The sequence below is a fragment of the Ctenopharyngodon idella genome, chromosome 16 (genome assembly GCF_019924925.1).
Source record: "Ctenopharyngodon idella isolate HZGC_01 chromosome 16, HZGC01, whole genome shotgun sequence".
NCBI classification, from domain to species: domain Eukaryota; kingdom Metazoa; phylum Chordata; class Actinopteri; order Cypriniformes; family Xenocyprididae; genus Ctenopharyngodon; species Ctenopharyngodon idella.
In genome coordinates this window covers 4,182,314-4,305,351 of record NC_067235.1, presented here as the reverse complement: position 1 = coordinate 4,305,351, position 123,038 = coordinate 4,182,314, and the positions used below count along the sequence as shown (strand labels likewise).

General features: G+C 39.3%; 2 protein-coding genes and 2 long non-coding RNA genes across 7 annotated transcripts; 2 read left to right on the top strand and 2 right to left on the bottom strand.

Moving 5' to 3' along the window:
- Positions 1–14,618: 14,618 nt before the first annotated feature.
- On the bottom strand, positions 14,619–30,806 carry LOC127497572 (cytochrome P450 4B1). The gene is made up of 12 exons (XM_051866106.1): positions 30,560–30,806; positions 29,459–29,603; positions 29,305–29,349; positions 27,157–27,284; positions 26,051–26,175; positions 25,817–25,971; positions 24,498–24,604; positions 24,171–24,361; positions 20,792–20,925; positions 19,727–19,791; positions 19,267–19,349; positions 14,619–15,572 (listed from the first exon to the last, which is right to left on the bottom strand). The coding sequence occupies exons 1-12, from the start codon at positions 30,743–30,745 to the stop codon at positions 15,395–15,397; spliced, it is 1,542 nt and encodes a 513-aa protein (XP_051722066.1). The 5' UTR covers positions 30,746–30,806; the 3' UTR covers positions 14,619–15,394.
- Positions 30,807–33,027: 2,221 nt separating this feature from the next.
- On the bottom strand, positions 33,028–41,418 carry ttc29 (tetratricopeptide repeat domain 29). 3 transcript variants are annotated; one of them, XM_051866480.1, is made up of 11 exons: positions 41,332–41,418; positions 41,096–41,191; positions 40,932–41,012; positions 39,040–39,215; positions 38,434–38,619; positions 37,436–37,648; positions 37,054–37,139; positions 36,878–36,969; positions 34,048–34,171; positions 33,437–33,662; positions 33,028–33,324 (listed from the first exon to the last, which is right to left on the bottom strand). In XM_051866480.1, coding segments are annotated over exons 2-11 (1,281 nt in total). In that variant the 5' UTR covers position 41,191; positions 41,332–41,418; the 3' UTR covers positions 33,028–33,322. The 3 variants fall into 3 exon arrangements, with proteins under 3 accessions (XP_051722440.1, XP_051722441.1, XP_051722442.1); XM_051866481.1 differs by having other exon boundaries at positions 40,932–41,017; positions 41,332–41,364; XM_051866482.1 differs by lacking the exons at positions 40,932–41,012; positions 41,096–41,191; positions 41,332–41,418 and having other exon boundaries at positions 38,434–38,663; positions 39,040–39,166.
- A 295-nt stretch (positions 41,419–41,713) lies between these two features.
- On the top strand, positions 41,714–101,791 carry LOC127497758 (uncharacterized). The gene is made up of 3 exons (XR_007925649.1): positions 41,714–42,146; positions 67,247–67,319; positions 101,522–101,791. It is a non-coding gene; the product is annotated as an uncharacterized LOC127497758 (long non-coding RNA).
- LOC127497757 (uncharacterized) lies at positions 70,647–77,033 on the top strand. 2 transcript variants are annotated; one of them, XR_007925648.1, is made up of 3 exons: positions 70,682–71,742; positions 72,472–73,117; positions 73,290–77,033. It is a non-coding gene; the product is annotated as an uncharacterized LOC127497757 (long non-coding RNA). The 2 variants fall into 2 exon arrangements; XR_007925647.1 differs by having other exon boundaries at positions 70,647–73,117.
- Positions 101,792–123,038: the final 21,247 nt, after the last annotated feature.

The window sequence follows — 123,038 nt, the reverse complement described above, 5'->3', positions numbered from 1 at the left end:
CGGGTTTGTATTTGGTTGTGTTTGGGAAATAGACGTATGAGTGCTGCCAGCATTGCTGCAGAGGTTGAAGGGGTGGGGGGTCAGCCTGTCAGTGCTCAGACCATACGTTGCACACTGCATCAAATTGGTCTGCATGGCTGTCGTCCCAGAAGGAAGCCTCTTCTAAAGATGATGCACAAGAAAGCCCGCAAACAGTTTGCTGAAGACAAGCAGACTAAGGACATGGATTACTGGAACCATGTCCTGTGGTCTGATGAGACCAAGATAAACTTATTTGGTTCAGATGGTGTCAAGCATGTGTGGCGGCAATCAGGTGAGGAGTACAAAGACAAGTGTGTCTTGCTTGACAAGTGTGACCAGTCAAGCATGTCTTGCTTGACAAGTGTGACAAGTCAAGCATGGTGGTGGGAGTGTGATGGTCTGGGGCTGCATGAGTGCTGCCGGCACTGGGGAGCTACAGTTCATTGAGGGAACCATGAATGCAAACATGTACTGTGACATACTGAAGCAGAGCATGATCCCCTCCCTTCGGAGACTGGGCCGCAGGGCAGTATTCCAACATGATAACGACCCCAAACACACCTCCAAGACAACCACTGCCTTGCTAAAGAAGCTGAGTGTACCTAAACCCTATTGAGCATCTGTGGGGCATCCTCAAATGGAAGGTGGAGGAGCGCAAGGTCTCTAACATCCACCAGCTCCGTGATGTCCGTGAGGAGTGGAAGAGGACTCCAGTGGCAACCTGTGAAGCTCTGGTGAACTCCATGCCCAAGAGGGTTAAGGCAGTGCTGGAAAATAATGGTGGCCACACAAAATATTGACACTTTGGGCCCAATTTGGACATTTTCACTTAGGGGTGTACTCACTTTTGTGGCCAGTGGTTTAGATATTAATGGCTGTGTGTTGAGTTATTTTGAGGGGACAGCAAATTTACACTGTTATACAAGCTGTACACTCACTACTTTACATTGTAGCAAAGTGTCATTTCTTCAGTGTTGTCACATGAAGAGATATAATAAAATATTTACAAAAATGTGAGGGGTGTACTCACTTCTGTGAGATACTGCATGTGTATATATATATATATATATATATATATACATACATACACACTTGCAAGAAAAAGTATGTGAACCACTTGCAGAATCTGTGAAAATGTTAATAATTTTAACAAAATAAAAGAGATAATACAAAATGCATGTTATTTTTTATTTAGTACTGTCCTGATTAAGATATTTTACATAAAAGATGTTTACATATAATTCACAAGACAAAAAATAGCTGAATTTATTAAAATGACCCCGTTCAAAAGTTTGTGAACCATTGATTCTTAATACTGTGTGTGGTTACCTGGATGATCTACGACTGTTTTTTTGTTTTGTGATGGTTGTTTATGAGTCCGTTGTTTGTCCTGAGCAGTTAAACTGAGCTCTGTTCTTCAGAAAAAATCCTCCAGGTCCTGCAGATTCTTCAGTTTTCCAGCATTTTTTGCATATTTGAACCCTTTACAGCAGTGACTGAATGATTTTGAGATCCGTCTTTTCACACTGAGGACAACTGAGGGACTCAAACACAACTATTAAAAAAGGTTCAAACATTCACTGATGCTCCAGAAAAAAACATGATGGGGGTGAAAACATTTTGAATTTGAAGATCAAGGTAAATTTTATTTAATTTGTCTTCCGGGAAACATGCAAGTATCTTCTGTTGCTTCTGAAAGGCAGTACTAATGAAAAAAAAAAAAAAATGATATTCAAGCGAAATAAGAAAAATTTGGACCTCTTCATCCTGTTCAAAAGTTTTCACCCCCTGTCTCTTAATGCATCGTGTTTCCTTCTGGAGCATCAGTGAATGTTTGAACCTTTTTTAATAGTTGTGTTCGAGTCCCTCAGTTGTCCTCAGTGTGAAAAGATGGATCTCAAAATCATTCAGTCACTGTTGTAAAGGGTTCAAATATGCAAAAGATCGTGGAAAACTGAAGAATTTTTGGGACCTGGAGGATTTTTCTAAAGAACAGAGCTCAGTTTAACTGCTCAGGACAAACAAGGGACTCATGAACAACCATCACAAAACAAAAAAACAGTCATAGATCATCCAGGTAACCACACACAGTATTAAGAATCAATGGTTCACAAACTTTTGAACTGGGTCATTTTAATAAATTCAGCTATTTTTTTGTCTTTGCTATGTTTTTTTTATATTTTTTTTACCCAACAATACATTGTATGGGTCAAAATTATCAGTTTTTTTTTTTATGCCAAAAATCATTAGGATATTAAGTAAAGATCATGTTCCATGAAGATATTTTGTAAATTTCCTACCATAAATATGTCAAAAATGTTTTTTTTTTTTTGTTTTTTTTTTTTGTGAGTGAATATGCATTGCTAAGGACTTTATTTGGACAACATTAAAGGTGATTTTCTCAATATTTTGATTTTTTTTTTTTTTTTTCCACCCTCAGATTCCAGATTTTCAAATAGTTGTATCTCGGCCAAATACTGTCACATATATGTATATACTATGTATACTGTATATACAGTGTGTGTAGTGCTGGCAAATCGATTAATCACATCTAACATAAAAGTTTGTTTTTACATAATATATGTGTGTATATATATTATTATATTTATGTATGAACTTAATTTAATTTTATAGAGTTGCAGTAATTATAAAACAAATGGAGTTTATTCATACAGAAAATGTCATTTAAAATTGTACAATAATGTATGAATATATTATTTTAAACTGTTCAGTGGAATTGGTCTTACCTTGGTCTCGCAACAAGCAAACGGCTTTTCCTGACAGTTTGATTAAAAATAGTGTAACATTTTTTTAAAAATTGTTTGTTGGTCATGAACTGGATGATCCAGTCGGCATTGTTCCATATGTTAAAAATAATAACAGTCAAAATGGAAAACAAGCAGAAGTGGAAAAAATAATGGTAAGAATCAAATATTTGATTAAAAATTTTTCCAAAGGGACTTTAGATGTTTTAAACATGAAGATAAATGCAACAGCTTTTCTACATACCGTTTTTGAAGAGCCACATAATGGTTCAGTATTGGTGCAGCCATTTGCATTAATGATAACCGCTAACTTTTATTAAACTATACGAAGGGAAAACCCCACACATCACTCGGTTTTCTGTGGAACCTCTTTAATTTTTTCACATCCATTTATGGAAGATAAGGTCATGTGATCGGTGTGAGGGCACACAAACGTTAACACCTCCACTTGCTCTCATACTGTACAACACTGTATACTAACACAACAACAACATGAATACAGTCTCGTGTGATGGATTTACATGCCAAACATGAAACTGTATTATTTTTGATAGCATAGATCCAACTACCCCCCACTGTCATTTCCTCTTTCTTAGCCCACATCTGACTCACTTGAGCTCATGAGTCTCTTCTGGGGTCTGACCAGTCACATTCTCTTTTGACATATCTTTACCCATGAAATTCATCATCTGACATTAAAATGTATGTCTGTGTCTGGTGCTCGGTAACACACTTTGTTATACATCTCACAAGCCTGTGCTTGAGAACTTTTCCTGTTTTTGGATAGTACACCAGATATACAGGGCTGTTTTTGTCATACCCTACTACAAGGATTCCCTTTTCACATCGTGCATCCAGTTTCTTTTTGCCGTGTTTGTATCGGGTGTGCGTCATACGTCCTTAAAAGTGAAGCTGCGGGCTCTTTGATCGCCCCCTGGTGGCTGGATGCAGTACAGGTCATAAACCTCGCCCTCTCCATGCAAACGAATGAGTCAAAATAAAAAAAAAAAAAATACGCTTCAAATAAAATTTTCCGAAAGATGGTGTTGGTCATTTAAGGTAGTTGTTATCACACTGATATATATTCAATTGTTCATTTTTGTGATAAGTTTGATTTTAGCTAGCAATTTGATGCTATAGAAACGGGGCGTGTCGTTATGATTGACAGTTGTGGCTCACAGCTTCTCTGAGGACTGCTGGAGCTTCGAGGGGAGAATGAAGATATATAACTAACTATTAATTTTCGATTTCTGTGTTATTTCACACCGATGAGTTGTTTAGCAGTAAACTGTACTGACCGACCTACAGGATCTGACGGATCACTGAACCTTTTTTTTTGGTAACGTTAAATGTGGGCTTTATAAGCTAATCAATAAATGTTATTAGCTAAGATAACACGCCTAACGTTAACCATGTCGGGAAAAGCAGGAGATCGTTATGTGGCAGTTACTAGTTTTTTTTTATGGGTATAAAATAATAATTAGCAGGACAAAACTAATAGCCTACTCTAATTAATTATAGAGCACTGTCTACAGCATCGATCTCCTGTAACGTTAGTTTAACTTGATTTAAAATGGCAGGACCATTTCTGACATTTTAGAGTTGATTCTAGTGGCATATTATATTGAGTTTATCTACTGAATTTGCTGTTTCAAAAATATTATTGCTCTAGAAACAGAATAGCCTATTATTTTATAGGTAGAATTTTAAATTGTGTAAAATTTATATATACAGCATATGTCCACAACATCAAGGAGCATACATCTTGCCAGCTCAAACAGGGTTCTCCAATTTCTCTCAGCAGTCAAGTCAAGTCAAGTCACCTTTATTTATATAGCGCTTTTTACAATGTAGATTGTGTCAAAGCAGCTTTACACTGATAACTGGGACATTATTTGGCTGCACAGCAGCTCTTAAAGAATAGTGTCAATGCAGGCAGATCAAAGCACTGTTGAATATCAAATGTCAAGTCAAATGTCAAGTGTCCCCAACTAAGCAAGCCAAAGGCGACAGCGGCAAGGAACCCAAACTCCATCAGGTGACATCAGGTGGCAGACAAGTGGCAAATAGGTGTTTAAATGGAGAAAAAAAAACCAGGCTTAGTCGGGGGGCCAGTTCTCCTCTGGCCAACAGTGCTTTGTTACGATTCAGGTAGCTATCTTAAGTCCGACAGCATCGCAACATTCAAAGTATTTATTCCAGTTCCATCCAATTGAGGATCCCATTTTGATGGGGTGAATATGGTGCTGAGGTCTCATGTCGAATACAATTCTTGCTTAGCAGCCACTGAAACTCTTTTTCCATTAATAAACAGCTGTGCTGTTATCTGATCTAACACTTTATAGTGTCAACAATTAACTGTTCAGCAGTTTTCACAGTGTCACTCTAAACTTTTAGAAAACACTGCACCTGAGTAGTCATCAGTAAATGCCAAAGCATACTTGAAAAGATGTTTTATTAAAGGGGACATCGGATGCAAAATTCACTTTTACATGGTGTTTTGACATAAATGTCTGTTGGCAGTGTGTCTACACAACCACCCTATAATGATAAAATCCACCCAGTGCTTTTTTTAATCCCCACCAATCATAAGCACTTTGTCAGATCAAGCTGTTCACAGATTCTTGGCAAAGTGATGTAAATTTGCACAGGCCCCTCCCACGACTTTCGGCGGACACTTCCGTTTTAGCATAGACCCGCCCTGAGTGAGCTGTAAACAGTCCGCCATTGTTTCGACGCCGCACAGGTGTAGACAAGAATGTCTCCAAAGCAACTGAGGCATTTTGTTATTGGATATAAGAATGAACAAAGCAGTCGTCCTTTACTCTTGACATCTGAGCCGCTGAAGACGCAGTGGATTAATTTTGTTCGCGAGGGAATGCGCCCCCGGATCTACCTATATGCGTTTATGCCTGCGCTAAAAAGTTCATGTTTTGCTAAAAAGTTCCTGAAGGATAGATCAGTGCCTACAGAAGACGTGAGTAACGTTATAGATTTTTTTTTATGAATCTTTGCAAATCGCCTTACCTAATAATGTGCAAGATCCACGACGAATGCGGCTAAAGTTAAAGGCCAGTTCGCACAGATAAACGCCAACAAACGCATTGAAGTTTGTTGATCAGCTAGTGTGAAACCCCTGTCGGCGTCTGTTGCCGTTGGTCGGAGTTTGTTTTCACCAGACTGAACATGTTTAATCGGCGTTTGTTGGGTCGGGGAATGTCTGAGCAGTGTTGTATGGTTTTACAACAAATGACAACAAACTCTGACGTAATCTGACCTGGCCACGAACCGTAGCCATGCCAATGAGGCAAGTCCCCTGCAAAGACTGCTGTTTGATCGCGCCGGCGCCTCACGCACACACAACAAAACACTGCAAACGATATGTGAACAGATCTGTTTTTGACAAGGTAAAAAAGGTGTTTTTTTTACACAACCATTCAGAAATTTTAATCAAAGTATGTTATAAACCTTTCATGAAGACCCTAAAGAATAATATTAACTTGTGGGAAATTGGCATCCGATGTCCCCTTTAACAAAGTTCGGGAGGATCACGTTCAAAAAATTAACCTAATTAACACAAGAGGAGCACATTCAGTTAATCGAATCAATTAACGATAAGAGCTATATATACAGCAGACTTACCTCCGTTTGTTGACAGTTATCAGCATCCCTCCACCACCCCATCTCCTCACTTCTAGTCCTAACTATTCTTATCAACCGGTGGGAGTACTCTGGGTTCGGGCCAAATTTCCGAGCTCAGAGCCCTCCCCCTGGACAGCATACCAAATATGCATAACCTTTCCTCTACTTAATTATATGTAAGTGTGAAACCATCTTTAGCTTCTGTGTCAGTAGGACCAGCTAGTTCTGTGTGCACTAGTTCAAGTTATCAGGTTCTCTGTTTCTACTCTGCACAAATTTACCTTGTGTGCAAATTTCACAGTTTAGGTTAGATTTATCAGTCTTACCCTTGATTTTCATTCCCTCAACAATATCCTGCAATTTGGAAACATCATCATGACCGTGACCGAGGATTTCGTGCCAGGTTTGAATGTCATAACATCCGTTTCAACTATCATTGTCTTCGCCGACAGTGTTCAGATAATACAGTCTTGTATTCTTGTATGTTAACCTTTGTACCATTCTTGTGAATGAGTTTGTCGCGTATTTGTTGAAAATTGACCGAAGCTCCATTCATAGTTGCTGCTTTAACAGAGAAGATGTTCTGTGGGTATGATGGGATGTACAACACGATCCTCAGCATCGCCTTCACTTGTTGTCCCTCGCTGTCAATCAGACACAACTCTGCGTCACCTCTTCTCAGCGCCACTGCTCGCTCTGGTCCCATCTGCCAGTTCAACGTAGTGATTCTCTGGCTGGAATTTGTCGTCAAACTTTTTGAATTTTCCAATGTCTGTAATAATGTGTGATGTCGCACCTGTGCCAACCATCAGTCCCTTTCGTTGCACTCTGTAGAACTTGCAGTCACTTGCTTTAAAATCATTGTCCTCTTTATCAGTGACTTGTCTCTCTTTTTGCATCTGCAGTTTGCATCTTTGTGAGTCAAGCTTTTGCAGTAACTACACCACAGTCCTTTGCAATGTTAGTTCAGGCAAGCATGGGCTTTATGCCCCTTTTAACCGCAGCTGTAACACGTTATGTGTTAGACCGCCTGGGCGATGCCCACTCAGAAGCAGCGTGGCGCGAGTCCATCTGCCCTCAATAACAGCGTTGATATGCAGCCCCTCGCCTCAGTGCAGTGGTCTGTCATGTACAGAAGACAAAATTTCCAGCGCTCACGCGACATAACAGCCCCTGTCTCAGTGCAGTGGTCTGTCGTGTACAGAAAGACAAAATTCCCGCCACACGACATAAGTATTCCCTGTCTCAAGCAGCCGTGTTCAGAACCGGTCGCTCACTCAAGAGCATGATATAAGCAGCACACTGTCTCAGAACAGCGGCCTGCCGTGTTCGGAGCATGGGAAAGCTTCAGGTACAGAAAAAAAAAAAAAAAAAAAAAACACTCTTCACACGATAAGCAAGCCTCTGCCTCAGAGTAGCATTTTGCCATGCACAAATCTCAGTGTGGTGGCCTGCTATGCACAAAGGAGGAAGCACTTCAATCACTCACTCATAAGTGGTAAGCAGCGGACATTGGTAATAGTTGTTGACAAGACCGCCACCATTAACAGCCCAGCACGTTCAGGCTTCCCACCGGTTGCAACTTTATGCAATAGTGTCTGTGTTGCTGATGCGTGTATTATTTATCCTAACACACTGTGACGTGCGGTGCTCACACTGTGGATATCACATATCCCGGGGACCATTGCTAGGCGATAGTGTCGTCGCCTATCCTCGTGTCTGCGGTGCTGAATGGCTGCTGTTAATGCAGTCTGGAGACAAGTGCTGACATGAGTGCTGGAAGTGAGTATATGATAATCCAGGATGCAGGCGAGACGCTGTCCTTACTCTGCAATGTGTTTGCAGTAGTCTATGCTTGTGCAACTTGCTCTTATAGCTGCTATGCCGCCTAAGCTTATAGGTTTTCCATTGCGTGAAGTACTTTTAGCTGAGGTCAACGGCTTTGCTTGCAGCCGGTCTGGACCTTCGCTATGAACATGGCGGGATTTTATGGGATCCCCAAGCATCAGCTATGACTCAGTGTCGAAAGACCAACTCGAAAGGGAGCGTCTCGTTGCCTCCTCTCAGGGAACCGAGGTTATGTTAGGTAACCTCGGTTCCCTGAAAGGAGGGAACGAGACACTGCGTACACTGCCGTGTTACATAGCTCAGAGTCTTGTCAGCTGAGCTCTGCTTCAGTCCTAAGTTTCTGAGGCCTCTATTTCTCGTACTTGAATTCTCGCCCGCAAGATTTCATACGGCATCAGTAGATTCAAGGAAGCTATAACGCAGTGTCTCTTTCCCTAGACCAGTCAGCTCCAGTCCACTAATTTGGAGCCTTTCAAAGATACTCCTTTGCCCATGAGCGCGGAAAGACGCGTTTGGCGCATGCAGACGATTAACTGTTTTATCCAAATCCACATGCATGGACCGTTCAGTGTTCAGTATGTCCGAGTCTCTCCTGTCACATGGTGCTTCTCGTGTGTTTTCAGTCGGTGCAAGCACGAAACGTTTACTAGACTGTGTGGACTAGCTTTGACTCTCTGAACAGTGGCCGCGCAGCCGAGCCTTTCCAAGATACTCCTTTGCCCATGACGCACCGTCCATGGTCATAAAAATTCGGCTGCGCGGCCACTGTTCAGGAGAGACTCAGATATACTGAACACTGAACGGTCCATGCATGTGGATTTGGATAAAACAGTTAATCGATTTGAAGCCGTGCCCGAACGCCATTAAAAAAGAAAAGATTGCAAAGTTTATGAGGATTTGGAAGAGTATTTTTTTGGCACAGAAATACTCCGTCATACGTCCAACTCGTGTTTTGAAACTCTGGCCATGTTTAGCATGAGAACTCTTTAACAGTGTAAATAAGTCAGAATACATGAAATAGCATTATACCCCCCCTTTAAGAGCGGCTTCCAGACGCTTACAAGAAAAAGCTAAACAAAAGTCCAGGTGGGAGGTGGAGCGGAGGAGGAACGGAGGAGTGATGGAGGGCCAGGACCATGGAATGCAGGCGGCCAGGGTGGAGCAGACAAAGTGGGAGGCCCAAGCGGGGCACGCAGAGCAAGAGTCCAGAGCGGCTGTGCTGGAGACCACCTTAGCAGAGCAAGCCAAGGCCAAGGCAATTTTATTTGAATAGCACATTTCATACACAATGGTAATTCAAAGTGCTTTACATAAAGAAGAACTAAATACATAAGAATAAAAATGGAATGCATAAGAAATAAAAATAACAGTAAAAACAGAGAATACCACTATCTGGATGGAAGAGTTAGAAAGTTTCAGGGAGTTTTTTGTTGTCCGTCAGAGCGGATCTAAATGGATCTTCCTCACGCAGAGGGATAACTGTAAAAATATTTATATTTGTCAGGTGGCTGTGCGTTTAAACAGTACCCTTACAGACAAATCTTCCTGGACTAACTCTATCCAGAGCTCCATCCAGGGATAACTCTATTCAACTTTGTTGTCCGTCAGAGCGGATCTAAACTGATCTATCCATCAGAGTGGATCTAAATGGATCTTCCTCATGTGGAGGGATAACTGTCTTACTCCCTAATTCTCCCAGCTCTTTCAACCAGACAGCAAGATTTAAAATGCATTAAAAGTCAGAAATAAAAAAGATTATACATAAAAGATTGATATAAAATGCATTAAAAATAAAATAAAACAAGAAAAAGAATTAAAAGAATAAAAAAATAATATGTATAAAATAAAGTGCAAACAGTTTGGACATAGCACAGTGCTCAATCAGTAAATGCATAGCTAAAAATATATGTTTTGAGTCTGGATTTGAATGTGGCTACTGTTGGAGCACATCTGATCTCTTCTGGAAGCTGGTTCCAGCTGCGGCTGGTGTAACAGCTAAAAGCAGACTCTCTTGCTTTGAGTGAACCCTTGGTATTTCTAAGTGAATTGATCCTGATGATCTGAGTGATCTGTTAGGTTTATATTCTATGAGCATATCTGCAATGTATTGAGGTCCAAGGCCATTGAGTGATTTATAAACAAGTAACAGTACTTTAAAATCAATTCCAAATGCAACTGGAAGCCAGTGCAAGGACCTGAGGACTGGTGTGATATGTTCATATTTTCTGGAGAAGGCCTACTCAGCAGAGTAGATGGGCCTGTAAATCCCCAGGGCGGAGCTGAAGACCACCACAGCAGTGCAGACTGGGCTGACGATCTCCGCGGCGGAGCAAAAGACCACCACAGCTGAGTAGACAAGGCTGGAGATCTCCAGGGTGAAGCAGAAGACCACCACAGCTGAGGGGCCATAACAAGGCTGGCAGGAAGATCAGGGGCAACCTCCGTGGTCATGTCCAGACAGACAGGAAGTTCAGGGGTGACCTTTTTGGTCATGTCAGGGCGGGCAAATAATTCAAGGACGGTCTAGCGGAAGCTAGATATTTTACTTTATAACTTTTTTTTTGTGATTATAATTTTTTATTTGAAATAATAACAAAAAAAACAAATAAAAAAAAATAAAAAAAAACCAAAGCTAGAATAGCAGCAAAAATACTGATAAAATAAAAAGATATAAATACAGTAAACAATACTTTAGGGTAATGTAAAACGAACATGCAAATAAACCATGGCAGCAAATTATAACATAGAATAGTGCATCTTTAGTTTAAAACAATTCTTTTAAGGCTTGGGCTGTCTTACTCCAATAGGTAACAGTATGTATTCTAGCCCCATTAATCCTTGCAGTGCTGCATTCTAAGCAAACAATATTATGAAAAGAAAACAGCCAGAATCTTTTAAGGTCCATGTCAGGTGTAAACCATTGCTGTAAAATTGTTTTTTTAGCAGCAGTGAAGCCAGACATTAACAGTCTTCTCTGAACTAATGTAAACTTATAAGAAGAATCATCATTTAACAACATAAGACAGGGATCAAGATCAAACTGCAACTTTGTGATGTTTTTTAGCACCTGAACTACATGTTTCCAGAAATTGGATATGACCAAACAATCCCAAAACACATGCAAAAAAGTACCTTTAGAGTTGTTATTACACAGACTACAATTAGGATTGGATGAGAGTTTCATCAAGTATCGCTTATATGGGGTACAATACATTTTGTGTACAGTTTCGAAATGAATAAGAATGTGCGAGGGGTTTTTGGAGGTGAGGCAGAGATTTAACCAGACTCTATTCCAATCAGGACTGTAACCCAACCAGGAGAGTTCTCTCTCCCATACAGCTAGTATCTTCAAAGGTTTATATGAACATTCAAGTAGTTGCTTGTAGATCAAGGACACTGTGCCCTGAAAGTTTCCAGTGTGTTTTATCCACTTTAACAATGGGTGATCATCTAAGATAGATTTCTAAGGCACACCATACGCTTTCATTGCAGACCTTAACTTCAAATACATAAAAAAGGAGGTGCCTGGCAAGGAGTAGTCTGTTTGAATATCCTGAAATGTGCGCAGTCCGCTGCCATTGAATATATCACCAAATGTGAATACCCCTTTTAAGGACCAGGGAGGGTAACTGAAAGGTTGACCACCAGATAACAGGCGGGTATTGTTCCAGAGAGGAGACTGACGTGAATTTTTTTTTAAATGACCTGTAATCTTTTCTGCATTAAACCAGGCTTTTAAAGTAGTTGAAATAATGTTTCCAAATTTCTGATGAAGACTTCTTGAGCCTATACCAGTAAAAGGCAGATCTTGAAGCCTATGAGGGAGAACACAGTCAGATTCAATACTCCTCCAAGGTACTTTGGAGTGAATGTCCACCCAGACACGCATGACCCTAATTTGGAAAGCAAGGTGGTAAAACATTAAGTTAGGAAGAGCAAGACCGCCGTGCGATTTTGCACGCTGCAATACTGAAAAACTGACTCTAGGACGCTTACCGCCCCAGATAAATTTGGAGATTAATGAATTCATTTCTTTGATGAATTTAGGGGGAGGAAAACACGGGAGCATGGAAAATAAAAAGTTTACTCTAGGTAAGATATTCATTTTAACCATACTAATTCTAGCTTGCATTGACATTTTTAAGTTATCCCACCTTTGTATATCCCTCTTAAGTTTCTGACCGATTTCATAAAAATTTATCTGAGCAGTCCTAGACAAAGAATCAACAATTTGATATCAAGATAAGTACACGAATTAGCAAAGGTAAGACCATTCGGAAGAGAAATTGCTTTAGTAATACTATTAAGTGCCATTAAGAATGACTTATCCCAATTTATTTTATATCCAGACATAGTGCTGAAGGTATTGAATAAACGCAAAACCTCTGGCAGGGAATTACTTAAATCTGAAAGATAAAGCATAATATCATCAGCATACAATGAGATGTGATGATGGGAGTTATTAATAGTTATAGGTGAAATTGTTTGGCTTTGTCTAAGTGCCTGTGCAAGAGGCTCTAGTGAGAGTGCAAATAAAAGTGGTGATAAGGGACAACCTTGCCGGCAACTCCTTTGGAGTGGAAAAGGTTGTGATTGACAGGAACCTGTCATTACAGAGGCAGTAGGACATTTATATAACAGTTGTATAATATTTAAGAATTTAGGGCCGAATCCAAATCGCTCCAGAACAGCCCATAAATAGTCCCATTCAAGTCTGTCAAACGCTTTGAGAGCATCCAAAGAGAAAATGGCAGAAGTAACATTGCTAGTGCGAGCATGGTCGATAATGTGTAACAGTCGACGCATATTATCCGACGCTAGGCGGCCCTTCAGAAAGCCGGTCTGGTCATAATGGATCAGATTGTCAATGTATGGTTCCAATCGTAAAACCAATGCTTTAGCTAGGATCTTCACGTCGGCTGAAATCAAAGAAATTGGGCGATAACTAGAGCAACTTAATGGGTCTTTATCCTTTTTAAGCAACAGAGTAATGAGGGCTACATTTTGGTCTCTGTGAAGTGTGCCATGATCAATGGCATAAACCATGGACTTTAGAATTAAGGGACCAACAATGTCCCAGATAGTTAGGTAGAGTTCCGGAGGAATTCCATCAGGGCCAGGTGATTTACCTTTCTGTAACATTTTAGCTGCGCTGTGGAGTTCCTCCAGTGTTAGGGGTGCATCTAGGGATTCTTGAGCAGAAATTGGTAAAGTGGGAAGATTCAAACCACTGAGAAAATCACAACATTTTCCTCTGTCAAGGGAAACCTCAGACGAATACAACATAGAATAAAATAATTTAAACTCATCATTAACAACTTTAGGGTCTGTAGTAATTTCACCAGAGCTAGTTTTGATTACGTCAATGCTGGCTTTAGATTCACACTCTTTGAGTTTCAATGCAAGCAATCTACTAGACCTATCTACATTAAAATAGTATTTTTGCTTAGTTCTGTGAATGATAACTTCAGCTTTAAATATAGATAGAGAAGTATATTCTACTTTCAATAAAGAGAGCTCCTGATTAAGCTTGTCAGAAAAAGCATGGGCCAATTGGAATTCTAGATCATGGATTTTGTTTTCCAGTTCCTCAAACTGTTTATTCCTAGAGGCCTTAACTTTGGAAGAGTATGAAATGCACTTACCCCTTAAAAAACATTTTGTAACTTCCCACAACACCTGTGGATTATGACACTGAGAATTAAAATATTTTACTTTATAACTTGTTAAATATGGATATTTTTTTTTACACAAATGCATCGCTTCACTTCAGAAGGCCTTTATTAACCCCCCGAAGCCGTGTGGAGTACACGTTTATGATGGATGGATGTGGATGGAGACACTTTCTTCAGCTCATACTCGTGACCCCTGTTCACTGCCATTATAAAGCTCGGATGCGTCAGGATATTTATTAATATAACTCTGATTGTGTTCATCAGAAAAAAGAAAGTAATATACACCTAGGATGGCTTGAGGGTGAGTAAAGCTTGGGCTAATTTCCATTTGAAAGTGAACTAATCCTTTAAAGGGCCATTATATAATTTATTTGTTAACTTCATCCTTTCACTAGCTAAAATACTATATATAAAGTTTGCTTGTACTGTATACATTCGTCTAGGGATTTTATTGTGGCATACACTTATGCCACCCACACTTAATATTTCATACAGTTTTCATTTCAAATACATGGACAATAAGTGCTTGTAATCCTTCAGTAACAATCCTTTTAAAGGACTCTTAGGCTGTTGATGCCTGAAGGGCCCAGCAGAGGGTGTTTATTGACTATTCTAAAACTGCAAAACACTTAAATATCTTCTTTACAGCTTTGGAACAACACAAGGGTGAGTAAATGAAATCATTTTTATTTTTGGGTGAACTATTGGCCTCTAAGAGTCACCACACTGTTTATTTCAAATGATGCAAAACCGAATTTTTATTTAAAACATGTAATGCTGATGAAAGGAAACTATTCACAATAACCACTAAAATAGTTTTCATGCATCATATATCAAAAAGGCAATACACTTTTCAAAACAAAACAAACACCTAAAACAAGCTAATTAATAAACATTTTAAAACATCATCTTTTTCACTAATTACAAATCACAAGATTTTACCTGCAGGCCATTTATTTCATATTAGAGAGCTCTAATTTCAGAATGAGTGTAGTAATGTAGCTGAGGCAAAATATTAATTCAGTATCAAATTAATTCATATTACTTGAAAATATTTCCTTAGATTTTTTTAAATGGCTTGTAAAATTTAACAGACCTCAGGAGGCCCCATGTGCACTGTCAGTGAATATTCAACGAGAGCTGGTGACTTTGGGTGACGTGAGTGACAGCGACCAACCGGTACACAGCAACTGACCACATTTAGAGACAAAACTGCTGACAGTGTGAATGGGGTGTAAGGAGTGAATTCACTAAGCAGTTGGACCACTTTAGTATGTGGAATTTCACTGCAAAAATCATCTTATTCACTAAATATCCAGTTTCCAGGTGCTAAATGTACTGAATAATGCTGTGCAGTAAATTATTTAAATTAAGTCATTGTCATTCTTCTCAGAGCAAACATGCCTCCTAGCAGGTCAAACAGGCTCAATGTACACTATCTTTTCATGAATCATTTTCTACTAATTTGATCTTGATGTGAATTCCATTGAGTGATCTGAGCACTACTCGAGGGATCATCTTTGGGGTGTGTTTGGGGTCTTTAATGAGGCGATATTTCTTCAGAGTCAGCGCCACTGCTACTTTCATCTCATTCATGGCAAAGTTCTGTCCAATGCAGTTTCTGTAATCAGATATACATAAGAAGCTTTATTAGCTGTTTATCTGTACAATTTCTTTCTTTTAATAAACACCATATCTTTTTTCTATCTGAAGCAAATATGTTTGCATTAGTACTGAAATGTATAAATTCAGAACAGTTTACAAATCAGACAACACTGTTTTGGATATAGTAGCACAATATACTGGGCGATTTTAAAGTACACTATATTGCCAAAAGTATTGAAAAACCCCTCCAAATCACTGAATTCAGGTGGTCCAATCACTTCCATGGCCACAGGTGTATAAAATCAAGCACCAAGGCATGCAGACTGCTTCTACAAACATTTGTGAAAGAATGGGTCACTCTCAGGAGCTCAGTGAATTCAAGCGTGTTACCGTGATAGGTCGCCACCTGTGCAATAAGTCCATTCCTGAAATTTCCTCACTACTAAATATTCCACGATCAACTGTTAGTGGTATCATAACAAAGTGGAAGCAATTGGGAACAACAGGAACTCAGCCACGAAGTGGTAGGCCACGTAAAATCACAGAGCGGGGTCAGCGCATGCTGAGGCGCACAGTGCGCAGAAGTCGCCAACTTTCTGCAGTGTCAATAGCTACAGACCTCCAAACTTCATGTGGCCTTCAGATTAGCTCAAGAACAGTGTGTAGAGAGCTTCATGAAATGGGTTTCCATGGCCGAGCAGCTGCATCCAAGCCTTACATCACCAAGTGCAATGCAAAGCGTCGGATGCAGTGGTGTAAAGCACGCCGCCACTGGACTCTAGAGCAGTGGAGACGTGTTCACTGGAGTGACGAATCACGTTTCTCTGTCTGGCAATTCAATAGACGAGTCTGGGTTTGGCGGTTGCCAGGAGAACGGTACTTGCCTGACTGCATTGTGCCAAGTGTAAAGTTTGGTGGAGGGAGATTATGGTGTGGGGTTGTTTTTCAGGGGTTGGGCTTGGCCCCTTAGTTCCAGTGAAAGGAACTCTTGATGCTTCAGCATACCAAGACATTTTGGACAATTTCATGCTCCCAACTTTGTGGGAACAGTTTGGGGATGGCCCCTTCCTGTTCCAACATGACTGCGCACCAGTGCACAAATCAAGGTCCATAAAGACATGGATGAGTGAGTTTGGTGTGGAGGAACCTGACTGGCCTGCACAGAGTCCTGACCTTAACCCGACAGAACACCTTTGGGATGAATTAGAGCAGAGACTGTGAGCCAGGCCTTCTCACCAACATCACTGCCTGACCTCACAAATGTGCTTCTAGAAGAATGGTCAAAAATTCCCATAAACACACTCCTAAACCTGGTGGAAAGCATTCCCAGAAGAGTTAAGGCTGTTATAGCTGCAAAGGGTGGGCCAACTCCATATTAAACCCTACGGATTAAGAATGGGATGTCATTAAAGTTCATGTGCACATAAAGGCAAAACTTTTGGCAATATAGTGTACTTCAATCAATCACAGTCATAGGAGTTCAGAAATCATTTTAATTCACATAATATATAACTGCAGGGACAGTCATCCAAGAGCAACCTGAGATAAGTTATCTAATAATTAGGTTTCTAAAATACTTATTGAGGAAATAAAATTCTAAAAACATTTTGTGTCAGTGCTAAGATTGCCAATGTAGGCATATCCTTGTAAAATAAGAACACTTTAACATACTTTTAAAATGAGTACTTATTAGGTAAATAAAAAATATTTTGAAATATACCTAATGTTTTTCAGACACTTATAGGGCCAGATTTACTAACAGCTTGGGCCTGCTCAAACCCTCTTTTGGTGTTAAAAAACTAAGACAAACTCAAGAATTAGCAACGAAAAGATGTGGACAGAGTTAATTTTGTGGCTGTCCTTACCAGTGTTGGGGTTAACGCATTAAAAGTGATGCGAGATATGTAATCAGATTACTTTTTTCAAGTAACTAAAGTAATCCATTACTTTTAAACTTAAAACAATTAGAGCAAGATATCTGAGTTACTTTTTTTCAATAAGCGAAGCAAGTTGCTTTGTTTTCCCATTTATTGACTGGCAGCTCTCCTGTCTCCATGCTGAGAGAAATCATAAATGCAGAGGCGTTTTGTGCGCTGTATGAACATGATGGTTATTGTAGTTCTAGACTAATGTGAGCAGGCATTTACTCATTTCACTTGCACAGAAACAGATTCAATATTCCTCAATATGAATAAAAACACTGAAATGCAAACTCAGAATATTATGCAAACCTACAATAATTAAGTTAAATAATACAAATATACTTCATGCCAGTGGTTCTTAAACTTTTTTGGTCACACCCCCCTTTAAACCTTTAAAACGCTGCCCCCCCCACCCCGACCTCTGACTACCAAATAATTTCACTAAAAATGATAAAAATTGAAAGATTTTTTAAATTGAAAAACGTGCAATGAAAATATACTTTCTTAATGACATACTTTGTCATTTCTAAAACTTGTGTCATGTATTTAAATATGTCATGTATTTATCCCGCTTATACCATGGTCGTTTGCCAACACTGACAAGTTAAAGGTGTTATTGGTGTTTGCAGCGCAATATTTGACTGGAAGGGTATAAATGACGGTTGTTTTCGTCAGCTAGAGAGATAGATGTGCGTGAATTACATGTCATAAGTATGTTATTCAACACGTCATAATAAGTATGCTTTTTTTAAAGCACGCCATTAAAATCTTAATTTAAAATGCACGTTAAGGAAAAAACATATTTGATATTTTTTAAGTGTGCTTTTAAAAGTACATTTAAGTGTGTTAAGAAACAGTCATTATAGTGTACTCTCTCTAAGTCCACTTAGCCTTTATTGTGGCCTTTATTTCATTAATATTATGTTATCTGCAAGTTGTTTTTTTAAATATGCAAATTCAATACAACTGTTTTTCCCAAGTAGCTAAGCCAACTTAGTAAATCACTGTCAAAATGACCTGCATTATCAGTTGCTTTATTGTTGTTTGCTCTCTGCTCTCATCAGGGTTGAACTGAGGTCATTTGAAGGAAAAGTTCACCAAAAAAAAAAAAAAAAAAATTCTTCATGCAGTTCTTTTCCAAGCAACAGCAGTTCATAGTGATGTGTGTCAAGTTTTTAGGACAAAAACACTATGCATTTATCCACATGAGCTGTGTGCTACATTCCAATTCTTGGAATATAAGTTGTCAGTAGGGAACATAACGACATTTTTTATTCACTGAAAATCTTCCCAACTTCCATTTGCATCTGTGTTCAGATTCCAAAGGATTTTTGTCAGGATAGAACAACACTGACTGCAAAACGCTATTGCTTTTTGCAGTTGTTTAAATATGCAGAATGGAGAATGACTTTTAAAGGCTGCAGCAGAGGGGAAGATTTTTACTGAATAATGACTTTTTTAAGCTTGAAACTTGGTTACTATGAACTATCACTGTACAGAAAAGAGCTCCTTGAAGAAATTTTACTTTTTTGTTGGATAGGAAAATCTGTATGCAGGTTTGGGCTTAAATTTTCTTTTTTGAGTGAACTACTCTATATTTTTCGAAGAATCAGCATTACTAAGCACCTCATTGCTATTTGCTCTCATGAGGGTTGAATTGAGGTCAGAGACATTCTACACTCTAAACTCCAAGCCAAAGAACAGCTCTATTCTGTGTGACTGAAATGTGAGTGAATGACCCACTTGCTAAACCGTTCATGTCTCTTCAGCACTCGCTGGTTTACAAACCTGGGTCCAGCAGAGAAGGGCACAAAAGCATGAGGTGACCTCTTAGCAGAGTTCTCAGGCAGAAATCTCAATGGATCAAATACCTGTGGACAACATAACATTTTAATCATCTGTGATTTAAATCCATGACTCTTTGTACAGACGGTCACACAAGATGCATCTCAAATCATGCTGGAGAACATGATCATCAGGTTTTGTTCATGTAGCTCCAGTGCTGCTTTCATTAAAGCAAAGACATTTTTCAACAAATCAGGTTGTTATGCTGAAATAATGTAGGCCTATTTAAAAATAAAAATGCAAATAGAGCACTTTCACAATTTGCCTCCGGCATTTGGACCCCATTGTGTAAATTTTTTTTGTTGTTTTTTTTTTCATTCAAGATTCTGTTGTGACTTATTTGCGTGATGTTATGTAGTCAGCAATGCATTGCATATTTCAGATGTAAAGAAAGCACTCATACATATGGATTCTCCCACACTGTGGCATTCATGTGGATCCCATAAATGCTAACTCCAACGATACAACCTATGGAAGAGAAAACAGTGTTTTAAGGCATGCAGTTATGTATTCGTTCAGTGTCATCCTGGATATGACAAGTAACTGAACAACAAGCAGCTGGGTTAATGTTTGAACAGATGTTCTCTGAGTTAGAGGTCATTGTGTTTGTTTATAAGGGTTGAACAGGATTTAAAGCAGTAGGCATTGTTTCAAACTTCATACTTACTGGTTGTCAAAACAATGAAAACATTAAGCAATATATTATATGAAGGACTGTCTTTGCAAATTTGTCCATGTTGTCTTATGCTGTTCGTTCTTCTCATAAAATGCTGCAGTTTTGTGTCTGTTGCATTTGCCGTAAGTTTTTGGACCATTAATGAAATCAAGCAAAAATGTAAACTCTGTCATCCACTCATTTTTATTTTGCTCATAAAATATCTGGTCCCTAATTACTTATTATCTACTTTGTACTAAGATTTAAATTAATCATTTAATGCAACACACTTATATTTTTACATACATTTAAAAATACCTGCATGTAATAACATTACTACATCTATAAAAAACTTCTGTAATTGCATCTATAATTACACATTTGACCCCTCCCTTTCACCTTAACCCATCATTAATCCTACCTGTACCACCTATATAACGTATCCCACCTCAGTAGCAGCAAAATTATTTTGCAATACAAGAAGTACATTGTACCAAACTTTGTTTTTGGACCTAAATACATAGTTAAAGACACCTATAAAGTCGAATCAAATGTTTTCTTGCAATGAAACTAGAAGGTGACCAAGTGACTGTCATGCGTCAGAAGGTCAAAAAAGTACTATAAAGTGCCATAAAAGTAGGATATGACTTGTGCACTTGTCTTCTTTAGTCTTCTGATAGCAATTGTGTGAGGAACAGACTGAAATATCAGCCATTATTCATTCAAAATCACAGTACTTGCACACTGCCAGAAAAGCCTTGTTCAGACTGTCAGTTTTGGAGTTTGACAGTCACTGGATGATCAAAGAATTACCTTCAGGTACAGTCCGTCCATCAAAGAAAGTCAAGGGTTTAGTCAACTTTCGTGATATTCCCGGCACAGGAGGGCAAAGTCGCAGAGATTCTTTAATGCACATTGTGGTATAAGGAATTTTATTGAGGTCTTCCCTGAAACAGAAGAAGAGAGAAACAGACGGTGAATAAGGCATTACCAATGACAGCAAGGCATAATGAGGAAATGCATAGTGGGATTTGAGTTGTTTGCTATCAATATAGCATAGCTGAGCCAAAACGGCTAATATGGTATTTGTATTGTTAATGTTTAAGACAAAAAAAGACAAAAATACACATTGTGTCAGTGATTTTTGCTGTAAAATGCTTTGATACTTAAAATAAAATGTGATACAGTACCTGCCAATTGTAAAGTATTTTAATTCATTGGATTTTTCAAAAATGCTTACAAATTTATTTTCATTGAATTTCCAGCAAAATATCTTGATATATTTGTTACTAGACTTTGCAATTAAGTGAATTTGTGTTTTGGCTTCCAATGATTATGAAAACATAATCGAGATAAAACGGACATTCAGTGAAGACTATAGTGTTTTATTTTTACATTTGATTACTTTATTTAATTTCTGTTGCAGGCTAGCTGAACACTATACCATTAGATAGACTTACATGAAGAACTTAAAGCATTGTTTATTCAATTTTTATCTTTTTTCTACTGTATTTGTCATATTGCTTTTAATTTTCTTCTTTGTTTTTTATTGTATGAGTGACTATTTACTTGTCTTTGAAAATTGTTTAAGGACTTTTTTTCTTGCATTAGTTGACGTAGTATTTGTATCTGCTGTGGTATAGAAATTGGTATGGGGAATTGTGAAATTTCCAGTGTATCTAAAATGTTGTTATAGCAACCTTATATACTGAAATCAGCACATACACTCTAAAAAATGCTGGGTTAAAAACAACCCAAGTTGGGTTGAAAATGGACAAACCCAGCGAATTGATTAAATGTTTGCCCAACCTGCTGGGTAGTTTTATTTAACTCATCTATTGTTTAAATGGTAACACTTTACAATAAGGTTCATTAGTTAACATTAGTTAACTACATTAGTTACCATGAACTAATAATGAACTGCACTTATACAGCATTTATTAATCTTTGTTAATATTAATTTCAACATTTACTAATACATTATTAAAATCTTGTTAACATTAGTTAATGCACTGTGAACTAACATGAACAAACAATGAACAACTATTTTCATTAAAGGGTTAGTTCACCCAAAAATGAAAATAATTTCATTAATTACTCACCCTCACGTCATTCCACACCCGTAAGACCTTCGTTCATCTTCAGAACACAAATTAAGATATTTTTGTTGAAATCCGATGGCTCAGTGAGGCCTCCATAGCCAGCAATGACATTTCCTCTCTCAAGATCCATTAATGTACTAAAACCATATGTAAATCAGTTCATGTGAGTACAGTGGTTCAATATTAATATTATAAAGCGACGAGAATATTTTTGGTGCGCCAAAAAAAAAAAAAAAAAAAAATAACGACTTATATAGCGATGGCTTCAGGAAGCTTCGGAGCGTTATGAATCAGCGGTTCGGAGCACCAAAGTCACGTGATTTCAGCAGTTTGGCGGTTTGACACGTGATCCGAATCATGATGTTTTTAGTACATTAATGGATCTTGCGAGAGGAAATGTCATTGCTGGCTATGCAGGCCTCACTGAGCCATCGGATTTCAACAAAAATATCTTAATCTGTGTTCCGAAGATGAATGAAGGTCTTACGGGTCTGGAACGGCATGAGGGTGAGTAATAAATGACATTATTTTCATTTTTGGGTGAACTAACCCTTTAACTAACGTTAACGAAGATTGGTAAATACAGTAACAAATGTATTGCTCATGGTTAGTTCATGTTAATACATGAACTAATGTTTAATGAACCTTATTGTAAAGTGTTACCATTTAAATATTACTGTATTGCTTGCTTAAAATGAACCTAAAGTATGTTGTAAATGAACATTTATTAATATGTTTAATAAATGAACATTTATTAATAAGTTTTATAAATAAACATTAAATTGCTTATTAATAAATGTTCACCTTATAATTATTAGTGTTGCTTTTAGTAATTATGTGTCTGATTTTTAATTTCCAACCTATTTTGAGTTCATTTTAAGCCCGCCATATAGTCATTTTTAAACAATAGTTGGGTTAAATAAAACTGGCCAGCACGTTTAACCCAACCGCTGGGTTAAAACAACCCAATCTCTGGGTTTGTCCATTTTCAACCCAACTTGGGTTGTTTTTAACCCAGCATTGCATAATGCGTAATGTCAAAGATGAACAAAAACAGCTAGTGCTCACAAAAGGGCATGCCCCGGTCTGTCTGGGTTCAGAGCATGGTGAGTACCATTGTATACACAGAGAGACATCAGTTGCTGACGGCTAAAATTAACTTCTCGTCTATCTTGCCGCCAACACTCCTGTACAGGATGTAGTGACGGATTACGTGCACTTCACTGACTTCACTCCTATAGGTTGTCGCTCCCGAAACTCACACTTCATTTGCATCAAGTTAAGCATATCTCAACTTTGTCGCGTCACTGGACACGCCTACATCCTGTGGCCAATGGTCACTAGCTGCTTCCTAATTCAGAGGCTGCATCCTTCGAAGGACGCGGACTTTAAAGGCCACGGAAGGTCGAACCGAGCATTGTTAAATGGGACGGTCAGTGTTGCCAACTATTTTCTAAAGAAAGTAGCTAAAGCCTGCCCGAAATGTTGCTAAATGCTAAATAGCATATTCATGATGTCATTATTTGCATTCTGCCTAATGTCGGCACTTCACATCTGTTTTCTCTCCTAATCCGTGCTTGGGGATGGTTTAGCTTACGGAAGATTGTTATTGTTGCCTACTAACTGTGACAGCTGTCATTGATGAGCAGCAGTAACGTTTGTACTGGACTTTTTTTAAAGTTATATTCAACTTTCTGAAAACAAAACATGGTTCACAACTTGTCTAAATATGTTCACCATGTTCACGCAATCGGCCTTCGAATGCGGCCTTTGAAGGATGCAGCCTCTGAGTTGGGACGCAGCTACTGTCGCTGGAAAATGCCAGCTCTCCATTAAAATGAAAGGGATCATGTCGCTTTGTGTCACTGGCGGTGTGAACTGGGCTTTAATTGTGTTACATAATTTTGATTACAATACTGACCAAAATAACTGTGAATATAATTTTTGCTATTTTGGAGCAGCCCTATGTTACTGTGACAGACCTACCTTTCCCATCATACCACTATTAACAAACCAGGATCCTACACTTGACACTCTCAACTGTCCAACACAACGTCACATGAGTCGAGTGATGACAGTAATGACAGTACCAATCCATCACGTCTTTTCCATCCAAAACTTGCAAGATCTCCTCCCTGCATTTCTCCTGGTGCTCAGGATTACATGCCAGATTGTAGAAGATCCAAGATATTCCACTAGCTGTAGTATCATGGCCTTCAAACATGAATGTGTCCACTTCAGCCCTGATATCCTCATCTGACAAACCCTGCTGATTCTCGTCCTGAGACCGACACACAAAACCACAATCTGTGACATCAATAATAATACAATGGCACTATCTAATAGGTAACAAAATGTTAGCTATGAAGGATTTTCATTAAGTAAAAATATTGTGTAAGTGCTTGGGAATATCATACTCGGGCAGACAGAAGAATATCCAGAAAGTCCAAATATCGTTTGTTTTTAACAATGCCCTGTTCCTTCTCGATCTTCAAGACTTCCTTCCTCTTTCTGATAACTTCCGCTGAAAAATATTAAGAAATTGATATGACATGATAGCTTTGCTTGTCCTTCACTACCGTTCAAAAGTTTGGGGTTGGTGAGGTTTTTTTTGAAAGAAATCTCTTATGCTCACTAAGGCTGCATTTATTTGATCAAAAATACAGTAAAACAGCAATATTGTGAAATATTTTTTACAATTTAAAATAGCTGTTTTTAATTTTGCATGTATTTTAAAATGTAATTTATTCCTGTGATCAAAGCTGAATTTTCAGCATCATTACTCCAGTCTTCAGTGTCACATGATCCTTCAGAAATCATTCTAATATGATGATTTGCTGCTCATTTCTTATTATTATCAATGTTGAAAGCAGTTTTGCTGCTTCATATTTTTGTGGAAACTGTGATACCTTGTTTTTAGAATTCTTTGACAAACAGAAAGTTTAAAGAACAGGATTTGAAATAGAAACCTTTTGTAACATTATAAATGTCATTTTTGATCAATTGAAAGCATCCTTGCAGCATAAAAGTATTAATTTCTTTCAAAAGCAAAACAAAACCTTTTGTTTGAACGGTAAGGCCCCAATATACTTTAAGTGAAATTGAAGTCAAACTGGTCATTTCGGACAAAATCAGGCCAAAAAGAAGTTTGTTTTGTGTTCATTTCGGGAGATCGAAACAGTTTGCCAAATCAAACTTTCCAGAAAAGTTTGAACTACCGCTGGTCCATGGCAGTTATATAATAGGTAGGTGTGCCTCTAGTGTTCAAAGTGAAGAACAAAAACGAACTTCGCCATGAGTATATCGGGTTCCTGTAGTGTATATTCAGGTTAGCTAAGATGTATACATAAATATAATAATATAAATATAATATAAATAAAATAACAGCCCGATGAGCAGACCCAGATATAATCTTTCACAAAATCTGCAGAATTCTGAGACATGATTTGTCAATCCAGGCTTCCTGAACATTACCCGGTCTTTCATTGGTCGGCCAAATTGATGGACTGGTGAGGCTGCTCAAATCAAATGCATAGTTTTTTTTTTTCTTATACACAGCCATATTACAAAATTTCGAGAGCCTCATGCAATTCAGAGGGTCAAAATCACAGTTAATCTAATTGTTTTCAGATTACATTTACAAAGATTACATTACATCCGCTGTGTTTCTGTGGGGTTCTGCGAGTGTGGGCCTGCTCATGAGGTGCATGACTGTGGCTTGTCAAAGAAACAACACCTGTATGACTGTGTGCTATGTTGGTTGCCTTCCTGAATTTGTATCCATGTGGACTAAGATGAAATATGGCCTTGCTGTGGTATGGAAAAACTCTGAACCTGAGGTTCACCAGGTGGCAGAGGTCATACACTGCCTGGATGTACGGGTTGGTTCCACTGCAATGAGATCAGGGAGATTTTACTAAAAGGAGATGAATACGTACAAACAGACAAGGTAAAAGATTTATTAACTGACCTGTCTGTCTGACAGTTGCTGTTACAGCTGAACGCGCATTTCATGATGCTGTCCAGGGTCATGAGACTTACATGCTTAAACAGTTCAAATGACTCTTCTGATTTAGCATAAACTTCCCACTTATCCTGAAAGACAGAAAAATAAACTTACAGTGTATCATACTATGTCACCAGCATTACCCCACAATAAAGAATTACAAAAAAAAATGACTGTTTTCAAACAGGTTTCTCAACCCAGCCAACAAAAATATATTCTAAGAATGTTTTGCTAATATTCCCATTATGTTCTCTGAATGTTTAAAATGTCCAACATTTTTGATTATGTGGAAAATTAGGGGAACATTCCATTTTATCATTTTAAAAACATTCTGGGAATGTTACTTTTGAATGTTCTCTGTAACATTTAAAAAAATGTTAGATGAATGTATAAATAATCTTTTTGTGCTATCGTTCTGAGAACATTATTAAAGATCAGATAACTTTGAACGCACATTCTATTAACATTACTGGAAGAACGTTTATAAGTTTAAAAGAACCTTGCTAGAACGTTAGCCAAAGTTCTGAGAATATTCCCTGTTAGCTGGGAAAAATGCTTTCGTCTGCTGTTGTTTGAAAACATATAGTCCCGGCCCAAAGTTACATCACTGGTTGTGCCAGTGCTGCTGCTTCAGGTTGGTTGAGATCAGTGTTGCCAAGTTAGGTTACTTTAACACTGTTGCAGCGGGTTGTTTTTCATATCTGCGGGTTGAAGTGACCCCAAATAACATGATATTTAACCCCTGGAATGCAAATTTTACCAGGGGAACCCCGCCAAAAAACGGGTTTTACCCCCCGAAACGCGATTGGGCTAGTTTTGAGTAGCAATTTGGTGGGTTTTGTTGTGAAAACCTGGCAACCCTGGTGGAGATACTCAAACAAACAGAGAAATGATAGTGCCACAGAGACAGCATTGTCAATCTTAGGCAATCTTACTAATGACTTACTAACAGTTGTGTACATTATGCTGGGATAAGATATAGAGTTTTAACAAAAAACATTCACACTTCAACAAAGGTTAAGTAAATAATAACAATTTTGATTTTTAGGTGAACTATGCCTTAAACCTACAAGCATGACTTTGGTTGAATCAGAAATAAGTTTCACATAAGGCTTCAAAACATCATAATGGAAACCGGGAGTGAGGAGTCGTCTATGCCGAAACCATTTCTGTCCAGCAGACACAAGCAAGCCATCGCCTGAGGAGACAGAGAAGAGTTAGCTGTAGTGATTACTAACAGGGTGTTTCTTTAACTACAGTCACTTTTATGTCCCATGGGTAGATTTTTATGGGAACTGTTTTTACACTACATTTCAAATGCTGTTTATGTTATTGCCAAGGTGACAACAGTGTCAGTGAAGAGCTTGATATGAAAAAGTGTGTGAAAAATTTGTGATGTGTGAAAAATCTATGTGAAAGTCACAGAACAGAATATTTTTAATTTTGTCACATATGCTGAATGCTGAAAAAATATTACTTAACCCTCTGGCATTGTTCATTTGGGGGTCACACTTGTGTTGTTCGTGGACAAAAGTGACCAAACACCTGATATGTAACTTTTTTATTTTCAGTAAAATCAATGTAACATATTTTTTTCAATAATATTTTTTTATTTTGTATTTTGAGAGAATTTCATAGCACTAATTAATATTTTTTCCCATTTAAATTATTATTATTTTTTTTAAAATTACTTTATTATTATTATTATTATTAAATTAAAGCAGAATTATATGTTAAAATAGAGACATTGCCTTTAAAATCAAATGTTTTAAGGCTGATTAGTGCCATCTGGTGGGAGTAAAAAAAGAAAAACATATGCCATGGTGTCACCACTAGATTCCTATATAGCTCTATATAAAAAGGCTTATAAATTCTCTAGTTGTTTTTAGACATAAATACTTATTTTTAAGTTGTGGATTTGGATATATATTTAGACATTCTCAGAGACTACTTTTTTGTCAAGGTTTTAGATTTTTTTTCATTATTTTTTTTTTAAATGTTGATTTGAAGTGTCAGTTTTTGCATTAATTTTACTAGTTAAACCTGAACACAAAGAAAGACATGTTGTAACACATAACATCAAAATTCAATGAAAATGTAACAAAAATGAACAGAAATGCTTTATCAGAGCATAATCAATCTGATTTCAACCGCTTATTTAAATTCTTCTGGCTCAATTTTTCCATATTGTTACAGCCAAACCAGTTCATTTGTGCGTGTATAATATTGTGTTGTGTGTGTGTCTGTGAGTGTGTCTAAGTAAGTCTGTGTTTGAGTTGGTGTGTCTGTTTTGTACTCTTGATGTTTTAGAGTCTAACCTTTCCCTTGCTGTCCATTTTTTTTCTGCTTTGTGGCTAAATTATTGATTTTATTTCATGCATTTAAAAAAAACTTGCTTTGTGTTACAGTCACACCAGTTCATTTATGTGTGTATATGTGTCTAAGTGTGACTTTTTTTTTTTTTTTTTTTTTTAACAACCATTTAACTAGTCCAAAATATTTTTTTTATTTTTTTTGTAGTCACATAGTGACTTCCACAAAAGTCATTGAGTTTAAAATTTCAAAAAAAAAAAATTTGTTGTTTAAAATGACAGAACAACACCAGAGGGTTAATTTTGTGAATTTTAGGATACATAAAATGGTTAAAATACAAAAATATTTTTTTAATGAGACTGCCATTTTATTATAAAATTAAAATGGAGTGTCTATTTACATCAAATGCAAATAACCTGTCTTGTTGGCAGAGGCTATTTACACTAACTCTGCCCACCAGTGTCTGATTGAGCCAGACAAAATTACAAAAGAAACCTGTCTGATAACAGGATCAGTGACTTGGAGAGTAAGATGGGTGGCCTTAGCTTTTGATGCAACAGACCCGAGTTTGAGCTCATTCTTCTCTCTTGGCTTTTTTCATTGCATATCAGTCCTGAGAGGTGTTTATTTTAAATAAAAATTAACATTTAAAAAGTGGAAATAAAGTGCGTATTTAGTGAGAATGAAGTGTTTAACAGGTAGGATTAGGTGGGAGGGCTTTAGGGACAGTAATGGCATTGTTAGTCAACAAAATAAACTAGTGCGGGTATGAAAAGTGTGTTTTAAGGATGTTTATTTTCTAAAAAATCCCCATAGTTGAAGAAACACCCAATAATAAACCATTAAACAATAGTCGGATTAATGTATATAGGCAGAGAGAGAGAGAGAGTTTTGTGTAATCTTACCTAACCAAGGGATGAAAAACTTATATGCATAGTCATCTTTGGGTTCTGTCAATAAAGCAAAATAAATTCATTTTTAAAATGCTTGTTTTGGTTATTAATTAGTGTATAATATGAATCTGAAATGTGTCATTCAAGCAATCAAAAAGATCAGCACCTGTTGTGGTGAGAATGGTCTTCACATAAGCTGGGTGGTGGATATTCAAAATGGACAATGATGGGCCAAACCACAGTGGAAAAGCAAATGAATACTGTTCAGTCCATTTCATAATCTTTTCTAAATCGTGTCCATCCTGGCGAAACTGTAAATGTAAAAAAGTTTGTGCAACTGTTATCAACATGTTTCAAAAACAAATTACACTCTAAAGTTATTAATTTCACGTGAATTCTTCCAATTGCTGCTGAAGAATGTGAGTGCAATGTAAGGCTCTTCTGTTTATTGCCTTACAATTTAAGTGTGTAATTGTTGAGTTGCAGTGAATAGACAACGGCTCATGAGGTTACTGCCCTCGGAGATAAGGAGGTCAAATACAGAGGAATTTTTATTCATACATTTTGTAGTAGGCCTACTCATGAATTGGCAACAAAAAACACGTGACAACTTGTACCATCATTTATGTCATGTACATCAGGAGTTATCCAATAGATATTAAAATATAATGATATAAAATATATTATGATGATATTTTAATTTTTAGGAGTATAAAACTCACAAATATTAATATTAAAAGTTATTCAACAGGTGTTCGAAAACAACATAAAAATCACTTGTAAAAAAGCATGACTGAACTTCAAGTTTAACCTTTACACAGCTAACAGGGAACGGTGGCTAACGTTCTGACAAGATTCTCTCAAAGTTATGAGCAAACATTCTTCCAGTAACATTAATAAAATGTTCAAAGTTTTCTGGTCTTAATAATGTTCTCAACACGTTAGCACAAAAAAAAAACGTTATTTTATTTACAGGCTACATTGTTCATGGAACTTTTTTCCTGAAATGTTTTAGTTGGACAATCGTTTGCTTCAGAATGTTCAGAGAACACGACTTTCACAATGTTTGCAAAATGATCAAATGTAATGTTCGTATAACCAAGGGGAAAAAAGTTTTTCAAACATTTAATAAACTTGACGTTTTGAACGTTCAGAGAACATTCAGAAATATAGTTTTCATATCTTAGAAAAACGATCTTAGAACATATTTTTGTTAGCTGGGTAGTTGCTGAGACACAGGTATTCATTCACATCTGTAGTTGTTTACCTCCTTAACGTGTCCGAAGAGCCAGTGTGCAGGAGGTCCTGGAAACGGCTCCATAGTTCGCATCCCTCTCCTTCTCATAATCAGTAATCTAACCACTATCACCAAACACACAAGAAATGCGAGTGTGAAGACATGACTCATGGAGAGCGCTTCCAAATTCAACGGGAAAATCCCGTAAAGATGCATGGCACGAGCTGTCAGTCTCGCTCGGGTTCTGTTCTGTCATCGATCTTGATGTGGGAAAGAGGAAGTGATAAAGAGAGAGAGAGAGAGAGAGAGAGAGAGAGAGGGAGGGGAGGGACGGACTTTCTGCTGGACACAACCAACAACCGTAACAAATAAAGAATTTCATCAAGTCAGGTAACCAATCAGGTAATATTATGTTGTAGGCTATTAGACCAACTAAAGTATTTTGAAGAGCAGGTCAGGAAATGGTTCCTATTTGCACTTGACAATTATATTCTTATCTCTGAATGTTTTAAATAACTTTTTTGTTGAATGCTGTTAGTCCCTGTAGGCTACTTTACATCATCGTGCGATATCAGGGCAATTAAAACTAATCAATACACACTGCAAGAATAAAATAAATCATTAACCCTGTGGTGCTGTTCGGTTATGTTGGACATTTTAAACATTCAGAGAACATAATGGGCACTTGCTATGTGAACACAAAACAATCATGGACATGGTTTAAAAAGGTTAAATGGTCCTGAAAAAAAAAAAAAAAAAAAAAAAAAAACTTGTACTGTTTGCGGTCAAAATTGACCGCATTGGAAACGAATGGGAAGCGAATTTCATCTAGTGGATATGTTTGGTACTGCACCCAAACAAAATCTTACTGAAAGCTAATTTTTAGAGATATCAACCTCAAATTTGGAACACAGCTTCTTCAGATTTATGGCTTTGATTTTTCTCACAGTTTAAGAGTAAAACATGTCTTGGAAAATATATATTTCATATAAATTTAAAAAAAAAAAAGTATTTTTGTGCATTTTTCATAATAATAAATTTAAACACCTATAACTATTTTTTTTTTCCATTTCTCTTTAGCTTTTTTTTTTTTTTTTTTTTTAGCAATAATCTGCCAAGTGGCTTAAAAAGAGACCAAACTTTGAAAAAAAGTCTGTTCTCCAAAGCAGTCAAGATTTAGGACAGTTTAAGTTGGAAATTTAATTTTCAGGTCTATGATCAAAAAGTGATTAACAGGTAATAAATGGATCATAATTATTCCATAAATATAATTTAGTTCCATAAAATGCCCTAAAAATACAAAATATTAAATAAAAAATATTATCAAACTAAAAGAGTAAATATAGTAATAGTAAAAATAGTAAAATACTAAAATAAATCATTTTTGACCACCGCCCAAGCAGCACCAGAAGGTTAAGCCATCAACAATGATTATACAACGCTTCTCACATCAGTACTTCTTTCAAATATTATATAACCAAATTTAATGATATTTTTATCTGGGTGTTACACATTGTACAATGTTATAATGTTTTATAACATTGCTGATTAAAATGGTAAAGTGTTATCAGAATGAATTGGCAGGATTTTATTTAAAGATCAAGAGCTTAACAGCGGTGCAAAGAGTAATATGACATTAAACATTTCGGCTGGCAAAAAAGGTCACTAGGAGTGTGTGGTGTGGTTTCAGCTGGCTCAAAATTTTTCTGTAAATGTGTAATATTTTAAATACCCGATAAATCATAATTTCTGCATGAAAACATTTGTGCAAAGGCTTTAAATGACATGAGGGAAGGGCCTAATGATGACAGAATGATCATTTTTTTGATGAATCACTTACAAAAAAAAAGTGTGCTTGAATGTGCATTTGTAGTCTACTTAAAATGTTAAAGGTATTTTTAAAAAAGAAATTATACTTGCAGATAATATAATATAAATTAAATTAAATAAAAGGCCGCTTAAGTGAATTTAAAAAGAGTAGGCTACACTTTAATGACTGTTTCTTAACACACTTAAGTACTTTCAAAAGTGTAAAAATTAAAATTTTGAGGTTTTACTTTATAGTACATTTTAAATCATTATGTTTTAATAATATTTTGTCATGCTTTAAAAATGACACTTATTTCAATGTGTTAACTACCATACTAAAGCACTTGTAAAGTACTTGATTATAACTTTAATAATTATAATAATAAATTATAATAATAAATATTAAAATTGTTTACATAATATATTAACTTTAAATGTAATGTAAACAATTTTAAATGTACTAAATTGTGACTTCATCTTTACAAATGTATTATTATAAATATATTTGAATATATTACATACAAGTTTCAATAGAAATGACAAAGTATATTTTAGTTTATCATAAATGCCTGTCAGTACATTCAGCTGTACACTTTAACCATATTTCAAAGACAATAGAGGTAATTATGAAATTCCATGTAAAGATCTAATAAGAGTCCTAGATAAGTGGGTCATAAAACACACTTAAATTTAACTAATTGCGTTTAATATGAATTTAAACTATAATACATTTTCAGTTAACTGTAAATAACATGCAATTAAGTGTCTGAACACATCACACATAGTTTGCACTTAAGTAATTCTTAAGTATATTATTCCAGTAATAATTACTCTTTTTAAAAATATGTTAAAGTTTACTTCTTTTTCATTAACGATCTCTTTAAAAGACAGATTTAAAACAGATAACAATACTTTATTCAGCCTTCAAATAAACATTTCCCCTCCGTCTCAACTGTCCACTGTTCACTGTCTTCATTTATAGCTCTCTGTTAAGAAAAGGAGAGTGTGAGTTTGTGCATTATCTGACACACAAGCAAATTCAGAAATCTCCAATACGGCAGAGAATTCAGCTGAACTGTTCAGTTGACGTCCACTCACATGATGTAGCACTGAAGTTATCCTCTTTTCTCTCCTTCCAGCTGATGATCTTCTGCATGTTCTGGCGTCCAAGCGTCACTATGAGTGCGTGATACGCCTGCATCATGCTGAGTGCATGGGCACTGCCCGCACACACCTGAGCCTTCTGCAGCCTGGGCACTGATGCCAGATTACATGCAGTCTCATATGCATATTCAAAATGTACACAAGCTCCATCATATTGCTTCTGTGTACACAAATAAGCACAGCACACAGACACACTTGTTATAAGAATGCTTGTATCTTAGGAACTTGACACACTACAAACACTCTTAATGTGCACAAAGATCTTGTACATCTCATACAACACATGCTCATGTATACTAATGTCTCCATTCCAAAACTTAGTGAGCTCACTTGCTGTCCAAAGGCTTTTAAAAGTTTAGAAAGCAGCATGATTATTCCTACCTTTTCACACAGGCTTTGCATCAGGAGCAAACTTATGATGCCTTAAAATGCTGTCTAGATAGACAGCTCACTAAGTTTTAGAACAGAGTTTATGACTTCTTAACTTACATGTAGATTTAAGCAATTTTACTACAAAATAATTCTTAGTTTAAGTTTTCTCTTACTCCAGAGTTGAGGATGGTTCCGAGGCACATGTAGGCTTTCTCGAGGTTTCTGTCCTGTTTGCTGTTTAGAGAAATCTCAGCAAACTTTTCCAAATATTCTGTTGCTTCTGTTAGTTTGCCTTCACTGGAACATACAAACACACTTAAAGGATTAGTTCACTTTCCAATTAAAATTTCATGATAATTTACTCACCCCCATGTCATCCAAGATATTTATGTATTTCTTTCTTCAGTCAAAAAGAAATGAAGGTTTTTGAGGAAAACATTCCAGGATTTTTCTCCTTATAGTGGACTTCAGTGGCCTCCAAATGGTTGAAGGTAAAAATTACAGTTTCAGTGCAGCTTCAAAGGGCTTTAAACGATACCAGACGAGGAATAAGGGTCTTATCTAGCGAAACGATCGGTCGTTTTCAAATTTTTTTTTTTAAATGTATGCGCTTTATATAAACAAATGATCGCCTTCAAATTGTTCCGCCAAAACCGTACTTCCGTATTCTTCAAAAAGCTTACGCTGAATGTCCTACACCTTCCCTATTCTACTTACAGAACGAGCCAGTTCTGTTTTTTTCCGCAAGTAGAATTTGTTTATATAAAGCGCATACATTTAAAAATTTTTTAGAAAATCGTTTCTCTAGATAAGACCCTTATTCCTCGTCTGGTATCGTTTAAAGCTCTTTGAAGCTGCACTGAAACTGTAATTTTGACCTTCAACCGTTTGGAGGCCATTGAAGTCCACTATAAGGAGAATAATCCTGGAATGTTTTCCTCAAAAACCTTCATTTCTTTTCGACTGAAGAAAGAAGGACATGGACATCTTAGATGACATGGGGGTGAGTAAATTATCAGGAAATTTTAATTTAAAAGTGGACTAATCCTGTAAGTCATAGAAAGAAATGGGTGCTGATTACACGTTCAGCAAGCAAGATTATTAATGCAATGCAAGCAGCAATTATCAGGGTCCAAGTACCATTACACCCCGTTTTAACTGACTAAATGACAATGACTAACAAGTCAATCTATTAAAACCAACTTATTTACATTCACCATGCAGTAACATACAGGTTTATCCCTGTTTATCACTGTTATACTGCCACCTTCTGGCTAAAGTCCATGCCTTACATATACAGTACTAGCAGTCAAAAGCATAGACACTTTCTCATTCTAAATTTTAAAATAATAGTCAATTTTTTTTTTTTTTTAAAGCCACATTTAAAAGATAATAAGTCTTCATATAAAAGTATTATGTGGTGACCAAAAATACAAATGAAAACGTTGTATTGGTTTGTATTTTTTTTTTTGCTTTTGCTTTGTCTAGATTCCAGGTCTGTTCACTCTGAACACATTGTTCACAAATATGCTGAGCACTCGATGATGCTTTTCCTTCAATATCCAGACCAAGTTTGGTAAAGAAATTTGTACATAGTCACAATTTAAATCTGTCTGCTTTGTCTACTTTAAACATTTAAACCTTTAGATCTAAAGGATTTTAATGTCGTGAGAAACATACATTCAGTCAAGTGTGTCCAAAGTTTAGACAAGTAATGTATGTACCAAAATAAATGTTAAGACATACTTTTAATTTTAAGACTTTTATTAAGACCAGGGGTAGCCATATTGGTCTAGTTCCGAAAAAAAAAAAAAAGTAGTAGTTCGTAATATTTATTTATTTAAATCTAATATGATGAAAATAAATGGATATGATAGATATGTAGACTAGGGCATGCACCAGTGAATCTGGATATAAGACACTTGTTTCTATGGCCGCATTTACATTACATTGTTCAAGTGACCCAGTTCCGGTTTTTTTCCTCCCATGTGGCACAGATCAGATATGACGTGTAAGCAGGATGGATTCCGATATTCTCAGATCGGTTTCAGGCCTCATTTATATGTGGAAATGAATCTGGTATGAAATGGATACGTGTATTTGCATCTGCCATGTAAGTGGACATATTGGATATTCCCATCAATGCGAGTTGTATGCCATTAAAAAATCGATGCTGGCGAATGATTTCAACTCAGGTAGACACCAACTGTGATCACATGACTCTTTTCAATGGCACAATGGAGGATGAAGGCTTAAGCCAATGTTTTGCTGACCTTTTAAAGATGGTGCGGAAAGCAAAAGCTTGTATTATCATTTCATTTGCGCCCATTGCAAATTGTGCCATTTTTACTTCCTTTTCGGCCTAAGCTTTTCTAGGTCAGTATGTCTACTTTGGGTTGTTTCGCCAAGTGTATAGTGTAAATGCAGATATCGCTTGCAGATATGATCACTTTTAAAAGAAGAAGCTGGCCATCAAAAAAAAATCAGATATAGTCAACAAATCAGAATTGGGCATTAAGACCTGCAGTTTAAATGTGGCCCATGACACATGGTTCATATAATCACAAAAGTCAACATATCTAATTATCTGCTCTATCACATTCCTCATTTAGGAAGTTTCACCATTTACATTTATGCATTCGACTTTTATCCACAGCAAATTTCATTCCATTCAATGTATACATTTGATTCATTCAAGTATTCCCAGACAAAACAAAAGTCTTTTTAAAAGTGTACTCTCTTTAAGCACACTTAATTGGCCTTTTATTTCATTAATATTATATTATATTATATTATCTGTAAGTACAATTTATAAAAATATATACTTTCAAGACTTGAAGTACACTACAATTGCACATTCAATACAATTATGCGCACTTCCTTTTCACAAGGATACAGACAGTCTTTTTTTTAACTTAGTTTGGTGTCATTAGTGGTGCAGAAATTACACACTTGCATTGTGCGATTGTGTATGACTACATGTAAAAAAGTGTGTGCATCTACCTCTCCAGAGATTTGGCAATGGCTTCATATGCTCTACCCAGGCTGTCTGTATTTTCAAGTGTTGTGGAGATCTCCAAATGCATGCTGAAAAACTGACACAAGCCACAAAAACCTCATAGAACAAATAACTGCAGAATGAACAAAGAGAGTTTGTGAGTGCTGTAGTCTATACAGACCTTTTTAGCGGTCTTCTGGTCTCCTGTGCTCTGATACGCCAGGCCCAGTTGATAGGCTGCCTCTCCTTCTGATCCTCGGTCTCCCGCTAGAAATCAGATCAATAACCAACAACAGGAATTGAAACAAAGGGTGTGAAAGGGTAAACTGTGCTTTAAGGGATGTGTGGTTTTATTGCTGGAGGTCTGAAGTGACTGTATTGTTGGTTGAAGTGAAATTAGTTCTGCTGCCCCAAGTTATTCTGGACTGCACAACTGGCTAAACATGAAAATCTGATCACGAATGGATTGTATTGTCAAGAAAAAAATAAAAGATGTCATTCTAATTTGACAAGGAATCGCTAATATGAACATTCAGAAGGGGGTGTGAACTGGGTGTGCATACACTCTTTAGCCATCTCATAGGCCTTGGTGAGCATCTTAATGGCATCTGCATAGTGTTGGTCCTGAAGCAGTCTCTGTGCCAGCAGTGTATACACCCTCTGGAGCTCCTCACATGAGCGTAAGTGATGCATGCGGCCGCTGGTGTCCTGCCATGACCGGCCCATGGTCAGGTGGTAAAACGCCTCAAAATGCTCTTGTGCTAGCTCAAGCTGACCTGCCACACACATGCACAGCATTGCTACATTTATATAGTAAAGCATTTATGAATCATCAGTCATTTTTATATGCTCAGCATTTCCTCTCTTTTTTTCTTCTGCTTGGGTGAATTTTACAAAGAGGCTCATTTTTCTCTCCCCAGATCAGGCTGCAGCAATAGGATCAGTAAGATTTGTTTGCAGTGTGATTTGTAATATTATGTTCATAACAATTGGGAACATTTCCCCCCAAAATTCTAATTGAATTGAAATTCATATATCTCATTGTCAACTTTGATTATTTGAATATTATTTGAAAGTATTGAAAAAAGTAAAAAAAGTAAAAAAAAAAACTTGATTGAAGGATTATAGATAGATAGATAGATGTGGAAAAGCTCATAATACATTGACTGCCATATATTGAAGGGCGTACACACCTCACACACCGGATGCCGTGTGCGTGCTCAAGGCAGTTGGACATAGTGGTGTATTAGAGGTAAAAAATGATATAAATACTGTTCGGTTTCTCGCACAAACTGATCGTTTCGTGTCTTAGGACATCAATGTGTCATCACGAGCCGCAGGTTTAATTTGGATTTCTCTGTGCATGATTTTTTCACTCTCATAGATTTTGTTCCCATTGCCATGCATTATACGACTGACAGACTGCAACGGTTGGAGTTAAAAATCATCATTTGTGTTCTACTGAAGAAACAAAGTCACCTACATCTTGGATGCCCTGGGGGTAAGCAGATAAACATCAAATTTGCATTTTTGGGTGAACTATCCCTTTAATGTGTGTTACCCTTCTCTAAATAAACTTGGCCCAGGTGCAAGTTGGCCTCAGCCTCTCTTTTGCCAGAGTCCATTTTGAATTTGCGAGCTGAATGTAGGGCCAGCTGAAAGAAATGATGCTTCAACCATCTGTCCTCTGGTTCAGCGAAAAACCTGGCCAAAAACAAGTGGTTCTCATACGCCTCTCCATACTGTCCTGGAGCAGGTAAGACAGAGATGCAGAGGATTTAATATATCAGTCTAAAGAGGAAGAGAGACAATATTTACTTATAAACTGTGATATATTTAGATAAGCATGTACAGGATGAAAATCCAATAATTTTAGCAACAACTGTTATACTGTTTAGTTGTAAATACTGTTTTAAAATTAATAAAAGAAGATTAAGTAAACTCCCAGCTGTCATCAGATTTTTTTTTAGAATAGGCATATATAAAGTACATCTGATTGATGTTTCCATTTTTTATTATTATATTTAGAATCCCATAGACTATATCTTACACCACAGTAATAACTACACCCTTGACCCAATCAAAATATGAATTTCTGTGCCCACAAATCCCAAATTGAATGTAATATTTTATTCAAACGCCTTAATGTGCATTGATACAAAATTACCGGCTCTTTCTGCGGTCTCAGCCCGGGTGAGGTGCTGCTGTAGTGTCTGTAGTTTGTGCGGATGTTCCTCCGCTTCCTCCCAGCACTGCAGCAGCGCAAAAAGCTCCGCAAATGAGCGGTGAAAGCCCTCGCTCAGCATCCCCACACAGACATTATGACGCAAAGGCTTCCTGAATCTCAAGGGATAATGCAAACGTGAAATCATAAATGAATATGTGACTGAAACATGCAGCTGATTATTACTTAAAACAAAAACAATTATATGTTCAGAACCACTATAAATATGGGAGCCCATTTCTGCCACATAACAGAAAAAACAAAAACATGCATTGGTAAATCTTATTAATTATGACATCAAAATTTCAAATCTGCCATAAAAAGTCGAAATCATGACAAAAAGCCATGATTATTATATTAAAAATTCGAAATTATGACTTTCTGTATGTCATATGACTTTTTATGTCCTAATTATGACTTTTTAAAGGGTTAGTTCACCCAGAAATGAAAATTACCCCATGATTTACTCACCCTCAAGCCATCCTAGGTGTATATTACATTCTTCTTTCAGACAAATATAATCAGAGTTATATTAAATAATGTCCAGGGTAATCCATGCTTTATAATGGGAGTGGATGGTGCCCCAAATTATATATGCTAGTCTCACGAGAACCAAGTTGTGTACAGCAAAGGAAATCCACATGAAGAAGCGAATTATTTGAGCTATACTCTACATTTTATTAGTGTTTATTAGTGCTTAGGACTTGATTGTTGACTGCATTTTTTACTGTCTGCAAGTTTTGCCATCGGGCTGCTGCGAGCTCTCTACCCTGTTGCGTCTTCCACCAGTTTCGGCTCATCAGATGGGTGAGTTACCACTCTCTCTATCAGTTGCGTGGTTTGTTTACTGCTCGCTATCTGGGTGTGTTGTCTCCCTCTTAGCCTGCTGTTTTTGGTGATGTGACTTACGGGGTTTGGCTAATGTTGTTTTCGCTAGTGATTGGCATTTACTCCGACGATATAAACATGCCTCGACCAACAGTTTTTCAGTTTGTTTTGCTGCTGCAGCCTCATCCATCTCCTGGAGTTCCTGGTCGGTATACTCCAGTTCAAACAAATATGGTTGGGCAAAAAACAAAGTCTTCTCTTGGCTCATATCGAAATCGACATTTTTCTTAACAAATCCTAGTTTTGTACTTTTAATTTGTGACCGGTATTTTGTCTTGCTCTCTCCTCTGCACTTCCGTTTTCGTCACCGGAGCTCGCGCTGCGCATGCGTCTTACGTCATAAGCTGGGACGCCACTCTCTCGTGAACACGCACATGACAGTTAGCGGAAGCTAGAGATTACAGTTTATAAAGTTTTAAATATGGATATTTTTCTTACACAAAAGCATCACTTTGCTTCAGAAGGCCTTTATTAAACCCCCAGAGCCGTGTGGACTTCTTTTATAATGGATGAGTGCATTTTTTTCTGTCTTTAGAATTTGGGGCACCATCCACTCCCATTATAAAGCATGGATTAGCCTGGACATTATTTAATATAACTCTGATTAAATTCGTCTGAAAGAAGAATGTAATATACACCTATGGCTTGAGGGTGAGTAAATCATGGGGTAATTTTCATTTTTGGGTGAACTATCCCTTTAAGTCAGGTTTCGACTTTTTGTGTCATCATTTAGACTTTTTAATGTCATAATTATGAAGTTTTCAGTAATAATTTAGACTTAGTATGTCATAATATACATATATTATAATATACAATATACGTATATTATAATATCTCATAAATACGGTGTCATCATTTCGATTATGTCGTAATTATGATTTGATAAAGTGTTTTTTTTTTTTTTTTTATGTGGCAGAAATGGGCTTAAAACACAAATGACTTCTTACTGTGCTATTTCGTGCTCGGTGGGGATTTGTGTTTTCTCTTCAGCAGGATAGATGGGATCCTTTATCCATTCCCGGAAGGACCTAAACTTAATTAAAAACAGTCTGCATCTTGATGGAAGACAAAACGTTTGAGTGAAGTTTCTGAGTTAATAATCAGCGCTTACTTAACGTTAGATGTTGGCGTTTTCCTGTGTTTTTGGGGATTATAAATGTCTGGGAGGAAAGGAGTCCTCGAGCCACTCGCCACTGCTGAAGACATGCTGCGGATTATTAAACATTTGAAAAAAGTTTTTTATTAGTTACATTTCGCCGTTGACAACAATTGTGTAACAACAAATTATTTAAAACAGACATGAGGAACTTCACTACAGGTTCAGACTAAAAGTTAGTTGCGATTTACCTGTTTGTCAGATTTGTTTCTTCTGTAACTTGTTAACTTTAACAGAATGGAGCTCCGTTGTCATAGCGACCAACCGACTACTTCCGCTCAACTGTGTGTTGCATTCGAGCTCGCAGATATCTATCTATCTATCTATCATTTTTATTTTGTGAAGATTTTTTTTCTTTTTTTTTTTAAGAACTGAGCATATTAGATCAATATTGACTTACACTGATTTTGTACGTTGTAGGTCAAGAAACCACAATTTACTTTAAAATTCCCTTATTTCCAGGTTCTTCATGAGCGTAAGAATCCTGTAAATAATTAAATATTTATTCTTATTATTAAAATTACATAATACACTTAAATAGCATAATCATATGCAGCATAATAACTAAATGTAAATTAATATAGTTCTTGAAATTTCCAGAAAAGTGCTAAATAAATGTTTATAAAAGATGGAATGATTTGTGGTCGTGAAATGTAAGCGTAAATACAGCTATATATCCATAACTCTTGAGACTTCAGTTATAGAAGTGCATCCACACTGTCATGAGCCACATTAACAGTTTTGGAACTTGGTTACCACACGGAGTCGCTGTTTACTATGTAATGCTTGTTGGTTTATTAAACTTTTGATTTCATTTTTCTTTTCTTTTTTCTTTTTTGTCGTTGCTGCCATGTTAACATGTCTTAGTAATATATTATTAATAGTAATATATTATAATAAATACTGGGGGCGTCTCGCTCTCATCACCGGATGTCTATTTTGGCGCTCAGGAGAATGACTGGAATTTACCTCAGAATTGACCTCATGTTTATTTCTGATTATTCAGGTAAGGAAAGTATACAAACACACATATATGAATATATATGATTAACAGTTAATAGTTTTACCATATATGCTTAAATTATTAGCCTACATATTATAATTTTATAATGGTGCCATTAACAGGCTAATTGGCTTGCTAATTTTTAATCAACAAGGCTAACGATTCTTGCTCTTACGGTGTTGCCACAAACTGGGCGTTATAGTAGAGATGTTTTCATGTCGATATGAAATTAAACAACACTGTATGGCAGTGATTTTAGCAACACAACACTAAGCAACACAATACCAGTGATTTTAATGTGTCTTTATCTTCTGAAGTCATTACACCAGGTTACTTTCTTGTATCACAACTGGACAGTACACCAACATATTTATGCGTTTTTAGATTTAAACAGAAGTAGAATTGGTAAGCATTTCTATATATCAAAAATACTTTTTCCATGTTTTAGTAGTATTAACATGCTTAATACTATTATTTGTAGTTAAGTATTGCCGTTTATTACTGGGTGCTGTTATATTGATGGTGCATATAAATGAAAATGATTAAATCTCATTCTTACTTGGGTTAATTTTAGTAAATGACACAGCAGAAACCAAAATTTGATTATTTTAGATTTTTAAGGAATTTAACTTTTTGCCTTAAAACATTATGGAACTATTTGACAACAATAGCAATATGAGTAGCTAATACATACCAATAAATTATTGTAGTCCACAATGTCATAAAACAAAGTATATGTCTGGAAAGTAGCACAATTCATTGTGTCACTCATAGCTTCTTAAATGTGATTAGTCTTCATCTCTCTGTGAAACTACACCTGTCACAAAAACGTGAGGATCATGAAAGATCATATTTTTTTCAATATATATATTTTTTGGCAGCTTCTGTGAGGAATATTCCACATACGTTGCCACCTAAATAAGCCTGATGGAAAAATGTGGTGTTAATAGTTATTTGAAGATGAGTGGCAGTCAAAGACACCACAGTTTTGCACTATGATCTGAAGCATGCACTACAGTGCAGTTCCTAAACAAAGTACTGGCCAGCTTATTTACTCATCAAAGCCACTTTTTACCTTGTAGCTATTTGATGCTTGTGAAATGTTAATTTTGAATGCTGCTTCTATATATAGATGATTTCTGATATGATTGTTTAACTTATGCTTTCCTGCTTTGTTTATGCTGTCGTCCATCAGAGTAGGTCCAGTTTTGCAGTGTAATGTTCCAGTTGGTCTGGAGAGGAACTGTTGCGCTGTGAAAATAGCAGCTTCCTAATCTTGTTAACATTAATTCAGTAACTTGCTAACTGATTATTTTGATATACGGTATAAACCTGGGGTCAGCACAGCAACCTACAGCAGTCACACAGCCTGTTTTATTTAGTTCTGATTGTTGTCAAAGGTATTGGTAATTTGTAGGGGTGAAAATATCGATACTTGTGAATATCACAATATTATGTTTGGCAATACTGAATTGATTCTCAAAAGCACTATTGATATTTATTGATTTATTTGTTTACATCCAAGATTTATGTCAGTTGCTTTGTGTTTGGTTTAAACCTGACCGCTAGATGGCAGTGTTACGCACACACTGCGTCTCATTTCGAAGGCTGCGTCCTCCAGAGGTCGCATTTGAAGGCATCGAGGCGGTCTCATTTAAGAAAAGTAACCTTTAGATTGCATAGTAAGAAATAAATTGCAATATTTTACACCTCGTGAGAAATAATTAGTCAATTTTATTGTGGTTACCTTTCTTAAATAAGACATCCTTGATGACGTATGTAGCCTTCAAATGCAACCTCTGGAGGACGCAGCCTCCGAAATGAGACTCAGCTACAGAGAAGCACAAGCATGCATTGCTAGCATTAGCATTAGCAAACCCAGCTTACAAGACAATAGAATTATACCAGCTCCCACTGCGGTGTACAAAAAAAAAAAAAGAATTAGAAATGCAGGAATGAATGTAGGCTAATTGTTAAAATATAGCTGCAAGCAGCGATGGCGGGCCCAAGCCCGGTGGCACCAGGGCAATTGTGCACGGCGGGCAATGGGCTTTTAAAACGGGTAAACAGAGAGAGAGAGAGAGAGAGAGAGAGAGAGTGAAAAATCCACATTCAAAACAAAATAGCTGACTTCCGGTTGGTCAGAGCTATGACTGTAAATTAGAAAGTTGTCTGGCTTACTTAGAACAATATGTGTACCGAGTTTGGTGACTGTTGGTTAAACTAACCCCCCACTTTTGTCAAAAGGTGGCGCTATAGAGGCCCTTCTCCCCACCCATTTCTAAGGCTTTGCCCATGTCTACTGGATGACAATCCTGACATGTGTGTCGAGTTTCATGCAATTTAAAGCATGTTAAGAGCCTCAGAAACACCCAAGAATATTATTAAAGTTTGACGTGTTGCCATGGCAACAATATTTAAGATATCACAAATACATTCACAGGTCTAAATCTAACATGTTTTGACATTATTGTGATGAAGTTTGAAGCAAATTGGGCAAAAATAAGAGAGTGATCTCAAAGCATTTTGAAAGTGACACACTTCCTGCTGCCAGTTGGTGGCACTATAACTTTGACTCACAATAGTCACATCCATGTGACCGGACTCCTACAACGAACACACAGGTGAAGTTTCATAAAAATCAATCAATGTATGCATAAGTTATAACACACTTCCTGATTCCCTTTTCTCGCCATAAATTCGTCACCTCGCCACGGCCAAACCGTTCGAGATATCAAAAATCCGCTGGCAATTTTACATAATCAGTGTCTTGACTTCATGCTGACCGAGTTTGGTGGTGATCGGATTAATCGCCTAGGAGGAGTATATCAATTTCCAGAGCATGCGTTTTTCAAACAACCTATAATAGCTGACTTCCTGTTGAGCTGGCGTATAACTTAGAGCACGAAAGTTGTTAGGCCCGATAAGTTCTATATGTGTACCGAGTTTCATACTAATACATGCAAGCGTGTTTGATATATGGACCAAGTTTTCGGATTTTGGGCTGAATGGCAATGCATAATCTCATTTACAAAATCAGTATTTTGTACATTTTTCTATTTGAACTACAAAAAAAAAAAAAAAAAACTGTATTTAATTAAAAAAATGTTATTTCACATCCTGCTTAATATATTGTCCTGCAAACAATGTTCATATCAAAGGCTATGAAAACAAACATGAATGTAACCATGTAATCTATGCTATATTATGTGCAAAAAAGGTGTCAAATTACATTAGGCATTCATTCTAACATTGTAACACTACAATCTAAAAACAAAATGTTTTTTTTTTTTTTTTTTTTTTAAAGCATTAGTTAACTAAACCAAAAATGAAAATAAATAAAAAACAAAAGCACATACTTATTAGTAGGCTATTTTGATTACCCAGTCACTTTACAGTTACTGCTATCATAAAAATACACTTAGTTGTAGGTTCGAAATTCTACATATGGCACATTTGAGTTCGCCAACAAAAACAAATTCAGCAACAGATATTTTTAGCAAACTGTATATTTTAGTCAGAATTATTGCGCTCCAATTCTATTGGGCTACATCTGTTATGTACGCGGCGGCGCTCATTTACGGAAGTTTGTGCTTGCAGAAAGCTTGTCCACTTTTGACAGCAAAATGGAAATATTTTCTCGACCTTTCTAACATTTACAGATGGAGAATATGTCTGTGAAAATTATGCACTGAGGAAATTATTGGATGTCACTTCAGCTTAAAGATTATTAATAGAGGTATGTTTGTTTCCACCAATTGCTGCACAAGTTAAAGTTATGTATGATGATGAAAGCACATTAGTGCTAGCCCTCCCTGAACCCATAGAGATTGCATTGCAGTGCCTGCAGTTCGGAAAAAAAGGTCTTTGAATGGAAGTCTAAGGTGCCGTTCACATATCGCGTCTTTTGCACGCTCAAATTCGTTATTTCAGGCGCGCTCATAATGGAAGCGACACGGTCGCAACGTGCATGTGGTGCGTTTTCCGTATCAAGATGAAAAATTCTCAACTTTTCAGAATGCCGCAAGCACACCGCAGGTCATGTGACAAGAACCAACCGATTAGCTTCGGCCTTTCCGTAACAAAACATCGAAATCTCAGCTGAACAGCTGATCATAGCTGTACAGGGTGTTTTTATATCTCCATAAATATATTTAGTAGTAAAGCTGATGCAAGGGCTAGAAATCAATTTATCCTTTGCTGAAACTTCCTCTTTGTCGTGGAGAGATCAGTTCATGGTTGCATAGCAGCGACAGACGCCACGGGAGCGCAAGCGCTTTGGAAAGAAGGAGAAAGCGGCACGGCCACATTTTCCACACTGTTTTAGACGTGATATGTGAACGGCTATGAGAGTGAAATCGCCCAAAAAGAGGCGGTACTCCGAAGAACGTGACTTGACGCTGATTGGACTATAGCCTATATCGAGGCAGAACAAACAGTCTAGAGCAGTGACAGCTAGCGTAACTGTGGTTGAATGTGATTGAAAAAATCTGTCCCTTTCTTACTTTGGTGGTGCGTCGCCCTATCGCTCTAATGAAGAAACCGCCCCTGGTCCACTATAAAGAAACCACTAAGGAGATCAACAAGAGTCAATGTTGTTTGCAAAATAAGCCATGCTAAAATCTAGAGCTGCACGATATTGAAGAAAAATGCGAGAAAAAAAAAAAAACACTTTATTCGACAATTTCATCTCTCCCCTGTCATTCTCCTATGCAGTTGACGTAGTAGGCACAGTGCAGTGCTTCTGGGTTCTACGTCACAACGCCAACTCAGTATTGGCCGGCTCCTGCATCAGCATCACACGAATACGTTGCGCTGCTTTCGTGAACAGCGTTGGCCAATAATGATTCGGCTTTCTGATGCAGAACACGGAAGCTCTGAACTGTGTGTCTTCTTCAATCTTCATATCTTAAAGTATGTCAGTACCATTGTTTTGTCTCAAGAAGCACACCAGTAATGTTTTTTCTAAGGCATATTTATAAAAGCTACTTAAATATCCTAATTGAACTAAGGCCTAATCCTGGCTTAATCTAAGACCTGTTTGTGAAACCAGGCCATAATGTTTTATATATGCTCCTGTGATACCCTTTATTATGTGAATTTCAAGTGCGCCAATTAAATGTAGAGACATAATTATTCCCTGCAGAGTCATGCACTGTAACAGCATGAACTGTAGAACTTCACAGGTTCAATTATTGATAGCTAGGCAGCATAAAAACCTTCACCAATTACAAGAATATTTAATCCCTGTTTAGTCAAAGTCAGTTTTTATCATTGCCTTAAATTTTTATGGATTAATTAATGGTTAATTTAAAATTAGCTCACTCTCCACCCTTGTCACCCTGGGAACAAATCAGAAACCTGAAAGCATCACTTCCCTTTTTGTCGTTCAGATTTAATTCCAAAAACTCCAGTTCCAAGAACCATGTGATTTATGCAATTTGGTATGTGTGTTCGAGTGTGAGGGTGGGTTGAGTGCGAAGAGGGCCACGATTTCACCCCTTTGGTCACCTGTGGAGAATGGCCCAGGGTGAGGAAATAAAGACTATCCGTGGATTGGCTGTGCATTAGTGAACCCACTATGTGACCACTTTCAGAAGCTCCACCCACCATGCCACCCTAGATGGTCTTTCACTGCATGAGCTCTGCAGCCATTGAATGGTCTGATGGCTGAATAATGTGGTGAAAAAGAGGATTACCATTGCTGAATATGCACCGTTTTGGTTGTAAAATGTATGTAAAGACATGCTTGCAGAGATGAGCATCCCTGACTACATTCAATGCACACAAAAGGTCTCCATTTTAGGGCAAAGGGTAAATACTGTAAAACAAAGATTTTTCAAAATTGTAAATAAAATATTGGATTTTTACAAAAAAACAAACAAACAAAAAAAACCCTTAAACATTTCATGTTTAATTTAATGTGTTTCTTTGTAATTATTTGTGAAGCAATTTCTGAGTGAAAATAGTTTTAAAAGTAAATCATGTTTATAAAAATGATTAATATTTCAGGGCATTCTGTGGCAAAACATTACAACAGTTTATATTAACAGGAAATTATACAACCACAGTATAACTCCATGAAAGTTATAACTTCATAAACACATTGCCATATGATCATTTGTTTCCACTCACAAAAATATCGACAACCATAATGATATTAGCCATAATTTTAGGGTATCTTGGTGATTTTAGCTAAATCAGCATAATTTGCAACAACGTTTGATACATCACAGAAAAAACAATGTTAAAAAGGCATTTGTAAGGCATAAAAACATGATCAACAAATTAAATATGTAGTAACAGGACCGACAGGCAGTATTGTCAGCTGGCTCTAAACTCTCTCACACAGACCTGGGCCATCCTTATTTTTCATCCCTCCATTCTCATTCACCCTTGTGTCTGCGAAGAATTTATTGTGTCTGATCTCCCACAAAATCTCAGCACCTCATTACTAATGTATAACAGTGTATAAAGGCATACTGTATGAATTAGTCAAATGTTTTGGGCCGACCACCTCTTTGTTTCAGAGTCCAGGTGTCATTTCATGAGTGATTCTGGGTGCCGCTTTTGTTCAGGGGTTCCAGTGAGTGCCAAGAAGACTGGGTAGATTTCCATAGGCAGCTGACCCATGAGCATGGGGTCCAATACAAAGCAGGATTTATGAGGCCATGGAGAGGGGACAGAGCAAGTCCTGGATGAACAGAGGACTGACTTGCAGATTATTCAAAACAAAAAAAGACGACAAATAAAATTAAACTTAATCAAGTTTAATTAATAAATTGTATTATCGGGGGAAAGAAATGCTACATTGTTCATAAAAACAATATTTTGATGCAAAAAAACAAACAAAAACAAAACAGTATTTAAAAAATGATATTAAAGGGTTAGTTCACCCAAAAATGAAAATTCTGTCATTAATTACTCAACCTCATGTCGTTCCACAAACGTAAAACCTTTGTTCATCTTCGGAACACAAATTGAGAGATTTTTGATGAGTTCCAAGAGCTCTCTGACTCCTCCATAGACAGCAATTTAATTAACACTGTCAAGGCCCAGAAAGGTACTAAAGACATCGTTAAAATTGTGACTACAGTGGTTCAACCTTAATGTTATGAAGTGACGAGAATACGTTTTTGTGCGAAAAAAACAAAACAAAAAAAACTATTTTATTCGACGATTGCTGTCTATGGAGGAGTCAGAGAGCTCTCAGATTTGATCAGAACGACATGAGGGTGAGTAATTAATGACAGAATTTTCATTTTTGGGTGAACTAACCCTTTAAGAGAAACTTAATTGAAGCATATTTTGGTCAGTTACAGCCTCAAGTTTGTTTAAATACATTCATGGCAAATTTGGACTTTGGAATTTGCACTACACTAGAACAAAAATTTCATGCTATTAGATATATATTGATATAGTGGTCACTGTGATTTTGCCAACATATTTTGTTGATCCTGGAACAACACTCGTCTGAAAATTTAGTCCTATCCCTACCCCTAACCTTAACATCCCTAAAATCAGAGGAAAATGATAGGTGAATAACACTGCATCTAATTCTAGTTGTAAACCTAAACTTGACATCTGATTGGTTGATTGGAATGTCGTTCCAGGATCAAAAGATGTTGATCCAGGATTATGTTGTAGCTACTTGGTGAAATCACGTTCACTTTGTTATAGCATATGCATGAAATTTATTGTGATCAAGTACACAGTGATCGTAGTTATCTAAATCATCTATTGCTATTATTTTATGTATCCATGACCCGTCTAGTACTATGTGCTAACTTTAACTTTTAATCTCACTGCTTTTTTTAACAGTAAATCCAATTTTGTTACACAACAAAGCATATGAACTAAAGTTATGTTCCAGCATATCCCTAAATAAACAACCAATACAGTATTAACTGTGATACTTTTTCTTTCAGGACTTTGAACACTGGAGGTGCTTTATTGCCTTATAGATGCTGTAAACCATTAGGGGGAGACATTAGCCTGTTAGATGTAAGGTGCTAGTCAGTTTAAACATTTAACCCAACTTTTACAGTACTTTGTTTGTACAGTAAATGTATACATTTTACACCTTTTTACATTGTAAAGCCATACTTTAACTATTTATACATTGATATATTAATAATTTAGTTTTAAAAATGTTGTTTACAATGTATCCGCTAAAAACTACTGGACATTAAAGAGGTCAATATTTGATTACATGCAAGAGATACAACATAGAAAGAGTTGTCATGTTCTCATATCAGCACTGAAAAGAGCATACACTTTTTTTCTAGCTATTGCTGTGCTTTTACACCTGGCTGAGCTGTATTCATCACAGCTGTACCATTTTAACTAGCACAGCACAAATGCTGGCATCATCCTCTTCCACATGTGTGGAAGATTTTACTACAAAGTGCCCCATTCGTATAATATGCTTTTAACCTCTGTTTTACTTTAGTCAGCATGACATAACAGCATTTTTGAATTTACAGTTGACCCTTAAAACAAATTGAATTGGCTTTTCAGCTAATTAGATTGGTGATTTGTATCTCTTAACATAATGAAGTTTTCTCTCATGGACCGTGACTAAGGAATAATATGATCTAGTGTTTTTCAGTCTGTTCCTCTGACCCTTCCCATTACAGCTCACAAAATGCCCAGTGCTGCAGGGCTGCTGGGAACAGATCAGATAAAGTCAAATATTTTTTATTTATTCAGTGACCCCAAAAAGTGTCTGGACATTTAACCCATACACACGTATAAAAATCATGTGTGAGTGTCTTTGCATTAGATACAAAATAGTATTTATTATAAAGTATTTATCCATGCACATCATTATTATTTTTTTTTAAATTCACATGCCCTCGTAATCTTTAATCACAATAACTTCCCCACCCTCTTGCAGCAACATATCTTCTCTAATGACGTGTTTACTGGCACAAGGCGGGGGGACCTGTCACTCACATGAGATCACAATTATAGCAAACCACAACCATCCAATTAATTCCCCATGGACATAATCAAGACCCGCCCTAAATTTTTTCTTGTTCCAGAAGCCATTTCACTTAGATATACGTCACAATAAGGAAGAAAAGACTATCACAACTTAATTTTCACTCCGACGTTAAAGAAGGTAGCACAAGCACATCTGTCAGGCAAAACATTTCCCAGAAAGAAGTTTGTTCTAGCAGAAGTTTGTTCTTTTGTGTAAATGATAAAACAATAGATTCTGTTAAATGGAGTTTCTCTTAAAGGCACAATATGTAAAATTTTTGGATTAAAATATCTAAAAACCACTAGAACAGTGTTATATATTTTGTTGACTTGTGTACTTACATTATCCCAGATGTTACATTATCCCAGAGAAATAATTAGTTTTAACCAGAATACGAATTGTGTCAGTGCGTCGCCTACCAATGAAATCATACCCGCGTCTCTGTTTCCGGTTTTATCTTGTAGAAACCATGGAAACACCAAAGATGCTTTAATAAATTGTGTTTTATTAGACAGATGAGCAACTGTTTTGATACATTTGATGCAGTCGCACTCTGTTTTTCGCTGAGGAGACAACTACTGCACTACTGCGAAGGCACAGGAACTGTGGCGACAGGACGTACGTCTCCGTTCCCTCCTTCAGGGAACGAGGGTTACATACGTAACGAAACGTTCCCTTTCAGTCGGTTATGTTTGATGTACGTCAGTAGTGACCGACGTATTGGGATCCCAAATAAAACGCCACAGTTACTGACCCCTACCAGCGCCCAGCAAAAGCTCCAGCCACCTGGCGCACCTTGGGGCGAGCTTACACCGAGAGAGTCTACTGCTGTTCCGCAAGACCCACTCAGTAAGGCTTAGACAACACTGGGAAAGCGAACCCATAGGGGACGCTGTGGAGGCCACAACCTACCCTGCCGGGGAGGAATTACGTGGAAATACACATATGGACTGGCCGTGGGCAGTGCGCATATGGAGTCCCTGGGATGGCTCCAGCCTAGAGATAGGGGGAGACTCATCTGACAGGTGACAGCAGAGCTGGCCCTGTCCACAGACCTGACACTGCATGCCGTTGTACGTGGCTCCCCACCTGGTGGCGGAGGCATCTGTGGAGACCACAGCATGCCTGGACACTTGTTCGAGGGGAACTCCTGCCCGCAGGAACGAAGGGTCCGACCACTGAGTGAGGGTACGATGGCAGTTCGGTAACACGGACGCCCCAACCAGCTGAGATGAGCTAACACCATGTGTCTGTGTTCGCACAACTGCTCCTGTGAGCTGGCCAGAATGAGCCAGTCGTCGAGGTAGTTGAGAATGCGAATGCCCTGTTCCTTGAGTGGAACAATGGCCGCCTCCGCAACCTTGGTAAAGACATGGGGCGACAGGGCCAGCCTGAAGGGTAGGACTTTGTACTGATATGCCCGACCCTCGAATGCAAACCGTAGGAAGGGTCTGTGTCGAGGCAGAATCGAGACATGAAAGTACGTGTCCTTCAGGTCTAACGCTGCAAACCAATCGTGGGGACGGATGCATTCGAAAATGACTTCATAATGGCTGGAGGGACCGGCTCGATTGCATCCTTCGCCAGGAGGACAGCAATCTCCGCCCGGAGAACAGGTGCATTGTCCAGGGACACGCAAGTGTAGTGGACACCCCTGAACACCGGGGGACGCCGGGCGATCTGAATAGCATAGCTGAGTCTGCGAATAAGCCAGCGGGACGGGCTGGGAAGCGCTAACCAGGCTCCCAGACTCAGCGGGACCAAAGGCAGCACAGACGTACCTGGCGTGGGGCAGCGAGGCAAAGTACTGGGACCCGAATCGGACGGCATAGCGGCCCGAAGTGGGGTCGGACTCTGTGAGGTGGCACTGGGACCTGCTGGCGAGGTGAGAGGGGGCTGAGAGTGGCGAGGCGGGGCACCGCACACTGCCAGCAGCGCCCTCTTGGGACCTGGAGGATTGGGAAACAGCTCTTTTTGTGAAAAGGTGGGTATCGGAGAGCCAGCGATGGGACAATACGAGACACAAATTCCCCCGGTCCTCCTCCAGGGGAGGGAGAGATGCGGGCATCATCTCCCGAAGAGCTGACATCCTCTCCTCCAGGTCGCCCGTCTCAGGACTGCTTCCTAGTTTTCTTGCCACCCGGCTTGGCTGGGGTCTGAGCGGGCTGGGCGCCACGTCCGCGACCGGCTCCCTGCTGTCTGGTGGGTAGAGGCTGCTGCTTCACAGACTTAGCAGGGGCGGAGGACCCTCGGCGATGAGCAGACTGAGGTTGCGCAGCCGGCAGTGAGGTGGAGGCAGCAGCAGACCGCCGGGGCAGGATGTGTTTGATGGCCTCAGTCTGCTGCTGTGCGGCCGAGAACTGCTGGGCAAAGCTCTCGACCGCGTTGCCGAATAAGCCGACCTGAGACACGGGGGAGTCCAGGAACCGACACTTATCAGTCTCCCTCATGTCCGCCAAGGTCAGCCACAGGTGGCGTTGCTGGACCACAAGTGTAGCCATCACTTGTCCAACGGAGCGAGCCGTCACCTTAGTCGCCCGGAGAGCGAGGTCGGTGGCAGCGTGCAGCTCCCCCGGCAGCTGTTGGTCAGGACTACCCTGGGGCATGTCCATGAGCGCTTTGGCCTGGTAGACCTGTAGCAGGGCCATGGCTAGACGCTAGACGAGAATTTACAGGCCCGGGATGGGAGACGCGGTTCACCACACCAGCCATCCAGAGCGGTGAATGCGGAAGAGGGACCAGGCCTGGCACGAACGCTATACGGCGTTCTCCACGACTTGGTCACCTTCTCATGCACCTTTGGAAAGAAAGGTACTGGGGCAGGATGCTGAGGACCAGCACGAGCCTCCCCAAGAAACCAATCGTCCAGCTGAGAAGGTTCGGGGCGCGGTGGAGGATTCCAGACAGGCCAGACTTCTCGGCAGCCTGGGAAAGCATAGCTGTCAACTCGGGATCAGGCTCGAGCAGCGCTACGGTCCCGGAGGGAGGCAGCGCAGCCGAGTCTTCATCTCCCGAGGACTCCAGCTCACCTTCTGATGCCGCAATCGAAATCTGCTTGTCCGCAGGCGCACCGAAGGAAACGGATGGTCGCTCAACAGAGGGATCACCGCGATCCTCCGGTAACACCACAGACTGCAGTGTTGTAGAGGGAAAAGGGGCCCGCGGAGCAGAGCTCAGACATCCTCAGGTCACTCTTCCTACACGCCGACGCGCCGCTCCCCTGACCGGAGCTAGAGAAAACGGCTGAAAGGGGCATGGGGGAGGGGACCCCCGCTCCCTGAGAAACAAGGAACGAGAGTCTAGACTTCAACACTGAGATAGTCATGTTCCTGCAGTGAGAACATGAACTATCCACAAAAGCTGCCTCAGCATGCTGAATGCCCAGGCATGTGACACAGCGATTGTGACCATCAGCGGGGATCAGGAAACGACCGCATCCAGTAACGCACAGACGAAATGATATTTTGAAAAAGACGCAGTGTTTGTTTGTGAAGCTCTTTTAGAAGGGGGAAATTCAGCTCTTGTTCTTTATGCTGAAGCACACAGGGAACAGCCACGATGTGACTGCAAATACACCACTCCCTGAGTCACACGCACAGAGGAACCGGCCCAAATTGCAAACCAATGGGCAGAAACAATGCTGTGAAAGCAGCAGTTGAGAGCTGTATAAATAGCTCGCTCTGTGAAAGGCTTGCGGCTTCGCTGTAGGGTGCCTTAACCAGCACAGTGAAACAAGGCTCTTCAAAGGCTTAAGAAATTCACTCTGTCAATAGCAGGAAGACAATAGGTTGGCTCCGAAGCGAAAGACAGAGTGCGACTGCATCCGCTTCCGTATTTATACAAACCTTGCGGGGGCGGTGCGCGCTATGCAAATATCGCACGCCAATTCCATTCGCTGGTTTAGTTTCACTCGAAGCTGATTCGTCTGTCACTACTGACGTACGTCGAACATGACCGACTGAAAGGGAACTGCAGTGTGCATTAAGTGTCTCATAGCAGCCACCGAGCGAAAACACAGAGTAGCATTATAACAACTTTCAACACACAAATGTATCCAATATGATAAACGATGCTGCTTTACCCCACATACGCTTGACCGGAAGAAGTGGAGACTAAGGCATAATAAAAGCTCCGCTGCTCTAGAGACGTGTGTCGCGCTCGTCTTTCATTAGCAATTGCTCCAGCGGCCTCGTTTCTGCTCACACATCACTCGGTCCTGATCTGCTTCATACTATAGTAACGTTAATAATCTCATTCATGAATATAATTTCTGCCTGAGTTCGTTCGGATTCTTTTCTACCAGCTGTAGACGTGAAGACAATGCCTCCCATGATTCTGTGAAATCAAGGTATCATCAAGCTAAGCCTTTGTTTTGAACAAGGAACCTCTAGCGGTGAAAATTTATATAGTGTGCCTTTAATTTTGAACAGTTTGACATTTTAAAAAAAATTATGTGTTTTGTATTGTGACATAACATTTGTTTTTCCGGCAAAAGTGTGTTAATGAATTTATGGAGTTACATCGTAGGTGTATAATTTTCGAAAGGAAAAAAAAAAAAAAACAGTGAAACAAGCAAACAAAAATAGTAACACATAATCAAAAATATAAATATTTCTAGCAAATAAATAAAAGTATATTGCTAAAAATAAAAATCTTTTTTTTGTGGCAGGGCAAGTAAAAAATTAAGTACTAGACAGCAGAGAAAAAATCCTTTTTCTCTTTTTAAAGAGAAAAAGGATTTTTTTAATCCCTACAATGTACAAAAATCTTACCTATAGTTGATTATGCATATTAAGCTGGGACTGGAAACAGTATTTTAGCAAGAAACCACCTTAAGATTCAGATATATGAATATACTTGCGCCAGGTTTCACAGACAGGGCTTAGATTAAAGCCGGTACACACTGTACAATTTATAATAGCAGTCTATTACAACTGTTGCTTGTCAGAATGTACAAACATGATCCCAGCTGTAAGCCATGTCACACTGTACGGCAGTGAAGACGAGTTAAAAACTAACGCATGCAAGAAGACTCGTTCGCAGTTTTACATCATCAATCTGTGACACGTTCCGTGACGTGAGCTGCGTGTACATGCGGGATAGAAAGTGTCTAGCGTTAATTTTGATCATGGCATCTCTTGAAAAGAAAACTGGAAAAAAAAACAACTTTGTGCGTGGAGCATGTGGTGGTTTGTTGTTGTCTCACTAATTGCGTCATCAGGTTCAGTGCTCCTTTTGGTTTTTGATTTGACGGTTGTCGTAGGGGAAGCCACACTGCAGGAATGTGCGTCAAATCTTCTGACACTGCCAGAATTTCATGGGTAGTCAAATTTGATCACAATGGTCATTAATCGGCTGTCGGTGATAATGTCAAACTAAGGATCAAAGACTTCAGATTTTAGATCCGAGATTCACAAAATTTGTCTCAGACGTCCAAATTGTGGCAAAAATCATAGTGTTTACACAAACAAAAGAAAGCAGTTTATCTTTAAAATCACTTAATGCAGTATGTAATTGGCGTACATGCGGCATAGCCTACACGCAATTAATTAATTCAGTCATCAGCTTTCTCCACAACAACATGCTGCTGTAGTGATCGGAAAATTATTTCACTGTTTTTGCTCTCTGTTGTTTTGTTTTATTTAATGTTTAATTCATCACAGGTTTCCTCATATGTCATACTCCAGAATTCCCATAAGCATTTATGTACATGTTCACTCTTCAAAAACTGTTTGCAAGCGTTTGCTGGAACTACAGTTTTGGGGAAATGCCAAATCGTTGAACTATGTTGGTAAAAATGCATCTAGCGACCATTGTTGGCTAATGATGGTTTTGGGAAAGCACTTACTGGCTAGAAGAGTAAAATAAAAGCAATCCACTAGCCCTTTAGAAAGAAAATGAGACTTTTGCCAGAGTTGCACAGATAACTCATTGAGCAAATTGTGAATGTTTGTCAGGGGTGTGATCTACATGAGGCTGGTGATTGGACTGTCTGTTGTGACTGACAGTTTCAAGTAGACGGGGGTTTGCTTGCACAATGGGTTTTGGACTGAAACAATAAACACATAATGAAGGTTGAGCAACTGCGCAGTAGGCTGTGTTCTCATGAAACTCTGTCCATCATACAGCCTTTTAGTTCCTCTGAGATGCCCCCCTGCACCTAGTGCTGAGTCATCATCTCTGGTCAGTCCAAGACTCTGTCATCACTATGATGTTTTGAAGACTATAAAGAAAACAGGCTGATCTCTCGATGATTGCACATGGTGGGGTAATTAAAGGTTTGAAGGCTCTTTCATGTTATGGTAATGTACTGAAGGGCTTGACGTTGTTGCACGGCTGTCATGTGAATATGAAAAGCTGCCTGTTATTGTACACTTTCAGATAATCTGTTTAAACCCAGAAAATGGTAGTTTTGTAAAATTTGAGTAAAAATTGAGCTTTTTTTAAACAAACCTTTTTTTGGTGCCAGTGGTTCTACGATCTACTAACTGTTCTTATCTTCTCTCTTCAGCTCTTTACATTTTGCGTGCTGGTTAGCTCCCTGTCACATGACAACGGAGCGTAGAGAAAGGGAGTGATTGACGGCTAATATTAACCAACCTAAAATCTACTTTAAACTTAAGAACGTAAAGAGGAAGTTTAATTGGTTATGTGATAGATCGGTGGACCGGTTACTGTATTTGCTCACAGCAGGCACATACTGTGCAGTAATTAGCCAATGTTTTGTAGAGAAATGAAAACAGGTTGCACCTCAACAATTATTTGCACTCGCACAAATGCTCCCAAATATATTTTGAGGTCACGCACATTAAATTTAGGAGGCATATGCGACCAAAATGGTTGCAATTTTGAGCCTTGGAAATATTAAGCAGGTGGGCAAAAAGGAGTAAATGCAACTTGACTGTATATGATCATGTGTGAACAGATCTGCGTTTGTTGTTCATACAGATTTATTGTACAAAGCGGTTGTACAAGTGGTTTACAAAAACACTGCCTATTATCCCTGGTGTATATCTTCATTTACATGGTGAAGTATACCTCAGTGCACTACAAATCAATGACATCAGCGATATATCACTCCCCCCACCTTCATCAACAGAGCTGATAAGAATGACTGTGTATAATTGATTAGTCCCTGCAGTGCGTGTCCGCACCTATCCGCTCTCCGCACGGAGCTCACATGAAGATGGGGTCAGCTGGTTCTTCTTGGAAGCAGATGTGATGTTCTTTCCTGGGGAGGAGACAGCACGAGCTCTGGCAGGGCTCCAGGAACACCTCACAGTGTTTCGGTCCCATGTCCCTACCCTCTGTGCATAGCTCCACTCTGAATGTGTCATGGTTTTGTTTTCACCTTTACACTATAGGTAAAATAAAAATGAATGCTCCTGAAGCAGTGTATATACCTTGAAATGTTGCATTTACTCTTGACCGATGCCATGTCAAGTTGTTTAGCTTTGAAAAAACATCCTGTGTGTTCTGTTCCATTCTGTTGTTGTCTGTCCAGCTGCTTTTGAAAGTTAGAACATATCCTGTGCAGACAGTCCCTGCTCTTAGTAGGTATGGTTTTTGATGCTGCATGTGGTAGTAGCTGGGGCTGTTTAGTGTGGATTTGCAAAATCATGAACGTGTTACTTCCAGCTTGAATTGACATTTTGTATTACACTAAATTACTAAATTTTACACTAATTTTACAATTACACTAATTTTTTTTTTTTTACTAAATATATTTATGACTACATAATGACAAAATGTAAATAGTATACATAATGACTACTTTTGGACAAATCAAAGATTCTTGTATTTTGGAATGAATGTAAGCACGTGGGTGGTGCTTAAACCTTGAATTTCTCTGATGGTGAGAACTTTTTTTTGAGTAATTATTGCAAATCAACTGTAATATTTTAGCTTCTGCAAAGTAGCACCTTTTGTCTAGATTACTAGATTAATCTGGACATTTAAATTCATGAGGTGCATTCAAGGATGCTTTTAAACAATATTGAAGATCTACTGTATTTTGAACACTTGGTTGCTTTTCCTTCAATATCTGCTTTAAAAATAAATGCTTTTCAGGTTCTTCCACTCTCACTAGTACCCTTGATGGCGGGGCTGCCAGGGAATACTCCAGCGTTCCCCAGGTTGAGCAGGTGATTGTGGTGCACCTATGCCCCCAAAACGCCACCCAGAGGAAGCGTCCGAGACTCCCATACAAAGCATGTAAGTTCATGTCATCCATGACGGCAAGAACTTGCAATGATGCTGGAAAGGCTGCCTCCACCCTGCATGCCACGGACATACACGAAGGTGGTCCCCACCCAGCGCTCATGCAGAAACTCGGGGACCGATCGGGAGACCGATTTCGCCCTATGGGCATCGAATGTAACAGAACAGGCATTCGGTTGGGCACTGTCCACCTTAGTGGTCCAGGAGCGCTACTTATGGCTCAACCTTGCAGAGATGAGGGATGCTGAGAAATAGAGCTGCATGATTCTGCATAAAATGAGAATCACGATTTTTTGGTTTCAAATAGAGATCGCAATTCTCCCACGACTCTGAATAGACATCTAAACAAAAAAAACATCTAATTTACTAGAGATCAAATCAAATCTTTTTGAATGAATGATTCAGTGACAAAGTCACTTGTTGCCACCTAGTGGCGTAACAAGGTAATACAACAGTTATTTGAAGCGCCACTTTAGTTTCGATTTGCTCTATGATCGCTATCTGATGTCCAGTGTTTATATCCTAACTGTAAACTTTTATCTTAGTACTTCTGTGATAATTTGAATATTTGGCAGCTGTTTCAGGCATCCAAGACCAAGTCCTATATCTATTTGAATGGGGGAATCCTGAAATCTCAAAAACTGCTTGGCAAACTCACAATTAAATAACATATTTCAAATCAGCAACAAAATCTGACATATACTATCCCATAAATGTTGTTTCTTATGCTCAAATAGCATTAAAAAAGCTTATTTTTCAGGCTAGATGAGCCAATGCTTCTTCTAACAGCAGCTGCAGTGACGCAATGACTTTATCAATCAGCGATTGGCTCTTTTACTTAGAAGGCGTGTCGTATTCCATATTTTTGCGTTGCAGTTTCTCCCATTCATAACTAATAGGAATGAAGCGTATTTCTATATAGTCTTTGAAATAACTACTGTGTGGTTTAAAACTGCTCTCTCTGGTTCAGCAGCAGCACGAACATAGAAATGCGACAAGCACAGAGGCTCCCAGGCAAAGCTAAAGGCTAACCTCACCAAACCTGCCATCCCGTTGCTGTTCTTATCCAATGTGAGAGTCCTGGATCATTTAGCATTCACACTGTCATTTTTAACACGAACCTAAAGATACAAAATGATGAAAATGCTTTTTATGATGAATATTTTGTGACAGAACTTGTCGAACATCCAAAATAATGCAGTGTGCTGGGCTAAATGCGCTTGCTGTATGTGGGTACATATGATGGTATATGATGGGGCTGACAACTCGTGAAGAACTTAAAATATGTAAAGAAGTCAAAACAGCGGCAGGAATCAGATCGTTAGTTACTCAGTTACTCAGTTTCTGTTCTATGAATGTAGAATATTGATCAAAAAATCTGCTGAGAGAATTTACTGTTGTCATTATTGCGGCTGTGTACATTCCACCGAGCGCAAACGTAAAGGACACACTGGGAGAGTTGCACACTCAGAACAGCCACCCCGAGGGGTTTACATCATTGCAGGGGATTTCAATCAAGTGAATCTCAGGCACGTTACCAAAGTTTCACCAAAACAACTTTATATTTACAATGGGGGAGAACACACTGGACCTACAAAACGTCCCGCACCCCCACCTCGGCCATTCAGATCATATCTCTGTCCTGCTAATCCCCACTTACAAGCCATTGAAGAAACGCGAGAAACCATCCACCAAGAACATCAAAAATGGCCAGAGGGTGCAAGCTCAGCTCTTCAAGACTGCTTTGACTGTACTAACTAGAACATGTTCAAAGGGGCTGCTACACACAACAGTCACACTGACCTAGAAGAATACGAATCATGGTGACACAGAAACACCTCAAGATTGGTATGCGTCAATAGCCCTAAAAGACACATTCTCATGCCTCATTTTTCCCTTTTTCTCCCTCTCGATGACTGGCTAACTCTAATGTGCTCTCCAGCTCTTTTATGTGCACACAGGGACCTGGTGTACAAGCACCTCAGCCGTTGGAGCTTCGAGTCAACTACGAAAAGAACAAGCTCTCTCCAGTGCAAAGCATTGTTTTTCTCAGTATGGATTTAGAATCAGTCACTGTGACAGCGTGCATTATTTATATATATATATATATATATATATATATATATATATATATGTGCAGTTAAAAACATAATAATAAAAAAAAACATCACGACATGGTAAGCATGGGGGTCAGAGATGATTGAGAATTTAAAAGCTGCATCACTTTAGGAATGAAGGTTGCCTTCCTCCTTTGTGTCCTACAGCCTAGGCAGTGAAGTCGTTGACTTGAAGGGAGCCACTCAAAGACAGAAAACAAGAAATGTGATGGGGTCTTGTAAAATCCTGCCAGCCAACCTCAGCATTTGCTGTTCACTTAATTTGCATATCAACTGCATCGAGTTGGTAGAAGTACTGCTGGCCCTGCAAAGTTTTTGACCCCTGCTATATATATGTATATGTGCAGTTAAAAACATAATAATAAAAAAAAACATCACGACATGGTAAGCATGGGGGTCAGAGATGATTGAGAATTTAAAAGCTGCATCACTTTAGGAATGAAGGTTGCCTTCCTCCTTTGTGTCCTACAGCCTAGGCAGTGAAGTCGTTGACTTGAAGGGAGCCACTCAAAGAAAGAAAACAAGAAATGTGACGGGGTCTTGTAAAATCCTGCCGGCCAACCTCGGCATTTGCTGTTCACTTAATTTGCATATCAACTGCCTCGAGTTGGTAGAAGTACTGCTGGCCCTGCAAAGTTTTTGACCCCTTGCTCCAAGCACGTGTTGGTCCAGATGGACAACAATGCGACAATGGCATATATAAATTGCCAGGGCGACATACACTCTCATTGCATATTACAACTTGCCCGCCATATCCTTCTTTGGAGTCAGCAGTGACTAAAGTTACTGCTCACATCCCAGGTGAGCTCAATTGCACAGCAGATGCATTCTTGTGATGAGTGACGCTTTGAAGAGAGTGGAGACTCCATCCCCAGGTGGTTCAGCTGATTTGGAGTTGAGGTGGTGAAGTACAGGGAGATCTGTTTGCTTCCCAGGAATCCTCACACTGCCTGCTATGGTACTCCCTGACCGAGGCTCCACTCAGCATGGATGCACTGGCACACAGCTGGCCCAGGTGTCTATGCAAATATACATTTCCCCCAGTGAGCCTGTTTGCACAGATGCTGTGCAAAATCATGGTGGATGGAGAGCAAGTCTGCTTGTTGTGCCATACTGGCCCAACCACACTTAGTTTGCTGCACGCTCCTCGTGACAGCCCCTCCCTGTCTAATTCTCCTGAGGCAGAGCACAATTTGGCCCAAAAATCCACGTCTCTCCCCTCCCCTCAGAGGCACAAGGAGGTTAAATCCTCTGAGGCCGCACCTTATTCCCTCTTGGGACCTCTCCTTGGTGCCGCTGGCCCTGCAAAGAGTTCTGTTAGAGCCCTTGGAGTCAGTCAAGCTTAGCACCCTATCTTTAAAGACGGTCCACCTGAACATGCCCACTTCCATTAAAAGGGCTGGAGACCTACTCTCTGCTCTCTGGTAACGAAGCGTGCCTTAAGTCCGGCCTGGCATACTCTCACGTTGTCCTGAGACCCCGGCCTGGCTATGTGACCAAAGTTCCCACTACCCCATTTAGGGATCAAGTGGTGAACTTGTAAGTACTCCCTCGTGTTGAGGCAGACCCAGTATTATCCTTGGTGTGTCTAGTGCACCATTATTTATTTTGAACTGGAAAGATGTTTCAGATTCTCAAGAGCAGCTATTTGTCTGTTACAGGGGACAGCAGAAAGGGGAAGGCTGTCTCCAAACAGAGGATTGGCCACTGGATTGTGGATGCCATTTTGTGGCATACCAAACCCAAGGCTTGCCGTACCTCCTGGAAGTGCAAACACACTAAGGAGATTGTTGTCGACTTTCAGAGAGCACACCCCCAGCACCCTCCTCTAACCATCTGCTCTGTAGTGCCCTTTTTTTCTGAATAGGTAAAAAATCACTTTTCCAAGTGTAAACTCCTGGTCTGCACAGCTGTCAGTTTTTACCCTTTATTTAAAAAAAAAAAAAGGTCAAGAAATGGTTGAAGCTATTCCCATTGTAAGTACAGTCCTTACTGTCCCTGAGTGGTATGGTGAGGCTTACGTGGGGCATTAGAAAGGTTATGATGTAGCAGAGTGCATGCAGCAGCTTGCCGACAACTGAACTGCAAAACCTTGTAACACGGTTCAGCTGGTTGTGGCATTTTCCATAGGGACTCCTAGTGTCACTACATCGACACAATGTCAAAGTGAGAGACAGATAGGAAACGTCTTGGCTACTATTGCAATGTCCGTTCCCTGATGGAGGGAACAAGACGTTGTGTCCACAACACTGAACTACCCGCTGAAATGGCTGGGACACTGTCTCGGCTCATCAGCACAAACCTGAATGAGCGGTGTAAGCTGTCTCCTTCTTATATACCCGTATGTCCGGGGGAATGGCATGTAAATTCCACTCACCAATTCTCATTGGCCTTTTCTTTAGTATCAGAGGTATTTGGGGCTTCCCAAGTGTGAGCCCTATAGTGTCACTACATCGACACAACGTCTTGTTCCCTCCATCAGGGAATGGAGGTTACAACATCAATCAAAACTTTTTCACAACAATAAGCAGCAAAAACATTAATCAATTTTCAACATTGATAGTAAGAAATGTTTCTTGAGAAGCAAGTTAGCATATAAGAATGATTTCTGAAGGATCATGTGACACTGAAGACTGGAGTAATGATGCTACAAAAATTCAGCGTTGACATCCGAAGAATAAATTACATTTAAAAAATATTTTAAAATATATGCAAAACCCAACAGTGAAAATAAGTCTCAAGATGCCAAGATCTCAGAGCTCAGTTCAAGCAGCTCTCAAGGGACTTTGCTCAACAAGTTGTGACAGCTAGAAGTGCAGAGTCTGAAAGGAAGGCTGATCTCAGTGAAGAGGCTACAGAGATGGGCAAAGAAACAGTTATGCAAGCCAAGTGTGAGGCAAGAAGTATACTATTTGGTGAAGACTTGGCCCACATAACTCATTGCAGGGAAGATAAGGTTCAAAGCCCTGCTATCAGAAAGCAGACTGCTGAGAGGAAAAACAGCCCGCAACCTCTCTCCACGCTCTCCAGAGGAAACACAGTCAGACACGCTGCCTCTGTAGAGAGGGCAAACAACCATCCATAAGGATGTTGAGAGAACTTCCTGCTTACCAGAGTTGCGCACTATTTAGATTTGAACCGAGAATGGCTTTTAAACACAATTGCAATTCAAATGTGAATGTAAGGAAGTCAGAGTGGAAAAACACTTAATTTCCCCACAGCATTACCTGTGTTGAATTTCTCCGAATTATAATTCAGTAAATTCCTTTTCCTGTCATACTGTACCATTTTATATTCCAGTACAAGTACTTATATGTTGTGGCCAATTCAGTTCAAATTCACTCAATTTAATTGAAAGAGAGCCAAGTATTTGATTCTGGATTTTGCACAGCCCTGCTGCTTACTGGGACAAAATAAGTTCAAATTATATCATTTCACTTAATTGTTTTCACTTTTTGTTTATGGATGGATGTAGAGATAAGGTCAGTGCTATCAAATGCAAAGTTTGGCATTGGCGCAAAACAATAGCTTCACATTATTTGAAATCTAAAAAGATTTTATTACATTTTACATTTGCATTTATTCATTTTGAAGACGCTTTTATCCAAAGCAACTTACAAGTGAGCAACACAACAACTGAGTCATCGTGAAGAGGCAAATAGACACAAGAAGTGCTCACAATACAAGTTTCAGACATTGCTTAGAGTAGCGTAAGCTAGAATAAGAAGAATATTAGATTAAAGTATATTAATTAAATTTCACTGCATTAAATACTACATGCAAACAACCTACACCAGACAGAAGTAGAGTGTTGTGATGTGAAAAATTATTACATTTATGTATATGAAACACAATATGCAGATTTGACTATAGTTTTCTGTTTGGCATCACGGATACACAGTACCTAGGGTTGAACAATATAGCAGAATTAACCAGGTGACACATTTCTACCATCACATTATATATGCTGTCATCTTAACAGGCCCAAAGTTCATTGATTTATTAAAATAAACTCTAGGACGTGCTGGTGTTTGTTGGTAGAATTAATACACATCAAGTCACTATGTGAACCATGACCCTTTGGGTGGGTTTGCATGAAAAGACATCTCCCTCCTGCGGTTGCACTAATGAATTGTTTAAGCAATGTGAACAAAGAAAATGAAAACAAAATTAAGCTCTATTTAGGGGGAAAGATGCCGATACATTAGGAAAGATCAAACAAACCTTGGAAAGCATGCGGGCACTTTGAAAGTCAGCTTGATGCATCTTACCAGTGCAGGAGACACTAAAGCCTTATAGTGGAGCTGTCTGCTCAAGTGATTTTCTCAAGAGGCCTTCAGAAAGTTTTATGTTTAATAAAGACTAAAACTGCTTTATTTAAAATGCATCTGAAAAAATCTGGATTACTTGTGCTGTAACCTGCTTGTTAGTGTTGCGGTGAAACTGTTTGCTTGCCTCTCTTTTGCTTTCAACCACAGCTAAAATTGATTCATTTCTTCCCCCAAACTTCCTCATATAATACAATAACAGTTTGTGAAGGTGTACACTTTAAACACAGTGATGCTGTATCGGATATTTGCAAACAGCATTGCAAATTTGTGTGGTTGGAGCTATTTCTCAATCTATGGTTAGAGTCATAGTTTCTTTTTTCTATGACATACATATGGACATGCATAGATCTGCTCTTGGGCAACAATATGTAAGTCTGACATACAGTTCATTCAATATCCTTAAAGGTGCACTATGTATTTATTTATTTTTTTGTTCAAAATGAACAAAATTTAAATATTGAGTCAACGCATCATCAATCCTTCTTCGAAAACGTGTTTTTGTTTTACCCTGATACACTATGCTAAGCATAATTTTTATTACTTAAAGGGTTAGTTCACCCAAAAATAAAAATTCTGTCATTATTTACTCACCCTCATGTCGTTCCACAACCGTAAGACCTTCGTTCATCTTTGGAACACAAATTAAGATATTTTTGATAAAATCCGATGGCTCAGTGAGGCCACCATTGACAGCAAGATAATTAACACTTTCAGATGACCAGAAAGCTACCAAAGACATATTTAAAACAGTTCATGTCACTACAGTGGTTCAACCTCAATGTTATGAAGCGACGAGTACTTTTGTGCACCAAAAAAACTAAATAATGACTTTATTCAACAATTCAAAGACAGGTGAACCATTGAAACCACCCTTCACTAGATAATGTTGAATAAAGTCGTTATTTTGTTTTTTTTGGAACACAAAAAGTATTCTCATCGCTTTATAACATTAAGGTTGAACCACTGAAGTCACATGTAGCCTCAGAGCCACGCCTACCTATTACATAATCGCCATGGACCAATGGTAGTTCAAAAGGTGTTTACCAGCCAGAGCAAACTTTTCATATATATGTATATATATGAACTTTTCATATTTCATGTATATCGGGGCCTTTAGGGTCCATTCACATAGGACAGTGCGCTGTGGGAGTGTTACATTTTTGCAGATACTAACCCAGTGGTTAAGGCTCTGGACTGGTAAGTTTGCAAATTTGAGGCCATGAACTGAAGAGATACTGTTATTTGGAAATAAAAAGCATTTTAAGTCAGGTTGCTCCTGGGGCCACTGATTCTGTAGCTGTGCTGAAAGTTTCATTAAAAACACCAAGTTAGTGACTCCTCAGAATAAATAACATCATACATGTCTTATTGTCTAAGATAAAGTTTTTTTGTTTAACCCCTAGAGGGAAATGTATCTTAATGTCATGTTTTGGTTTGTTTTTATAGATTAGTGTCATTCACGAGAGGACTCCCTCCATTAGTTGACACAGCAGCAGAGACAAAACATCTTGCTTTGTGGGTGAGTATTGTCAGGGAGCTTATAAATTATCTAATGCATATAAGCCCTGAAAGCCCACCAGTCTCTTGCGTCATTGCTACTCAATTACAATAATGATCATTACACGTGAATCATAAAGACTCTAACATTACTCATGGCATGCAGTCATCCAAGTTAAATCTTATTAAATCTTCATTATTTTGCTAAATCATTCTACTTATGTTTTTCCCCCAAAGAGTCAGTACCATAAAACTGATTATTTTCTAAATGCTCCCTTTTGAATACTCTCAAAAGGCTTCCAATGTACGCTTGCTGTAATAAGCTAGTAAAACACACAACCCTAGGGTGTTTGAACTGCTGTATATGCTCTGTCGAGTATGAACTGTAAATTAGAACTCAGTTCACTCTAAAAAAGAGTGATAGGCAGTGTAGTGTGGTAATACAATCCAGAACATTTTGCCGCAACACGAGTTAAGGCCATCAACACTGTGTTAACAACTGTAGCGAAACTGCACTGATATCATTTTGCCCTGGGAAAACTCATACAATCATATATGCAGGAATTAGGTTTGACAGGAAGACCACAAACACAGTCAATATCTTGTGGATTGCAATTGTGGATTACTCTTAATAAACTTCTGCATCTGGATCCTCAACCTTGTGTCTTGGGCAGTTCATGACAATAAGATCTCGAGGCCACGGCATAAGGATGTCATTATCTCGACAAGATGTGGCCAGGACATATTATCATATTCCCACTAATTAATATCTCGTGGCCACGACAAAACCGCCTATGTCCCCTCCTGGTCACCATACTTTTTTTAATATCAAGCACATCCCATTTTTGCTTTTTATCCTCAAAGCTTCACAGTCATTACCTTTTTGTGGGTTCAATATTTCATTCGGTAACTCTTGGCAGGTTTGATGCTGTTTGAATGTTTGATGATCACATTAGCTAACTTGTGCTCCTTCTGGTTTACGCAGATCTATATAATAGTGATATAACTATATAACAGTGAAAACAGGGATTGTCAGAAAAACTTGTCAGTGGTGGAGAAGCATTGTGTCATAAATGACAGAATTGGAATTAGCTGAAATTTAGAGTGCCTTTTTGTAGGGCTGGGTTGACAATATCGATTAACCTATTTTGGACTTTTCTAAACAATATTCCTTTGTGCTTTGTATATTTATGCTTAGGGAATCACCATGTTATCTTTGTAATGTGTTCCAGTGCAATGTGTTGTAATGTGCCTATATAGGAAGTAGAAAGCAACTACACTAGGTTTTGGGACAGACAAATGGTGTCTTGCATGATTTATGGTATAGGCCTAGATGGCCTAAAATGCCCTTAGCTCTGAACCAAGTTACAATTGACCTGATATACACATACATACCATCTGGCAAATTCTCCTCATGGTTCTTTATTAGTTATTCCCAGCATTTTATAAAGGTCAAGTTCTTTGATGCAGTTCCTCCAATTACTTTGGAAAGGGTTTGTCTTCAAAATTATTTTCACCTGTTCTCCAGATGTATCTTAGTATATCCTCCCCCACCACTGACACAGACACATTAGCACACAAACAGAATCCTCAAACACTCATGATACACAATGCACATCATGAAATTAGATGTTTTCTACTATCATGTCATACCAGCATTGTAGACAGACAAAAGAACAAAAAAGCATTCACCTCTTCACTGTAATGACTTTATCCAGGGCATTGTAGGCAAGCACATTTGAGAGACAGCCATAATGACATGCTCTATGAGGTGAGATTTGATTTGGTCTGATGGCAGACACACAGCTGATGTGACCCAGCTGGGACAAAACAGCATAGCTGTCACATTGGGGAGGTTTTCACAATCAATAATCGTCATTGTCAAAATAATGAATGGTTTGGACGGGACGGGGAGACCTGGTGCTTGATTGCAGACCTGATTGAATTTGACACCTCTGGTGCCTAGCAAGTAATTCTGGAGGTTTGAAACCATAGTATAACCTGTATACAAATCTATGAAACTCTCCATGTGAAACATTTGTCTGTGTTTATTTAGTGTAGTTTTATATCACTGCAATAAATTGTTGAGAAATTAGTTATACTGTAACATACCCTATGTATGCAAACATGTAGGTCATTTGTTTGGTCTTATTTTGATTTGGACTCATCTTACCTGATGTTTATGCATTATGCATTGCTAGAACCATAATGAATAATTATAATACACTTGAAATACACCAATGAAAATAGTCATAAACTTTGTATTGAAGCCAATTGACACGATTGGCTGTAATGAAAGACACAGTATGTACTATTATTCTGCTTTGTAAAATGCAGAAGTGCGTCAGGAGTTTGTAGCCATGTGTTTGTGAATTGGCCTGAAAGTAACTTTGCTTGTGTAGAATGTCAATGGGTGAACTTTACAGAGAGAAAAAAAATGTGCATGGATGACTGCAAAAGGAAAGGAAGAGGACGATGAAACAATAAACAGAAGTGAGTCTTAGTTTATCTGAGCTTTCCCTCTTTTTGACCACCATGTACTCTGTTGCAATCCAGAAGTTGCACAACAAAGGACTGAGAATGCTTACTACAGTCCTCTTGTGCCTGCACACCAACTGCTGCTTTTGTGTATAAAATACTTGAAAACTATTTCTTGTATTCTTTCTGCAGTATTTTGTAAATGATGATAAAAATGTTGTCAGGGATTGGTTTTTGTGTCTGTGTTTGTTTGTCTGTGAGTTGGTGTATCCTGGGGCGTGGCCATGCACTCCTTTCTGTGGCTGATTGCTGAATGTGACTCACCTGTTTCAAATCAATTCATCTGCCTGCAGTATTTAAACCCTGGTTCTTCAGTTATTTATCGCCAGATCGTTCAGTCTGCTTATGTGATTTCTCTCAACCTGCATTCATCCTGCATTCAGACTGCCATGCCCGACCAACAAACCTCTCACTCAGCTCCATCAACACACCTCTGGGCTGTTTAGTTTCCAGCCCACCTCTGTGATCTTCACTAGTTATGAGAGATGGACTGTGCTATCTAATTTCTGGCAATAAATAAATGATTCATATTTAGTCTGTGTTCTGTTTTTGGGCCCAAAACTGTGTTTGGTTACAACAGAATGATCTGGCCACAAATTATGGACCCAGCAGACACCGATTCAGTTCACATTGAGCCCTCTCGGGTCAATGTGCACTCCTGGGACAGCATGAACTTCAGCTTCAGAATCTCATGGAAAGCAACCAAGCTATGGCAGGTCAGATTTATCAAATTAGCAGTAAATTAAATTAAATATCTTCTCTTCTTGCTTAGTGGTCTACCAGTGCTAAGTCCAATCAGCCTGCTTCTGCAGTCCCACCAGCACCACATAAACTGGAGTGTGGTATCACCAGTCACAGCTGAGGAGATCAAAGTGGCTCTGCGCACTATGGGCAAAACATCGGCTGGGATGGACAGTCAGTCTGCCCAGGAAGTGCTGTCATAGCATCTAATGAACATCATCCTGGCCACAGAAAGTCTCCCAGCATCCCTGTCATGTGCCAGAGTGGCGTTCCTACCCAAAGCTGAATGCCCAGAAGATCCAAGCAACTTTCGACCAATAGCCATTTCATCAGTTTTAGCCTGTGCCCTCCACAAAGTTTTCTCCAGGAGGATGAGAGAAGGATTCCAGTCCTCTCCACTTCAATACGCTTTCCTACAGAGAGACAGCTGCCTGGAGGCCTCCTCCCTACTTCATGCTTTGTTGCGATGCACACATGATGAAACTCGACCGTTGGCAGTTGCGTTCTTGGACCTGACCAAGGCTTTTGATGCAATATCCCACCAAGCTATTCTGGCAGCGGCAGAGAAAGCTGGAACACCGCCTCCCTTGCTTAAGTACCTGGAACATCAATGCATCAATGCTATTGCAGAATTACATCTTGGTGCCTTAGCTACGAAGTGCAGCAAGGGAGTCAGCGGGGGGTCCCGATTTCACCAATCCTCTTCATTCTGGCTATGGGGGAGGTGATTGAAAAGGCCTTCCCTGAGATCGGGGTCACGCTCGGGGAGCAGCGTATTGGAGAAGTGGCGTACGCCAATGACCTTATTCTATTAGCTGAGAGCCCAGAACAACTTCAGAAGAAACTTGATGGCCTTCAGGAAGGGATTCATACAGCCGGTATGTCCTTGAACATCAAGAAGTCTGCAACTTTAACAATTATGAGGGATGGGCGAAGAAAACACCATTGCACCACTTGACAAGATGATAAGGAGGGAGACAAGAACATGGCTTCGTCTACTGAAGGATACGCCTTTGGGCTTGCTGCACGCACCAATTAAATCAGGTGGCCTGGGGATCCCAAACCTGGGAGCGTCTATACCCCTTCTCCAGAAAAAGAGATTTGGCAAGCTCCTAACTAGCCAAAAAGTTCGTTTAAGACCATTCTACGGAGAGTCAACTTACCATGTAAGATTGGTAAAGTGAAATCTTGTGAAGTCTTTTATCCAACTACTTTTCTTAACGTTAGATTAGTATTATTGGATGTCAGCATAGTTAAATTCGCTAGCAAGCCATGTAGCAAGCCAAGAAGCAATTTTTTTCTTGTTAACTAAGTTAGCTAACATTAATTAAATTTAATTCACATGTATTTGTATAGCGATTTTCACAATACACAGGCCTATGGTTTCAAAGCAGCTTTACAGAAGATGCATGACGTGCTGTTACTGTAGCAAGATTATTTTTAGGCTATAGCCTGTTTGTTGTACAAATGTAATATACCCTATAGTTGTAGAAAACTTAGTACAGTATTGGGTTAAGTAATTTGTTTATATTACTATAGTTGTCACAGCAACTATAGAATTACCACAACAAATGAATTCAAGTACTTTACTATAGTATGGTTCAAAAACAATATAGTATTTACTATAAATTACTATAGGTTTTTTTTTTTTTTTTTAATGTGGGGTGCTTATTGGCCATGTACGTACGCTTAGATGGGTAGGATCGTGTCATCATAATTTGAATGTAAAAATGTATTATTGTTAAAAATAATTGTACTACTTGTGAGTAATATCTGTAATATGTAATTAATATTAGCCTAGGTTTAATTTAAATTCTTTTGTAGCTTTTAGGACGTGTTTTTAGAGAGTAATTACAAATCCAATCTTCTTTCTATTCACCCCGGTCCGAGTGAAGACTACACAAATACAGAAACGAGGTGCAAAAACACAATCAACTATCCCAGTGGCATTCTCATCAGTGTCAAAATATAAAGCAGATTTGCCAGAACAAATCTCTAAAGAAAAGATGATTGCCAATTGGATTGGACGCTCTGGTCTACCTGCTCGTACAGTTGAGGATGATGATTTTATCCTTATGATAGAGAGCATCGATAAGAAGTTGGCAGTGCCGAAGAAAACAAAAATAAACAACTTAGTTGACCAACTTTACAATGACGAAAAAAAATTCAGAGAACAACGTGCCACAGCTCGCAAAATAAACTTGGCTTTGGACATATGGACCAAAAAAGGACTTACAGCATCATTTCTCACCATTAGTGCATGCTACTTTTGTACTCAGGAGGAAAAAGCAAAGCCTATATTGCTGAACCTGGTTCAGCTGTCCCACCCCCAAACAGCAGACTGTATAAAAACTTGTGTTGACAGGTGCACACAGGAGTAGAGAAAATACCAAAAAACAAGATATTAACTGTCATAACTGATAATGGCAGCAACATGGTTGCAGCATTCAAAAATACTGAACAGGATGACCACAGTAGCAGCACAGATGAAGAATCCCAGGAGGACAGTGAAGAAAACTCAGAGGATGTCGAAGACCAAAAGTAAGTTCTTTTACCTTGTAGATGCTGATAACCTTTTCAGTACCAGCCTACATTCTGTCTGTCAATGAGCTATGTTTAATATATTACTTATTACATTTTGTTGCTCATGGCAATTGAATTTCCTGTAGAGGATTAATAAAGTCTCTGTCCTTTTTCTCTGTGTTTCTTTTAGGTAGGTTTGGAGCACTAGAGAGGATGCCCTTTGTTGTACATACCTTGCAACTAGTGGTAAACCTACTTCAGAAAGAAACAAGTGTCAAACGCCTCCTAGACAGAGTTCGACTACTTGTTATGCTCTTCCGCAAGTCATCCGTGGCAACAGAGCAACTGCTGCAGCTGTCTGGACTCTCTCTGGTCAAAGACTTCCCCACTACATGGTCCAGCACCTACCAGATGATAACACGTCGTATTGATGCGAAGGACTCACTTACTCAAGTAGCTGATAGGATGGGCTGGGATTGTCTGCTGCCAAGTGAATGGACTACACTAACTACACTCAGAGATCTGCTCCTCCCCTTTGCTGAGCACACCCAGATGCTCCAGATTGACACAATGTCCTTATGTCTGGTGGTGCCTGCACTCCTGGACCTGAGTGCTCACCTGTCTGAGTTTCCCCAGACCCAAGGTTCTAGCGCACAAGGACACAACTTCTCTGGCAAAAAAGATGGAGGCAAATCTAGACCAACGCTTTAGCTGCTTCCTTAATCCCAGTGATTCAAAGTTCTCACCCCTTGCTACTGCTGCATGCTTCCTCGATCCAACGGTCTCAGCTGATGCATTCATTGAAAATGATGACAAACACATTCAGGAGCTACTGAATAGTGCAGAACAGTACATTGCTCAAATGGTGTCCCCTGTAATACAGGAGGAAGCTGCTGAAAATGAGGGAGAAGATGAGATATGTGAGGAACAGGAGGAGCCACATGAAAAGCGACCTAGATTTAGATTTCTAACGAAAGCAAGTGCAAAGTCAAACCGGCCATCTAGACCTAGCCACTGCCACAGAAAGCTCTGTGTCAGGCAGGAAATTCAAAAATTCAAGGAGCAGCTGTCACAGCCCATAAACAAAGGGACTGCCTTTGATTTTTGGGCTGCACGTGGCTCTACCTATCAGCTTCTAAAACCCCTGGCCCAAGACCTTCTCGCTGTGCCTGCATCTCCGGCATTTGCTGAGAGAGTTTTTAGTATCGCAGATGACCTGAGTCAGGGCTGTCGGAATCGAGCCAGGTTGATCTTGGAAAGAAACGCTTTTCTTAAAATTACTATACTGACATCTTACTATGTCTGTTGTTTGTTTGAAGATGTCACCTCTGTGCTGATGTTAGGCCACTTTGTTTCAACTTTTTATTTTATTTTGTAGGTAGCAGAAGGTTAAAGTAAGTTTAAAGTAAGAGTTAAAGTAACGGGTTTGTGAACAACTTTTATAAGTTGCTCACTTGCAAGTTATTACCCTCTGCCAGTAACTTTTCACTGACACAATTTTAATCAATGTAGAGTATATAATGGAAGGATTAGCAAACTAAAATTGTCCATAATAAATGTAGTTACTGGTTTGAATTGTTCTTTTGTATAAGTCCAAATACAAAGTAAGCCTGTAATTTTTTGTTTAAGATTTCAAATGTTGTTTTGCTTCCAATTTTGTGTCCACCTTTTAATGGTTTTATCACATTGGAATTAACATAACAATAGTTACAAGTACTGTCCTCTTAAATGCAAAGGTATGTCAGACTCAGAAATATGTTCATCAGCCACAGACTGCTTTTGAACATCTGTGTGTTCTGTTCATTGCACTTTTATTTGAAGTTTCAAAATAAATGTTGTTTTTCCATAACAGTCAAAGAAAAAAATGTTCTTGAGCTATAATACCACTTTTATCTATCCTTAATGTATGATCCTACATTTTAAATTAGAAGAAAGTCCAGATTATAGGCTATCCAACTAAGGAAAAGTGAAAATTGCACAAGTGCTACTGCTAAGAGTGCAATGTCATTACAGCCTGTTACCTTGATTCAAATTTCTCATAAGCTTAACTGAATTGGTCTAAAGAGAGAAAAATAATAATGACTATTTTTGTCTATAGACTAGATATAAAATAGCTACCAAAATTAATGTCGACTAAAACTAGACTAAAATATGAAAGACTAAAATGTGACTAAGACTAAAGAGCATTTATGTCTGAAGAGTAAGACTAATTAAACAATGGCTGCCAAAATTAACACTGTTCTTCAGGTTGCACCTCAGAGGCATTAAACTCCGTGGAGGTGTACTTAACACCAAGAAGAGGGCCTCTAGGGGAAGAGGCAGAAATCCGGAGGAGACTAAAGCCCCGGGTATACTTCGGCAGTCCGCGTTCGCCGCACACCCCGTCCGCGTGCAGCCCAAATTTCGAGACCACGCAGACGGTCGTGTATTGAAGCAAGTAGAAAAAATGCTTAGAAGAACAGCAGTAAAGACTTGGATCGAACCCATTATACCAATGAATAGAAGCTTCATTAAACCCGACCTGGTAACTGATTCTGGTAACAGGATCACAATCCTGGATATATCTGTTGTTGCAGATCCGCTGATGGAACTAACCCACAGGCTGAAAGTGGAGAAATATGGCTCCTGGAGAATGCTGCAGCGATAAGCTCCTGGATTGACACAATTAAACATCTACCCATAATACTGTAAAGTTGAGGATTGATGTATGGCCCCACTGGCAGAGGTATTTGGATTTTTGGGGCCCTGGTGAAGTTTTGACATGCCCTGACATTTGTGCTTTTTTCAGTTGTTTTCAGTTGTATTTTTGAGAGAATAACATTTATGTGTGGTTATTGGAAAAAAAAAAGAGAAAAAAATTAAGTCACTGAAATAAGACCACAAAACAAATACTAAATATGTGTCCACAAGACTTCTGGGTACTGAATTGTGAAGCCTAGAATTTTTGCTTCAAAATGATGTGAAAACCATCCTGCCTACTTATTCACATAAAACAATATATTGATTTAAATTTTGTAAGACACTTTTTGTTTAGAAAGAAAGTATGCGTGGAGGTGTGAATAATCCTGAATAATGCTGTGATTCACACCTGAGAAGACAAAGACCCGCATAATGAGCCTTTCAGACAGGTAGGCTATGTGAGAGAAAACTAAAGAATTTGAGAACAAAGTAGTTTATTTTGTAGTTTATTTAGAATATAGTTAATAATATAAATGAGATACATTTTGAATAAATTTGAGTATACAGTTTTACCTGGAAATAAATCCTGTTCAAAGATATAAGCTTACCTGGCATTCCAAGGTGTTTGGTGTTTTATGCACTGAAGAAAAAAAAAAAAACCTTTCCTGCTTCCAGTCAGTGATCTCACCATCATATTAATTCAGAATGTCTGATGTGAGCCAATATCTGGTCACTATGATTCTCAAATCTGTGAGATAAAAGAAAAAAACCCTCTGTAAGCATGCTGATATCTAATCATATCAACTATTGTATTAATGTTAATGTAACATCCACTCTTAACAGAAAACATGATTTTTGAAATCTCATGTATGCACGTATTATTGCACATCATGTGAAGAAAATTTTGTATAGGACTGTTATATTTTAAAGTGCCCCTATTATGGTATTTGAAAGGTTTCTATTTTTGTTTTGGAAGTCCCCAACAACAGGTTTAAAAGCATGCAAGGTCAAAAAACACTTTAATTGTCTTATAATATACATTTATTTTTACCTTATTTGCTCAACGACACCCAAACGTTTCACTCAACGATTCATTTTTCCAAACCCCTTGTTTGCGTGATGCTAATCTGCGGTGATTGGTCAGATGACTTCTGCTGGTTAACACGAAGTACAGTATATAGTGCTTGCATCACTTACATTATATTATGATAATGATGGTGCTCCGCTCTGTTCTAAAAATAAAGACTTAAAGGAATTAAGTTGTTTTGTGTTTATGTTAGCGAACCTAGCCCACATATTGATAAAGCACTGCAGTTGTACACCAACGTATTGCTCTATTCTTTATCATAACTCCAAGTAATAACAATGAAAAACATTTGACACATTTCTAGACAATTGCGAGTGAACACCTATTGCGGTTAGCTGGTTAGCCAGAGACCTACAAGCTGCACAGAGTGTACACAACAAACACAGGCTAAATACGTATTTGTGCATGCCACAGAGAATGTGATGATTCTGGCTCGAAATTTGGATGCGGAGACGTCACTGACATGTTCGGACTGAACCTCAGAACCTTGTGGATTTTATCCTGTGTATTTGTGTAGAAGATTTTTTTTTTTTTTTTTTTTTTTTACTTAGAGGACATATACCTTGTGCTGTTTCAGTTGGATTGCACATCAGAACAGGTGAGTATTTTTATTTGGGGGCAGTTTTATATCTTGGCTCCTTAAAAACTTAACTAATTAAAATTATTTTCTCTGTGAGAATTATAATTACATTCTTTTCTACAAAACAGTCAGTCTGTCAAACGTGGCAACAGTTATTAATCGTACTTACAGGTTGTGATTCGGAGGAGGAAAGAGCTGGTCCAAATAAATTGGGTACTGACCCATCCTTCAATAACAACCGGCTTGTGAATCCCTCGTTGATTGCATTTAGGTTTAAGAAGCAGTCGTCAGTAAAATGACGGGAACACACAGCACAAGGTTCAGGTTTCAAGTTTTCTCTGGCATCTGCGCGCGCAATAAGTGGGCAGGCAATATGCTAATGTTTCGTTGTGACATCACAACGAAACGCCTTAAGATTCATTTTACAAATGACTCGTTTAATTGATTCAGAGTCGACTCTTACTTTTGAGTGACAATAACTTAATATACGGTGCACTTGCAGGATGTTTTCATTCACTTAGGGCTATGTTACACACTACATGAAAGGTAATTTTCAAAAATCCATAATTAGGGCACTTTAAATTAAAGTTTTTGAAAGAAGTCTCATGCTCATCAAGTCTGCATTTATTTGATCAAAAATACAGAAAAAAACAGCTACATTGTGAAATATTATTACAATTTAAAACAATGGTTTTCTATTTGAATAGATTTTAAAATATAATTTATTTCTGTGATGCAAAGCTGAATTTTCATCATTTATTGTGAACAAAAGCTTAATTGTGGCACTTCACATAGTGTCTAATTCATTTGCAATTTAATACGTTGCTAACAAATTTTATTTCAGTATTTATTAGATATTTCAGTCGATTTCACTGATCTTAGTATAGCAATATACACTATATTGCCAAAAGTATTGGGACACCCCTCCAAATCACTGAATTCAGGTGGTCCAATCACTTCCATGAATACAGGTGTATAAAATCAAGCACATAGGCATGCAGACTGCTTCTACAAACATTTGTGAAAGAATGGGTCACTCTCAAGAGCTCAGTGAATTCAAGCGTGTTACCGTGATAGGTTGCCACCTGTGCAATAAGTCCATTCGTGAAATTTCCTCAGTACTAAATATTCCACGCTCAACTGCTAGTGGTATCATAACAAAGTGGAAGCAATTAGGAACAGCAGCAACTCAGCCACGAAGTGGTAGGCCACGTAAAATCACAGAGCGGGGTCAGCGCATGCTGAGGCGCACAGTGCGCAGAAGTCACCAACTTTCTGCAGAGTCAATAGCTACAGACCTCCAAACTTTGTGTGCCTAACAGATTAGCTCAAGAACAGTGCGTAGAGAGCTTCATGGAATGGATTTCCATGGCCGAGCAGCTGCATCCAAGCCTTACATCACCAAGTGCAATGCAAAGCGTCGGATGCAGTGGTGTAAAGCACGCCGCCACTGGACTCTAGAGCAGTGGAGATGTGTTTTCTGGACTGACGAATCACTCTTCTCTGTCTGGCAATCCGATGGACGAGTCTGGGTTTGGTGGTTGCCAGGAGAACGGTACTTGCCTGACTGCATTGTGCCAAGTGTAAAGTTTGGTGGAGGGGGATTATGGTGTGGGGTTGTTTTTCAGGGGTTAGTTCCAGTGAAAGGAACTCTTAATGTTTCGGCATACCAAGACATTTTGGGCAATTTCATGCTCCCAACTTTTTGGGAGTTTGGGGATGGCCCCTTCCTGTTCCAACATGACTGCGCACCAGTGCACAAAGCAAGGTCCATAAAGACGTGAATGAGCGAGTTTGGTGTGGAGGAACTTGACTGGCCTGCACAGAGTCCTGACCTCAACCCGATAGAACACCTTTGGGATGAATTAGAGTGGACACTGCAAGCCAGGCCTTCTCGTCCAACATCACTGCCTGACCTCATAAATGTGCTTCTAGAAGAATGGCCAACTCCATATTAAACCCTACGGCAGTGGTTCCCAACCTGTGGGCCGCGGCCCACTAGGGGGCCTCAGTGATCCTCCAGGTGGGCCGCAAGATAAATTAAAATTAATTTAAATATATTAATATAATTCATTAATTTAATTATTAATACGTTACATTTAATAAATTAAATTAAATTAATTAAAAAATACATTTAAAACAAGGCACCACCTCTCTCGTACATATTCTGTGATTGTTTCGGTTCAGCCCAGGCCGTTTCTCATCGTGCTGCTGTGAAATACAGACTGAACGGTGGCTCAAAACGCAAACTCTCTCAGTTGGAAAAAGAAAACCTGTGTCGCTAAAAAGGTTTTGATGGATGACGATTGTAATGAAGGTAAAGATGATTACAGTGACATACAGGAGTCGTATAGGCATGCGCGAGTCCGCAATTATTGATGAGCAAACAAACCATGCATGTGCGCTCTCGACTCACTGATCGCTATAACATCGTATTTCTGCATGAACACAGTTCAATATATTCGCGTAGTTGTCAAAATTAATGTACTGTAAGTGTTTTATAACGGATGTTTGCCGAACTAGTGTGTTTTGGAGAAGTTTGAGAGGATCAGTGGTGTTATATGTCAATAATTTTGAATGGATCTGCATAGTTTTTAAATTCAGTCCGTTGGTATCTCCCTGTGGTCTAATTTGGTATGGCAGGTTGACTTGTGCTTATTTAAGTTACTGTATTACTGAGCAGAATAAGTACTTTTAGGTTGTAAAGAATGTCTGCAAAGTCTGCAAAACAGAACACTGAATGTTTAAATCTATCTTGAGTTTCTTCTTTAAAGAAACTTTTGGCAATATAGTGTAGTTTGGGGAAAGCCAATATGGCATGTTTACTAATGAAAGTTATGTGTAGTAAACGAAACCGCACATCTGCACCATTCATACAGATATGCACAGAACATGCAGGTTTCGTATTTAAACTGTCTTTTTGCAGTTTAATATTCACAGACACTAGTCTATATCAGGATTAGAATAAAGGATTTAAGAATACAGAACTTACCATTCACAATCCTTGGCTTGATCCTCAAAATGGAACTGAAACCAGTCGTACTCTTCCTCTGAGGTAAATTTTTCCAGCATTATTCCTCACCACGCCTCAAAGCGATGAAAAGTACATAAATCTGACTAAACTTGATGCATTATTTTTTCGAGTTGATGACAGCGTCATTGACTGTTTACATGGATCGCCTTAGAATTTGCCTTTGAATAGTGCACGCTGTCCGTGGGCATGGCCACATTAGTGGATAATGAGGTGACACGCAAACGACTGACATCTCTCTTTTCAAACAGATTACACAAACAGATACAATTTGTTTTCGATTTGACTTACATTATTTAAAGGGGTTATGAACTTATGAGTGAACTCAGTAGTTCATTCTGAAAGTGGAAGCCTCCAATTCTGGTGTAGGAGCTATTCTGTCCCAGTGTTCTAATTCAGATCGGAAGCTACATCCTTGTGCCTTTTCTCGCCGCTTGACCACTGCTGAACGCAACTATGATGTGGGGAACCGGGAGTTACTGGCAGTGAAGCTAGCATTAGACCAATGGAGACACTGGCTTGAGCGAAGTGAACAACCATTTTTAGTATGGACTGTCCATAAAAACCTAGACTATATATAGACTGCCAAGCATCTGAATTCTCAACAAGCACATTGGGCCCTATTTTTTGGTCGCTTCAATTTCACCCTCACCTACCATCCTGGCTCTAGGAATGTTAAGCTAGATGCACTCTCATGGCAGTTTACTCCCGAAGAGAACCCCTTGAGCCCTGTAACCATCCTCCCTTCGTCCTGTGTGGTAGGCTCTATCACGTTGTAAATCAAGTCAGTAATCAGGGATGTTCAACGTACCCAACCCAATCTGGGCAATGGACCCCCCTGGTCTTTTGTTTGTCCCCGATGCTGTACAAGCCCAGGTTTTCCAGTGTGGCCCATGCATCCTAGTTTACGTGCCACCCTGGTTCCAGTCGCACTCTAAACCTCCTTTAACGACACTTCTGGTGGGCCTCCATGGACAAGGATACTCGAGACTTCGTCTCTGCCTGCTCTGTGTGTGCACGTTGGAAGACTTTGCATTGCCCCTCTGATGGTTTGCTTTGCCCTCTGCCGGTTCCCAGTCGCCCCTGGTCACACATTGCTGTTGACTTTATTACTGGACTGCCTACCTCACAAGGTAACACTACCATCCTTACTATTGTGGACCGTTTTTCAAAAGCAGTGCATTTTGTGGCTCTCCCTAAATGGTCCACAGTTTGTGAGACCTCTGACCTAATTGTCCAACATGTTTTCCGCCTTCATGGCATCCCCCTAGACATTGTATCAAACCATGGCCTTTTGTTCACATCTCAAGTTTTGGAAAGCTTTCTGCCATGCGCTTGGTACCACTGTAAGTTTGTCTTCTGGTTTCCACCCTCAGTCTTAATGGGCAAGTGGAGCGGGCTAACCAGGAATTGGAAGCAGCATTAAGGTGTGTGTCTGCAAATAATCCTTTGTCCTGGAGCACCCATCTCACCTGGATTGAATATGCTCACAATTCCCTGTCCAGCTTAGCCACTCAGGTACGTCCCCATTTGAATGTTCATTGGGATATCCGCCTCCTTTGTTTCCAGTCCAGGAGAATGTTATTGCAGTTCCATCAGTTCAAGTCCACATTATTTGCTGCCATAAGATCTGGAAGGAAGCCTGGTCTGCCCTGCTTCGTTCAGCTGATTACAGTCACCACCTTGCTGACCATCGTCGAATCCCTGCATCCAGTTACCAACCAGGTCAGAAGGTTTTCTTCTAAAGACATTCCTTCAAAGACAGATTCTAAGAAACTCTCCCCTCGCTACCTTGGCCCTTTTAAAATTGAGAAAGTCATCAACCCCTCTGTTGTCAGACTCAAACTGTCTGGAACTATCAGTATTTTCCCTCATTCCATGTCTCTCAGTGAAAACCAATTCAGGTCAGACCACAAACCTCTCACTCAGCTCTACCAACACACCTCTGGCCTGTTTAGTCTAGTTCCGAAACTTACATGCACATTGTAGACACTTTTGTCATCATAGGCACTCTGATTGGTCTGTGGCTACGCAGCCCCATACACAGCAGAGTGTGATGCACTGTGTGTTGTGACACATTTCTCCCATAACCATAGTTAAATTTTTGCGTGACTTGTGCCACAGTAGGCCTTCTGTTGACTCTGACCCAATCGGCTTTCCATAACAATTTGGCCCTTGTCAAAGTTGCTCAGATCTTTATTCCTGCCCATTTCTCCTGCATCCAACATGTTGATTATGAGAACTGATTGTTTGCTTATATATATATATATATATATATATAAATTCTTTTCTGCAATTATTTTCTTGAATAAATCATTGTGTTGGTTACATATGATGACAGCAAGTGTCCTCACCATCTTCCCCATCAGTACTGTACGCACACACACGCGCACACACACACATTAGATAATCTCATTGGCCTTGATACCGTGTGTGTGGCATAGGGCACTGATCACAGCTAAACATAAATGAAGGGATGAGACTTTCTTTGTGTCCTAACTAAAGGCCCTCAGGGAAAGGTTATAGCAGCCAGCCTCAATCTGTAACCTGCTGAACCGTAGCAGGCACTGTGTCTTTAAATATAACAAAAGCAGCACCACACGCAGAGAGAACACTTGAATGCCCCTGTGGCACCAAGTTATACAAGAGGATATTCAAAGGGATTTCTGAGTTTAAACTAGCAAGTTTGCAACCTGAGGAAATTCCTCTGTGTAAGTTAAATTGTTTAGGATGGATGATATCAAGGCTAGAAATTGTGATTTAATTAATTGCAGTGTTTCCTATAGAATTCTAGTTTTGCAATAGGGGAAAACAAGGCAATAGTTATTGAATACTTTAATAGGCATCATACGGAGGTAAGATCAGGGGCCGTTTACATATCGCATCTAAAAACGCGTGGAAAGCGCGGCCGCACCACTTTCTCCTTCTTTCCAAAGCACTTGCGCTCCCGTGGCCGTCTGTCGTTGCTATGCATCCATGAACTGCGCTCTCCACGAGGAGTAGGAAGTTTCAGCAAAGGATAACTTGATTTCTAGCCCTTGCATTAGCTTTATTACTAGATATATTAATGGAGATGAGCTATAAAAACCACCCTGTACAGCTATGATCAGCTGAGATTTCGATGTTTTGTTACGGAAAGGCCGAAGCTGATCGGTTGGTTCTTGTCACATGACCTGCGGTGCGCTTGCGGCATTCTGAAAAGTTGAGATGTTTTCATCTTGATGCGCCTGGAAAACGCACCGCATGCACATTGCGACCGCGTTGCTTCCATTATGAGCGCGCCTGCCGCGCGGCTACATTTGAAATAACTGACTTGCACACAGAAAAGACGCGATATGTGAACGGCCCCTAAAAGAAAATGTTATCGAAACTTTTGTGAAGTAAGTCAGTTCCTTCAGAAATGCATTCATATAAGCCCCCACCCCAATTTAATGTGTAGAATTGTCTTCGAATATTCTGAGCATCGCAACAGTGAGCTTGCTCTGTCCGGTACAGTATTTTCTCTGCTCTTCTCTTTGTGTTCATCTTCAGTGTGTCCCATTTCTGGCGTCTGTTAATGTCCACACAAATTACATTTTGGGAAATGATTGCAATGCATTTTGTGTGCAAGTCCGGGACAAAAAAACGGAACTGGCCGGTTCTGATTGATGGTTGGTAGTCTACTGCTGGAAACCCTTCACCTGAAGCTCTAATGAGGAGAACACGCTCACAAGTCAGGGAAAAAAGAGAATGGTCTGTAACTAGGTTTCGACCCATAAGGAGAAGACACCAGTTTGTAGAGGCCACTGTGTTATTGATGAATTTGTCTTTTTGAATGTACCAAAACTTTACACACACAGATTGGCACTTGTGTTTATCTAAAGTATTGGAATAGATGCAAAAAATGTAAGCTGCATGCTCTCTGAAGGCAATATATTCAGATATAAGGAGTTGTGAGAAATGCATTATACTGTAGTGGAATTGGAAGCATGCAATAATGCAAATTAAGTCATCAATGGCATTTCTGTGACTTTGGCTAGATTGCTTTTATACCAGTCGCAAATTTTACCATTCATGTTAATATTATCTGAATCTCAGACCACTTTTTCATGCAGACTCTTGATTTTGCAAAACCAATTCCACAATCAAGTGAACCAAACCGTGAATCACAAGTTTTCTTTCTCATTTTAAGCATAAGTCTAGCATAATTTGCACAAAAGCATAATTATACATAAAACAAGAAAAAAAAAACTGATGCAATAAGAAAACCATACATAATTTTAAATGTAAAGAATCTTATTATCTTAAAAAAAAATACTGATATATATTTATTTTTACAGTGCAAATGTAATTTTCACTAGGAAACAGGGAAGGAAACCTCAAACTAATTTTTTAGCGTATCCTGACTTTGAAAGGTCAGTAAAATGATCCAGGGAATGAAAGTCTTTGGCTTGGTCTTTGTTTTCTTTTCCTGTGTAATGTGCAGATGAAAGGTTAGTTTGTGAAATCTTACACTAAAACACCAACACACACGTATGCATGTTGTGACAACTGGGGGGGATGTCTGTCAGCCGTGTTGAGGGAGGCGACTGAGATATGAGGGTGAGTCAGGGCTGAACAAGACTGACAGTGAAAAATGCACATACCAATCACCTCAAACATGCTCCTGCTTTCCGCACACCGCTTCTCAATGTGTGATGATGGAGCTCTGCTTCAAGCCACATTATCATCGCTGTCCATCCCCCCACTCCGCTTTCTCCAGACATCTGCTGACAGTAATCATAGCTTGCCTATCTGCAACATGTAGTCTAGTACAGATAACAAAGCTGTGCATAATTTGACCTTTTTTCTCTTTCATCAGGAAACCAAGAGTATTAATGACAAATGATTGCAGAATAAAATTGACGAAATGCTTGATGTGAACATTGCTCATCCTTGCTTCATAAGCTGACAGCATTTTTACTGCATTAGTGTCAACAGCAGACCACTGAAATCTGGGGCGTATGCACTTTTGAACACTTTTCCTGTGGCATGCTATGATTTAATGTTTTAATGACAGCGAGGAGTGCTAGGCGCCTGATAATTCCTCAAAAAACTAAATTGTAAAACTCATTTTATGAGAAAATATTTTCACATTAACAATAATCAATGATGCGCATTTGACTCTGATATTATGGCAGACACTGCTGGATTCATTTGGTAGTCAAATGGTCCATTGGCTGGTTTGAAAAGGTCCAATGACAATACTGTACAACCACTGCTGCACTGAGGTGTGCTGTTGATGTCGGGTGCAGGCAGACAGTAGCCTAATGATAACTCGGTTGCACTTTATTTTACAGTATGTGCACTTTCAATGTACTTACAGTGTACTTAGCAACAAAGTACTGAATAATATAAGGTAACTACTTGGGTTAATATTAGGTTTAGAGGTAAGCTCAGGACTAGTACCTAGTTATTACCCAGTTATTGTAATTACAATAAGTATATAGTATGCAGGGTTCCCACGGGTCATGGAATTTCTGGAATATCATGGAATTTTAAAAGGTTTATTCCAGATGTTGAAAGTCAGGGAATTTTATATTTTTTTGTCCAAGTCATGGAATATCAGGGATTTTTGTTTGTCGCTTTAAATTTTAGGTTCCATTTATCAATGTAATTTCTCTATACCGTATTTTTTTTTATCGCGTTGTTTCATGCATTTGCATATTGTTATAGTTAGGCTATTTTTCAGCTGCATTTTATTCCCTTCCCACTCGTCAACTGGCAATCACTTGAGTCAAATGCAGTCACCTGTACCTGTTAACTAAGGCAAACATGCCAGGAAAATTTTGAGCTTTGGCTAGAAAATGACCACTTCAAAGACTGTTCTAACCAGCCACGACACGACAAATGAAATGGTTTCTATATTTCTGGTATTTTGCAGCTAATAGTTCAGTTCATACAAGGACATAAATGCACAATGAAAAGTATTTATTGCTTACAGTTTGAACGTTCTTATTTCCTTTAATTTAAATTATCCATTGTTGCTCTCATAGTGGCTATTAAAGTCATGCAAAATGATATTCAAGCTCAAACCATTTTAATATTATGCAAAGCTCAAACAAGTGTATTTCATGACAAAGATTGTCAGTCACTGAGTATGTATTTTGAATGTTTTATGGTTTAATTTTGTATAGTTTAATTTCATTTGATTTTCGTGTTTAACTGCGAACAGAGCCTGCCCACACTCTGTTATGATTGGCTGTGATTTATGATTGATTTTGTCGTCTTGTAGCTTTGTCACGTCTGGTTAGGACCTTAGGTGTCACGTATGTGGCCTCTGTGGCTCCCTCCGATCACCACCAGAGGGCTCCCTCACCTGAGTACTAACTTTATCACAGACTTCATTTCCCATAACCCCATACCTGGTCCTAATTACCCACACACCTGATTCCCATCTCCTGGACTATTTAAGCACACTCACACTCTCACCCATTGCGAAGTCTTGTTTTGCCCCGGCTGGCACTACTGAGCGGTTTTTCCTTGTGATCTGTATTCTTGTGTATGACCTTGGACTGTTTATTCTCATCGTGATTGTTTGCTGCCTGCCCTGTTCATTCCCTGCCTGTATATCTGGATTACTCTGCCTTGTCTGCCGCCTGCCCTGACCCATTGCCAGTCCCTGTTTACGATTCGCCTCTATCTTGGATATTGTTATTGCTGGTGTTTGACCCCTGCCTGTACGACTACGATTGTTTTAATAAAGCTGCACATGGATCCTATCAAGTCTGACTCCTCGTTACATTAGGACACGATAAGCTAAAAAAGTAAAAAAAAAAGGACACGGTAAGCCGCCTTTTCACCGCACACAACATTAGGATACGACTGTCGCATTTCGCCCCCTAGTGGCAGTCGCACAGACTTTTCAATTTGGTTGTGCATGGTAGAATGAATAAATATGAATAAGTTAATATATACACATTGGATAAACTATCAACATTGCTTCTGAAGGAAAAATATTATGGGTTTTTCTAGGACTTAAATAACTAATAATTATTAAATAATTATTTCAGACTTACATAATCATAACAACCATTTTACAGAAATAGCCTAGTGTCAAACAGTCTAAGACGGTCTGCAAAAACTAAATGTGAAAAAATAAAAAGACTGAATATGACAAACATAAAACCCCCTGAAAGCATAAAAACTATAAATTAATTACTGCAGAAATATTACAGAAAAATATCAAAGTGCATTTAATGGGTAAAAGCGCAAAAAAAAGGATTGCAAATGGATGGTTTTAAAACACTGTCTGTGGCTGATTTTTTTCTGTTGTCGGCCTGTTTTTCCGTTCATTATTGGTCATGGAAAGTCAGCTTTTTAGTCAGTGAAAGTCAGGGAAAAGTCAGGGAATTTGACATTTGGCTTAGAGTGGGAACCCTATACTTGAAAAAGGACTGTAAAATAAAGTGCTACCAATAACTCCTTCTGTGACCTTCTCAACATTATGAAAGATACCATTATATTTGAAGGATAGAATTTGAAGGAAAGTGCAAGATTTGCAATTTTTATATATATATATATATATATATATATTGTCAGACAATTGTATTTACACTGCAAAAAAATAAGCCCTATCTGTTTCTATTAAAATATACAGTTTTTTTCATCCTAAAACATGTTTATCTTATTGCCAAAATTGTATAAATTTGATTTGTTTAAAACAATTAAAAATACTAATTGGTCAGTGGAAAAGAATGAGAATAACTCTTTGCTGAAAAGTATTTTATGCAGTTTTGCTTTTACAGATATTTTGATAGCTTATATTTATTCTAAAACAAGACAAGCATGCTAAATGATTTTTAGCAATGTAATGTGACTGCACAAATGGCATTTATAGTCTGTATCTCATATTTTCCTAATGTCTTGTACCATTAAACATTATGTTATGTGAATAGGAATATGCATATGAAAATGATATGCAGATGAGGATGTGCACAGTAAAACTAGACGTTGTAAGCTCCATATATATGGTTATTTTGAGGAGATGGGGTGGAGATGCATGTAACACAATCTTCCACTGACTGGGTTTTATAAATGGAGTTTTGTGCAGGTTCTGGCATACACATGGTTTTATAAATCTAAAAACTTTTTGTGTGCGTATGCAAAATCTTGCTCTTGTGCGTACGCATACTTTTATGATGACATCTAAGTGAGGTTTTTTACATGTGGCCTCAGGAGTTGGAAACTAGTATAATTTTTTATTGTGAGCTCAGTGTGTTTTTCCAAATGGTTTGTATCCCATTAATAGCATATATCAAAAACTGCAAAAAGAAAAGCACACAAATTAAGACAATTCAAAGACATTATGGTGTTGTCGTAGATGGGTTAATTAAGAAACTTTAAAAGTCAATGGCTGCATCCGAAAACTGGAAAATGCTGCCTTCGGAGGACACATTTCCAGGAAGGAAGGCATCAAGGCACGTCCAAATCCAATGTTAGCTTCACTTCCTGTTTCCTAAGATACCTTCATCTGATCGATTTCTGAAGGCAGCATAGACGTATCCTTCACTGCCTTTGATATCCCACAATCCTGGTTGTCCATTCTGTGACTGTTGAGCCAGAAAATTAAAGATGCCGTCCGAAAGTTGAGTTTGCTGGTCAGTTTGTGTGTAAATGTATGTTTTTGAGCAACATTTTCCACTTCTGATGTCATTTCTAGTAAGAAATTACTACTGTAGTAATTAAATATTTGTTTAGTTCTCACCAGAGCTTGTGCTATTTTGCGGTAGATCATTAAACTGTTACGCTGCCTCAGAATCTGTCCTAAATCAGTTTCGTGAGGTACCTTCATGCGCAAACACTGCCTTACAAGTCATTGCCTGATAGGGCAGCAAGGCAACAAGTCAGCTTCCTAGGTTTTCGGATGAAGCCAATATGTTGCGGTATTGCACTGCAGTTAATATCATTCCTTCCATATGATTTATCTCTTGTGTTAACTTTCTATGATTTCTTAGTAGTACTGGTCAATATGATAATATATCACAAATATATCACACAGTTATTGACATTTACATTTATGCATTTAGCAGATGCTTTTACAAAAGCAATTCATCATCATAGAGACAATATTCTTTATATATATATATATATAATATAGTGCCCTCCACAAATATTGGCACCCTTAGTAAATATGAGCAAAGGCGGCTGTGAAAATAAATCTGCATTGTTTATCCTTTTGATCTTTCATTCAAAAAATTCACAAAATTCTAACCTTTCATCGAAATAAAACAATTGAAAGTGGGGTGAAACTCACATTATGAAATAAATGTTTTTCTCCAATACATGTTGACCACAATTATTGGCACCCCTAGAAATTCTTATGAGTAAAATATCTCTGAAGTATATTCCCATTCATATTTACATATTCATATTTTTTTAGCACACCAGGGTGAATAGGAGCATGAAATTGTCCAACCATGACTTCCTGTTCCACAGGAGTACAAATATGTGTAAACACAAAGGCCAAATTCCCTTAATCATTCATCACAATGAGAAAAACTAAAGAATATAGTTCTGATGTGCAGCAAAAGATTGTGGAGCTCTACAAAATAGAAAGTGGCTGTAAGAAAATAGCTTAAGAATTGAAAATCCCTATTTCCACTATCAGGGCAATAATTAAGAAGTTCCAGTCAACTAAAGATGTTACAAATCTGCCTGGAAGAGGACATGTGTCTAAATCGTCCTAATGCGCGGTGAGGAGGAGAGTTTGAGTGGCCAAAGACTCTCCAAGGATCACAGCTGGAGAACTGCAGAAATTAATTTAGTCTTCGGGTCAGAAAGCCTAAAAAATTACCAAACAGCACCTACATCACCCAAAAGTTGTTTCGGAAGGTTTCAAGAAAAATCCTCCTCGCTCATCCAAAGACAAACCTCAGCATATTCAGTTGTCAGACACGACAGGAACTTCAAAAGGGAAGGGACCGGCTTCTATGGTCAGATGAAACTAAGAAAAGAGTTTTTTGGCAGCAAACCCACCAGATGGGTTTGGTGCAAACAGGGATAAAAAGTACCCCATGCCCACTGTTAAATATACTGCTGGATCTTTAATGCTGTGGGCCTATTTGTTTTGCTGGAGGTCCTGAACATCTTGTTCTGATACATGGCATCATGGACTCTATCAAATACTAACAGATAAAACCTGACCGCTTCTGCTAGACATCTTATAATGGGCCGTGGTTGGATCTTCCATCAGGACAATAATCCAAAACAAATATCAAAATCAACACAAAAATGTGTCACTGAGCACAAAATGAAGCTTCTGCCATGGTCGTCCCAGTTCCCTGACCTGAACCCAAAAGAAAATGGGTGGAGTGAACTGAAGAGAAGAAGCACCAACATGGAGCTGGAATCTGAAGGATCTGGAGAGATTCTGCATGAAGGAATGGTCTCTGATCTCTTGTCAGGTGTTCTCCAAACTCATCAGGCATTATAGGTGAAGAATCAGAGCTGTTATCTTGGGAAAAGGACGTTGCAATAATTGGGTGCCAATAATTGTGGCCAACGTGAACTATGAAAAACATTTATTTCATAATGAGCTTTTTCCCCCATTTTCAATTGTTTTACTTAAATGAAAGGTTAGAATTTTGTGAATTTTTTGAATGAAAGATCAAAAGGATAAACAATGCAAGTTTATTTTCACAGCCACCTTTGCTCATATTTACCAAGGGTGCCAATATTAGTGGAGGGCACTGTATATGTATGTGTATATATATATATATATATATATATATATATATATATATATACAGGTGCATCTCAATAAATTAGAATATCATGACAAATTTTTTTTTTCTTTTTCTGTAATTTAATTCAAAAAGTAAAACTTAAATATATTCTAGATTTATTAGACATAAAATAAAATATAAAATATTTTTATATTTTTTTTGTTTTCATTTTGATGATTACAGTTTGCTGCTCATCAAAATAAAAAAAATCAGTATCTCAAATTATTAGAATATTTAATTTCAAGTTCTATTAAATTACCATTCTCAGGGTATAAATACTGGGTTTAGGTCAGTAATCCCAACAGCAGTCATGGGGAAGTCTGCTGACTTGACAGTTGTCCAGAAGACGATCATCAAGATCATCAAGACCCTCTACAATGAGGGTAAGCCACAGAGGGTCACTGCTGAAAGAGCTGGCTGTTTGCAGAGTGCAAAAGCATATTCATGGAAAGTTGACTGGAAGGAAAAAGTGTGGTAGGAAAAGTTGTACAAGTGAAAGGAATGACCGCAGGCTTGAGAAGATTGTCAGGCGAAGCCGATTTAAGAACTTAGGAGAGCTTCAAAAGGAGTGGACTGAAGCTGGAGTCAGTGCATCAAGAGCCACCACACACAGACGTCTTCAGGAGATGGGCTACAACTGACACATTCCACGTACCAAGACACTTCTGAACCAAAGACAACGTCAGAAGCGTCTTACCTGGACTGAGGAGAAAAAGAACTGGACTGTTGCTCAGTGGTCCAAAGTCCTCTTTTCAGATGAAAGTAAATTTTGCCTTTCATTTGGAAATCAAGGTCCCAGAGTCTGGAAGAAGAGTGGAGAGGCACAGAAACCATGTTGCTTGAAGTCCAGTGTGAAGTTTCCACAGTCAGTGATGATTTGGGCTGTCATGTCATCTCAGGTGTTGTGTTTTCTGAAGTCCACAGTCAACGCAGCCATCAACCAGGAAATTTTAGAGCACTTCATGCTTCCTTCTGCTGACAAGCTTTATGGAGATGCTGATTTCATTTTCCAGCAGGATTTGGCACCTGCCCACACTGCCAAAGGTACCAAAAGCTGGTTCAATGACCATGGTGTTACTGTGCTTGATTGGCCAGCAAACTCGCCTGACCTGAACCCCATAGAGAATCTATGGGGTATTGTCAAGAGGAAGATGAGAGACACCAGACCCAACAATGCAGATGAGCTGAAGGCCGCTATCAAAGCAACCTGGGCTTCCATTACACCTGAGCAGTGCCACAGGCTGATCGCCTCCATGCCATGCCGCATTGATGCAGTAATTCATGCAAAAGGAGGCCCAACCAAGTATTGAGTGCATAGAAATGAACATACTTTTCAGAAGCCTGACATTTCTGTTTAAAATATCCTTTTTTTTTAATTGACTTATGAAGTATTCTAATTTATTGAGAGTGAATTGGTGGGTTTTTGTTAAATGTGAGCCAAAATCATCACAATTAGACTTAAAGTACTTCAGTCTGTGTGCACAGAATTTATTTAATACACGAGTTCCACAATTTGAGTTGAATTACTGAAATGAACTTTTCCACAACATTTTAATTTATTGAGATGCACCTGTGTGTGTGTGTGTGTGTGTGTGTGTATATATATATATATATATATATATATATATATATATATAAATATACAAACCCGATTCCAAAAAAGTTGGGACACTGTACAAATTGTGAATAAAAAAGGAATGCAATGATGTGGAAGTTTTAAATTTCAATATTTTATTCAGAATACATCATAGATGACATATCAAATGTTTAAACTGAGAAAATGTATCATTTTAAGGGAAAAATAAGTTGATTTTAAATTTCATGGCATCAACACATCTCAAAAAAGTTGGGACAAGGCCATGTTTACCACTGTGTGGCATCCCCTCTTCTTTTTATAACAGTCTGCAAACGTCTGGGGACTGAGGAGACAAGTTGCTCAAGTTTAGGAATAGGAATGTTGTCCCATTCTTGTCTAATACAGGCTTCTAGTTGCTCAACTGTCTTAGGTCTTCTTTGTCGCATCTTCCTCTTTATGATGCACCAAATGTTTTCTATGGGTGAAAGTATATATATTAGGGGTGTAACGGTACACAAAAACGACGGTTCGGTACGTACCTCGGTTTTGAAGTATTTTTCTATTTATCTATTAGTCTGTATTTACATTGCTTAATGTAGTCAAATCTTAATGCAAACCACTCTGTCACCAGTCTTGCTGTGTGTATTTGTGAATTATTATCTTGATACATGCCACCAACTTCAGGGTGCAAATGGTTTGCTAGTGCTTGGCAGTGACGTGCTCATCTATCACAAGTAGTGGGCCTAGGGAATGCCATGATATTGCAGCCCAAACCATCACTAATCCACTCCAGTGCTTTACTCTGGGCAGCAACAGACTGGGTAGTAAGTTCCTTTAGGCTTTTACACACCATAACTTTCCCGGATGTAGGAAAGACAGTGAAGGTGGACTTATCAGAGAACAATCTATGTTTCACATTGTCCGCAGCCTTCGATTTACAATGGTGGCATCATTAAAAACCAACATTTGGCATTGGCACTAGTGACCAAAGGTTTTGTATAACAGCCAGACCATGAATGTTGACCCTATTGAGCTCCCAAGGAACAATTTTGGTGGAAACAGGAGAGTCGAGGTGTGCATTTAATTCTTCAGTGAGTTGGGCAGCTGAGGTTTTCTGCTTTTTTGGATACATTCTGGGTTAGTATCCAGGCGTCCCTTTCAGACAGCTTCCTCTTGCATGGACAGTTACTCCTGTTGGATGTGGTTCGTCATTTGTATGTCTCTCGATACACCACAAAGTCTAGGTCACAGATGCACCAGGAAGATGTGCACCAACAATTTGTTCTATTTTGAACTCTGATACTCTCTCCCATGATGTTGTGTGGATTGCAATAATTTATGTACAGCTGTGCTATTGCTCTGCTAATTCAATCTTCTCTCTATGCTCTTACTGATGGAATGTGAAATCAGCGAAGATTGGTCACCAGGCCGTGCATATATAGGCATACATCCTCCAAAACTATATTGGAGAGTGTTTCATTTTCACTGTCCAACCCCTGTATATCATTATCGTGAAATAAGATGACTCATTGTGAAATACGATTTTGGTCATATTACCCACCCCTATCTATAAGTCAAACTGAAAATGAAAATCATTATGTAATCTTAGTAATGTAGAAAACAAAATGTGGTTTCTTGAGAAAATGTGCAAACATGTTGGTTAAGTAGACATGGTGCCCCAAGTACCCATGATTAATAGGTTCTGCCAATATAAACCATAAAATAGGGACATAGTTAAATGACAGTGTGAAATGCTGCTGTAATTGGTTATTCTATGACGCTTGTCAGTAATGGTGTTCAGCCTTACATTGTTCAAACTGGAGTCGAACACTGATAGAGAGACTCAGGAAGAAGTTACAACTTTTAGAATGAAACTGGACATTTCTGAATGGTTAGTGGATAAATTTATGTAGTTGCTGTGGAGTTGATTCAACTCATCGACTGGCATGTGCCGTCATGTTAATCTTTTGTGCAAATCCAGCGTTGAATTGTCTCTCGTTTATGAAGCAGTACGGCGTAAAATGACGGCTTGACAACAACACTCTACTACAACAACTCTTCCTCTTCTCTAAAGCAGCCCAACATGGCCTCACCCCCTTTGTTGCGTGTTCTCGGGGGCAGGGTTTATGTAAATTTTAGGGTTAGTGATGTCACTAACCCGGGAAGAAGCTTGTTGTAGTCCTTACCAGCCATTTGTTGTAGTCCTTAAAGAATTCTTAAAAAAAAAAATAAAAAAAAATCAATACTTTGCATTGAACTTTGAGTGTCGTAGCTTTGCAGATGTTGTTTATGCTCTAACAGCAACATTATACACTAACTAAAGTTAAAAAGTGAAATAATAATCAACCACCCCTTTAATATTTACAGATGCTTACTTGGGTTGGATTTTAAAAACAATTCGCTTACTTCTAAATCTGTAGACAGTTTGCTTGCTTGTAGCATCTCTTGTGCAAAAGAGTCTAATAGTGAGTAGTACATAATTCATTTGTATGGTAGAGCTCTTTCCCAGTGCGTCGCAGTCTATCTGATCCTGGCCATAGTTACTGTGCGTGACGCACAGAGAGATGAAATCCTGCCCCAGGCCCAAGTGACGCTTAAGTGGATGATGGTTGCACAATCTGGGGAAGTGCTGGCTTTTGTTAAGTTGCCTTTTCAAAAGCCTGCTGGCCCTTTCTCCATCAAGAGTAAGAATAGCTGTATCGGTGCATACATCGGATAGAGATTGGCATCTTAAGCTGGCATGTTTCAGCTGTGGATGTTAAAGCGCTTTAAAGCAGGACTCCAACAGGCACATTTATCTCCGTCCTGTAGACAGCCAGCACAATATTGTAAAATGCAGGGCCGGGTATTTTGTTCACATGACACGAGGCTGCAGCGCAGTGGCATGTTTTCTCATGATTGAAACTCGATAGCCTTGTGAGCAGTACACGGCCATACTGACATGCACTAGACAAAGAGAAAGATGTTTGCCTATGGTTGTAGGGTCAAATTTGCTTAGATATGCAGAAAAAAGTTGTAGCCGAAAAGCTCTTTTCTTTCGTTAAGAAAAGGATGTGATTTTTTTTTTTCTTTTTGTTTGAACAAAAAGTTGCACATTGCTGTTTAATCACCCAAATGAATAGCATCTCTATAATGAAAATTAAATAAATTAAATATGTCTTAAATGAATATTTCACCCAAAAATAAAAATGATCCCATAATTTACTCACCCTCAAGCCATCCTAGGTGTGTATGACTTTCTTCTTTCATCCGAACACTTATTTCTCAACTATGCACATTTACTTAAGACATAACCCACTGTGTTTATGTAAATACTCTTGAAAAAGGCATTTTGACATTTTTGTGTGTACACGTTTAGGTGCGTATCCATTTGCTTATCCACATTCGGTTCAATCTTGGAGAGCACACACAGAAAGTGGCCTGGGGAACAGTGTCTCTTTTGTGGCTTAATAACGTATTGGGTAGTGTAAACTGACGTTATATGCCTTGAGACCATGAGGATTAGATATTGTAAAATTAGGATTAGATATTGTAAACACTGTATTATGACTTGCAGTGTCTTAAGATTGACACAATGAACCAGTTTAAGAATTGTTTTCCATGTCGTGAAACATAAAACCCAGAAATGGATAAGGACTCTCAATCAACTTTCATGTTTTAAATATATTTTTGAGGAGGTGTGTTTCTACACATAGCCTGTATTTAATATTTATTTTAACTTTTTAGTGATGTTTAATCTTATATTGACTTTTGCACATCGCTGCACAAGATAAACATTTAAACTTATAGTTATGTGGCTAAGAATTATGAAAAACATCTAAGAACAATGATCAGTGACAGTACCAGTACACTTTACATCATACTTTACATTAATCTAAATTTCAATTTCAATTTCAAGTGTGCTTTTGCTTAAAAAGAAAGAAACAACTTGTCATGTTTGCAATGGTTCTATAGATGTTTTTATGTTATGACACCGGTGGGGACCCATTTTCATGAATTCGCCCAGGGCCCCGCAAACACACGGACTGGCCCTGAATATGGGAAAGTAAATAAAAAAGAAGGGCTTGTATAAAGTACTTTCCCAAATAGCATAACAAATCAGACTGTCAAATCAATAAAAAGACATATTGTTTAAATTAAAAAATAAATGAGCATATTTGAAAGAGAATTTGTTTCTGAAGAAGTGGCCAAGATTTGTCCTGATATTGAAATGAAGTGACTGACAAAACATTTTTGGAGAGCATGTAAACAAGTAAGGTTGCTTTGATATGCACAGGCCCAGATGTTTCAGAATGAAAGGTACAGATATGTCCTAGAATGCTACAGATTTCTGTAATGTTTAGCTAACAGTTTGATTGTTTTTCATGAAGCAGATATAATCATTCTTAAGAATAAATCTCTTCTAAACTTCTGTTTCATGTTTAAACTTAATCATAAAGTTAAGATTATTTGTGTAAGATTAAGAATGTTCTTATCTTTTTTCTAAAGATTGTTCTAAAGACTACGGAGTCCGGCACATGACATGCAGGAAAAAAAAGTAAATCGTGCGCACGCTTTACTAATTGGTTGTTCCTTCGATTTACTAAATCGTGCGCATGATTTACTATTTCGTTCCCTATTTTGATTTAGCAAATCGAGGGAAGGAATAAGTAAATCATGTGCACAATTTATGAATCGGGGGAACGACTTAGTAAAGCGCACGCATGATTTCGCCTACTATTTTTTCCTGCATGTCATGTGCGGCACTCCGTAAAAAAACAAAACTTCAGATGAAATTAAATTCCCGTAAAGGTAAGATCTTTAATGAATTCAGTGGAATTTACTACTTTTTCAAAATTAATCATTAAAACCACAGGCGACTCAAAAAGATGACATTTGAGTCTTAAACAAAAACGGATAGTATAATTTCATAAAATGGCAGGTTTTGGTGTTCTTAAGAAATAAAATATGCTCTTAAGAAAATACTTTCTCAGAATTAATTTGAAATTTTAATTAATTGTAAGAATTATACTACTAATTCTACTTGTTCTTACAAACTTCTTAGAATATAACTTCTTTTAAATTTCTTCTTTCTTAAGAAGATTTTGGCCCCTGACTTGTACTTTTTTTTTTTCTGTTATAGAGTCTATCATTTAACTTACTTGTCCTTGGTTGACCTATTTCTTATGGTCCTGTCAGGATGGGCTATATTTTAGCATAACCCATGGAGTAAAAAGTTTATTGAACAGCTACTAGTGGTCCGTTGACACTCCTGAGAAACAAGGGATATTCAGAAGGGAAATTTGTGACATTATGCTGTTCACTTTATAATAAAACATCTTTTCATCTCTCGACACACATTTGTACGGTGGCCCAGTAGTGCACAACACAACGAAATTAAAAAAAACAAACATAAGTTCACAACACAATGAAATCGAGCCACAACACAAAGGAAATGCTCCTGATCACTAGGGGGCTCTCAGAGCTCAGAAAGGTTAGTTTTCCTTGCCACTGTTCTATAGAGTCGACAGTCTTACAAAGATATCAATACCATGATTAGTTTTAAGTATGTAAACATTGTATATCGACATGAAATATTAATTCAAAATCAACTATGTGCACAATAGCTTCATATTTAAATACCTGTGAATGATTTGACGCGCTACCACGGCGCATGATAAAGGGAACGTCTACCAATTCCACCAAGTGGTTAAAACGAATAATTTGTATTCATTACATGACTTTGTTTTAAAATTAAAAAACAGCCATGTTCAATTCCAAAACTTGTTAGTTCCTGTTGGTAAGACTGACTTACTACAGGTGACATTTTGACAATACCTCCCTTCAAGTACTTACAATAAACAATTATTTTCAGGAACAAATCACTGTAATTCACCAAAAATTTTTATTTATTTTTTGTTCCAAAGGTTGTAGTAGTGACCAGACTGACTTACTACAGGTGAAATTGTGCCAATACTTCCTTTATGTACACTACACAATTTGTTTATATATATATATATATATATATATATATTTTTTTTTTTTAATTCACTTGCAGGGTTTTTTTCATGTTCCAAAGCTTGTAGTAGTTTCCTATTGTTAAGACCGACTTACTGCAGGTGAAATTATACCTCCCTGTATGTATTGTCAAAATGTCACCTGCAGTCTTACCAATAGAAACCTACTACAAGCTTTGGAATTTGAACATGTCTGTTTTTAAATGTTAAAAGTAATTTTAATGAATACAAATGATACGTTTTAACCACTTGGTGGAATTGGCAGACGTTCCCTTTGTCATGCGCCGTGGTAGCGCTTCAAATCATTCACAGGTATAAATATGAAGCTATTGAGCACGTAGGGGATTTTGAATTTCATGTCGATATACAATGTTTACATACTGTTAAAACTAATAGTGGTATTGATATCACTGCCGACTCTATAGAACATTGGCAAGGAAAACTAACCTTTCCGAGCTCTGAGAGCCCCCTAGTGGTCGAGAGCATTTCCATTATGTTGTGGCTCGATTTTGTTGCGTTGTGAACTTATGTTTGCTTTTTAAATTTCGTTGTGTTGTGCACTACTGGGCCACCGTACATTTGACATAGGACACAGCCAACAAAGTCATTTATGTGCATCAAATATCAAGGCATATATTTCCCCCAAAGACCCTCAAACTTGATGCCTGATTGTATGGTTTACTTTAAAACGTAATTGTTTTATCTGAATTGCAGATAGCTTTGAGTTTCTTTTTTCATACCATATGTTCATACAAAATGTTTGCCCTCTTTGGAGAAATTGTGTCTGATTCATTGATCCCCAAACAGATAGGGCCTCTTTTTGTGTGTTAAGGAGGTAAAATGTATCATCCTTGAGTGGGTAGTGAAAGCTGAGCCAAGTAGGCCATGCTGTTCAACCATAATTGGGGTGGCAAAGCCTTTTTTAATTAACAAACTCCAAGTTTAGAGCATAAACATCGAAATGCACAAAATAGCATTGCCCCAAAGACAAGGCACACATTGTTCTTATGTTCCATTAGCAGTCACTATGCTTGACAGAAACCCCAAAAAACAAGACTTCCAAAACCTAGTGACCTTCCACCATAGGCAGCATTTTTTAATCATCAAAGGTATGCTCCTGACATGACGGCTGTTTTGAAAGGTAGGCAACTTAATAATGCTGCCTACACAACCTATATTACATATATAATTGAATGAATTATAATATGAGACACAATTTCTCCATTGAGGACAAAAGTATTTTCTTAGTGTTTTCTAGTGCCCAGCTATAATTCATTTAATACTGAAAAATATTTATGAGTATAATTAAATTTGTAAAGGCCACAGTATACTTCAAGCTAAATCAAAGAATGAACTGATGTGGTCATTTCGAACAAAATCAGGCCAAAATGAAGTTTGGCCTAACAGCTTGCTAAAGCTCTGGCTCGTTAACACCTTTGAACTACCATTGGTCTGTGGCAATTATGTAATAGGTAGGTGTAGCTCTGGGGCTCTGCCTTCTTCAATGTGGAAATCTTCATTTCTTCTGTTCAGTCCACCAAGGTCAGATGTCCACAAGTAAAAACATGAACACACTGGAGTGCTGCTTTATAGTTGAAAGCAAAGTTGTAATTGTAATTAAGAGCAGTACTGTCATTGTTTTTCATGTAAAGCAGCTTGGTTTTAATCAATCTATTTGGTTTTAATTGAACTTGGTTTACTTGGTTTTAATTTAATCTACATAAATGCTATATAAATACATGTGACGTGACTTGACTGGAGTACCGAATTGCAGAGCTGGTGCAAACATATCCACATCACTATGATCAGATGCTTTCTTAACTGCTGTTTTCTTTCTTAACTTTCTGTTTTGTAGCATATCCTCACTTTTACTTGCTACCGGTACTTTTTTTCCACTTCAAGCACTGCTTATGAGGTTCCTTTTTCTATTAAGATGCTGCCAGAGAAGGCAGCTGCCCATGTTTTCAGTAGACGGTGAGGGAGCTCACTAGGTTTTGGAACAGAGCTATAGTGTCTGGTTGTCTTCTCATGGCCTTTGATATTTAAATGGCACTATGCTACCAAAAGTCCAATGTTATGGGCATTAGCAGAATTAAATGGAATTTGGGATGGCTGAAAAGAGATTCCTTGGCATTTCACAGCAAGCCATGCAGAACAATGGGACAATGTTTTAATGTCAGGGTAAGAAAGAAATGGGGGAGAACCTTTCACCCCAGTCTTTACAGTATCACGACATCAGAAAAACAAATAGTGAGTTAGGTGGTATTAGATCCATGTGCTTAAATATAGGAAATACACATTCCTTTTCAAAAGAAACTCCAGTAAGAGGTTTACACAACAAGAGGGCCAGCAGTCAAGAGACCTAATGAGTCCTCTGAGGCCTCTGTTACATGACCCTAAAAAAGGATGTCAAGGCTTGTCCTACCAGGGCTGATTGTTGTATCCCCTCAAAAATACTAAGTGCATGATGCCCCTTGCCTATTCAGATTAATTTCTGGTGATCTGCATGACGCATATCAAATGTGTCTTCAGTAAAATCTTGAGATTGGATTTGATGGGAAGAGTTTTTGTTGTTAGTTCCAGACAGTGACATCACTTGTGATACTGCCAGGACTGTTTAGTTTCCTTCTGATGCTGACTTTGTAAAGGTATAGGTGTCATTCTGGCAATGTCCATTTTTAGTTATTCCCTTTAATGACACAGTGGTTCTATTCTCTTTCTCAACTAGAAATGCATTAAAAGGCGCTGTCACCATTGAGGAGACAAAATAGCTACGCTGAAGGACACTCCACTCATGTGAAATGAAGTGGGGAATACATTAAAGCCAAGTACAAGAATTCATAAACCAGAAAAGCCCATTGAAACGGACTTTCTTAATCAACTTGAAGTTCCCAACCGGGGTAAGACTGAATGATTACATTCATATTGGGCACAATGAACATTCTTGCCCTTCTATGACACGGTGTGGGGTGGCCGCTGTACGCGAGTGCCGTGAGACTTTGCCAGGACCACTCACTCACTCCCATCCACTCGCTCCCTGAGACTGGGGTGTACGTGCCGACTGGCAGCATCTCCTCTGGAGCCCCCCTCCTCTTTCCTCCGTCTCTCTTTCTTCCCTCTCTAACTCTCTCTCGATCCTTTCTGAACAAGTGTTTGTATCCCACACTATGCCTCTCCCTGTCACCCTGTGTGCCAGCATCACCCCATAGTAACTGCCTGATGCCTTTGTTTGTTGCCTCTTGTTCACAAATACAAATGTACAACCGCGCAGATGCACACATAGCTCTCTTTATCTTTGCCCAAGAAGGGGACAGAAAACCAATGAGGGGGAGAGAGAGGTTTGTGTTAATTACATGCATTGTGCATCACTAGTCGCATAATGAAGCTGCGGCCACCCATTCAGCAGTGTTTGACAACATTCCCGCTTTATTGGTCACATGATGTTATGGCATACCTGAGTTCCACTCAAACTCTGCATATTTGCAGCTGGTTATATTCCTGCCGACCACTGTCAGCCTTTTAAAGGACAAATTAGCACACAAGCTTAGGTGTTTGCCATCCCCGACTCTGGCAGCAGCTTGTGTTCCTCTTTTCAGGCCAGCAGCTCTGCTGAAATGAATAATTACCAGCAGAATGAATGAAATGGGAACATTCTGGAAGCCACATCAGAATTATCATGCTGAGTAGCTTTGGAGGTTAGGCTGACTCTCTTCTGCACGGCCAATACTTTCTGCTACAGTACAGGAACACTCTCACGCAATATAGCCATCAATGGTCGCAGGCATTTGTGTGGTATTTGTGCGTCACAACTCAGTCAATATACATGTGCTCTCACACATACTTAAAAGCATAACAAACAGTTTGAGAGGCTCATAGTTTCATTGCTCAGTGATTGCACTTTCATATCTCAGGAGATCTATTATGTTTCCACTAACAGCTTGGGTAAAAAGATAGAAACAAATTAGACAATTGTTGACATAGAGAACTGTAAAATGAACGTGAGTGACAATTCAGATGACTTAGTCTTGGGAAATTTGATGATAAATGCTACGTTCGTATTGAAATAATACATTTTTGTTTTTTTGAAAAATTCTCAAAAAAAAAAAGATTTTTTGAACATTTAAAGCTGCAGATGATGCAATGTGTGCTTATAATAAACAGAACGTTATCATGCGTTGATATGGATGCTAATATGATTGTTATAGTAATGTTTATAGTAATCTTTCTTGGTGTGAATGGGCCTTAAAGGGTTAGTTCACCAAAGAATGAAATTTGTCATTAATTACTCCACACCCGCAAGACTTTCATTTACCTTCGGATCACAGATTAAGATATTTTTGATGAAATCCGAGAGTTTTTTTTTATTTATCTCTAATAGAAAGCAACAAAATTACCACATTCAAGGTCCAGAGAAGAAGTAAAAACATCATTAAAATAGTCAACGTGACTTCAGTGGTTCAACCTTAATGTTATGAAGCGACAAGAATACTGTGCAAAATTTCTGCGCAAAATCAAAACAAAAATAATGACTTTATTCAACAATTTTTCCTCTTCCCTGTCAGTCTTCTATGCAGTTGACGTAGTGAACGCAGTGCAGAGCCTCCGTGTTTACGTCCGAACACCGACTCAGTATTGGCCGATGCTGTTTTGTATTGGAGACTGACAGGGAAGTGGAAAAATTGTTGAATGAAGTCGTTATTTTTGTTGGTAAGTTTGAACCACTGTAGTCACGTTGACTATTTTAACCATGTTTTTACTACTTTTCTGAACTTTGAATGTGGTAATTTCATTTATTTCTACGGGAGAGAGCCAAAACCTCTCGGATTTCATCAAACATATCTTAATTTGTGTTCTGAAGATGAACGAAGGTCTTGGAACGACATGAGGGTGAGTAATTAATGACAGAAATTTAATTTTTGGGTGAACTAACCCTTTAAGAGTCAGCGTGCTGTTAGTTGCACATTCATGTTTACCATCAGCAATACGGTGGATCAAAGAATCATTGCAAAAAGCACATGTCAAAGTGTGCAAAAAGCATGACAAAGTGTGAGTATTGACCTTGTAGTACTGCTTTCACTCAGCAGAACACATATACAAGGCTATTAGGCTAATATTACAGGCCTTAAATGAGGCGTGCAGAACCCTTTGAAATTGTATCTGTTTTTATATGCTCTGCTAATAAATACTCTGTGTTCTGTCAATGTAAAATGTTAGTTTTGGTCCTCAGGCTTCCTTTTCTCTACTCTGGAGGAAGGAGGAGATATATTATGTAACTTAAGTTTTACGTGATGGATGGAATAATTGAAACAAATGAAGAAGCTTTCATCACTGAAGAGACATCATCTCACTAATCCCCATCACACGATGTGGATTTATTGAAGACCAAGTGCTAAGCGGAAATGTGACGTTTGCCAGATGAAGTGGACTGTTGACTTCACATCCATCTTAATGATAAACCATATCATTTTTCTACACGAATAAGGCCTCGAATGGACACCAGATGTGTGACTTGCACGTGCACACACAGAGCAAGTTAAGCATCCTCGCATGCTGTGTCTAAGGGAGTAAGTGTGCAGGAATAGGCAGGGTGGAGCTGATGGACATTCTTCAGTGCTTTTATGGCTGCTGCGTTCCTCCTATGAGGAAATGAAAATGAATGCAAACAGCTGCTTCATGTCCACTGTATTTCAATTGACTCTCATTATCTTCAGCACATCCCAGAGTGGCATTCTGTCCTCTTCAATGCCTTCGGTTGAGAAATAGTCGTAAATGACCGACTAAACTCTGACCCTAACCCTAACTAACCCTAACAAAAATGTAAATATAGCCATAAGTAATAATCGTAAGAATCTAAGCAGATTGGAAAAGTAGACAATATGACCACAACAGAAAGAAAGACTAGATCCTCCAGCTAATGCTGTGTCCTTAGATTGTCTTTGTGTCCATGTCATGAATACAAAGTTGTGAAGTTTGGACATTATTTTAACAATATAAAGGTCATTTAGAGATGATGGGCTACAGTCATGACTCAGATCTGCCAAATCCAATTTTTTTTTTTCATAACTCATAAGATTTGTCTCTAGATTTTTCTTAAATTTTATGGGAATTCAATGAATTGATTGATTGGATGAATTTCCCGATTTCTGGAACATTTAGTCACACTCAAGGATTTAGAGAAAAGAAGTTTCTCAGTTCTTGAAATAGAAAAAAATTATGTAATTGCTATAAAAATACAATAATTACTACTCCATTCCTGGTCTCATTGTTAATACGTAGGTATTAATACGTAACTTTCAAAGACACAAAACGTATATTTTTGTACGTTTAGAAAGGTGCTAAAACGTACAATATTGACGTAATTATGACACTAAAACGTTAAAACGTAAAATATTTACGAATCTTTCATGTCATAAAGATATATGTATAATTTCCATTTTATAGTTTTGTAGATAAATGTAAGATCCCTAAACCCCATCCCGAACCTAAACCTACCCATTTTATACAGAATGTTAAAAGAATAAAACATAAAGAACAGAAATGTGTAGGAAAATTACAATTTTAGTAAAAATCTAACATTAAAACAATATTTTGAGCCACTAATCCTACACCTACCCCTAAACCAACCCATAACCATTTCTTTAAACTAACTACTGTTATAAATAAAAAAATGACAGACAAACAAGCGTAATCACAATAATTTATTTTTTGCGAAAAATGTCAAAAGTGGTACCAAAAGAACTTCAAATGATTATGAGTTCCAGTCACAGTCCTCTCTGGCGGTAATAGTTTTTTATAGGGTACAGAGCAGAATTTAATTTATTAATCCATTAAAATATGATAAATCCGGCTTCTCTCCGTGAAGGCGCGCACTCATTTCAAATGTCAATCCACTGAAACACGGCATGTCGCAATCTGTGACGAAGCAGGTGAGAACCAATGAGCGTTCGATATCAGTGCCGTAAACCATGTCGTAACGCTTCTCGAGGGTGGCGCTACTTTCAAATTTGAATCATAACGAGCGCGAGTTTTGACTGTGACGGTCGCTGTTGCTGAGAATGAAGATGAAGATCGATGGATAAAGGGCTGAATTTGGATCTGTTCCTTACAAACATATGGATTCTAAAGATATGGAGTACAGCGAACAAATAAAATGGATGTGATTTGTGAATTTATGTTGTGCTTTGGTGTATCTTATGGTTGTATTGTCAGTCGCTGCATAGGAGAAAACGCCTTCTGTGTCTCACAGCAAACAAACTAAATATTACAAAATGGTTAAACAATTACAGAAATTTTATTCATAAGGTTTCAAATTGTAGTCTTGTTTAACATTATGTAATCCTCCGAAACGAGCAGCACAAGTCATGAACAGAAATGTTATTTCATATTAAGTAGATGAGTAAACTGCTTTCAATAAATTAGACTAAAAACATCGTTAAATCATTAAAGCCACGATTTTATTATTAATACATGGGAAATCATATACATTCACACTTTACGTTACATGATTTACGTTTTTTATTGCTGTTAATACGTAAGTATTTTTACATTTTAGTGCTATAAATAGGTCAATGTTGTACGTTTTTGTGTGTATGAAAACGTAAGTAAATGTACGTGTGGTAGAACCACAATTTACGTAAAAATACACACGTTTTCTCATGAGATCACGTTGCCATTCCAGCTATACCAGCAGTTTGATGCCTGGAAGTTTCCTGATTCCTATTCCAATTATTCCTGTCCTAATCGCCATCCATGCTTCCAACCTTTAACTTTCCAACCTTTAACCTTTAGTCTCTAACCTTCAACCAAATTCCTAATCTTTACTCTTAAAGTTGGCATGAAATGGAAATTTCTTTCTTACAATCAACACCAAAGCTTGCATTTATATCTTCCCCGATCCAATCCACAACGATGAATAGAACTAAGCCCCTGTCCTACATTTTTCTCTTTTTCGAAAATTCATTTCACTCGGATGCGTCACAATGGGGAAGAACATGTCAGTTGCTACTTCCGTACATTGTGTTTTTACCCCAACCCCTAATCTCAGCCTTTAAATCCTAATCCTCATCTCTACGCCTAATTTCAAGCCTTAATATCCAAACCTAAATCCTAACTCCTATCCCTTTGTAGCCCTAAATCCCAAACCCATAGCTGATCCTATAGAGTAAAACCACACATGATGCTAGTGCTGGTCCAAATCTGTTGATAAGGGCAGTGTGCTGTCTCGTTGTGGATGTGGTTTTTGTGGCAGGATTGTGAATAAATATATAAATATTTTTCCCTCTTTCTCACCTAGATGCTGTGAATGGAATAGTGGGTCTGTTTTTACAGACCAGGAGGAACAAACCACTTGTAGCCTCAAGAGGAGACCTATAGAAATATTATGATTGCATGAAGAGACCAGTGGAAAGGAAACCATGTCTATGAGTTAGCAGGTGATTGAGAGACAATTCAGAGATTGAGCAATGGCTATATAATTACGAGACCCTTAGGTGCAGTTGAGCAGTGAAGCAGTAGGGGGCAGTCTCATCTCAGACACAATGACTCTGCAGAAGACAGTGCAATGAGGTCATTGGCAACCATAATCTTTTTTCATTGAAGGGTTGCAAGACCCTATTCGAGGAACTTATGATCTCTGTCTGGGGAACATGCCATGACCCCGTCATTGTATTCAGATAGTTGTGCTTGTTGCTTCCTCCCAATCCTGACTCAACACTGTAATGTTTACACTGGTTGACACAATTATCTGCATCATAATAGAAAACATATTGGACACATGACACCAGTTTTGTAGGGCAGTGATTTTACGAGTTGTGAGAGGAGAATGAGTGTATGGGAGAAGCTTTGCAGCTTTGCTAAAGGGATGGTGATTTACTGTCGGTAAGATGGCTAACTCAGCGTGGCTGGATGCCTTTCTCTCAGACAGGAAGCAGCTGCTCTTCTGGAGAACCCTGGGGAGGTTTGAGGAGGGATGGAAGGTGATTGCTCTCTCCACTGGGTGAACCCCTCCTGATATTAGAATACAAATCCAAGAAGTTTTTTTGTGATTCTACCCCCATCCTCAAACTGAGGTACAATAATTAGGTCCCTATGAAATCATTCCCCCCCCCCCCCCCCGTTTTTAATGTTCTGTATTCTTTTTTTAATGGTTACTTTTTAATGATCATTAAGCATATGTCTAGTTATTTGAAATCATAAATCATCAACCTATTTAACAGAATTTAATAACAATGTATTATTATTATTTAACAAAAGTTGCATTTTAGGGCTATATGAAAATTTACTTTTTTCTGTTTTATGTTTGGCTTAATTTTTCTAGATTTATGATTTAATACAAATGCATTCTTGCAAAGGAGGTAATCAAATTGTCACATTCTGTTGGTGTTGTACTTTTTCATCTTTGTTTCCTGTTTCCTTTGTTCCTAGTTTCCTGCCAATCTTTAGTTACCATGGACACTTATTCAATCATCACACCTGTTTATTATTTAGTTTATCATCACTGTGTAGTTAAGTTGCCTGTATTTAAGTTCCACTGTGTATTGAAGTTCCTATTGTTCATTTTCATGGTATCCCACGGGCAAAAATAAATGAATGAATAAATAAATAAATAAATAAATAAATGAATGAATGAATGAATGAATGAATGAATGAAATGAAATGAAATGAAATGAAATGAAATGAAATGAATGAAAGAAAGAATGAATGAATAATTCAAGTGCAATTTTCTTATTTTGCAAATTATCTGCCAATGGGGTAAGAAAAATAAGGCAGTGGACACTAAGTGGAAATAACATTTTTTCTTAGCCATAGATGCTGTTCACACTAAGTGCAAAAAATGCGATATATTCTATTTACCATGTAAAAGTAGCAGTTCTTTGCAATAAGTGTAAATAGTAATTAGATGCTATTTATACTTTATATTGGCAGATACATACTATTTGTACCTTTGTTGTACATTAACAGGATGCAATAATACCATAGAGTGTAAATGATTATATTTATTAAATTTATAAACACTTTTATTATCATTAAACACTCGTTAGGCACTTTACTTCCACTTTTAGAACTTGTGACTTGATGGGAAAAGGGAGAAGAGCGGGTTCGGCAAATCGATAGTTTTATGTACACGCTACTGCCTACGCCACTGAAGCCGGTGAATTAGACACTCTACTTTTGTTTTCCATTTTATTACCCACTTGCAGATAATTTTACTCAGGTAAAATGCACTTAAATCTTTCATGTATCTTTCGGGTATTTTTCATGTGTAACATGTAACATTTCTTTGCTCATCGTCAGTGGAATTACTTGTGTAGTTTTGTTTAATTAAGACTTTTTATTATTGGAATATTTTTTGATACTTTTATCATCTTCTTCGGACCTGAACGTGACAGAAATAAGGATATAACAATTTTATTAATACTTAAAATTTAATCAAATGATTTTTTTTTTTTTTTGGCAAACAAAGTGCTGCACAACCGAGGTTTACTGTTTCATGAGTTCACATTTCAGATGGTTTTTCTAATCAGATGGTTAGGGTTAGGTTAGTAGAGAGTATGCATATTTGGCGTGGTGTCCGAGGGAGGGGTCAGAGCTCGGAATTTTGCACAAACCCATAGTACTCCTCCCATATCCTTGAATGGGATAGGAACAATTGAGAGTGAGGAGTTGTGGTGGTGGAGGGATGCTGGAAAACTGTTGTGGGACGGAGGAAAGTCGGCTATATATAGGCCTCCTTGACCTGATTTGGTAGATTATCTGAACATGCTCCTCCCGAACTTTGTTAATAAAACATCATTAAAATTAAAACATGCAATTGTGTGATATTTCTTAAATAAAGTTTTAATAATTGTATTATGGTATTACTTTAAGTACATTCTACTGAACAATAGTAATATATTTCTGTCACAATTTCTTCAAGATGCATGCAGATTTGTCTTTTTGCACTTTTTTTTGTAGATCTCTGGCAGTCATTTTCATACAGATGCAAACTTGCACACTGAAAGAACCAATGTTATATGCTCCAGATTTTGCCTGGAAGCTCTAACTCTCTCCTGCTTTTTCCTGGTTCCCGCATGTGTTATTAGTGTGACATCCTGTGACTTTATATGGTAGTTAGTGAATACCCAACATATTTTGCCCTTAGTTATTCAGATGTCACTTGCTGTAGCATTTGATGCTTTACAAGCATCAGATGCACAGCTGTTGTCTGGTGTAACATGATACGTGATAAGATCCCTGTAAAATGAAATCAGAAAAATTCCATGGATGTGGCTCAAAAAAATAGGCATCTCCTTCTAAAACATGGCTAGAAGTAGTTTGGCTTTAAATAGGTAAAGTTGGCTCTGTTGGTTAAAACCATGTTTGGCAGGGAAATATAGATGGTCAGAATTTTTCAGTGCCGAATTCAAATGTCCACAGCATTGTACACCACCCAAAGAAGATCTTCATTGACTGTAAATCACAGAGGCATGTCTGCAGGGGCTCAGATCACACTTCAAAGACCTGGAGCCCCTCACTATCCTCACCCAGAAGCAAGGTGTCCCCCACCTTCTTTCCTTTGCCAGAGAAGAGACTAGAGAAAGAGAAAGAGAGAAGATATATCCTGCTGGTTGGGGTTTGATGTCGAAGGAGGCATTGTGGAAAGTGCAGTGACCCCAGACGTAGGATGGGGAAACCCGCATGAAAGTGCTTGAGTGATAGACATAACAGCAAAGAAGACTGAGCCGACAGGGCCTCTCAGCTCTCACAGAACTTTAATAGTCATGCTCATGAGCTGGCCATGTGCGCCCCATGCAGCACAACAAGAAGAACATCAAAGGACTCGGCTTGCTCCACTTTTATATGAGATCATGCAAGCACTTTTCTTTATTGTGTGCAGCTTCACAGCTGTAGTAGATGTAGTAGATCTCATCTCGCAGGATCTCCCTGATGTGCATATGTTTCCCCCAGTCAGCTGGTAAATCTGACATCTTTGCTGAAGCGTCATTGACACAAGATAAAACAGGTAAATGCTAAAGTCAGTGGTCAGTACCTATCCATGCCATGGTTTTGCCGCATAATCGCATAAGTTCCTGTTTTATGTTTTTCTTAATGTTTCTGCATGTTGGTCGCACCACCTGAATTTTGTTGGTCACACCATTTTTTTTCACACCATGTTTTTTCAGCATGAAATGAAAATTCATGCTGTAAATCATGCTGGTATATATCTTATTGTAAATGAATTGGTTTCTTTTTTTTTCCCAATCTCGTAATGTTTCATTAAAATGTCATTACTACAGACTTCTCTCTGGTGACGAATGCAGGACTCATTTAGTCCGCTTAAAGGGATAGCTAACCCAAAAATAAAAATTATCCCATAATTTACTCACCCTCAAACCATCCTAGGTGTACGTATATGTCTTTCTTCTTTCAGCCAAACGCAAAATATCCTGGCTCTTCCAAGCTTTATAATGGGAGTGAATGGTACCATTTGTTTTTGAAGCACAAAAAAGCGCATCCATCCATCATAAAAGTAATCCATACAGCTCCAGGGGGTTAATAAAAGCCTTCTCAAGTGAAGCTATGCGTTTTTGTAAGAAAAATATCCATATTTATAATCTTTATAATCTATAATAACTGGCTTCCGGTAACAGCTGTACACAAGTCTTGTTCCAGTCGAAGAGTGACCTCTAACCCGAAGCAAGACATATTGATGAATGCGGAAGCGCAGAGGATAGAGTAAAACAAAACACCGTTCACTAATTAGAAGTCTAAAATGAGACTTTTTAAAGAGAAATGTCGGAGGAGCTTGAGATTGTTGCCCAGCTCTATTTGTTTGACCCGTGACTTTTAGCCTTTAAAGGAAGCTAGTGATTACAGTGATTACTTTTTTTAAAGTGCATTTTAACCGCTTACACAGAGTCACACACCTGCCTGCAGAGGGCATCCTTCAGAACTAACACACATAATACGCATGTGACCATTTGAAAGCAGACATCAGTTATCTTATTTTAGTTTATTGAATTTATACTGCATTCCAAATGGCAAAATGATGTTACAAGATGGCTTATGTGACCATAAAGAGATGCACATGGTTATTTAATGATGCTCATTTGGTTTCAGGGGCATAATGTAAGTCAAGAAAATATTCCAAATACCGTTACGCCTTTACCACCAGCCTGAACCATTGACACAAGGAAGGATGGATCCATAGATTCATGTTGTTTACACCAAGCTGTGATCCTGCTTAACATTTTTCTCTAAACTTCTACTGGTTTTATCAAGTTTGTGCTCAGATCAGTTTAGTTTCCTCTTCTGAGTTGAGGGGAAACCGATATTTTGTAACACATAGTTATTTCAGTTACTTTCTTCCTGTCAGCTTAAACCAGTCTGGCCATCCTCCTCTGGTGTTTCTCACCAACAAGGTGTTTTCACCCACAGAACTGCCACTCCCTGAATGTTGTCTTTCACACCATTTTCTGTAAACTGTTGAGACTGTTGAAAGTGAAAATCCCAGGAGATCAGCAATTTCTTTCACATTCTCGTGTTTGCTTAGAACAAAACCCACAGCCACATATAATTTTATATAACCTTTTCTCTATCAAGGGCCATTCAAGTACTCAAAGAATTATCTGTTGTTCATACAATTCAGAGCATTAGTAAAACATATAACTTACATTTAATGCTATGGCTGAAACTGCTTGTCCTGTCTTTCACCTAAAAACATTATTTGCCCATGTTCTCTTTAAAAACTCTACATTTCACATCCACCTTTTTTCTTGGCAGTAGCCATTAATGACAGATTTAACAGATTTAAGGCTGTTTTTTGTACTCAAAATTGGCCTCATGGGCCAGTTCAAATGGTCTCAGAAAACAAAAAATGGGCAATATCAGTTGAAAAGATTTTCTGTATATTTTTACAAGTATACACAGTTATTGGCGAAAGCCAATGGATAAGTAAGCGTACCTTTTGGCTCTGTTTACACCTGGTATTACGAATAAGTTTTGGTCGATCGGATCACAAGTAGACGAGGAAGACACATTCCTGTTTACACCTGGTATTTTAATCCATCTCTTTTGTACAGTTTCAACCACTTCTCTCCTGATTTCTTCGAGGGGAGGGTCTATGGGCGGATAAATGTATGGTTTTTTTTCAGATCTTTTGATCAAATGGACAAAATAAGCTTGCACAATTTACATATGAACGCTTACATATGACTATGGAAAAACGTCTCGGTTACGTATGTAACCCTCATTCCCTGAAGGAGGGAATGGAGACGTACGTCAGTAGTGACCGACGAATTGGGATATCGCTAGTGAGCCCTATCAGCTTCGAGTGTATAAAAACAAGCCGAGGGTTACATATGTAACCGAGATGTTCCCTTTCAGTCGGTCACGTTCGACGTACGTCAGTAGTGACCGACGAATTGGGATCCCAAATAAAGCGCCACAGTTACTGACCCCTTCCAGCGCCCAGCGCAAGCTCTAGCCACCCGCCGCACCAGGGGGGCAGAGAAGGGGGCGAGCTTACACTGAGAGAGTCTACTGCCGTACTGCAAGACCCACTACAATAAACTTAGACAACACTGGGGAAGCGAACCCGGAGGGGACGCTGCGGAGACCACAGGAATTTACGTGGAGATACACATATGGACTGGCCGTGGGCAGTACGCATAAGGAGTCCCTGGGATGGCTCCAGCCTAGAAATAGGGGGAGACTCATCTGACAGGTGACAGCAGAGCTGGCTCTGCTAAGGGAAAGACACGGGCTCACTGTGGACAGTACACATATGGGACCACTCACGTGGAGGGGTCACGACATATGGCACCCAGCCAAACATCAAAGTCGGTGACGGACGTTTGGCCTGGCATCAGACACTCCACAATGTCCGAGCCGCAAGGGGAGGCGGAGGAACTCGACAGGGTTCGCCAAGCGGGGAACTCTACTGGAGTAAAAGGATGCACGTATCCGGCCCAGGGGGCGGGAGTGGCATTGCAAGCCGACATTAGAACGGGCTCTTCGCGTCTACCGGCTGCTGGAAGCGAGTACATGGGAAGATACCGGTTCCACACGAAGGTTATAGAATCTAGCAAAAGGGTTTAGATGTCGCCCAGCCCGCAGCTCTACAGATATCTGTCAGCGAGGCGCCGTGCGCCAGCGCCCAGGAAGAGGCCACTCCTCTAGTGGAGTGGGCTCTCAACCCGAGCGGGCAAGGCACGCCTTGGGACTGATAAGCCAAGGCGATGGCGTCCACTATCCAGTGGGCATATCCTCTGCATGAAGACAGCCTTTCCCTTCTGCTGGCTTCCGTAACAGACAAAGAACTGATCTGAGGTCCTAAAGCTTCGCGTTCTATCTACGTACAGGCGCAGATTGCGGACGGGACAGACCAAAGCCAGGGCTGGGTCTGCCTCCTCCGTAGGCAGCGCTTGCAGGTTCACTACCTGATCTCTGAAGGGAGAGGTAGGAACCTTGGGCACATATCCAGGCCGGGGTCTCAGGATGACGTGAGAGTCACCGGGCCCGAATTCTAGGCACGATTTGTCAACCGAAAATGCGTGCAGGTCCCCTACCCTCTTTACTGAGGCCAATGCAACCAGGAGGACGGTCTTAAGGGACAGTACTTTTAACTCAACTGACTGCAAAGGCTCAAAGGGATGACCGCGGAGAGATGTAAGTACCAGGAAGAGATCCCAAGAGGGTATAGAGGAAGGGCGAGGCGGATTCAGTCTCCTCGCCCCCCTCAGGAACCTGACGATCAGGTCGTGCTTCCCCAATGACTTACTTTCAACTGCATCGTGATGTGCGGCAATGGCGGCAACATACACCTTGAGGGTGGAGGGAGACAGCCTTCGCTCCAAGCCCTCTTGCAGGAAGGAAAGCACAGACCTGACCGAACATGATCGGGGGTCCTCTCGGTGAGAGGAACACCATTCGACGAACAGGTTCCACTTCAACGCATAGAGGTTCCTTGTAGAAGGAGCTCTAGCAGAAGTGATAGTGTCTACAACCGCCTGGGGGAGATCACTTAGAACCTCCACGTCCCGTCCAGGGACCACACATGGAGTTTCCACAGGTCGAGACGCGGGTGCCAGAGGGTGCCCCGTCTCTGAGTCAGAAGGTCCTTCCTCAGAGGAATGGGCCAGGGAGGTGCTGTCGCGAGGAGCGTCAGATCCGAAAACCAGGTCCGAGTGGGCCAATACGGAGCCACTAACAAGACCTGCTCCTCGTCCTGCCTGACTTTGCACAGGAGCTGTGCGAGAAGGCTCACTGGGGGAAACATATTTGTGTAGGCCCCGGGGCCAGCTGTGTGCCAGAGCATCCGTGCTGAGCGTCCCCTCGGTCGGGGAATAGAACAATTGGCAGTGAGCAGTGTCCGGGGAGGCAAAAAGATCTATCTGTGCGGCCCCGAAGCGCTGCCAAATCAGCTGGACCACCTGGGGATGGAGTCTCCATTCGCCCGGAAGCGGAGGCTGCCGTGAGAGCTCGTCGGCTGCACGGTTGAGCACGCCTGGGACATGTATGGCACGAAGCGACCTCAAATGCTTCTGACTCCATAGCAAGAGATGGCGGGCGAGTTGCGACATGCAGCGAGAGCGTAGACCACCCTGATGATTGATGTACGCAATGGCCGCAGTGTTGTCCGAGCGGACCAGTATGTGCTTGTCTGTCAACAGCTCCTTGAAGCGGCTCAGTGCAAGACGTACTGCTAGCAACTCGAGGTAATTGATATGCCAATGCAGTTGAGGCCCCGTCCACAGACCTGATACTGCATGCTCATTGTATGTGGCTCCCCACCCCATGGCAGAAGCATCTCTGTGGACCACAGCATGCCTGGGCACTTGTTCGAGGGGAACTCCAGCCCGCAGGAACGAAGGGTCTGACCACCGGGTGAGGGTGCGATGGCAGTTCAGTGTCACAGGGACACAGAACGTACCGCGCTGCCACGCCCATCTCGGGACCTGGCCGTGAAGCCAGTGTTGAAGAGGCCTCATATGAAACAATCCAAGTGGCGTGACTGCGGCTGCGGATGCCATATGCCCCTGGAGCCTCTGAAAAAGTTTCAGTGGAGCCGTTGTCCTGTGGTTGAGCGTACTCAGGCAGTTCATAACCGACTGGATGCGCTCCTCGGTGAGGCGCGCTGTCCGGGCGACTGAATCCAGTTCCATACCGAGATAAGAGATCCTCTGCCCGGGGGTGAGTTTGCTCTTGTCCCAGTTGACCCGAAGACCCAACCGGCTGAGGTGAGCTAACACCATGTCCCTGTGTTCGCACAACTGCTCTCGCGAGCTGGCCAGAATGAGCCAGTCGTCGAGGTAGTTGAGAATGCGAACACCCTGTTCCTTGAGCGGAACAATGGCCACCTCCGCAACCTTCGTGAAGATGCAGGGCAACAGTGCCAGCCCGAAGGGTAGGACTTTGTACTGATATGCCCGACCCTCGAACGCAAACCGTAGGAAGGGTCTGTGTCGAGGCAGAATCGAGACATGAAAGTACGCATCCTTCAGGTCGATCGCTGCAAACCAATCCTGGGGGCAGATGCATTTGAAAATGCGCTTCTGCGTAAGCATGGCTTGGCTGGGTTCTGAGCGGGCCGGGCGCCGCGTCCGCAACCGGCTCCCTGCTGTCTGGCGGGTGGAGGCTGCTGCTTGGCTGACTTAACAGGGGCGGAGGACGACGCAGGCAGGCGCCCTCGGCGACTAGCGGGCTGAGGCTGTGCGGCCGGCGGTGGGGTGGAGGCAGCAGCGGACCGCCGGGGCAGCACGTGTTTGATCGCCTCAGCCTGCTTCTGTGCGGCCGAGAACTGCTGGGCGAAGCTCTCGACCGTGTCGCCGAATAGGCCGACCTGAGATATGGGGGATTCCAGGAACCAACATTTATAGGTCTCCCTCATATCAGCCAAGGTCAACCACAGGTGGACCACAAGAGTGGCCATCGCCTGACCAACAGAATGCGTCATCACTTTAGTCGCCCGGAGGGCGAGGTCAGTGGCGGCATGCAGCTCCCCCAGAAGCTGTTGGTCAAGACCTCCCTGGGGCATGTCCATAAGCGCTTTTGCCTGATAAACCTGCAAAAGGGCCATGGCATGCAGGGCGGAGGCGGCCTGTCCTGCAGGCTCTGTAAGCTTTCTCGTTCAAGTTGGACGAGAATTTACAGGCCCGGGATGGGAGACGCGGTTCACCGCGCCAGCCGGCGGCCGTCGGACACAACTGCATCGCAATGGACCGCTCGACTGGGGGGATCCCAGCGTACCACTTGGCCTCCCCGCCATCCAGGGTGGTGAAGGTGGAGGGGGGACCAGATCTGGCATGAACGCTATAGGGCATCCTCCAAGACTTGGTCACCTCCTCATGCACCTCCGGGAAGAATGGTACCGGGGAGGGGCGCTGAGGACCAGCGCGGGCCGCCCCAAGAAGCCAATCATCCAACCGAGAAGGTTCGGGACGCGGTGGAGGATTCCACACGAGCCCGACCTTCTCAGCGGCCCGGGCAAGCATAGCTGTCAGCTCAGGATCAGGCTCGGGCAACGCTACTGTCCCGGAGGGAGGCAGCGCAGCCGAGTCTTCATCTCCCGAGGACTCAAGCTCACCTTCTGATGCCGCGATTGACATCTGTTCGTCCGCAGGCGTGCTGAAGGAAACAGATGGTAGCTCCGTGGAGGGACCAGCACGCTCCTCCGGCAACACCACAGGCTGCAGTGTTGCAGAGGGGAAAGGGGCCCACGGACCTAATCCTCAGGTCACCCTGCCTACACGCCGCCGTGCCGCCTCCCTGGCCGGAGCCAGAGAAAACGGCCGTACGGGGCATAGGGGAGGGGACCCCCGCCCCCTGAGAACCAAGGAATGAGAGTCTAGACCTCAACACTGAGATAGTCATGTTCCCACAATGAGAACATGAACTATCCACAAAAGCTGCCACAGCATGCGGAACGCCCAGGCATGTGACGCAGCGATTGTGATCATCAGCGATGTGACTGCAGGTACACACTGATCGCCTGACAGTACACACGCAAGGAACCGGCCCAAATCGCAAACCAGCAGGGCAAAACAGTGCTGTGACAACAGCAGTTGAGAGCAATAGCCCAGGCTGCTCAGGAAGTTGCGGCCTCTCTGTAGTGTGCCATAACACCAACACTCCGACAGAAAGCTCTTCACAAAGGTTTGAGAAACACACTCTCAGTCTTGACAGGAACACAAGTTGGCTCCGAAACAAAAGACAGAGTGCGTTTGCATCCGCTTCTGTATTTATACCCTCCTGACGGGGGCGGTGCGCATTATGCAAAGTTTACACCTGTATTTAGCGCCGTCCACTTGTCCATGACTGACCATCTATAGTACTATATAGTATCTATAGTATCTATAATACTAGATGTACACAGGGCCTATGAGTCCATTTTCTAGCTTAAAGGGGTAGTTCACCTAAAAATGAAAATTCTGTCATCATTTACTCACCCTTATGTCATTCCAAACCCGTAAGACTTTCTTTCATCTTCAATACACAAATGAAGATATTTGTAATCAATGTCCCTCCACTGACAGCTACATAACTACCACTTTGATGCTTCAAAAAGTTCATGAAGAGATTGTAAAACTAATCCATCACACCAGTTATGGTAAACGGAAGCTCAAGTATGTTCGCTTGACATGCGAGAACCAATGAGGTTCATTCTCGTGTGTTACGCAGCTCATTCGCGCTTCCGCAAGAGGTTTGTTCTCAAACACGTTCGGTTAAGCTTCTGTTTATGTTTGCTGATCAAAGTTTATATGTGAATAAAAGCCTAAATTCAATCTGTTCATCATATAAAGTGATTGTGCCTCCAGAAAATTGGACTAAATGGACTAAATTTATATGGATTAGTTTTACGATTTTTGTTTTACAACTTTTTGAAGCTTCAAAGTGTCAGTTGCGTAGCTGTCAATGGAGGGACAGAAATCGCTCAGATTTCATTAAAAATATCTTCAATTGTGTTCTGAAGATGAACAAAAGTCTTACGGGTTTGGAACAGCATGAGTGTGAATAAATGATGGAATTTTCATTTTTGGGTGAACTATCCCTTTGAACTATCCCTTGGAGAGTTACAACCTGTCACAAAAAAAGTCTTGTGCACGAACAATGGCCACCGCCTGTCCGTTAAGTCCACAAGATCGTAGGGTGTCCCATTTTTCATTTTAGGTTTCAGAAGAGTGCTCGAAAGCACCCCCATTGCGACCATGTATTAAAGTTTACATCAAATTCTTTTGACTCAAAAGTTGTCAAAACTCTGCAGATCATGCGAAATTGCAGTGTCTCTGTAGCCGTTTAGACGTCAGGGTTTTTGTTGACTTGATCATCTCTGGAGCTTGAAGGTTCCCTGCAGCTGTGTCTACGTCCGAATAAGCGTTGAGGGGAGCTTTGCTGTTGTGCGTCAAATGCAATGTGTGTGAATTGGGGAGAGATCTCTGGAGACCTTCAGGTCATGTGATTCTTCCTGTGTTGGTCTGGTGCTGATCTGCCTCTGCCTCTGTCTCTATCTCCTCTAAGGTCTTGTTCCCACAGTACACTCCTTTCTTGCTTGAGGACATGCAGCAATGTAAACAGCTGCTGTGGATCCATCTGATATCAGAAGACACCAGATTATTTTCTTTTTTCTGTCTCCAAACTTCAATGTTTTTCCATTTTATTTGGAGAAAGCTTCTTTCACTAGGTTACTGGGGTCTTCTAGTTTGGACAGTCCACTGTGTCGTACTAAGGGAACCACTCACATCTTACACACCTGGTTCTTGTCCCCCTGTGAACCGCACAGAGAGGAAAGCCCACCTACCTTGAACTCAGCTCTACTCGTTTAGCCCCTGAACCCAGGCCAGGCTGGTGTGTTCGCTCACTTTCTTCCCACATATCTTCAGACCCACATCTGGCAGAGTTTAGGTATGACAAGGTCCATTGAGCTTTCAGCTTATCGAATTCTATGGCTTCCTTCTGCACTTAAGGTCTCTATTTTGTGAGTGTGTGTGTAATTGAGAAAAAGTGAAGGTAAAAAAGGAAATGTGTAGTCTATAAAAATAATTACCAAACCAAACACATTTCAGATGTGTTGGTCATGGATCACTGATTAAATGTTTTTTTTCCAATCTGATGTTTTGGACTGCATCATATGTTTTTCGGTATGGAAAGCTGAGCATGTTCACAGTGCATCTTGTACCCTGAGACATGCAGACAACAAACAAATATAAAGGCAGTGTTGTCTACCCAATTCAGGAAAGCAGGCCATGCTTGGCAGGAACCACAGGAAAAGAGACACAGAAAAGCTACAACACTGCAACAGTACTTTTCGCAAACAAACCCACCTGCTCATTTCACTTTCAGTACACGCTCCCCTACTGTCTGTGCTCTGAGAGTACATTGACCCATCACTTAGACTGTCCAGTCCTGCCTTAGCAACTTTTGACATCTGCCCTATTATAATACAAGCTTTTGCTCTTGGATAATGGAATGGAAAAATAGAATTGATCTAAATGAAATGGTCTAAAAATGCCAACATAGGCTTACTGAAAAAATGTAACTATACAGTACAATACAATTCAATGCAATTTCCAGCTGAAATGAAAACTAGTGGCACTAAAACACCAATGACTTTTATTCCTTTTCACACATATTATGATTACAGGTGCAGATCATTAATTTATAAAGACTTATTTTCATATGGTTTCTTGCACAGTACAATATTAAGCTCAAAACACTTTTACCATAGTGCATTATTTGTAAACCAATACATTGTAGCCCATGTAAGAATAATGTCAATCAATTTTACCACTTTATGATGAACATGTTTTACTGACAATCTTACTGTTCATGGAAATCTCCCATTCATTTCCCATTCACCTTTGTCTCTTTCTTTTTCTTGTGTCTCTTCCTCATCTTTCTAGCCCTCTGAAGACTGTCTGACTAGCCATTTCACTGAAATCAGAGATGCCTCTGTCAGTGTTCGACTTGGCCTTAGAACATCTCCAGAAAGCACACACAAGGGGGATTTACAAAGCAGGAACTCTCACTTAGGAGGTATTAAGCTGTCTTGCATAAAGAAGTTAATGGTGGGGCAGCTGGTGCCATAACATTAGCCTCCATTGAGCTCAAAAGACAACAGAAGATAAGCGGTAGATTAGCTCTCACCCACACACAGGCAGTCCGTACCAGTTACCATACATGCCCTCTGTGCTTAACTAAACACTTAGAGCCCAAGATAAATAGAGAGCATGGGAAAAGTGGTCAGCTTTTATGGACATACCAAGTTGAGATGTTGTAGTGGCCAGCCTTTGCGGGTTTTAAGGTCATTTTTAAATCTAAATCTCATTCTGTCCTTTTTTCAAGTCACTTTTAGCTCACACACCTGTTTGTAAGCAATGCATATATATTTACATATCACTGCCTTAATCACACTACTAATGGATCTGTAAATTTATCATATATGCATTTTTCCACTCTTTAAATGTAGAAATGAACTACATTTTAAACGTTAAAAATGAGAAAACACATGAAACATTCATATCATTAGCCTAATAAGATCTGTTTTACGTATTCACCTTATATGGCCAGACTTTAAGATCACACGACCAGCGCAATGCTACTGTTTTTATCTTAGTAACCAACTGACACTGGAAGTCTTGCACATTCAAAAATTGCTGCATTCACTCTTACGTTAAAAATAAGGTGGAATGGTCAGTGCAATATGAAAAACATCAGAGTGCACCTTTAAATCTTAAAAATGATACTAGACAATTTGAAATTGATTTCAGTGTGTATGATTATCTAGGCATTTTATCAGAACTGTATCTGATGGAGTTGTTAATTGTGCCAGTAAGTATTTATCTGTTGATACTCTTTTAAAAAGGGCACCTTGCACATGAAAATTGAATGGCATGCCTTTGGCAGACAGGGGGCACTACTGCTCTCCTCAAGACCTGTCATTGGTGCTAAGGAAGGTGGTAGAGTGAAGATGTGCTGAGTGGTCTCTATACGCCAGTCATCGTCTGCAAGTAACAAGCCATGACTTTATTGGGCACTTCTCTTCTCTTCACTTCTGTTTATTACATGCAGTTTTTTAGTCAAGGAATAAACCAACTGATTGGTAGACAGTTAGATTTCAATAAGTAAAAGTGGCAGCTCAACAGCAGGGTGCTTTCCAGTGTGGAAAATCTACATGTACCTGAGTGTCCATGAAAACAAACAAAAAATTTGTAATTTTAACTGTAAAATACTGTAAAAATGTTACTGTAAAAACCTGTTAACTCTTTCCTCTGCATTGACGTCATTTTCCGTCATTTTCCTTCATTGACAGAATTTTCCAGCAGTCCATGTTTTCATTATTATATGGTAGTAGGCGCTATTACGCATCTTCTGAAAGGATACAGAATTTCTGATTCATAACACAGCCGAAGAAGCAGCAGAAACAAGCGATAGAAGCATTGCTTATGCACATGTAAAATAACGCAATCATCAAAACTGCCAAAAGTTACTGTATGAAATGTCGACCCAGGATGAGCTATAGGACTGTGAAGTCTTTGACAAAAACATGATTTTCTCAGCTTTTTGTTCAAAATGTTGCTTTTTTATTTATTAAACCCACATTCAAGTGTTGATAAAAAAGAAGGCATGGAGCTAGAATATATATATATATATATATATATATATATATACAGTATCTCACAGAAGTGAGTACACCCCTCACATTTTTGTAAATATTTTATTATATCTTTTCATGTGACAACACTGAAGAAATGACACTTTGCTACAGTGTAATGTATTGAGTGTACAGCTTGTATAACAGTGTAACTTTGCTGTCCCCTCAAAATAACTCAACACACAGCCATTAATGTCTAAACCGCTGGCCACAAAAGTGAGTACACCCCTAAGTAAAAATGTCCAAATTGGGCCCAATTAGCCATTTTCTCTCCCCGGTGTCATGTGACTTGTTAGTGTTACAAGGTCTCAGGTGTGAATGGGGAGCAGGTGTGTTAAATTTGGTGTTATCGCTCTCACTCTTTCATACTGGTCACTGGAAGTTCAACATGGCACCTCATGGCAAAGAACTTTCTGAGGATCTGAAAAAAAGAATTGTTGCTCTACATAAAGATGGCGTAGGCTATAAGAAGATTGCCAAGACCCTGAAACTGAGATGCAGCACGGTGGCCAAGACCATACAGCGGTTTAACAGGACAGGAAATAGACGTATGAGTGCTGCCAGCATTGCTGCAGAGCTTGAAGGGGTGGGGGGTCAGCCTGTCAGTGCTCAGACC

What these genes read in the sequence shown, in the direction of transcription:
- LOC127497572 (XM_051866106.1), bottom strand. Translation starts at nt 30,745, where the DNA reads ATGCATCTTTACGGGATTTTCCCGTTGAATTTGGAAGCGCTCTCCATG. An exon ending in AGCAACTGTCAGACAGACAG is followed by an intron (nt 25,972 to 26,050) that starts GTCAGTTAATAA and finishes ATCTCATTGCAG; the next exon opens with TGGAACCAACCCGTACATCC. An exon ending in CAGTGTGGGAGAATCCATAT is followed by an intron (nt 19,350 to 19,726) that starts GTATGAGTGCTT and finishes TGTTGTCCACAG; the next exon opens with GTATTTGATCCATTGAGATT.
- ttc29 (XM_051866480.1), bottom strand. Translation starts at nt 41,190, where the DNA reads ATGTCTTCAGCAGTGGCGAGTGGCTCGAGGACTCCTTTCCTCCCAGAC. An exon ending in ACGCCAACATCTAACGTTAA is followed by an intron (nt 41,013 to 41,095) that starts GTAAGCGCTGAT and finishes AATTAAGTTTAG; the next exon opens with GTCCTTCCGGGAATGGATAA. An exon ending in ATTGCCAAATCTCTGGAGAG is followed by an intron (nt 34,172 to 36,877) that starts GTAGATGCACAC and finishes TGTATGTTCCAG; the next exon opens with TGAAGGCAAACTAACAGAAG.